At 33.9% G+C, this 123,338-nt stretch overlaps 4 protein-coding genes and 1 long non-coding RNA gene across 7 annotated transcripts; 2 read left to right on the top strand and 3 right to left on the bottom strand.

The window, feature by feature from the left end:
* Positions 1 to 2,811: 2,811 nt before the first annotated feature.
* anchor (integral membrane protein GPR155 homolog anchor) lies at positions 2,812 to 36,650 on the bottom strand. 2 transcript variants are annotated; one of them, XM_085959362.1, is made up of 16 exons: positions 36,548 to 36,650; positions 36,020 to 36,115; positions 34,031 to 34,320; positions 33,215 to 33,510; positions 25,667 to 25,788; positions 23,540 to 23,705; positions 22,623 to 22,850; positions 22,264 to 22,416; positions 21,018 to 21,192; positions 19,962 to 20,150; positions 18,539 to 18,689; positions 15,154 to 15,346; positions 7,882 to 8,057; positions 6,657 to 6,782; positions 5,827 to 6,024; positions 2,812 to 3,586 (listed from the first exon to the last, which is right to left on the bottom strand). In XM_085959362.1, the coding sequence occupies exons 2-15, from the start codon at positions 36,100 to 36,102 to the stop codon at positions 5,832 to 5,834; spliced, it is 2,541 nt and encodes an 846-aa protein (XP_085815488.1). In that variant the 5' UTR covers positions 36,103 to 36,115; positions 36,548 to 36,650; the 3' UTR covers positions 2,812 to 3,586; positions 5,827 to 5,831. The 2 variants fall into 2 exon arrangements, with proteins under 2 accessions (XP_085815488.1, XP_085815489.1); XM_085959363.1 differs by lacking the exon at positions 2,812 to 3,586 and having other exon boundaries at positions 4,796 to 6,024; positions 36,496 to 36,646.
* Positions 29,118 to 31,457, bottom strand: LOC147063486 (uncharacterized). Its single transcript, XR_015072050.1, has 2 exons — positions 31,279 to 31,457; positions 29,118 to 30,964 (listed from the first exon to the last, which is right to left on the bottom strand). It is a non-coding gene; the product is annotated as an uncharacterized LOC147063486 (long non-coding RNA).
* An 8,384-nt stretch (positions 36,651 to 45,034) lies between the features above and the next one.
* On the bottom strand, positions 45,035 to 80,662 carry LOC147063487 (choline transporter-like protein 1). The gene is made up of 13 exons (XM_085959918.1): positions 80,434 to 80,662; positions 77,810 to 77,932; positions 69,669 to 69,817; positions 66,607 to 66,696; positions 62,572 to 62,726; positions 55,579 to 55,687; positions 51,722 to 51,962; positions 50,908 to 51,033; positions 49,150 to 49,256; positions 48,346 to 48,602; positions 47,357 to 47,523; positions 46,496 to 46,588; positions 45,035 to 45,446 (listed from the first exon to the last, which is right to left on the bottom strand). Exons 1-13 carry the CDS (start codon positions 80,491 to 80,493, stop codon positions 45,231 to 45,233), a joined length of 1,893 nt encoding a protein of 630 aa, XP_085816044.1. The 5' UTR covers positions 80,494 to 80,662; the 3' UTR covers positions 45,035 to 45,230.
* A 6,858-nt stretch (positions 80,663 to 87,520) lies between these two features.
* On the top strand, positions 87,521 to 90,992 carry LOC147063488 (uncharacterized). The gene is made up of 3 exons (XM_085959944.1): positions 87,521 to 87,880; positions 88,786 to 88,880; positions 89,747 to 90,992. Exons 1-3 carry the CDS (start codon positions 87,874 to 87,876, stop codon positions 90,092 to 90,094), a joined length of 450 nt encoding a protein of 149 aa, XP_085816070.1. The 5' UTR covers positions 87,521 to 87,873; the 3' UTR covers positions 90,095 to 90,992.
* Positions 90,993 to 91,636: 644 nt separating this feature from the next.
* On the top strand, positions 91,637 to 121,694 carry Top2 (DNA topoisomerase 2). Of its 2 annotated transcripts, none has more exons than XM_085959960.1 (17): positions 91,637 to 91,808; positions 92,096 to 92,333; positions 93,978 to 95,877; positions 102,097 to 102,439; positions 103,744 to 103,892; positions 108,341 to 108,578; positions 109,591 to 109,748; positions 109,833 to 110,041; positions 111,732 to 111,884; positions 112,011 to 112,149; positions 112,825 to 112,948; positions 113,398 to 113,565; positions 117,915 to 118,064; positions 118,180 to 118,302; positions 118,408 to 118,594; positions 118,961 to 119,271; positions 119,849 to 121,694. In XM_085959960.1, the coding sequence occupies exons 1-17, from the start codon at positions 91,794 to 91,796 to the stop codon at positions 120,044 to 120,046; spliced, it is 4,803 nt and encodes a 1,600-aa protein (XP_085816086.1). In that variant the 5' UTR covers positions 91,637 to 91,793; the 3' UTR covers positions 120,047 to 121,694. The 2 variants fall into 2 exon arrangements, with proteins under 2 accessions (XP_085816086.1, XP_085816088.1); XM_085959962.1 differs by having other exon boundaries at positions 118,964 to 119,271.
* The last annotated feature ends 1,644 nt before the right edge of the window (positions 121,695 to 123,338 follow it).

Here is a 123,338-nt window from a genome sequence, read left to right on the forward strand (position 1 = left end):
AGATAGAATTTTCAATGTATCGTTTATTACATTGACTCTAGAATCCAATGTCGATCTTGGCCATCTAGTGGGTGGGTTTCCTAACAAATTTTTTCAACGAGAAATCGATGTTAGTTACTTGTTCAAAGTATTAGGTCTATGCCCTGTGTCTAAACATAAATCGAAAAACATCATGTGAATTTACTAGACTCCGGATTCAAACGCGGCTTCACAAGTGGACACGTCAACCGTCGGCCAACGCAAGCGCCTTTAATGTAAATACTCGACGTGAATTGATTTTAAAGAAAAAATCTGTCGTTTATGTAAAGAGAACAATATGATTATTATAAAACTCAAACCATTTTTTTTAAATTTATCCATGGTATTCTCCTAAACACATTAAAAAGAAATTACAGTTTTCAGATGTTTTATGATATCGAATGTCAACTCTAATTGAATCTATATTATTGCTTTTAAATTAAATAAAACACATTATTTTTCACAAAAATCAGGTCAGGGAATGGAATCCCTAATTTTAACTTAAACATATGGATGGCACATAATTTTGGCACACCCCTGTTTAAATAATTATAATTTTCATTAGATTACTATTTTTTATATAGATTTTAAATTGCATGGTCTTGGTCACTGGATATTTTTTGAATGATTGAATGAAACTAAATATATATATGTACTGAAAAAACAACATGAAAATGGGTAAAAGGATATAACACAACATTACTAAACGGCCTTTGTGGTGATCAAACAACAATCGCTAATAAATAACTAGGAAATGTCACCTATCTTCAATTTGTAAGAGCTCTCTTCGAAATAGTGAGAGACATGTGTACAAATCTAACTCGGTTCAAGATTTTGTTCAGAGGCTTATCTAAGTATTTTCATCGAAAATTGCTAGATTCTTTAACAATGTATGTATTCAATTTCAAATAGAAAAATAGTTAAAATTAACACAGCTATGTTAAACTCACACTTACACGATAAAGAATTTACTATAATGGTAAAATCTTACATTAAAAACTGCAGATTTTCACATTGTTGGCATTATCAAACACGGTGTCAAACAGAGGATTCATGTATGCGATACAAGTATGGCTGATACTGAGTTTACATTAAAATAAAGTTTACATTAAATAGTACCTTTCACCCGGAGATACTCATGCGATCTTTTTTGACAATTTTTGAGTTTCCAACCTTATCCACCCGAAAGTATCAGGTATTTTAAGTAAGAGAGTAAGTTTAGAGTGAACCTGAATATTTTGATCTTAATATTCAAATATTTATGAATTCATTTTTATTAATATTTAATATGTTAACTGAAGTCTTTTTCTTGGTGAAATGCTACGTCGCAGTTGGTGTCTTTCTTCATAATTGCATTGTGAACATTGTTTATTAGCTTCTCACATTATGTACACAGTATGCAGATACCTATGTATTTTATATATGTATCCCTCCCTATATACAATACACGAATCCTGCTTGTAAAACCGCTCTAACTTTGCACTGTCAAAGAAAAACATTGCAATATAAATTATTTTAATTTCACTAATTCATATTTAATGAAAACCACTTTGTGATTGAAATCATTACAGAACACATGTGAGTGCAGATTAGTGCAGATATTTTGCGTCCACAAATCTTATTAAAATGACAAATGAATAATTTTTTCAATATTATATACACTTAGGTAAATATTTGGCATTTTTTCATACATTTCAGATATATGCATCAAAGAAATATCGCAGTATAAAAAATATCTTACAATATGATAACATTCAATGGCCTTAATTTGGATACTGATTATAATTTGATTATTTGGTATAATAATATCTATGTAGCCATTTTATGTAGTTTTATTTCACAATAAGAATCCATAAAATATATGAGGATATTATCATGACGTTGATTATGTATGTTTTTCTACTAACTATAATAATATGTAGATAACTAGTAATATAATATATATTTTAATTTATTATTAATTACGCAGTTAAATGGTTTCCATATAACTATAGGCCACTTTTCCATCCAGCGATATATATTTACTGTTAAAGAAAATATTTTTCAAAGGCTTAACAACACACACATTCATGTAGCTGTCAGATAAACATTGCAAAAAATACATACAAACTGAATAGTGTAATATCATTAATCCGACACCTGTGCAGGCGCGGATTAGTGGCCTGAGAATGATCAATTATTAGTCAATTGAATGCGAATATAAATTATAAATTCATTATTAAAAAAAATGACATGAAAATTAATGAATTCTATTGTCTAATATTGAACAGCTCAGAGACTTATAAATGGTGTAATAAACACAACACGACAAGCCGTCATAAATTATTGTGTATGATCTTATTCAAAAGTGTCAAATTTCTGTGACATCAAATTAGAAATCTATAGGTACATTCTAGACGTTCTAGAAAAATTATTGTAATAGGATTTTTCTCATTGTCTGGCCAGACCAATCCGCCATGCAAAATATTATATAACAAATTTAAAATTCAATTGTACAGAAGGTGAACAGTTCTGTGTAACAATCAGAAAGGTGACATTGGCACTGGACCTACATCATACCTATGTCTAAAAGATTGAATGGATCTTGCGATAGACACAGTAAAGTGTACACGTTTCTTAGAGGCTGGTAAAATTCACATTGGTTTGTAGTACTGACGATCAATAATCTGCTCGTGCCACAATCTGTGTCTTTGTGGCACTATATGCATGTTTCGATGTCAGACAATTACTGTCCAACGTTCAAAAATATAGAAAAATTTTAGGGAACGTTGTTACTGACATGTATTTTTGATCATATCAAACGGAATTTATTATAGTACCTGTAACAGGTAAATCAAAAGTCACAAATCATTTATAATTCGTTAACCTACAACATTATATTGTCATTCAAAAGACATAATAATTTAAAGCGGTGATCGACATACTGAGATTAAAAGTTAGGTAAGCAATAATCAAAATAATGCATTTAAAGTGAATGACATTTTAAACACATATTATATATTATAATGTATATGTATACATAATAATATTAATACTAACCTCAGAATATTGAATTCTGACTATATGCACACGTTAAATAAATTGTTTAAAATCCTGTATAATGATATCACTTAATAATTAAGCCACTTATTCGTGTATATAAGTCAGATTTTCATTGGGTTCAGCTAACATTGGACTTGTACGTATATTAACTGTTAATATCAAGACGAATAGATGGGTACCCAGAATACCCAGATAAATAGTTGAGAATAAACGCCATTTCAAAACAAAATTATCCATTGAAATACGTGAGGAACATATGCGACTATATACTTAAATGAAAACATTCTTTGTTTTACAAATAACAAGTAAAAAATAACAATTTCCTAACAAACCTAACATAATAGTATAGTATAAAGTTCATGAATATCACATAATCATTGGTAAAATAGTGGTAAAAGTCACAAAGAGTGTACCAATACGTAAAAAACAGTATGTAACAGCAATTAAAAATTCTCACTTATAAGTAATGCTTTTATAAATACTTAGGATTTTTGTGCACCTTGTTTCTTACAGATGACCAGGGTAACTGAAAAAGAGGAAATCAATAAATAAATTTTTAAAATACTCGAGATATAAATATTTTTCATGTAAAATAATTTGAGTCACTTAATCGCCAAACACGCACCGAGTGATTTTGCAATAAACTTAGTTTTGAATGTGTGTATGTGCTATATTGATAGGTCTACCAGCCTATCGGGGTGCGAGTTTTATATTCCGCCCTGTTTCGTCGAAAAATCAAAATGAGTATTGGACTCGAGTCGCCAAAGCCGCTCTAGTATTAGCATATGTTTTAATCGCTATACAATTGTCACCACTTACTAGCATCAACATCATCGTAGATGCACAAAACAGTTTTTCGTGATTTACTCGAAACTCAAAAAAACTTCCAGAGCGGGTTAGCGACAAAGCAACTCATTTAAACTGTTAATTTCAACCAGATTTAGTCATAAACTAATACTAAGGCAAGTGAACGACACTCCTCTCCTCCCTAGTGGAAGAATAAAATTGATTGCTCTACCAACAAAAACAGTAGTTTCCACATTTATATCTTTATAACGCATAGAACAGTGGTTCTTAACCTTGTTGGAGGTACTGATCCCTTCTTAATTGGAAAAATAAAATATGATTTTTTTCAAATTCAAAACATAGGTATATATTTTACTGTTGCACAAAATGAACCGTGCATCAACATCACTGTGTTCAAAGAACAAAACCATTAAAACATGATTTTCACAGAAAAACAAAAACATAATAATGAATATTTACTGCAAATCAGTGTGACTTCTGCTGTTGCCTTTCAGAGACCAGTTCAGAAATGCGCGGCTTCACCTTGGCAAGTGCCACTCTCATGTCATTTTCGCAACAAAGTCTGTTCCTTTTCTTCGTTTTTATGTCCAGCATCCTTGAAAAGGATTGCTGGCAAAGATATGTTGTAACAAACGGTATGAAAATCTCCAGAGCTTTCTTAGCAATAACAGGGTACGTTACCATTTGTTGCCACCAAAACGGGTGTGTCATCACGAATCATATGAGTCAGGTGTGTGTCTTGACCTCCGCCAAACCCCTGAGACTGACTCACCAAACCCCTGGGGTTCGATCGAACCCAGGTTAAGAACCACTGGCATAGAACTTCTGTGTACTACTTACTGTGTATTTTCAAATGTTCTTATAAGTATAACATTTCTATTTCAAAATAATTTGCATTGATATATTATGGTAGTTTTTTTTTTTTTTTAATATTTCCATTTTTATAATGAAAAGAACCATTTTCCCAATAATTCGTAAGTGACACCACAATTGTAAATGGTGAAATACGCTGATTGGTCATTTTTATAACCGCTGTGTTTTTTCGGACTACTTTGGAAACATCCGCTTTCGTTACAAACTCGATATGTGTAGAGTTGCTAGATCTATCCAATTTCTCATCTAACTCATTATTCACCAAATTTGGAAACTTTTGTTTCTAGATCCCTCAATTGTAAGAATAAATTGAAAAGCACAGAACATAAGTAAAACGTACATCTTATAATTGATGAAATACGGTAAATCTTTGAGTAGTTAAACCTATCCTGACCCCAGAGTAATAATATAAAGAGAATGGTTATTGTTCGGCAAAATGAAGTTACGTTTCTTGCGTAGAACCTCAATTTTATTATTATTAACTTAACTATGAAACGTTATACCATCATTTTGCTTCTCCGTACGGCTATCAACACCACAACATAGTTAACCATATTTTCTACTAAATTAACTAAAAATTGTTACCACTAACTTTATATTTAACACAAAAACAATGAATTTCAGCAACAGATGCTCGCAGTTTTTAAATGAATGTAGACATTCAAATCAATATTTACCGGCGACGTTTACAAAAAATATTTAATTCAACTGTAGAAATTCTATCATCATACTCTAATGCATATTGCGGAGATATAAACGTGCTGAATGCTTTCTCACTCGCACTTATGGTTCGTTTTTGTCCAGGCCTTGATCCTGACAATGTCCTGGGAGTAGTGACCCAAGACTGAGGTCATTACGCATTTAAGTGTGCTGCGATTCAGTTTACCGAGTTTAATTCTTTAAAATGCTCATGTGAGAGGAACAGGGAGAGCGGTAGAAAAACCAGTACCTAAAAGGTAATGTATCACTAACAGGAATCACCATCAAGTATTATAATAGAAAAAGTTCATAAGACTTCCTCTAGTTATAGTCCAAACTTCTTGAATTAACATCAATGTTTTCTAATAAAATAAATGGCATGCCTACCTGGTTTAGATAAAGGTGTAAAGAAGAGGTGAATCGTGGAAATGATGAGCGTTGTTGATATGAGCAATGAGCCGTCCTTCCAAAAGGTGTCTGCCGTAGGCCTCAGCTTCCAAAGCATCTCTCGCCAAACCGACACCGCACAACCACCGAGTGAGGCACGAACCCCGGAACACTCCACGGTACGTTTTCATTCTCCATCTGTAGAACACAGAAAAATATGTCATTACATTGGCAACACTGATTGACATTATTGAACACAAACTAATGAAGATCATATTATTTTGTGAACCAGCTAATGGCTATTAAATTTCACTACTCATTAAATGCAGAGCCGACGCATGACGCTTTGGTGCCTTGGGCGATATGCAGGCTTCTAAAGTGAAGAATTTCCACCTGGTGATACACCCTTCGGTAGACCTCCCTGGCACTCCGCAGCAAATACATCATAAATCTCAAACCGCATCCCCTCTGGACATTAACATCACAAATACTCCCCAAATTCCATCAAGGAAATTTTATTCAAATAGATTTTATTTTTAATAGGGATTAATGTCCGGAAGGTTTTTGTCCTAAAACTATACCCAATGTGCATAAAACATGTATAAGTGAGAAATAAATCACTCTCCAAACCACTGAGCGTATTGTTATTGAATTCTGTATACCTTTCCTGGGGGACTATTTGCCATTCACAAAGCAGATGGAAATATATTGGCATGGATTGAGGCTGGATTCTTTTCTATGGATATTTCTATGTTATGTTATTGGCTACAAACACTCGGCTGCCATATTATATCAGTGAATGATTTCATTATAACAGAATCAATTAATACCTTGTGTCTTTTGCAATAGCCTCCTTGCACTTGTCTAAGTGATGCGTGATGAATTGTTCGCAGACATGTTTTGTTTCAAACGTCAGCTGATCTAGCGGAGTCAGCGTGAGGACATCAGCACCATACCTGAGGAAAATTGACGTATTTTAAAGGATATGAAATCACCACTATTTGAACTGTTCTTACTGGAGATAAGATTGGTATGCAATTAATAATTTTTCATTTGTTATTCTCATTATTCTTCAGATTCTATTCACAGCTATATCTCCATCTTTCAATAGGTCTGCCGGAAAGAACGATGGCTAGGTCTCCCATGCAGTACGATGTGTGGGAATCTAGTTTCGCCCATCACTTCAATTTTCTCTGTCTTCTTCCCTATCTGACCGCATCCTTAACTTTGTAAATTTCTTGGATCCAGTTAATTTTTAACGGGAACCCTGAAAGTTTTACCAGCAATGCATCCGAGTGTCCTCATTTCTAGACGACTTCGCAACATAGATTATGTTTTGACTGTCTGCTCTAGCCTTGATTCCATAATAAGTCATATTTAATTGACTTTAAGCACAGTTTTTATAAATTCGTCGTTTACTGTTGATTCTCATGTTTTTGGTTTTAAAAAAAATGTCTTGTATTCTGAGATCCTTGGACTTTCATTTTCCATTTAAATTCACTATTGAGATCTTGGTAACTGAGCAGATCTACCCTCAAGTATTTGAATTCCTTGACTTGCTCTACAGGTTTATGTTTAGTCACAAATTAATATCTTGCTTCCTCCCTTAAAAATATTAGGTGTCAATAGATAATGCCATATTGATTTTCTTTGTTGAGAGGTGGAACCTGTGCAGCACTCTTTGAGGACCGTTTTCTGATTCTGCTGTAATTATAGTGTCACTTGCATAGGTAGCATTTATCATAATTGTTAATAGATCCATTCCAATTCTATTGATCACTCCATCTATTGTGAAGAATACGGTAATTATATCTTCAGTATAACACAGTAAACACTATTACAAGAATAAGCCTTTTAAGATATTATGTCTATGGCCATTTTAAAGTTGGCAACACTGCTCCAAAGGATGTGATGCTCTTTTATTTCTTTATTCAAATCGTACACCTTCTTTTTGTTCATATTTCAATTGTTTTTTCTCCAGTCACAATTTGACAATTTTGATCAGTAATAAGCCTAAATAATGATGGTGTCAAGAATTTGAAATATACTACTTACCAGATACGTCTGGAGAACTTGGCAATGGGCAGTATCAGCTCCTGTGGGTCGATTCCAAATGTTGCCCAAAGTATTAAACTTTGACCGTAATTCAGAGTTATGTCCAAGAACTTCAGCTCCACATATATCCCAGTTGTCTCATCCAAAACTAGACTCCACGTTGTGTACGCCAGACCCTGGAGAAAATGTAATATTAAAGTAGTGTATCCAAAACTGACAACGTGCTAGCTCTTAGGATGGATGGATTGACAAGCGTATGATCCATTTGTTTCACCGTAAATAATGTAATAATACAGATTGTAGTGTCTCCTTTAGTTTTTAATAATTCCAATTTACAGCTAACAAAATGAGTTACAATAGTAATTTTTTTTTTTATTGTAGATGTATCGGTCTTTTTCCTGTAAACTCCCTTTTTATATCTTAGGCAGTGATTTCAAAAGTTTCCCTTTATAGCGCTACGCGGGGGCTTTCGAATACTTTCTCCTTCACTCGTTCGGACGTCACACACAGCGCGCAGTAAACATTATCACACACGCGGCAGAGAAGGGGTCGCCTATTTAACTATAAGACGATGTTTGACCTTCAGTATTCAATTAGAATTGAGTTGAGCTTGACTTCGTCAAGAGATCTAATTCACCTAGCTCACTACAGTAGTCTTGCTTGCACTCTGAAAACAGATAAATACGGTTAGCCGTAAGCCTTATCAGAGTCAAGTGAGCTATTCGATTGAACTAGGTAGGTACATGGTCTGACTACACCATAGTTTTAGCATTGTAAATTACCCCGAAACTATACCCGCGTATCATTTATTGTACTGTTAAGAGTTAAAAGATAAATACCATTGTATATTCTATTCTATACACAAGACTACTATCGGCCGCTATTGGCGGTTAACAAGGGTAGTTTATCATATGTTTGTATCGAAGTATTATAATTGTTACAATAAGTTAGCCGTCTAAACCTAAACAGTCAAAACTGTCTATCTCGCTCTAAAATTTAGCACAGCCAAGAGAGGTGCTGTTAAAACATAGTACTTATTGTAACAATTACAACTAAGTTATTGTAATTGTTACAATAATTCGATACAAAAATATGAAAAACTACCCTCGATAGCTGCCGATAGCAGTCTTGTATGAATTGAATTGTTATGAAGTGAATAGTTGGTCATATATACTTAGATCAACCCACGACTTATAAAATACGCAATATGTAAGGAATGAAGAGAAGAATTCCTCCTTATACCGCCAGATTTTAAGTCTTTTGATCTAATAATTGAAAACATTCATTTCATGTGAAATCGTTTTTTTTTCTCATGTCAATGATATGAGAGCTCTAGAAACAAAAATGGCAATTAATAAAAATGGCTCATTTCTCTCTTACGTGTATAGTTTCTAAAAAAAAGTATTATAGAATGATAAATATTATTAATATACAAACATTAAAAATATTTAGATTGCTTTTTTGACTTTCAGCAGGCTTATTCTAACATATCACTTAACCCTTCACTGCATGATTTTTTTTTTTGAAAATTTTTATTTTTTCTCGGTGTCAAAATGCCTTGTGAATGAAGGACAAATATTTTTTTTTTTTTTTTAAATTACATTAAATTCTGTAAGTTACAGCGTGGTGTCGCAAATTTACGACATTAGGAAATCTTACATTTCAGTATGACAAAATACTAAACCAAATAATAACAATCATAAAAAACTAATGTACACACCTTATTTGATGTGTAGATATTTTTATTCGACCAATTTCAATCTTCTGTACATTTTTTTTTTGTTTACAAATGCGGATTTTCGCATACATACGAATTCGTCAACTGTCAAAGCAGAAATGCAGAGACTATAATGCAGAAATGCTTTATTTCTTGAAATGTCCAAACAAAATCGGTAAAGTAGAATGTTTATGGTAAAACAGTTTTCTAGGCATCGAAAAAGGATATTATTTGATAATTTACACAGATGGCATTGGCTATATCGAAATTGTTTGAAATGTCGCAAATTTGCGACACTATGCAGTAAAGGGTTAACATCGAAAAAGAGCTAATTGTGATAAATATATCACATTCATCACTTCACGTATTCTAGTGGTTTTGAAATTATGTAAAAAAGTTAACCGACAGAACTGTCAGAAGGTGATATCTTTTAACTGCACCTCTGTTGGGCGTGCTAACGTGAGAACGAGACAGAGTACGTAAATTTTACATATTGAGAATTGAGATGCAAGATGTTTCGAAAAATAATTACACGACAAAATTTTAGGTTATGTTGACGCGCAAATTTGAATTTCGTACATTTCGACGTTCGGGAACCAAACGATATGACATGATTAATAAAATTGTAGGTTATGTTAATATGTCGGACGTGTCAATACAAAATTCTTGTGTTCGGCGCATTACCGATTAGATGGCGCTGGTTTGGCTTTATCCACTTCGACGGCCCCAGGAAAAACCATGATAAGTCTAAAATCATAAATGTTCAAGAGAGCGAAAAAACTAAAATATTTACGCTATTAAATTCATCATATAAAATGAGTAAGTTTTTTCTTATCTTATTTAAGTAAATCAGATAGACCATTTTATGGTCTATATTCCTATCAAAATTTAATGGTGATTAATTAATTAACAGCTGAGATAATGTCCAAAAATCGTTTTTATTTGGAATAATATTACGCACTTTATATTTCGACTCGATTCAACATGCTTTTGCGCGGACGAAATAGATTACTGACTCCGCATAACACATTCATATTCTGAGATAGAAACCTTATTTTACGTCGCATTTTTCTTACTCTATACGATTTTATTAATTACAACTATAGTTATAACGCTCTTTTACGGAAAAATTTACATTGCGCAATATTTAACTCGAAATAGTACAGCGTGTCTATAAAATCTTAACAAGGGATATAGGGACATATTGATATATATATATTGTTATACGGAGTTTTTATAATTTAAATGTATTTAAGTATGACTTTTTATGTTTTTTTGCAAATTATTATTGATATTTTTATAAATAATCAGAATATGTACATTACGAAATAATAAACATTCAGGAAAAATGTTTATAATGGAATAATAAAGAAGTTATGAAGAAATTAGTACATAACACTACTTACTACACCATCAATAAAATATCTATTTTTATACCTACTTCGTAACAAATTTTTCATTAAAAATATAGAATAGATAGAAAAAACAATATAATATTAATGGTCATGTATATCGCTAGAACAATTTGAATTTAATTAATATTCAGTACAATTATCGAAACCAGAGAGATAATATATTTCATTAAATAAATCATTGTAAGTTCGTTAATAGTTTACATAAAGGATATACTGAGTGAATTAAATTAGTAAATATCACTTTAGAACACACATAATTATTATTGTTCAATACAAAAATACAAAAATATTAAATAACTAGTGGAATATAATATTATACCTAACAATTTGGCACAAATGTACCTACCAAAGCATCGAAATGTTGGAAAAAATATATTTAAGTAGGTTTATTAGTTTCAAAAATTTTAATACTAATAAACCTTAGGAAAGTGTTATTTATAACCTAATAATTATTATTTAAAGACAGCTGAATTCACTTTCGTTATCAAATGAGATCGCATTATTAAAATGTTCAGCAGAAGTTAAATTCATATAAAATTTATACTAGGCTTGTATTACATACACATTCTATAATCACGATTAGGTAATTACCTATCTAAAATAACATTGATACAACATTATGTAGTTCTTATGTAACAAGAGTGATAAGTGATAACCTTTTCAGTACCTACCTTCTATTCTCTTTTTTCAATTCAATTTTTGCAACATAATATCTTTCTGTAGGTAATTGATCTTGTAAAATTGTAATTATAAGCTTATAAATATTTATCCAGTGATCATATTAACTATCGTTGTGTTTTTCTAATGTTTATTGTTGATATGAGTTTAATTACCGATTAGTAAACATAGATGGATTATATTTAATTGTCAACATAAATCATGAAACATCAGTATAAGTACGTCTTAATTGAACTCAGTTATGTTAATTAATACGAGGTGTCATGATTGCATTAATATAATTGGAAAGTTAAAATAAGTATGTACCTCCCCAACATTGTAATATTTAGTTTAAAATTTAAATAATCGTGGTACGAATCTGCATTTTTCTAAACGGTTGGCTTTCAAGTAGTATTTTCTTTAAATGATTTCTTTATCTAATCCAATCGATTACGTAGAGTTTTTTTATTTATCAACAAAACATCGTTTAATATCCGTTGTCATTCATATCACTTTATTGAACTTATTTTGATCGATCTAAAAATTGTATAACTCCGACCGATTTAACTTAGATAAAATAATAATTACTATTTTTGCTAGTTTTCATATTTTAAAACAATCATATTCAATAAATTAATACGAGGTATGTATATATGAGAGTTGGTACTAGATTTTTCAAAACCAATTGATATTTTGTTATATATTTTACCTACCGGGGATACCACATGTTAATCCCATCTCATACATATTATTTACCTAGATTCTAGACAACAATAAATGATTCATAAACTGACTATTATATTACACGTTTTTCGGTAAAATTCTATTGAAAATAATAGATAAAATAAGTTTTCAAAAAACCCGGTTAATCTTTTCTTTTAGGTGACCGACATGTAATAATAATTTATAATCCACAGAGCTCGTTTTCGAGAAATATTCAATGTACAAAGTAACAATAATATATACCCTTTTATATTATTGCAAACATAAAATTAACACGTCGGACGTATTTAAGTTTTACAATGAGCTTAAGTTGGTCCCAATGTGTACAAATCAATTAGTAAGCCTTTCGGAAATTCTCACCATTTGTAATAATAAAAATGATTTTTTTTCACTTTCTTAAGTCATAAATATTATTCCGTAATTAGTAAAAATTTTACTAAAAGAATAATAAAATAAACTCTCTTGTATTTGCTAGCTAGATAAGTCCTTTCTTTTAAATAATAAAATATTTTGTAATTTAAACATGAAAATACTGCATGGTTGTTATTATCTATCTACAAGACTAATTTAATAAAAATGTGTCATGCTGTACCGAAAATAAAATAATGTTTTGAAGTTAAAACATAAGATTTTAGGTATAAACATCGGCCTATAGCATCGTGGGTTCCGAGTTCGAATCATGGGTTTTAAAAATAGATACATATTGTTTTTCAATTTGTGCTTGGAGTATGTACCTCAGTGGCGAAGGGTGGAGGTAGGCTGTTATAATCTGACATAAATAGTGCACATTAAACTTTATTAGTCATGCGTATTTGTTTTTATTAAACTGAGACTACAATGTACAGATGGTATTAATTAGTTTTTAAAAATCAATTCAATCCTGTCTAAACCAAATCATAATAGTTTTTGTATATTTTGGGCGATCTGACAAAATTGTGCAAATTGTTTCATTCATACTTATTTGTTTTCGTTGAATTAGAAATACATATTACACATATTGTTATTGAATATTTTTAGATTCATTAAGCCCTGCCTAAATCAAACTATAATAGATAATAAATATTATTCTATCTATAAAATATCTAAAATTATGTATGATTTAATGACATAATTTTAGATATTTTATAGATATACAAATATTTTTTGACTATTATCTATTATGGTTTGGTTTCGCAGGGTTTAATTGAATTTTAAAAACTAACCAACACCATTTGTAAAGTGTAGTCTTAGTTAAATGGAAATAAATATATATGACTGACAAAGTTTAGTGTGCACTATTTATGGCCGATTTTAATAGTCTACCTCCACCCTTCGCCACTAATATACCTAATAGGTTTAGCAAGTGGCTGACATCCATTTCTCGAAAGAACAAAACCTGTTTATATAAACCTCCAATCTGCGGGGGATATTTTAAGTGGGTACGTTTTTAATTGCAAAAAAAAATGTTTTCTAGTGATAGGTAATAATATTTAATTAAAATATGTCGTTTTCTGCTGGGTATTTATTTAAATTAAGTTTATTTATAATTTACATACTTTTTTTACTCATCTAAATAATTTAAACAGTGCATTATTATAATGATATATCCATATCGTTTTCTATTGGCTATTTGTTTAATATCAAATAATATAACAATTTCAAACTTAAACATTACCTACAACATTGTTTTTTGGGTATCTAAGTAGAAGAGTAATTAACCGAAAATAGTCGAAGAAAGCTTGTGGAGGTCTTTATTTTGCGGTGGATTGAAATTGGCTGATGAATCAAAATTAATATTTAAACATTATTACTGTGTCCTAGTATAGTAAAAGTACCTACCTATATTAGTACAAAATAATTCTTTTCTATTTTGTTTGTTTTATATTCAATAATATAATATTTTGATAATAAAACACTAGTACTAGTGACTAGTGAGTAGCTTTTTAACTAAAACTGCATTTACCTACTGCAAATTCCAATATTTTCCGAAGATAAACCAATATATTTTTCAAAACTAATGTGATACGTCAATATAAACCATGCCGTATATTAGGATCTCCGTTAAAGACTGTTATAGCAAGTATAACAACCTTCTTACTCGTAAAATAAAACGCAGTACACTTTTTTTATTGATATATGACTATACTCCTCGGATATTTATGTGAACACAAATTTGGTCGATGCGATATGTAGATATAGAGCACCATTGTCGAAAACCTAACTTTGTCAATTTTTATGCTAGAGACCTGAAATTTTTACAGGACATGCACAAAAAATATGATATTATAAAAAGCTAATAAAACTTAAAACGCTATTTTCAGACTTATCATGGTTTTTCTAGGGCACGTCGACTTGTGTTCGACCTTATCCGCTTGGGTTCAGCCGCACGAATTTGACCGACATGTTTACCAAGAATTAAAGATAGCCACCGCTAACTGTTTAATCACGTTTAGTGTAAAGAATTCCTAACGTGCCAATTTTGACCAACGATAATAATGGAAACGTGCTAAAGTGATAGCTGTTAAGAATAGACCTACAGGTATATACATATTTCTGGCAGATTTTTTATCATAAATAGCAGCAAATAATAATAAAAAATTATTGATTTTAATAATGTCAAAATATGAATATCATAGAATGAATTAAATCCATCCTACAATGAAGGCATCTACTAACTGATTTTCAGAAGACTAGTGTTTCACACATCCTTGTGTAAATAATAATTTTACTTTTCAATCACGTTAGAGCACCAGTCATTTTGAAGTATAACTTTCAACATACCAGAAACATGGATGCCGCATACGCGATGATGAGTACGGTATGCCTCATTAGTTGACCACCTCGTCCGGCTGATTGTTCGGGTGGTGCCAAGCCTAAGGCAACGGCTGCCCGTTCAACACCTTCGATGTAAGGACACGTTTCTGTCGAATTGGGCGCACAAGGTGTACCAACACCTCCAGGACAAATACAATCACTGCAACAAAAAAAAATGACAACATTTTTTTAAAAATTATATACGTGTAAGTAATAATATAATTTTTGATATTTAATAGTTCAAAAATATGTAATTGTTATACAGTTACTAGAACCATAAGTGGGTCTATTCTATACTTATCGAACACTAAAGTAATAAATAGTATCAAACTTAGGGTAGGTTTGTATCAAAATATTAGCACTTATTGCAACTAGACCCAAATAGACCCAAAGGTGTGATATTTAAAAAGTAATGAATTGGAAATGAAAATACAGATATAAATAATAGCTTAATAATATTGTAATGTATTGACCAATGTTGATTTTGACACATCTGCTATATGTGTTACACCGAATGTGCGAAATTGACTATTACATGAAATGGGAAAAATTTTGGCTAATTCATGTAATAGTCAAGCCTGTTGCCTTATTCATGAATTAGGTAAATTTTCTGCTGAGTACATGAATTCGCCAGGGTATGGAATTCTTGAACTGTCAACATGACAGAAGAAAAAGTAAATTTAATACGGATGGTTTTATTAGTTATAATTGGACATAATATAATATTATTATTATTAGGTTAGGTTAGGTTAGGTTTTGTAATTCTGAATTAAATTATTCAACTGAATGTCCGTTTTGAGGTTAGCTATCAAGCAGTGGCGATTCTCCCTTGAGAGCGTTGGAGCGGTGCACACCCACCCACTCAATTTATGCGAAAAGACTTTTTTTAAATGAGTATTTAATTTATATTTGATTAATTAAAAGTGTTCTGATCTATTACCGTAGTCATTAATTCATATACAAAAACAAATTCTAATATGTGTTTTTAACCGGCTATTTTAAATAATAATATTATATGTTGATGTGAGCGATATTCGCCATCGCTCGACCAAAGCGCCCAGTAATCTAATTTCGATTTCTTTGCAATGAGAAAGAGCGTCGTCTGGCGCGTGGAACAGCAATACGTAAATATTTTTTCTACGTGCTCGGGAGCGACAGTTCAAGTCGCTCTCGGCCCGAACGCAGATTCATCGGTTTTAAAACAATACAGCCCGTATCACACGTACAATTATTGTATGACAATTTTTATTCAATATTATTATAAAAATAAATTCTTTTCACAGTACGCATTTAAATTTCTGCACATGTTGACAACATTTCTCAAATTTAGGCGAAGTACAATTTAAAAATAAACTTCAAGTTTTTTTTCAGTTTGATAACTAAATTCACAATGTTTATCAATTATGATATCTCTTCAAACTAGCTCTGTAATACGTCTGACTTTTGAGATAAAAATAAACTCAAAAATGAATTGTCACATTTACGGAAACGGTTTTACTATTAAATTTAATTTTTACTATTCCGATGACATCAGTGGAAAGCGAAAGATGTTTTTTCACACTCAAACGGATCAAGTGTTTTAGTAGAAACACCATCGCGCAATCAAGATTGAACGCATTATGTATGCTCAGTATCGAAAAAAGAATGATACAAGAGATTCCTGACTTCAACAAACGCGTAATTGAAAAATTTGTGTCGATGAAAAACAGAAGAATGGATTTCTCATACAAATGAACAATAAATCCCGGTCACTGCCAGATACGAGATATTTCGGTACTACTAATAATTCGATCAAAACAAAATAGTTTGTGTTAAAGTTTAAAATCCATTTTTTTTCAAGAAAAACTGTTTTTAGAGGTACAACAAATAATAAATAGTGAGTTATTTATTATTTCTTTTAAATGTACTAAATTAAAAAAACCAATAGTTTTTTTTTTGATTTTTTGGTGAAGTTTTGATGAAGGCAAATGCCTTTTTACGGCAGTCAAAAGGTGAAAAAAGTGAACTCCCAGTAAAATAACTCACCGGTCGACACTGCTATCAAGTGTCAACAAACTATCACAAACATTCAATCGACCATTGCGTTTGATACCCAAGAACGAATCAAATCGCGAAAATACTTTTCAATAAAATTCTTCCGTTATCATATAATAGTTCTAGATTTTTTTTGCGCATAGTAAATGGATATGAACGTCATTGTAGTTATTGATTGGTATATTTTTATATTATAATCAATGACATTTGACACATTTGTTTAGTTTGATTAGTTGCAAAAAACACCACCGGAGCGCGATCATCTATTTTGACCATAGATAATAATATACCTATGTACATTTTGACCAATGCATGAGCATTTGATACATTTAGTTTAGTTGCAAAAAATACCACCGTAGCGCTACTATCTAATTTGTCCAATACATGAACTAGGCAGAAAAATTACTGCCGAATTCACGCACTCTCCAGATATTTTGTCTAATTCATGAATAAGGCAACAGGCTTGCATTTTTCATGATTTAGGCAAAATTTTGCCCATTTCATGTAATATTCAATTTCGCACATTCGGCGTAACATATGCACTTTAGACAGTTCAGAGATAATGATCATGACATACTATTTAAATCAAGGTTGTCTGCAGTCAGCTAAATTGCGATTTTGATGGTGGTTTTTAATATGAAATAATTATCATTTTCTACAAACAGTTTATCATTTTGCATTATAAGCAATAACTAGCACACTATGATCAAAATTCACAAATTCGTGCCGCAGCATGAATATAATGGGCTTTGATTCCAACTGTCTGACATGAAGATCTAGGCAATAACCGGAAGTCGCTGGAGTCGAAGATTGATTAACTAAATAGGAGGGGCTTGTTAGTTCACAGTTTTAACACCTGGACAACTCGTCGATAACCGGAAGTCGTTGCAGTCGAAGTGCGGTTAAAACAGGAGGGGCTTATTAGTTCAAAGTTTTAACACGTTGACTTGTTCGATAGTACTAAAGTTTTTTTAAACTCTTGAATTAACTACCCTGCGTACCACTTTCAAGCCTCGTGCTTCACCTACACACAAGCGGTAGAACACTTGTAGCTAACCACCGGTAGTTATGCTCACCCACAAGCCATTGCAATGTGTCAGATCAACTAGCTGCCATAGTGGGTGAGGACACCTACTCGTGTAAACACATATTGAAAAAACAACATGTGTATTTGCCAGATGTGCGCACTTACATCATTGTGGGGGAAGACTATCTATCATTCACAGAACTATAAAGGAAATGCAGTATATTTTACTAAATTTAAATATTTATAGAATGATATTATGGTTTTAAGAATAGTTTTGATAAAATTGTATACCTTTTCTTATTAGTCGATATTAGGTCTTCAATGTCGATATTTCTCGAAGGTCCAGGACCTACAAGGCCGGCATTATCACAGGTCGTAGTGCTAGCTCCGCAGCACCCACTAGTCGGTGAAGAAGGTGCTTTTATTGTGCCGTAGCAACCTCCTGCAATAAATTTCAACACGGCTTATCTTCAAAAGATAGAATACAGGAAAAAGAAAGAAAGAATAGAAAACAATTACTGATGCATATAGAGGACGATTCATCGTTCACATGAGATCTTTAGAACTTCTACTATCTCCTTAATATTGGCGATTCTACAAAACCATGACATTGTTGATGTTTACTGGAATTACTGCAGGCTGATAGCCTTTCACTATGAGGATCATTTTCAACATCGTGCCATCTTGGTTACCTACCTTTTAATTATTACGGAGTAGGCTCCAACAATGTTTCAAACATCTCTATTTTGATTTGTTTTGGTGACACATAATTTAGACAGCAGCTGTCAAAAGTGAACAAAAACTTCGAGTGAAGTCAGATGTTGCCAGTAACAATGTAAATATTCAATTTTTCCGTAAAAATAATAAATTGCATTCCGCTAGTAGGTACTTTTGTTGACGAGTCTGCAGATTGCTCATACACTAAAAAGTAAATATTCTTGAATGGTTGGGCCAATTATGGTGGCCCTCATTCCTTTTTCCCACCTACCTCAAATCCCTAGATATTGTCACAAGGTGACCAGCAGTTACGGGTCATGAGTTGACTGTGATTGTAAAACAAGCAGTTACATTTAGTTACTTCAAGACAGCGGACGCGGCTAGTCTTGTTTTAGCTAAGACTGTATCGCGTCATTATCTGATACGATACGACCGAAGCCACATTAACCACCGTTCGTTGCGCTAAATCTGATATGGTTTGAGCGAACGTCGCGTCTATCATCCATCTTGAACTTGTCATCATCATTTATTCCAAAACACAAGTGAAACCGTGAGAGTGACATTTCGAACTGTCTGTTTTAAGTGCGTGAACAACGAACCAGCTCCAGCGCGCCAGTCCTCTCAACGTCAAATGTTAAGTGCCTGGATTGAAACACTGTTTGAAGCTCCTCACCTAGATCCGTAATCCACAAGGATTTTCAAATTACAGTCCACTGAAAAGTGCAAAATCGAAAAAAACAATGATGAAACAATGAATTATTTCTGTCGCTGTAGCCGATCTTTCCTCACTCTTCAGCGCTGCACATGTTTGCACAGGTTGCAGATGCTTGCACATGGCGGGAATATGAGATGTGGCCATGGACCAACGGTGATGGCATGACTTGTGCTTGCCCTATATCAACGCTGCCAACGCTGATGAATAACAGGGTGCAGAAGTAGTAGTACTAATACTATATATTATTATATTATGACTATAGGTGTATAAATCAAATTTTACCATTTATACTGCCCGTTAGAGCGGCAGTTTGTGACAATTCTTCTTGGTTTTCAATCAAGCTAGTCGTCTCATTCCCGCACGGAGTAGTGATAACATCTTCATTAGGCCCCGACACTTCGGCAGAAAGAGACAGATACCGTGCATTGCGCTTACGATAACGAACATACAACACAAGACTGGCAATCGATACTGAAAAATTAAAGAGACATCGCATACTAAGTTTTATAAATAAATTTATTAATTCTTGAAATAGTCAGATCGCGACATTGTGTATAGCAGGGATGGTGAACCTTTTTATGTACACGTGCCAAAAGTCCCCAAATATTATATTTTGACTGTCTGACGTGCCAAGCAGTTTTTCGGGTAGTTCGAGCGGGAAAAAAAAATAAAAAATAGTTAAAAGAATTCTATTAAAAAAGTTCAAAAATTATAAGCAATCGAGTTCTTGAGTAGGTATTATTACTATAATACCTACTTAGTTTGGTTCATTACGCACAAATTGACGCCAAAATTTCTCAGATCCTCTCTCTACAGTGGTCTCAAGCATTATAAAATGATTGTAAATCGATCAAAATCAGAGTTTCACGACACGGCTTACCCCGCCGCCTGATGAGGTCAGTGCTATAATATTATTATGTGTGACGCATAAAACCTAAGGATCCATCTATGCAATTTAAATTAAATATAATGCTTATTCTTCAAGATTATTAGCTGCCTGTTATTTTTTATACAATGCGATCTGTCATTTATGAATGAAGTTCGTCATTTCAGTTTGCGTATCGATCAATAAATATTAATGGTAAAAATATTATTAAAAACCGGAGAAAATACGCATTTTTAATATTATATAATATATTATATATAGGTATTTGTAAAACTTTTTGTAAAAAAATAACTTTTAAATTATACCTATATCTATTTTTTTCTCTCTTCAACACAAAATATTCGCGTGCCATGCAAAATCATCTGGCGTGCCATAGGTTTGCCATCCCTGGTGTATAGGGTACAAATTATTGTTTTATTGTGATGTAGGATACAATGGATAATTCAACTTACCAAGGAGACATGAGGAGAGGACAATAACGGCCAAAGTGTTAACAGATTTTCCAGTTTTTAAGCTGCCAGAAGGTCCTTTGATAATGACTAACAACACAGTGATTACGGCCGGTATTCCCCAACCAGCGGCACAAAGCCACGGGAAAAGAGTCAGAACAAAGCATGGACCGCGACTCTGAATTGGAAATAATAACAATCCCATTTATCACCAAAAATAATAGTATCATTGGTAACAATTTAAGATACAAAAAAACATAAAATAATTCAATTCGCATCAATTTATAAAATTAATACTATCAACTGAATGTACTCGATGGAAAATTTATTTTAAAGTTTATTGAAACATTGTCGGATCAGCTATAGGAATCTAGATTACATTTTAATTGCATTGCGTTTTTTTCTCTTGCAGTTGCAGTTCCGACATAGCATTGTTTATCAGTGGCGAAGGGTGGAGGTAGGCTGTTAAGATTCGCTATAAATAGTGCACACTAAACTTTTTTAGTCATATGTATTTGTTTTTATTGAACTAAGACTACAATTTACAGATGGTGTTACTTAGTTTTTAAAAATCAATTAAACCCTGCCTAAACGAAACCATAATAGTTTTGGTCTAATTTGGGCAATACGATAAAATTGTGCACACTTTTTCATTCATAGTTATTTGTTTTCGTTGGATTAAAAATACATATTACACATATTGTTGGTTAATTTTTTTAATTCATTAAGCCCTGCCTAAACCAAACTATAATAAATAAAAAATATTATTCTATTTATAAAATATTCAAAGTTATATATGATTTAATTGCATATTTTTAGATATTTTATAGATAGACATGTATTTTTTGACTATTATCTATTATGGCTTGGTTTCTCAGAGTTTAATTGAATTTTAAAAACTAACCAACACTATCTGTAAATTGTAGTCTTATATCAATGAAAACAAATATGTATGTCTGAAAAAGTTTAATGTGCACTGTTTATGGCGGATCTTAACAGCCTACCTCCACCCTTCGCCACTGTTGTTTATCATTGCTATTCTCTTATTGATGATGACATCCTCGTATCCATCTTTATAAGAGATGCTGACCTCAAAATAAATATGTTCGCTAACCACATCTATAATATTTTTAAGTTGTTGCCATGTAGTATTGTAATAGTACAAATATTTATAATATGATACATCATAATAAATTATAACAAAAAGTGGTATTTGCTCAAGCTTCCAGAATGATTGAACGTTATTTACCTGTAAAAATACAAGTACCATCGCTAGAATGGCTGTCCAGAATCGACATGACATTATTCCAAAGTATTTTAAGGCTTCGTGAGCGACTTTTAGCCATGGGTCGACTTTATCTGGTGTTAAACCACCCCATATCACACCCGCAGACATTACAAGCTGAAAACGTAAAACACATTCATTGATATATTATTACCATATTATATATATTATTTACATATCTATGTAAAATAATAAGGTTAAATACAATAAAATTGGTAAGAAGTATCATTTTCACTATGGGGTATAAATAAAAAGGATTTCGTTAAAGTTAAAAACAATTGTTTTAGATAAAATAAAATAAATGTAAAATGTATAGGACTCACTTGCGATATGACAAGACAGAACGTAATCCTGTGCGGCATACGGTTATATTTCTTTGTGACGCCAAACAATACCAGCATCCAGATGCAAGCGACAACAGCCACTATTGACAGATCGAATCCAAACACAGACAATTGCGGGGCGTAGTCTTTTGTTATTGTGGTCATTTGGGCGGAGATGAACATAAGAGGTGCGGAAATAAATGTGCATGCCACCATACAAGATGCAATCTGGAAATAAGAATAGAACATAATCAGGAAATGTATTTATAGTATCAGCGGTAACAAATTATATAAGTCGAATTTAATGAATCGATATAAAACTTGAAAAAAACGGGCATTAAGAAAACTAACACCGCCGCTACATGGGCAATATGATGAATGAGTTAAAAGATGGATTATAAACATTGATAGGTGCCATAATGGTTTATAGAGTTATCTTGATTATTAATAAACATGAAAGTCTGTCTATCGACATAAAATGACATTGTATCGACCAGTATCGTGCCATGCTTCAGTGACGCATGCAGACATCAAATGTCAGCAATTCCTAGAAGTATTGTTTTTTTTACAAAGATTGGTTGTTAGCCATTCGCTCAACACAATGCGCTCTTATACTGGTGCTTAACACGTATTGGCAGGGAAAACAAAATTGAAATTTGACCAATTGGTAGGATTGGAACCACAGTCCGTATCACAAAAGGTAATTAGTCTGTAAAATATTCTCCTTCATTTCTTCCCAAGACAATATTTCGTTTGCAGTAACTGTTTAGGTTAAAAAACCATTATTAGGAGCAAACTTTTAAAATGGCAATTTGCTGGCAGAATCGATTTTACCACCACTATATTATAAAAATCAAGCGAGCAATATTTTATTATATTCAAGTTTATAATCACATAAATAATAATATTCAACTTACCAAATCCACATCCACAGAATACTGCGTGGCAAAGACGAATACTGCAGGAGCGGCAGGAAACGTTCCATAAAGAAAGCCATACGTAGATAACTCTTGAGTATCGGTGGCATTACCGCCTGCGTGAATAAGGCTTACTGTCTCTCGCATTACTAGAGGTAATACCAACCTGGAATAGAATTGAAAATTTACTACGCAAACTTAGAGGCCATCCATGGACTGAAACCGTATTAGGTTTAGATCCGTGTGCCATACTAAACTTATGATTTTTGTTCATGAAAATATATTTTCACTAAATTTGTAAGTGGATGTGTATGGTATAAACCAGGGGGGGGCAAACTTTTTGGATGGAGGGCCAAATTCAAGAATTCAAAATGAGCGGGCGGGCCGCAAGTAAAATACCATTTTTAGATATACACTATTTAGTATCACGAAAAATAAACATTACAAAAAAAATAATGAGATGAATAAAACTGTTGTACATTTTTTAAAATTCAGGTGTTAATTTTGTAGCTGATATTCTCAAAACTGCTTGTAAACGGACATCGAAGATATTTGATCGTAAAGAATTTTTATTGAGGTTCATGATCGAAAATGTTTGTTCACATATATAGGTTGATCCAAAAATAACGAACATTTTTCTTGCATAATTTTTAAGTTGGTCGAATTTGTCTGAATTAAGGGCATTGTAAAATTTGGAGATTTCTTCACGACGATGCAATTCTCTTAAATCAGTGTCGCACTGCAGATCAATAATTTCATGTTGTAGCTCTGTCGGTACACTATCAATATCTATTGAAAATGGATCGCGTAGGTACTATTGCTAAACAAATTAAAAACAAATTGTGAAAATATATTTCCATGAACAGAAAAGATAAGCTAGTATAGCACACGGTTCGAAACCGCATACGGTTTCAGTCCATGGATGGCCTATTAGTAAACCGTCTATATCAGTGGTACACAAACTGTGGCCCTACATATCATTTATTGCAGCCAACTCCCAATAAAATTTATAAAAAAAATCTTATGAAATCCTAGTTAAATTGGTAACTCCAAGATAAATTTACAGCTTAAGGAGGCATGTCCAACCTTAAGTAGGCTGTGATCTAAAATCCAGTGTCAAAACTGACAGTGATCGAGTGTCACTCTTCAACTTGAACAAATGTATTATATTTGGCCGACGAGACTGAAGCGTTACAAATTAATCAACAATACTCATCCTACACCATCACAAAACAACACTCAATCTCCCATTCGTCATAAAAATTATGAGTTTTGATGTTCTTTTCACTACACAATTCAAACTTTTCTCCTACTGTGCAAAGAGCTTACTGCGCGACGGTAAGGGTAAACTATGCCTCAGTTTAAAGTGTGGGGATTTATATATTCTCTTTCTCTCACTTCTGTGGCAGGCCATTAGTGTTGCATACAAATCAAGTGGTAAGACGAGGTCATGCGGGTTTCCTCGTGGTCAATTATTTGAAAACAACTTTCACGTAGGCTGTTTAAAGAAATTAAAATAGGGATGATTAATGCTTCCCCTTCAAAATCACAATGAAATCATATTGTATTACAACTAAATATAGGTACAGTAAAAACGAAACAATAATGCGGTCAGTCGATAATGTGCGTGCGTATAGGGAGCCATGATAAATGCCTGGCAGCCGATGACCGCGTATTCGTACATATATAATCGACGAACCACATCATTGTTTCGTTTTTACTGTACACGCTTATTACATTTTCACGATTCAACTCCCATGAGCCTATGGTGGAATCAACCAAAATAAATCTTACGATCGACGCGTAGGACATGCCTGATATACAGTTTTACTAAATTTTGTGAGTATCTATTGATTTATGGTATGGGTTCTTAGTGAGGCTAAAATCTTTGGATTCAATTAACTCAAAACAATATAGTCTAGTTCCAGGACAGCGATTTGGGCAACCCTAACTATTGAAATAATGGTAGCATTAAATTTGATGTTTACACAATCCACTGTGTATGTATTGTGATATCACTGGAAATCATACCCGTAACTTCTGGTATGAAAAACCAGTATGGTCCAATTAGTTAAAAATATTATAAATGAATTATTATATAAACAGTTCTTAATAATGTATACTTACAATTTGACAATGATGAGTACAACGGGAAGAAGTAGAGCTGGCCCTCTCAGTTGATGAACCTTCCCCACCATACGAAGACCTAATAAAAACAATGCAGTTCCCGAGAACGCAGATCCCAAAACCTAAAACATAATAGCCCAAGATGATACAACATAATTCGATTAACATACTGTGGCAATTCAACATTCGAATTGTGTTATTATAAAAAAAAATACAAGAACGTCTTGTCTGTACAAAACATGAAACATCAATAATTATTGTAAAATTATTTTTATATTTGATATTATTAAGGCCATGCATTAGTTGAGGCACGGTCTAAAAAGATCGTTGCTAGGCGATGCGCGGACTGCGGGTCGCGGGTGCAAATGACACCTGTCAAACGAAATATTATTTTTCATATAAATCCAACATACGTTCATTTTATGTTCTGTTTATTGTTCTATTAGTAACAATAATAATATATTCATTGACATGTTTTCTTTTTAAAGTAAATGGGTAAAGTTTTTAGTCATCTTTACACGATTTTAGAATTAATTGACCCGTCGCCATCACGCAGCAAAGTGACGTGCTTCTGACTCGAGATTCTCTCAGTGAATGGCAGCGAGTCCAAAATTTCGTCGCGCCTACAGTTGGAAATTATTTGGCGTTTCACTGATGCGTCACCTTAATGTGGTTTTACAAAACTATGAATAAAGCACATTAAGGAGGAGCGTAGCGCTAATACAAACATTCAGTGACAGATTAAGATAGATGGAAAGATGTAATTTAATAATGGGGGATTATAATGCGGGAGTAGGAGCAGACCCGGTGCTTGGCCCCACAGTGATGGGACGACACGGCCTCGGTGCCCCAACGATAATGGGGAGCGGCTCGTAGAATTCGCCACTCTGAACGAGCTCGCCATCGGAGGCACTGTTTTTCCCCACAGACATTCATAAATATACGTGGACGTCTCCTGATGGACGCACTAGGACGCAGATTGACCACTTCTTGTACAGCTTGAAGCACCGAAAGGAACTTCTCGACGTGCGTACTTACAGAGGCGCCGATATCCATAGCGATCATGAGTTACTCATTGGAAACATCCGAGTAAAACTCAGTCGCCAGGCGAGGCCTCCAAAGCGCAAACAAATTGACGTTGAGAAGCTCCGACGCCGCAGAATTCGGATTGACTTCGAAACTGCTGTACGAGATAGTGTAGATCGTATCTACGAGCGGCACAAATCTGAATCCGACCTCATTGAAGCGGACTGGAGCCTCATAAAGAGTGCGATTATTTCGTCGGCCCGTACCGTCCTTGGTACCAGAAGGAGTGAGCAGCCAAAGTGGATGTCTGAAGAAACGTGGGTTGAAATTGGAAAACGAGCCAGGCTGAAAGCCCTGAGAGTCGACGAGACAGACCCCGACCGAACCGAAGACCGCCGGACTGACTACCAGACCCAAGACAGGGTAGTCAAACGATCCGTGCGGTTGGACAAGCGCAATTTTATGAACCGGCAAATTGAAGCGGCAGAGGAGGCAGCAAGCAAAAATGACACCAGGAAACTCTTCCGAATCACCCGTGAAGTCTGCGGTAGGCGACCACCGACTCCCGGTGCCATTCGTCGTCCCAGTGGAGTAATAGAGTCTGACGCAGAATGTGTCAAGAAGATTTAGAAGAATCATTTCTGCGGAGTGCTGAACCGCCCACCCCCTTTGGATCCCTTTGACATATCTGCGGAAGCTTTACTTTTGGACATTCCTCGAGCGACCGACATTTCCGATTGCCCGCCCACGCACACCGAGATAAAATCGGCTGTGAAAAGGCTCAAGAACGGAAAGACACCGGGGGGAGACTGGATTCATCCTGAATTACTCAAGTACAGCCTGAGCGCAATCCTGCACCCTATGTTTCATCTGATGACAAAGGTGTGGGAAGAAGAGCGCTGTCCAAGGGACTGGGTGAACGGTGAAATCATCACAATTCATAAAAAAGGTGACCCTCTAAGCTGCGACAATTACCGAGGCAATACGCTACTCAGTGTTCCGGGAAAGATTTTGGCAAACATCCTCTTGATGAGAATAAGGGACCCAATAATGCATGTCCTCAGGAAAAACCAAGCCAGGTTTCTACCTGATCGAGCGTGTGCAGACCAAATTCACAACCTTCGATGTCCTCTCCATCAGAGCCATGAGCTGAACAGTCCGATGGCTTGCTGCTTTGTGGATTATGAGAAGGCTTTCGACAGTCCGCACCGCCCCTCCCTCTGGATGATACTGGGAGCATACGGGATCCCTCCCAAGTAGGGTAGGGTTGCCGATTCATTTTATTTTTTCACATAGATTATTAAAAATGAGAAAGATTGGTAAAAAAACAATGCTTCGCACTTTTAACAAAGTAATTCCACCATGATATCATACGTTTTATGGCAGTTTCATATTTGGCTGACTAATTAGATTTATGAAGCGGAAAGGCCATAAGTACGCCATGATTATTTGCTTTACTATTTTAAATCTCGCTGATCTATTCATTATGTCTTTACTATCAGAAATAGCAATCTCATATTAAATTCACATTATTATTTATATTACAATATTATTTACTCCATTAAACTTGTGTATTTCCAAGATTTAACGTATACAATATTAACAATAAATGAGTACCTTGGTATCAAAGTGGGACATGAGCCATCTGCAATAATTTGCAGGAGAGGCGATTTTTCATTTCATATAAATATTGAAACATAATATATATAAAAAAAATACTTGAGTAATGCTTAGAGGTATAGAATCACATTTATTAAGTTAAATCTAAGATATTCATTTTGTAAATATCAAATATAATCGTTCAAAATTGCTTACGTCCGTTTTTGACACATACTTTTGCGTTTGTCCGTGTTTGATACGCAAACGGCCGTACGTGTCCGCTTTTGACAGAAAGTTTAATTTTTTTAAATAAAATTGCAAGGTAGTTCAGATTTCTTTTATTGACAGAATTTAACAATAAATGAAAAGCCTTAAAATTAATAATCATTTATTTTCTGGAGATAGGTAACAATTCGCAGAAAATTTAAATTTTTTTAAAATAAAATTTCAAGGTAGTTCAGATTTCTTTTATTGAAAAGATTTAACAATAAATGGAAAGCCTTAAAACTAATAATCATTCATTTTCTGGAGATAACAATTCGCAGAAAGCTTAATTTTTTTAAATAAAATTTCAAGGTAGTTCAGATTTCTTTTATTGAAAAGATTTAACAATAAATGGAAAGCCTTAAAACTAATAATCATTCATTTTCTGGAGATAACAATTCGCAGAAAGCTTAATTTTTTTAAATAAAATTTCAAGGTAGTTCAGATTTCTTTCATTGAGAAGATTTAACAATAAATGGAATGCCTTAAAATTAATAATTATTCATTTTCTGGAGATAACAATTCGCAGAAAGTTTAATTTTTTTTAAATAAAATTTCAAGATAGTTGAAATTTCTTTTATTGACAGGATTTAACAATAAATGAAAAGCCTTAAAATTAATAATCATTCATTTTCTGGAGATAATAATTCGACTCCCGCAAGTTCCACGTCATCTCCATCAAGTGTATCAATAGCTTCTAAATTATTCACTTCTTCAAAGCATTCACATGCATGAATATCTTCAGTATATTGTTGGCCATCGATTGGCAAATTATTATTTGTTTCAATTATGTTCTTATACCAATGCAGGGTTTCTATATTCTTCCATTCGAGTCCAAAATGTTTCGAAAGTAGAGAATTTACATCGTTTATCTTGTTTTCATTCAGTTTAACGCCTATAGGAATCGGTGCTGGATTTACTGCATCGTATGTTTTATTCTTTTTTAGAATTTGCTTCTCTCTCGCGATGTCACAATTGTAAGGTATTTCACCTCTTACCACAATATTATTCTTTTTCGTTTTGCGGAATAAAATTCTCTTGCATTGAGATATTTTGAAATGTAATTGTGCTGTAGATTTTATGTTTATTTTAGCTTCGTCTTTCCAATTATGAGGACTCCAATCTGTACCAATTATTTTCAATGTTCCGTGTGCTTTAAATACATCATGATATTCTTCAATATGTATTATTGTTTTCTTTTTCTTTAAGTCTCTTTCGATAAGACCAAATACCCGATCTGCTGGAAGGAAAGAATGTCCAGTGACTGGAAAAATTATCTCTAGCTTAGTGATTGATGGAGGAGCATTGTTATGAAGCCATTTGGCACACATCGTTACTATTGTTAAATTTTTATTTTGGCCAGCACACCCATCTGCTACCAACCGAACATTTGTGTATCCGTTCAATACTTTTGATTGTAGTTCATTGAAAATGATTGATGCTACTTCATTTGAAGATTTCCTCCCTTGGTTTTCATTCCATGTATAAATTGACACATTTTGTGGTGACAAATTATTTTTTGACGTTCCTGATACGACTGCTAAATTGAAGCAGTAAAATTGTCTCGAGTAATAGGCGGACTGGTCACTAACTTTTGGCAACACAAGGTTTTTCTGGCAATCGAAGGACATAAGAAAACAATCATCGTTTTTCTTCTTCAAATATTCGAAAAAACAGTTTGCTTTTTTTTTGTGTAGAGTAAGTTTAAATATCAAATCTTTTTTCTCATTTTCATCCTTTTCTAATTTCACTTTTTCTTTTAATTCCAAACATGTGCTACATTCATCAGTGCTTGGAGTTGCAAAACTCATATTAAACCGGGTATTAAACAACATCCGAAAGTATGACATTTTTACTTTGAAGTCATCAGTGACGCTATTATTATACATTGACCATATTTTGGTAATGCTTAGATCTGAATCTAAGTAAATTCTTGTACTTCGGTCTCGTTTATAATGTGACTCGATTCCCTTGAGACATTTGGTGAAATCGATGACAGAATTCATCTTGTTTTCAAAAAGTTTATCCTTTCTTGATCCACCCCTTGTTTCAATGGGTACTAACATGTTATTTTTTTTAAACCGTTGGAAGACTCCGATAACTCTATGTTTTGTTATATTTAATGTTGATAAAAACGTGGCCCTGCATACGGGAAGACAATTCCCAGCAGTGTTTATAATGCTGTAATGAAATGTAGCCATTTTTTGTTTTATAAAAACTTTTTGACGGCGTCTTTTTGGTACGAGAGTCCTACAGTATTTCAAAATAAAAGAATCCTGCTTGTCTTTAGCTGGTGCAGAATAAAACGATTCGTGAAACTTCCTTATGTCTTCCATTGTCAATAATCTGCATTGAAGACCACGACGATGGCCGCATTTAGGAAAGGAAGGCACGCCTTTTGCAGAATATCTGGAAAAAATAATATATTTTAGTGTTTTATTCAACTTAGAAACCACGGTTTGAAAAAACATTTTGTTCTTGAACCACCCTTTCCGTGACCATAGTAATGACATGGAGGTAATAGCGTATGTGTAAATGCGTTAACAATGAAAAATACTCGTAAATAACGAGTGAAAATGCGCAAAGGTTAATATTTAAATATTATTATTCTTATAAAAACATAAAATTATGCTTGAGCACATCATATTTTAACAATAAATCGCATTTAAAAAAGATGCATTGTGATCGAAAAAGTTTTGTAGTAGTATTCTGATAGTACTTACTTTAAAGTCTTTTCTTTGGCCCTTTTCCACTCATTGGGCTTAGCTACACGTTTTCTAGCATTCCTTGAGTCCATTTCAGTTCATTAAATATTATACTTTTTCTTGAAAACTATTATAAATGCACTTATTTTGAAAAAAACTGACAGAGAACCTCTATTTTAGAATAATGTTATCAGAGTGCCGAAATCCCGGCAGCCATGACAGTCTGAGAAGATTCCTGCTCAGTGATTGGCTGGCCCTTACCTGCGCGCGCATATAAGTCAAGTGTCCGTTTTTGATATTATACACGAACTTTAAACACAAAAATCTCCATGAAAACGACCGTTTTTGATACTGTCGAAGGCATTGTTGGAAAGAGCATCACTAACACTACCAGAATCAACAAAAACATGAATTTAGTGGAGTGTGGCTTATGTCCCACTTTGATACCAAGGTACTCAAATGTCTTAAATAGTATAAATTATACTAGATTTATTTTTGACCGATTTTATCAATGTTATTTGTAAATATAAAAATTTTATATTAACAATGGAAAAAAATCCCAATCCCGGGACCAGTCCCGGGATCCCGGGATTGTCAAATTGTAATCCCGAAATCCCGGGATCAGAATTTTGGCTCGGGATTGGATTCCCTACTCCCAAGATCATTGCCATAATCAAAAGCCTGTCAGAATTGGAGACACTGTCACGGAATGGTTCGGGGTCACGACCGGAGTCAGACAGGGTTGTGTCCTTGCACCGTTTCTCTTCATCATTCTCTTTTACTTTACTATGGAAGTCAATACCACCCGACCGAGGCATACCTGTTACCCCCACGGTGAAGCTATGCGACCTGGAATACGCCGATGACGCTGTCCTATTCGACAACTCAATCGAGGGCATTCAAGAGACAATCGACAGGTTGCATAACTCTTCTCGTGTTGGTTTGAAAATCAACGCAAAGAAAACCAACGTCTTGTGTAATAGCACCTGTCCTGATCCAGATTTCCCTCTGATTAGCGACGGATAAAACATTGAGAGCATCGACAGCTTCAAGTACCTGGGGGTACACATCACGGGAGATGGCATTTTGCAGAAAGAGCTCGCTATCCGAATGGGAATGGCTGGAGCAACATTCAACTAGATGCGGAATGTCTTGGACTCACGATTGTACTCGGTCAAAACCAAATGCCGCCTATTCAACGCTTGCATTCTGACGGTGCTGCTTTATGGTAGCGAATCATGGCACCTTACGAAGGCTCAGAGCAACCGTATACTGAGCTTCGAAAACAGATGTTTGCGACGAGTACTGGGTGTGCGGTGGTATGACTTTAGGAGCAACAAGGAGATAAGAGAACGCACCAAGCAGCCTCTCATCACGCTGAAAGTGAAAAGGCGACGTTGGACCTGACTCAGCCACGTGCTGCGGATGCCGGAAGAGAACTTCAACCTGGCTTGCCTGTTCTTCAAGCCGACCGGATTCCGGAGTCCTGGAATTCCGCTAAATACAATCTACAGAGTGTATACGGTGGAGTTACGGGATGCTGGTTTGACCTGGAATGAAGCAAGAAGACTGGCGAGCGACAGGGATTCTTGGAGGCGCCGCGTGGTGTCCATATCCTCCAGTTAAAGGGAGGATATGGCCAAAGAAAGAAAGAAAGAATTTAATAAAATGTATTGATACGATCAATATTTAAAATCAAAATAAATAGGTATATCTTTTAATTCTATGATAAACTGACATTTGAAATAAATGTGGATTCGTAGAAAGCATTCATCTTTTCTTTTTCATTGGTTCTACAATCAGGTATAAATCTTGGCCGCGCCGCCTCACGAAGAGGTTTATTAGTAAATTGTATTAAATTTCATGCTTCGAACACTGTCACTAGATGTCTCTAGAAGATCTACACTAATCATTACACTTTACCTTAAATAATTTAATAGCTACCTACGCTTACCTTTAAAATTCCTGCCAAGAAAACTGGCAGAGTATGTTTAAATATGGCATTCCCAATGATTCCAAGAGTTGTCATGAAGACAATTGGATTGGTAGCAATTCCTTTCCCCACTCTCAAAGCCATTTTCCAACTAGAATAAGGAGCTTTAGGAATGTCTGTTTGAGCATTACTCTCCCGTTCTTTTCCAATCTCCATTAAGATAAAAGCTAATGGATTCAAAATGGCCAACGATATCGGTGCCATCAGATATAAGTAAGCTGCATATTCAGGATGGCTCTGCTGATATACAGCCACAACTGTAAGAGAACAACAACAAAAAGAGAATGTAAAAATAGTTAATTCTGAATCATCTGACAATTTCGCCGCACAAAATTGTGGTATAGATATCTTCATGGTTTTTTTCAAGGATTGTTTGTTAACCATGTGGTAAAACCTACTCAAGGGATTTGGAAGAGAACAATGGCAGCAAGGAAAGGCAAGAGAAAATTTGATGAATTCACTTATCAATGATGAACATCACCGCATGGCGCATACATACTATGCATCAGTGGCGAAGGGTGGATGTAGGCTGTTAAGATCGGCCATAAATAGTGCACACTAAACTTTGTCAGTCATATGTATTTGTTTTCATTGAACTAAGACTACAATTTACAGATGGTGTTGGTTAGTTTTTAAAAATCAATTAAGGCCCTGCGGAAACCAAAAGAAGTTTGCCATCCATGCTCTGCAATCAACTAGTCAAGATTATTGACAAAGAAACCTTAGATACACCAAAAGCCAATTGAAAACTGTTTAAAATGAACGTCTTAAACTTACCAATAGGGTACCCGATAGCAAAATCATTACTCTGAGTACAAAATATAGCCAGCAGACCCGCTCTCCCAAAATTTAAAGGCCTAGCGACAAGCAATGTCACCACCATCACACTGAAAAAGACAATGGATTTGGCCACCAGCATCGCCAGCAGGAACCACCAGTTAACGATGCTGAAGTTCAGCTCCGCCAGTGAGAGGAAGATGAGCGACGGCAGAGCAAAGTTTCCCACAAATGTGCTCAAGCCTTTTGCTTCCGTTTGGGTGATCACATTGAATCTCCCGGCTAGGTATCTGCAATATAATAAAATATGATAAAACACCTGTATTCTTGTGTGTAATACACATTCAAGACACAAGAATACAACATTCTTTATTGAGCAAACATAATTTGGAACAACCTATACAAAATTCTAGAATAAATATTGAACCAAATGAGAGTTAAACCCTCTGGGTCTGATTTCATCAATCTTCTTACACGTGGAAGGGGTTGAATATACTACATAATAAATAAGGTTCAATAGTTTTGGCAGAAAACGAGAAATAATGGGAGCGGCACCAAGCGAAACAAGACATTACAACAGGTGCGATGTAAACACTGTCAGCAATAATGAACATAGACATTGAACACATCAACCATGCCTATGTCTTGCGAGAAGAAATCAGATTGATAGAACTACAAATTTATAATAGAAATTTCATAACTAGCATTTAGGTGTTATTTTAATTTCAGTTACTAAAAATTGGCGATCATTTTTTGTAATTTTAAATTATGAAATCACGATGGGTATGGATCAGAAACATGTAGCCGGCTCGCACATCCAAACTCGTCTCATCTGCAACGTGTCGAATATGTCGATGTGATGTCATTGTTATTCACAAAACACACGTTGCTAAATGGAGCATCGCACATTGGTGGAATGCATCATTTTAGTTTGAAAAAAAGCAGCCGGAGTCATATGCAACTATTTTCACCTGACATTACAGTGCAGGTATAATGTCGCACTTTGTCATTCATTTTGGCTTGCCGAGTGACGTCACTGTCCTCACATGACCTTGCTATACGCACATAAGAAAATTGCATGTTGCGCTCAGTTTTGATTTATGACTATTATCCTAGTCGATACAATTTTCAATGTGTGACTGGGCGTAAATGTGAATTCGGGACATGTACTACCTATCTAAGTTTCACTGTATTTATATTGTAGAAAAATATAAATAGGCACATACAAAAAATTGACCAAGTGAGCTAAACAGACCTTATTATACGAATATATAAAACAGTATCCATTGCCTTCCCAATTTCATTACCAATGGCAGGTTAGCTTTACCTTTCATGCCGGCGCTCCATTAGCAAGCAAGTCAGACGATTTACAGTCTTCGGACTTTTTTTTCGCGTGGAGCACCCCAGATCTGGCGGAATTTTTAATCCGCAGACCAGGCTCGTTGGATTTCAAACATGTTTGATATTTTAGTCTCTGAGTTGACAGACTTCGTCAGTCGATCACTATGCAAATCCGATTTGACATTAATACGCGATCATTCGGACCGAAAAAAATCTCTAGTTATTTCAAACATTTTCATTGATTAATTTGTTAATTTACACCTTAGAAAATGAGAGATTTATCAATTATTTTTTTATTTATATTCATGAAATTCATAAAAGAAAACATCAAACTTGTGTTGTTTTCACTGCTATATTATTTTATACAAGTCTACTTATAAATAACACAAAATTATAGGATTATCGGAAGACATTACAATAATTGCAGCTTTTGACTTTTGACAGGTCGACTTTTTTATTCGTTCGTTGATCAGTAGCAGAGCATAGACAAATCGGACGATTTATTGTCCTCCGACTTTTGGCTCGCAAATGGAGCACTGGCATTAGGAGCAAATACACTTGATTCTCACTAAATCTCATGAAGTTATAGATATATTAGATAAATAGCTGGAATGGCCGACTAATTGATATTATAAGCACTGTCCTTACCCGCATATTATAACAGTGAAGCATTGCACTAATGCTGGGTAAAGATTGTCGGTGTTGTCTTCTGGGGTATCCTGGGGATCCATTGTGGATGATTGGCTAAAAAAATCGAAAATTATGTGGAATGACTATGTGAACACATAAATCTATGCTACTTTTAAAGAATCTCCACAAAATTGTCGACATACACAATGCGTGTAATACACATTATTGATATTCAATAAACTGCGATGCAAAATAATGCAAAAACATGGATAATGAACAATATTTGATTTGGCGGAACATGCAAATTCAATAGTAAAATACACCAGTACTTTCTTAGTCTACCGATAAATCAATAAATAAATGCCGTTGACATTATTGACATAAGCTGTCAGTTACGAATAGAATTTTATTATTATTCCATATGCTTACTTAGGACGCAATATGAAAACAGCATTAATGTACCAATTACAGAGTAGTTTATTTTGTTAAGTTACCTATAGTAAGTAATGCAATTCACGTTGTTTTAATATAATCATATTCTAATACCTATATTAATAAACTTCAACAGATTATGTTTTATTTTGGCCTACTCTAGGTCATGATTAGACAATGAGAGTGACATTTAATTAACGTAAAAGTGACAGTAATACAGTGTTGCCAAGTCAAAATTTTTAATTTCAGTAGAATGTGTAAAAAAATTCAGTAGATTCGACAAAATATCAGTAGATTTCTGTTTTAGGAAAAAAATTTCGCCGCCGCGGGCCGCAGGTTCCCAATTTTTCATGGTCGGCTTGTTTTTTCCCGGATGATAGGAATTTTGTAGAATGAAGAAATATCAGTAGATTTCATAAAATATCAGTAGATTCAGTATATTGCTAAAAATATCAAAAAATATCAGTAGATCTACTGAAATTTCAGTAGACATGGCAACACTGCTGAGTAATATTACGTATATTATCTATGACAGTAATCGAATAATCGGAATAATCCATAGACTAATATAGTTTTCTCACGTCGAAAATCAGGGTATCCAACCGCACTATTTGTTGTATTTATTGGGTTTTCGTGTTTATTTCGTTTATTTTTACTATATTCATACGCAAATATGCCAAAAATAATTTAATTCTAAACAAATCGCTATGAAAAAATTGCTGTGGCTACAATTTTTTTTAGAAATAGGGCATTTACATGAAAAAATATAATTTTGTCAACATAAGATAGATGGCAACACAACGGCGATACCTTCCAGGTTGTGGGAACCTTTTTACGTACGCGTGCTAAAATTTCCCAAATATTATTTTTCGAACAGTTTTTAATTTAGAAAAAAATATTTTTTAGGAATTATATTAAAAATTATGATATTATAGATACTACTCACAAAACATAGCACACAGATTATAAATTAAATCATTTTTTTCAATTACGCCATACATTTCGGACCATCAATTTTGAAACTGTCTGCCAGAATTATTACAACAAGCTCCACCAAGTATTTGTTTCTTATTTGGTACCTACACCCTTATTGTGGGTAGAAATGATTTTTTTGTTACTGTATTACTTAGTTTGGTTCTTTACGCCCAAATTGACATCAGAGTTACTCTGATCAAATGAGGCATTCTACAAGCTCGCTACAGTGGTCTCAAGCATGGTAAATCGATCAAAATCAGAGGTTCGCGCCGTGGCTTTCTCCGCCGCCTGATGAGGTTAGTGCGATAATATTATATCTGACGCATAAAACCTAAGGACCGACATATGCAATTAATTATATATTTAGATTAAATGTAATGCTTATTCTTGAAGAGCTTTTGCCTGCTATTTTTTATACCAGCGATTTCTAAACTGGGAGGCGCGGGCTAGTGCGAAGGGAGGCGCAAAAAGTGGGACAGAAATGTAACCATAAGTTTGCAGTTTGCAAGTGCATAATAAAACGGCCGCTTGTTAGGTATAAAAAAATCTTTTAAATTTAGCTTTTTTGCAAAGCTATGCGAAGATATAGAAGCTAATTATAGGTTAGTACCTCACTTGTATACTATTGTGGAGTGCGCTGGCTGTCTCATGTAAAAGTGATTCAAAAGGTATTTGAACTCTAAAAGATTGCAATTTGTCTTGATGACGATAATATAATAATGATGACTTAATGAAGAGACTAATCTGTTTAGGAACGATAACTTTAATGTTAAACTTGCCTATGTGGTTGATTTTTTTTTAGAAAATTGTGTATTTTGAATAAATCACTGCAGGGGCCACAAATGCCATTCACTGATTCAAAAATACAAAGTGAAAGCATTCATAAAAAAATTGGAGCTATGGAAATTAAAAAAACAAAAAAATGTCATGTTTCCACTTTTAAATGATTTTTGCGCCAGAGTTAATATTGAAGCAAACAAAAATCTCTTTATTAAACACTTGGATGGTTTGCAAATGCATTTTTCACATAATTTGTAAAATCTCGATTTTACAAGGTTCGCGTGGATACAGAATCCATTTTTGTCAATTAATAACAAAAAGATGAATTTGGATTGGCTACTATTTAAAAAGAAAAATTGATAGAATTATCTTGCAATAGGTACTTCATTGAAACAAAAAATTCAGAGTGAAACCATAGTCAAATTTCGGTTGAATCGAAGTGAAGAATATAATAGTTTGTCAAGCAAAGCAATGCAAGTACTGCTGCCATTCATAGCATCATAATATACATGCAAAACGGGATTTTCTGCATTAGCTGCAATGAAATCCAAATATCGAATCCGTTTAGTAGTAGAAAAGAGCTACGAGTGGCACTCTCCTCAATGACACCTAGATTTGATAAACTTTGTGCTAATAAACAAGCACGTCCATCGCATTAAAAATATAGTAAAACCTTGTTATTATTTTGTCAATTAGGTAAGTTTTTTTCATTTTTTGTATTACTTGTTAAAGTGTGTGTATTAAATAAAGGGGGGGAGGCGCCAAGATGAGATTTTTTTTAAAGGGAGGTGTAGTAACATAAAGTTTGGAAACCACTGTTTTATACAATGCGATTTGTTATTCATTATTACTATGTTTTTTCAGTATATTTCAGTATATTCATATACATTCGCGTGCCATAGGTTCGCTACCGCTGTTCTATAGGAATAGAAATATAATATATTAAAATATCGATATCCGGTATCAGTATCGTATTATAAGAAATTATTATTGAAAGAAAAGATAGAAGAAAAATAATATGTTTTAAAAAAATTTAGGTTTCTAGGTACCTAACTTACCTAAGTTAAGGAAAATAAAAGAAAATCGACGTTTTCCGGTGGGATATTTTTTTAAGAACGGCTAAAAAAAGCTTTCGATGTGGATTCAGGGAAGTATTTTTCGTATATCGAAAAACTGAATATATTTCATTAGAGGCCCATGATAATTTCCGCTTCGCCCAGTATAGCCCAATGGACAATGACGGGAAAATATTTGACACCTAAGATATTATAATATTATAGTTAAAAAAATACTAGGTACTTGCATGTATGCATTATGTCTATTTTTCATACACACTTATCTCCATTTTCCTTTCACACACAGATATTATAATAATATAGCTAGTGGTTGAGTCAGGGTATGTACCTAATAGGTTGAGCAAGTGGCTGACATCCATTTCTCGTAAAAAACAAAATCTGTTAGTACAAACCTCTACTCTGTGGATGCCCATATGATCCTATTAGGATCGGACATGGTCGAAAAAAAAATGGATAGTTTCTAGTTTTGTTGGTAGGTACTAAAATATTAAAAAATCTTTTCAATGATAAAACCGAATCGCATTTGAACAATATTTTTATTGATATAAAAAAATACATCGATTAGAATAAAATATAGTACATATGAATATAATATAGATAAAATTTTATATGAGATCAAATCCACAAAAATGGCACAAACTTTACCATTTTTACATCATACAACAACATTTAGACAATATAACATTACGATACAATTAAGTAAGTATATAGAGTTTTTAAAAATATATTATAATATATAGGCAAAAAATATATATGTATAAAGACGTATACGCAAATATGCTGAAGAAATGTTTTTCTTAGTATAGTGCTTTACATTTTAATGCCATTGATTCGGATTGGAATTTTTCGATTGGATTCGGAGTCTTTTTTTGCTTTTCGATTAGGCCCATTTCCAGTGACGCTCTCGTGGGGGTAGATATATCAAGCACTGCTATGGAGTGGCACATTAAGTATAGACAAAAAAGAAAGTACATTACATCTCTGAGGGTTGGTTGCAGTCTCTTATTCTTCACATGCTGCGTTTATTGGTAAGTCTGATGTAATAAATTTACTTCAATGTAAATAATTAATGAGGTCGATAATTGAGGGCTGATGATGAAAGGGTACAAATAATATATTGGTAAGTAAATGAGCTAACTCATTTAGTGCTAACACCGCGACTGGCGCGTTTGGAGTCGTTGGCCATTAGATATAATTAACGTGTTATTTAAATGTGGTAATTAAAAGGTCAGCAGTGATTGTGTTTTAAGAGCAATTTTCGAAATATCACCACATCGACCAGTCAATGTAGTGACGTCCCTAGGCAAAGTTCCGCCCCCAAGCAAACTTAGAATGCTGTCCCCTTTGATTTTAGTCTCAAATTGCATTATCTTACGACTTAAATGTAACGAAAATCTTTAAAAAATACATAGGCAGGTACACACTATCTAATGCGGATTAGAGAAGTTTCTCCAAACCTACTCTCAAACAGCCGTGGTTTCAGATATTATGTGAAGGCCTGAAACGTTCTCAAGTTTGGAGCCCTGGAGACTTTTTTAGGTATGCTTACATACTGTAGTCTAAAAAGTAGAAGACACCTACGTTTGTGTTCATTGTTGATGACAATAATAAAATTGGGAGGACAATATAACAAGAAATTGCTTCGGGTTAATATAGGTTTTCTACTTGCTTGAGATGAGTTTAGATGGATGGTGTTAATATTTTTTTAAGATGTGATGATCGGTGTACTTACTTCATAATATTTAATTTTGTATATTTGTGTCGCTAGATTTCAAAATCAGCCATGTCCATAATATATGAATAGGGGAAAAACAGCTTTTTGTTTTCTCAAACACACAGTCACAAGGGTGAAAGTTTATATTATTTCGAGTATAGAAGATTTAAAATTAATAAATTCCACATTTTGATGATGGAGAAATGTTAGAAAGCAGTAGTTCTTCAGCTATTCACAAAAAGTCAAAAAATACCTAAAGGTGGACTTGGCTGATTTTGAAATGTAGCGACACATTTTTATACGTATATATGTACATTATAATAATGTTATTTATTTCGTTATATTATGTGTTGTCATGCTGTCTACGTCTTAAAGTTATATTTTACAATTTTCACTCATAAGTAAATTTTAATACAGAAAAGCGCCATCTTCCTAGAAGAAAGGTTTACTTCCACATCTTTGGTTATACATAATAATTATGTACCTACCTGTATAATTAATAAAAATACAACAATATGTATAATTTTGTGCGTTATATGAAAATATGCATACATAAAGTTTACTAGGTACCTATTATCACTTCCCTCCATTTTGGTAAGAGAATTTCTCAACTGTCACTTTGTGTTTTGTTTTCTTTTTTATCGTCTGTATTTGGGATGAAGGTGGATAATTAAGTCATCGGAATTGTGATGGAAAACGGCGAGTTTATTTAACGTTAATATTATACTATATGGTTACATTTTGAATAATTTATTTTATCCGTACGAAATCGGCGTGCTCGCGATTTTTCTGTTTGTCGCGATCTGCGCGCCATCTTGTGATTTTTTCCAACGAAACCGTCGTCGAAAAGAAAGCGACGTTGCAAATCTCCAACGGTTAACAAAATTTACGGCATTGCCGGCTGGGCTCTTTTATTATTATTTATTTTCGTAATCAGCGCTTTATTATTTGTTGGCTTTGATACCGATTCGAGCGTCTCCAGATACACAAAGACATCCCCAAATGGGGACCATACGGGGGTGTCACACTATCTACCCACAAGTTTTATTCGATAAGGCAATATATTAACATTATTAATCCCAACCATTAGTTACGTTTTAGGCAATCATTTTCAAAAACAAAGCATGTTACTTTCCGTCAACAATTTAACATTCGTCCACAAGCTTATAAGAAATCATTATTTTAAATATCATTTTGATAACATGAATAAATCTAGGTAGGTACTATAGGTACTACTAGGTAGTATAATATACAAAGATAAGCTAAAATCGGAAACATTTTTTTGTCCCATTCAAAAAGCCTTTTCGATTACTTGCCATATACACAGATACTTGTAACTCAGTAAACAGGTGTTAATGGGATGACTCATTGGCTACTGAAGAAGAAAGCCGATACATTACACGACTGGTCCTACTTTTCGCCCATGCCGTTGTCTATGGATGACCTGTCATTGCCTGTCATCATCTATAGAGTGCTCATACTGACGCGTCTGTCATGTTCACTTGTTGGAGTATTCTTCCTTCTTTTTTAGGGCTTATTTACACAAGAAGCGCGATAAGTATAATAAGAGAATGTGAAGATCAATTATTCAAAGTATGACTTACCTACTTGATTTCAGTTTCATTCATTACAGGCCATTCTATTTTCAGAAAACATATTCCTACACTATTCATTATAATATATGGATACACTGCTAATAAAAATATGAGTATTAAAATGCTATTACAAATCGATATTTCCAGCTGCCTTGACACAGGGAATGATTTGATTTGGATAGATGAGTTAAATGATAAATAGTACACTAGCATTAATACGCTTTCTACAATTATTAATGTAATGCATAGATCAATGCGACATATTTTTTGGAAATCGATATTATCACCGGTTTTTGTGTAAAGGACTAGTCTGACTTTGACAGCTGATGAATAACAAGAATGTATATTATTTATAAATAACACTGATAGTTAATATATTTGATTTGAGAATTTTTCATAATTCAATATTTGAAACGAGAAAGGGCAAATTAATATGTCAAGCAATCTGGGATCTGATTTTGACAGCTGAAAAGTGGACCACTCGTTGCTTGTGCATGAAAGTTATGCTCAGGCTTTATTAATCTAAAGATGGCGGTGGGTGACTGCTTTATATTAAAATTTGAGAGCGCTTTTACAAGAGCTAATGCGATGACCAAGCATTGTGTCAATTTCGATAATTTCAAAATATAAATGCCACAACTTTATATTTGGTATTTGCACTTCATCCTAATGTAGACACTGATGCAACGAACAAAAAACATAAAAATCTACAACAATGACGTATTCAGGCTGGGTTTATCATTGTTTTTCGCGGTCCAAGTAGCTTGGGACCGCGTCCTACTCATCCAAGTTACCTTGGATAGGAATAATTAGTATGAAGCTGTCACTTGGATGGCACTCGATCAAAGTGTACTTGCATCGTACTTAGACCGTGTCAACGCGGCTTTAGAAACGTTTATCATTTTGATATTACCACACATTATAAGGTTAGTCTTAAAAAAAAATTATTATATAAGTATATATAAAATATTTCGATCATTTTCATATCCATTTCGTTGTACATATTTAGATAAATAAATTTGTTTTATTATCATTAAAATTCCCAAGCATTGTTTTGTTTACAAGCATAGCATTTAAAAATATATATTTGTTGGGTAAAATATAAACAACACAGTGCACCAACCTTCGAAAACATATCGTAACTACATAGGTATCTACCTATTCAATTAATATTCTTGTAAATATGTATAGGTACTCACATAAAACTTGTGTTACGTCCACAAGTAGGTATACCCTCATTTGTAAAAATAAAAATATATCTTTCTAGCATTGTATTTTTAATTAAAATAGTAAATGTATTATAAAATACTTACAATATAATGAGAGAAAAGAACGTGATATTGTGTTTGCTTAGGATTCTTAGTATACTTAACTCGCACGTTTGATATTTTGAATATTATGCGTATATATGCCTCTAAAATATAAATATAATATGTAGTAATAAAATAGTTTATTATCGATTATTATCGAACTAATAACACATATTCTCGTAAAATATAATAATAACAGAACAGACGCAGATTTAGTGGAGGTTTTAGGTCATATAATCTCTGGAAAATTTAGGTGCAATAAACCGCAATTGGCATATTGCAACAGCCATATTCCTGGGTCGTTTTATTCTTTGATTAATTTTATACACTCATATTGTGAAAAATACGTATCATTTTGAGATTTTGATACTGTCGTCTCTTTTGCTTCATGGAATATCGCCACCGACGCCAAAGTAGATTCATACGAAAATTGTGACAATCAAAGGGGAGGGGGGCGGTTAAAGCGTAAATAGGTAGTTAGGCAGAAGGCCCAAAGCAGGAGGACGGCGAGGGTGTGAAATTTGGAATGACCCACACAAAGAATACGCCTACCGCGCTGCCAGTGCTCGAAATGAAATATTTTACGAACCGGAGCGCTCGACATTTTTACAAAAATATTAACATACTTAGTTATCTAATTGCATGTGTATTTTATAAAAATAAGTGTGTTAGATTTTTACATTAAATGGAAAATCTAGCGCAGACGTAAAAATAAATATATCGAGAAACAGAGCGATAATTTTGGGGATTTTACGAACCAGAACGGCGCTCCGGTGCGCTCCGGTCCATTTCGAGTCCTGCGCGCTGCCCAGTGTAGTAGTAAAGTCGTGAACATTTGCCTTTGATTTTCTTGGAAAGTAGAACGAAGGTTTTTTTACATTTCCAACTGGAAACCGACCACGACTATTCAATTGCAGTAGATTTCACATCAATTGTTTTGGTGTGATTTACAGTATTAGTATACATTCTATTTTATTTCAGCGGTCGCACCGCTCGCAAAATTGACGCCTTATGTGGGCTTTAACCGGCTCTCACATCAAAACTCGTATCGGCTGCAACGTGTCGAATACGCCAAATAGAGCTTAGTTTAAAAAAAACATCCACTGTCGCAATCGACAAGTTTCACGCTTCTCGGGCTGCAAGTCGAAGACGCCAGGATGCATATGAACACCTACGAATTTGTCATTCCTAAACCGGCTCGCTGAAGATTTACGCGGTCTTCATATGCAACAGCGGATCGCCGTTCTTGGTAGGTTTGATTAATGGCTGTGCAGCAGACGAGGCGAATTTAGATGTGAGAGCCAGCTTACGCCTTAGTTTTGATATCAAAAGCACAATTTCAAAAGTCTATTGATCCACTGTTTCTGAAATAGACTTGGGTGCATTCCAGGCCTGTTCTTTCGGACTGGGTGGTTTTCCGTCGGTATCGTCCAGGACCGCTAGCGCTTTTTTGCTGTTTTGAACAAACTCCATTAGTCCTCGGCTCATGAAGTAGGGTCGAGTGATGCCGTCGTTGCGCTCGCAGTCCTCGCAGAAGCAGAGGAAGATGCTGTCGATCGCCATCTGGGTAAAAATAACACTGAATTATTAAAAATATGTGGAATAAAACAAAATAAAATATTTTGGAATACACCTAGGCGAAGACATAATACGCATGTTTTATGTGATTACTTTTGATGGAGATTTTAGAACTATTTTAGTGCCTATGGTTGAATTGGTTAGATAGAAAAGTTAATATTGAGCATGTTGGCAGTTCCGAATACATCCAATGGCCACTTCCAGTGTATTGACGAATTTGCATTCTTTACTTACAACAAAATAACAATATTCTAACACTGTTCTAAGCTGTATATCTATTATCTACAATAGCAATGGATTGTCCTTTAGCATGCAGTTATAGAAAATTAATACTAATGACTAAATTAGGTACTTGATGGAATCTTTTAGAGTAATTAATGTAAATTCAGTCATAGCACATGAGTGCATGCCAACCACAGCCTTATATAACCTGAGACAATTCCAGTCGAAAAAAACATGGTTCACACCATACATAGAGTCCCGTGATACGCTCGATTAGACCGGGTGTGGTGCGGGGCGAATTTAGTTTGGTGGGACCATTAATCAAATCAACCAATCCCAAATGGAATAGTACAAATCGTAAACTAATTAGAATGTAGTTATAGCTACATTTGTTATTATTGTCAAATTATCAATCATCATGATATCACATCAAATTGCATTGCAAAACTACATATTTTAAAATGTTAATATTCTTGAAGTAACTTTTTACTATTAGAGGAAATTCGTGATGTGTGTTTATCTCACTAGTCGAGCCACAACGCTGGGTCCTCAGGCTAGAGCCCTCTCAGACTTCCAGTGTGTTATATTAATTTCAGGGATATTGTTATGCTTTGGTTACTATGTTCTACCCGATGTGTGAGAAATATCTACACATATTTTTAAGATTTTCATATAATTGGATAATTCTATGACTGGCCAGAATTGTTTTGATGCCCATTTCTAAATCTTCTGACGAATCAGATGCGTCAATTGCGTAAAAGAAGATCGCCGCTGGAGCCATGAGATTTATAAAGAAAAAAAGTATAACTAACCTCATAAACCGTCATAAAACAGTGTGAAGTTAAGTATGCCAGTATTCCGGAGATGCCTAATGGTACCCAAACATGCTGCACACCTTCTTTTTTCTGTAAAAAGTGTAACAAATTAGTATTATAAATTCCGTACAACCTAGTATCAACAACTAGATCAATAATTATTTCATATTTACAGTTAAGAAGTCGTTATACACACTTTAGGTCACGAAGGTGCATCGCAGTCACTCCAGACTAATTATTTGATAAACTGTCATGAGTAAGATATAGTATAGGTACATATCGCATGTAGCTATTTAGAGTAATTGAGTAACGATACACCTTCGTGATATAAAAATACTATATATGTAGCTTGGTATCTACATACCTATACAACACTCTTCTAAAATATAAAGGTGACCAGTGCATATAATATATTATGTGCATGGTGATTCAGTCTATAGATCTACCATCATAAATTGGCATTTCAGCGAGGGCGCTAGTATGACATTGAGAATATTACCATAACTAACAAAAAAATGGTAATTTATAATTTTTTATTGGTAGTAGATTTCTGTACAAATATTATGCAATCCATAATTCGAGAAACATGTTGTAAAATTAAATGGCATTTGTAACAAATTTATCTTCGATAGACAATTTTAGTTTCAAATTCGACCGGCTGCCAACTTACGATGGTAGATCTTTAGTGTCGAACAGTTTCTCTGGGAAACGAAATGTGACAATTTAATTTGTATACATACTTGACGCCGGATAATGAGGCCCGATAACATAGCTGAGCGACCTAAGCGGGTAGTGGATGACAATATAGATGTTAATGGCGAATATTTACATAGCAATCAATTTGATAGTTACTTGTACCTGTATCAGTTCTATCCCAACAAGAACTGTCGCCATGACTACAAAAGCCTTCCCCAGGAAGAGGATAAAGTCTCCTACAGAGTTGATGGCCATCACTCGGAGAGCGTTCGAAGACAGCAGGTGGAATGCTTGTTTACCGGCTTTGCAGAATCCGTATCCATAAATTGCTAAAATGACAACAAAAACAACAGTAATTTCCATTATCCTGTTATATGTGGCCAGTTTTTGGACGTACCTAGTGGTTATATTTTGCCCTGAAGCATACGATGTGCTGATTTCGAGGGAGAGTTCTAAAATTGACAAATACGTATTTCTAGCAATCTGGGGTTTTAGTCTCCTTTGAGCAGAAATGAGTTCGAATTGATATTTAAACTAAAATCAAGCCACACGATGAATAAAAGATGTGACGTCCTCATGAAGAGAAATGATTTGCAACGCTGTAATGAAAGTTATGTCCAGGAAGACATTGCACACGTAGCGGTACAATGTCCGATTGTTGAGTGACACAGAGTAGAGTTTCGACTTGCAGGTGTCTTTGAGAACATCCAGGAACTGATATGTAACATCGCACGAGGGAAAACGTAAGAGCTCGGTAAAATCGTAAAGTTAACCAACAGTTTGGAAACTTATAGAAGAAGAAGCGATATGACTGACTACTCATCAGCAATATCTTTTTGGTTACGTGTTAAAACTGTGAACTAACATGCTTCACCCATTTTTAACCGAACTTCCATTATAAACTAACAAGCTCCTCCCATTAAGTAGACAACAGAGCCTAGAAGGGTAGCCAAGAAGATGTTGCAGAAGAGTAGTGTAGTGAACTGACTATTCAAATAGTCAAAATTTAAAAAAAAACTATTTGAAGGTTCCCTTTTAATTTTTCTGGCAAATTAATTGCGTCAAAGAAAATCGCCGCTGATCGTTTTGACTTTTTAACCAATTTAAAACCATTACACCGCTGCGTATATTATATTTATGGTGGATCTCACCTGTCTCGATGTAAGCGTTCCGAGAGAGATATTGCAGAAACTTCTCGAAGCAGAGCAGGCAACACTGGCAGCATGTCAGTAAATATTCGGCAATTTTGTTCGTTGACCCTTTCAATTGCCTTTGAAGGATCTGTAGAAAGGCTCTCAACATTTGAACACAGGCGATAAGCAACGACCCCAGTGCTACGGTTCCTAGGTGAAAACTTATCAAGTTTCTGAAGCTCGTCGAAATGGGCGATGACAAGTTGTTTTTGTTTCTGGAAAAGAATTATTTTGTGAAAAATAATGCTTATTTAGTTTATTAGTATATAATAATTACAAGATAAAAAGAACTTTTTATATACAACGTTTTTAAATTTTATGCTCAATATGCTCAAACGTGTACTTGATATGAAGTAAATAAAAAAAAACAAATAATATAGAATACTGAAATGTCATTTTGACATTTTATTTTGATTTCCATAGTAACGCACGTATATATTAATAATTTAGTTGCTAGGACCATCCCCTTAGCAACCAATAACAGTCGTTTACTTTTTACGGATTTTTCTGAAATAACTTTCCATACAAAACAGATTTAACTGAAAATTAATTCAATTCTGCTTAAAGATGGCTAAAAGTATTAAAAGAATGCATTGACATCGTGTTCTGTTATATTCTAAAAGTTTCAAATGTCTAGCTAGTCGGGAAGTTAGTTAAAAATCGATTGCAAGATTTGTACTGGACAAACAACCACCGGACAAACAAGAATACGAGCTAATAAAAACGTTGTAAAATATGTTGAGTGAATTAATATTTTGTTACCTGGTAAAGAACCATGTAGCTACTGCGCCCGCAATCACCATGTGTTGACATCCTATTATAAACTGTGTGAACCAAAATAATGCGAACAAGTTATACCATTTGCATACCTAAAATCAAAAATTAAAATTCATTATTTATTTTGCATCCATGCTTCTTTATTTATGACAATATAACGTGTATGCTACATTATCAATCGGTGCATAATTATGTTATGTAGGTATTATCATGCAAATTCAGGGGTCGAAATGGACCGGAATGCAATTCCGGAGTGAAATCCTCGATATTACAGCTTTGTTATGTGGAAAATTTATAAATTGCGTTCTGATTCGTGAATTATTAAGAACATCACTTACATCAGGTACATATTTTTTCTTAACGTTTAATACGAAATGCATGGTAGGCATATAATAGAAAAATCGAACATATATTTTAATATTTTCGGAAAATTATCGGCGCTCCAGAACATAAAATTCTCTATTTCGATCGCTGCAGCATATTAAAGTGTCTTGCATGGAGATGGAGCCTAAATATATGAAAGTTATGACAAAAAGAACTATGACCACTAATTTTTATACAAAATCCGAACATGTGCATTTTGTGCACTCATTTTGTTTTTTGAGTACAAATAATTACAAGATAAAAAAAACTTTTTATATACGTTTTTAAATTTTCTGTTGAATTATTATGCTCAATATGCTCAAACTTGCACTTGATATGAAGTAAATAAAAAACAAACAAACAAATATAGAAATGCTGAAATGTCATTTTGATTTCTATAGTAACGCACGTAGGTATATATTATTAATTTAGTTGCTAGGACCACCCACTTATACACCAATAATAGTGGATTGCATTGCATAGCAACCAATAATAGTGGATTGGATTACGGATTTCTTCCGAAATAACTTTTCATACATAACAGAATTAACTGAAAATGAATTCAATTCTACTTAAAGATGGCTAAAAGTATTTAAAAAATGCATTGGCATCGTGTTCTGATACATTCTAAAAGTTTCAAATGTCTAGCTAGTCGGGAAGTTAGTTAAAAATCGATTGCAAGATTTGTACCGGACAAAGAACCACCGGACAAATAAGAAAACGAGCTAAGAAAAATGTTGTAAAATGGCGCTAACAATTAATCAGCAGACATGATACAAAGCACGCAACTTCTTAATTTCTCCGACGATAAACCGCGCTATCATTACTTTAAATGTCGGAATTGCACTGAGCTAACACTATGTATGTATCACACTAAGATAAGTCCCAGCATGCAACATGGGGTTGTATCAACGCCCTCATTATTTTATTTATTACTGAGGTTGATAAATTAATGACGCGTACACTTTAAAACCATGTATATTATACTACAAAATTATGACTGTCCATTTGTTTGATTATAACTGAAGAATTACTTGACCAATATTGATGAAACTTGAACAGTATATAGTCTATATTGTTGATATTAACTTATTATCTAGCCCTAGCGCAGGCAGATGAGCGCGTGCCTAAAAATCGAAAATATAATTATACGAATCGGAGTATTTCTTCAATGTGTATATTATATATATCATATTTATTCGCACTATCAATTCGCAGGTGATTACTAGTTCATAATAAACTCCAAATTTTAGTGACGCGTTTAAGCTTTTAATTTTGTTCTTCTCGATCAAATACTCTATAACAAAAATATACTTTTAAAGTTATAATATTTTTTAAAAAATGCAGATTTTTAAACTATATTATTATGAACTGACTTACTTTCATAGCGGTGTCTTTTCGATAATGAAAGCTTTGATTAGTCCCAAGTGTTAAAAATCCTGCGCTTTCCACCCATAAACTAAAATATATCCACAATCCAACTGTTAACGCCAGCGCGAGGGATGTCTGAAACGAAAATATTCACATATTTTAATCATTAGTTGAAGGTACAATGAACAAAAACCTTCTATTGTATAAAAAGGCCAAAACATCAGAAGATGTTGAACAAAGAGCAACGTTGCTCATTGAATCAAAATGCTCACATGATAATAATAATATGTTGAATAAAGATGTAGGTATATTTTAAATATGAACCTATCATAAATATGACATAGTCATAGATAGGGATATTATTTCCGTATTGTCAAATACATAATAATTCCCGACATACTATTACATTTTTATATATTGGAAGTATGATATCATTGTATTAATATCAAAATCACATTATACATAATCGAAATAATATTTATATCTGTACCTTAGAGACTATCAGTGTAAGTCTAATTTTACATATTTTATACGTGTCAGGCCCAATTCACACATAGAATCTATTCATGACATAAACCTGCAATTTTTAAGCGAATTAAGTTATTTTAAGTATCTACTTACATAGAAAAAATCTTAAATTGCGTTTTAACGAAAGTGTTCTTTCTAGACTTAGCTCTCAGATATATTATGTAATACTCCTTCCGCAAAAAAATATTTAAAAATTATTATATTGTGAAACGGACCCCCCTTACCCTTTTTTCTAAGCGCGCGCATGTCTTAAACTAAATAAAACAGTAAACTATAAATAATTTTAAAATCTTACAATCACTGGTTCGATGAGTAGTAAAGGCATACTCCCAATAGCTTTTCCAGCCTCTTTGAAGAGCTGCACAACCAGGGCGATTCTCTTCCTCATCACCAAGAGAACAAGTAAAATGACAACAGTGGCTATGGTTGCCACCACAGCATACGCCAAATAACTGTACACTTTTCTTTTGCTGACGTCATCCTGCTGTTGTTCTTGCATACCTTCCAGTCTGTCTTTTTCTCTTACCCACATTACCCTGGAAGAGTAAAATGGAGCAAATGAACATTTTTCTTTTTTAAGAGCATACTTCAGTAAAACGGCAAATAATTTTCAACTATAGGTGCGACGAAATTTTGGACTCGCTGACAATCGGAGAGCGAAAGTCGAGCTGTGAACACGTCAATTTGTTTCGTGATGGCGATGGGGGTATTAATTCTTAAATCATGTAGAGATGACTAAAAAACGGTACCCATTTACTTGAAAAAGAAAACATGATTATGAATATATTTGTTGATTCTTGTAATACAACAGATGAAATTTGACACGTAAACATTCCTTCGGACTACGGGAAATGTAAATGCGTCGGTTCGCACAATCGAGTTTACTGATCGTAAAAATTATATTGCTGTAAATTTTGGTTTGAAATACACTTTAAGATTAGTTATATGATGTACATATTTCTAGGTTTTTTAACTATGACTTAAATGCTATTGACACGTTGCACGTTGTCTGCGGAATCTTCTTCCACCCTCATATTATTATTGTTACTAATAGAACAATAAACAGAACATTAAATGGACGTATGTTGAAATTTTTATGACAAATTATGTTTTGTTCTGCAGGCGTCGTTTGCACAATCTTCGCGTCGCGTAGTCACGATCGTTTTAGACCGTGCCCCAGCTGAAGTATAGCCTTAATGCTATCACATATGGAGCTCCACAGAATGAACATTCATGTTTTCTTTTTATACGAGGAACGGTTATTAGAAATTCACCCAATCCATTAGGTTCTTGTTCTGAATCAAATGACATGATTTTCCTGCAAGCGGTCGAACCTGCGACTCACGCACTATTTCAAACTCTAGGTACCTATTAGTTAACGTGTCCGGAAAATTATCCGTATGCAGTTCGCCGTATCACACTTCACCGTGAAATGTTGTATCGGAAATATAAGGCGGTATATTAAAAACCGTCCAACCTATTTGGGTCGTATAGTACTGACATAAAGTGCATGTCTAAATAAAACACGGTTCTTGTCGGTTTACACTTTACAGGAAGCCAGTAGCAAACAAATTTTGAAAATAGCCGATATACCTACTGGATTATTTGTTAGGTTAGGTTTTCATTCTTCAGTTCATGAATTTTGCCAAAATCAGCTATATATAATTGAATTAATGTTCATACAGTATCTAATAGATTGAAAATTGAATCGTATAGTATACGGTTATCTCTTTCCGATAAGAAAGCTCACGGCGAACTGTGACACGGTGAAATGTTTTACGTACAATTTACATGTGAGGCAAGGGATGGTGTGATGAGGGGTAGGTAATGAATAGAATCAGAAGGTTTTGATGCGTATAAAAGTAATTCCCCAAATTTATTATCCCTTAACACAAATTACAAATTCAATTTACAGCTTGTACAATACAAAGTTTATAAATTAGATTTACGACGATAGTGTTTGTAATAAAAATTATTTTAACGTTGAAGCGAGAAGCGTGTGATTAAGACGAACGAATTTAAAGTACTGATCTATTGTTGGATTGCAACATCTGTTTTTATATTGAAAGTAGACAAAGAAAATGCTATCCACGGCGTGGGTAAATTATTGTTTTTGTTCCCACACTGCGGATCGCTTCCTGGAATTTTGTCTGCGAAATTTGATTAAGATACAAACGTTATCAATCCAACAATGGATTTCTCACGACACAATGACAGGAATGCACTATTTACTCGTTCATTCCTGTGATGCGACGAATGACACCCGACACGTAAGCATTTCTTCGGCCGGCGGGAACCGATCATATGTCCGTTCGCACGGCAGCGTTTTGCTGATTATTAAAATATTGAATAAAATATATTAAAATATTGTGATTATTAAAATGTTGTAATTTTTAGGTTTTCTTAACTGTCTTAACTGCTATCTACACATTACACTGTCTGCGGACTCCTTCCACCCTCACATGTAACCATTAGTTAACCGTGGGTTAGAGAAGACCAATAAAATTATACATAAGGGAGCTGATTAAAAATTGCAATAGTGTATTATATAAATTTTATAAAATAAACACTGTACCATTTTGATAGAAAAGTTATTCAAATTGCCCCTCCTGTACTGACCCATTTATAAAGCAGAATTTTCGGGTCCGTAATATTGACGTAAATATACTACTTATTTAATTATAGATACTTAACATTAAATAAACTAATTTAATGAAAAATAAATATCTCCAAATATCAATAATTTATAAATGTTTTTAATATCCACAAATCCTATACGTCGCACATATTATACAAAATTTACTCAAATATAAATATTTGACAATCCTTAAAAACAACCTAGAATTATATTAATGTAAAACTCATTAATTCTGAATATTTTTATTATAACGTGCAACACAAATTATGACAAAAAGACAACAAAATACGATGGCATCAAAATGCCCCACCTTGTCACAAATTTACGACATGCTAATATTATTTCATTTAAACTATCTGTAGCAAAAATATTAAAACATTCTGGTAATAATCCGAGCAACGTATTTATAAATAGAGTAAAATGTGTGATTAATAAAACTGCGATTTTCTATTATTTATTTTAGCTTTTAGATATTATAGAATCTGACGTGCAGAAAGCTTTAAGCTCAAATCCATGATGTGGATCCAACACACCGGTTGAAATGAGTCGCTGAATCCTTCAGGAGAATAAAGAATACTATTCGTATAGAATAGTACATGAATTTATATTCAACGTCCATCAATGACACTTAGTCAATAGTATGAATTCAATAATTTTACGGAATTAGACAACGGCGAAAAAAATACTGGCTTCGTCCACACAGTGGATGAGAATGTCCTTCTAAGCAGACGATACCGGTCGTGATCGTTATTAAAGTACTATTATTATATTTTAATATAGTATCTTTCGCAAGAAGAATTAACCCTTTCAATGCATTACGAATCCCGGCTTAAAAGTCAAAACAATTAGTACAAGAACACATTGGCGTTTTTAGAAGCGCTACGAACGCCTAAAAACGCCGGCATACGTGTGAGCTCCAAAAAGTGGCGCCACTTTTTTGTCAAGTATATATGCTTTCCTATATCTGAATGTACATATGTAAATATGAACCCGGCATTTGTAGCTTATAAAAAACCTCTGACCTGGCCTCTTAAAGTGAATCCATAATTTATTCATAATCAGGTAGGTATGTACTGTAATAGGCAATAGCAAAATGGTTATAAATGCAGTTTTTTTTATTTATTTATTCCACGGTGTGTTCCTAATGGCATATTCTTCAACGTGGCATAAACATACAGTTGTATGAATATATTATTAGGTTTCTTTATGCCTTTTTAAAAAATAATATGATAACAAAATAGTTTAAGCAACAAATGAAATGTAACTATTATTATTTTGATATAAAGTGAACTAAATTTTGATTTTAAATTTCATACTTAACTGATTTCAAAACATTATTTTTGCTCTCCTGTAAAATAGTGTCCCAGTCAAATATAACCATTTACTATCGTATTATTACATAGTACATCTATAAATTTATTAATGAAATATAATATATTACTACATAAAACACGTTTTTTGAGATAACAATAATTTGGGTCAGAATATAATTATACAATGTTTGGTTAACTCACCACAGGAAAATGGTCCCGATAACACTGGTCAATGATACTCCTATCAAAACGAACCATATGACGAAGCCCACCACATATCGAAATAATATTAACATTATCACCGAAAACACTGAAAAAATAGGTCAAAGTTAAGTTAAAAATATTAAAAAAAATAACAAACGCATGTTATGTCATGTTGAATCGTAGAGTTTAGCGGAGGTCGGCCACCATCGGGGCGATCTTAGCTTTATCATCTACTGCCCGGAATAGTTCAGTAGAGCTGCACTCGTACCAATCACGGAGGTTCTTAAGCCGCGAAAATAAATGCGTCGTCCTCTGCTACGCTTACATATAATCTTTTCTTGTATGACAAGTTGGGGAATGCTGTACTTTTGTCCTCTCATAATGTGGCCGAGGTACCTCTCGGTTCTTTCCTATTCGATTGATAAGTTCAATATTTGTCACCCGGAATTTTCAGGGTGCGTCTATTATACAGCCACATGTCGAAAGCTTCAACTCTGTGACATCATATTGTGACTATTTGACCATTAAATAATTTAGTTTAATATGTACATGACAAAATTACTTATTTTTTTCTTTTTCAAAATCAAAATATAAGTATATGTACCTACATTTTTGGCGTAGTGCATAATAAATTTAGCGTATATGTCGGTAAGATAGTTGGATAACCAAGAAATGTTTAAATTAAAATAAAATACAGTAAATGCAATAGGTAGTAATTCCATAATATTTAATACATACTGTCAAGACCATTGATATACTACTAGATGAGGAGTTCCCATACAAGTGTCATTTTAAAAATGTACCACAAAAGAAGATATTACGAATATATTTCCTTGTAGGTATAATGCGTTAAGACCGTTAACATGGATTCCCGAATTTCACCCGTATTGCCCTGGCTGTAAAACTAAATTTGCGTTCTTGGAATAGTGACCCTAAGGGTGTCTGCAACCCAAAGCTTGCAAGCTACCAAAAATTCATGTCTGAGCGGACAGAGCAAGTCGTCATGCGCTGTCTATTTGTTAGAGTAAGATGCAAGCTAGATCGGACTCATAATTATTGCCAGGTCGTATTCGAGACAAATATTAAGTGAGCTTATATCGAGTTAAGTCCGCTGATATTAAAACAGTAAGTTTTAACACTGGCCGAGTCGCTGAAAATCGGACGTCATTTTAAGAAGCATATGATTCATCCAGTAGTATATCAATGGTCAGGACCTTTAATAATTGGACATTGTAAACTGTTTAATTGAAGCGAACCCGGTAATGATGTTTATGTAATAAATAAGTACTATCTATAGTGTTTTATTTTAAATAATACAATGTTTCACAACCAAGAATTGACAGTTAGCAAACACCATTAAATAAAAAGAAGGAAATAATGATCGTTTATCGAAATCGATGATTCACAAAATATGCTACAATTGAAATATCAGAACGAATACATACTTTATCTCGTGATGCCACCGGACGTGTGAGTGTTACACATAATAATTATATTCACATATAATTTATAATTATTGTCGTGATTGTAATGGTTTAATATAATATCCGGAAACGTCATCTAACATAGTTTTAAGTAAGATTGATGTATTTTACAACGTTTTTATTAGGTCGTATTCTTGTTTGTCCGGTGGTTGTTTATCCAGTAGAAATCTTGCAATCGATTTTTAACTAACTTCCCGACTAGCAAGACATTTGAAACTTTTAGAATATATCAGAACACGATGCCAATGCATTATTTTAATACTTTTAGCCATCTTTAAGTAGAATTGAATTAATTTTAAGTTAATTCTGTTTTGTATGAAAAGTTATTTTGGAAGAAATCCGTAAAAAATAAAACACTTTTATTGGTTGCATGGGTGTCTGGGCTCCTAGCAACTAAATTATTAATATATACGTGCGTTACTATGGAAATCAATATGAAATGTCAAAATGACATTTCAGTATTCTATATTATTTATTCAGTATTTCTATCAAGTACATTTTTTTTGATCGTTTAAGCTAGTCAAGTCAAGTTTACACGATTCAACAGAAAATTTAAAAACGTTGTATATAAAAAGTTCTTTTTATCTTGTAATTATTTTTAGATATTATGTAGTCTTCTCCAATCATTTTCTCAAAATTATATCTTACAAAAAACCAGAAACCCTCGCGGACCATTTTAGAAACGCTGCTCTACGATGTTTGCTTGCGCACGCATAGATTACCTCAGAATATCAAGAAACACCAAAGTTCACGTAAGGTGCATTGGGGTAATTCCGACAGGAATTTCTATGAGATGACTAGAGGTTATATATTTCGGTTAATTATTCTAAGTGTTTTATATTTACTGCCATTATTGTTTTACCTCTGTGTACTTAAAGAAAAGATGTATGATACATATATATTAGATTCTTGAATATATAGTCGGGTTCTTTAAATTGAGACTTTGAAATATTGGGTCATTTTTTTTTGGCATTGGGGAAATTACGAACTATCTTGGGGTAATTCCGAATTTATTCAAAAGTTGATTTTATTGCACTTTGACCGAAGGTTTACCTTTCTTTTTTGACCGTAATTACTCCTAACACAAAATATTATCAATTTTGTTATCAGTATCCATAATCCCTAACTTTTGATACTATTAGTTCGGAATTACCCCAAAAAAAGATAGTGGTTCTCAACATTTCAGTTAAGAACTTAGGATTAAAGGGATTGTGGAACGGGTAAAGCAGAGCAGGCTTATTCCCCGTTGTTACTACCAGTTTTGTTCCCACCGGTGACAAATAATGAGAAAAAATATTCCAATATGACACAAGTACCTACCACCTTAAATCAATAAAATAAAGACGAGGAAAATCAAAGAAGGTGATAATTTTAAAAATCAATTTTTATTTGAGTCTACATTCTTATTTGACTACCTTGATAGAACAATATTTTTTATAAAGATATCTTTTGCTTACTTACTGCTTTTTGCATAGCAAAATAAACTTTCTTCATACCCATAAAATTAAATTAGTCAACATTAAAAATGTTAAATCAAAGTCGGAACTTGTATTTTTAATCATTTTCATCTACTTTTATGGCATAAACTTATTTATTTATTCCTGCTAGCAAACCTAAAACTAAAATGCGGGCTACACTGTTAAAAAAATATAACAGAATTGCTTAAGACATGGTCTGAAAGCCTCACATATACATAATAATGATCTATTGGTTTGGTACGCAATCAGTCAAATTAAACTCTATCTTTATCATTACATAAGTAATATTATATTTCATCAGCACTGTTTTTTGTATATCTATCTACCTCACTATTAATGACTCTGGAACGTTGTCACTATCTTTTCTTTTGGTCGTAATAAAGGTTAGCTGCTGCTGTGGTCTCATAGTTTTTAAGAAGTTGATAGAGAAGTATGTTTCCTCATGTTTTATTATTTCTTCTATGAACCCAATACAGTACCTCCATTTTTTCTGATTGAATATCTGACAAGCACTGAATCATTTAATTTGTAATTTTCCTTCATGGCAGGGTCCTTTTCTTGAGTTTTGTATACTATATCTTTATTTTTCAGTTTTAGTAGCAGTTGTTCATCTTTGTCTTTTTCTTTTGAGTCTTCTCTAGTTGTCATATTTTTTCCTTTTATAAAAACATCAACGTTGTCTTTGTCATCTCTTTCAATGTGTTTTTTCTCTTCGTTTTTTTGTCTGTTTTATCCGCTTGATTTTCTTTACCTTTACTTTTTTTGCCAACACCTTTACTCTTAGTACAGAGAGAATTTGAATCGTTGTTGGTGAGTATCTTTTTGTCAGTTAAACTTTCACCATATTTCACATCTTTTGTTTTTTTTTGTGACCTTGGTTCTTCCTTGTATATTTTTCAATCATCTTCAGAGTATTCATCCATCAATTCTTCAAAATCAAGATAATCTATAACATCAGCATTGCTATATTCGCTCATGATGTCGGATACACTAGTTATGCTGTTAAGTGAAGGCTGGCGTTACCGCACTTACCCAAGATTATAATAGGGCGTGCGATAGCTTCTTATTAGGACGACGCTAAATTTACTTACTTTAATATTAATTTAATTAAGTATATTATGTACATCTAAATTAGATAAAATTTTAGTTTCTTTACAGATTGAGAATCACTGCCAATTACTATGAAAAAGTTAAGTGGGCTATTGCGGAATGAATTTATATCGGAATAACCCCAAAGGGGTATTTCCGAAAAAAAATTAAAAACACAACTAGGACGTTGTGCTCCTCTCACAAATTCGTAAAAAACGATAATCTATCGTAAAAGCAATCACTTATTCAAATAACTTACCAGAATTCCGAGATATGTAAGTTGGGGTAATTACGAATCAGCAAAAATGGCGCGAAAAACACTTCTCCGAAAAAACTTGATGGTATGCACGCATTGTTGACACTAGCGACTAGCGACGACTTACGAGGCGATCACAATGAACATGGCTTCTAGACTAAATGTTGCCAATAGGAAAATATCGCTTCGATTGGTAGAATTTTTGAACTTTCGGAATATACCCATATTCGGAATTACCCCAATGCACCTTATATAGAACTTTGTTAAGAGTAGGTATGCTTTGAGTTACCCCATTTTCACCCGTCGTATATAATATGCAGCTGCGATTTGTGCACGGCCGCCTTTCATTACGAGTCAGAATGAAAAGATTTCAGTGCCACACTTCCTTGTCCCAAAACGAAGCTCCACGGGACTGATGTCTTCACCTTGGTGCTTAAAGAAAGACTTTATAAAATAAAGTATCTTGACTTGTTCTGCCGTCACATAAGTTGTACTCGTGTACTGAAACCTTGCCGAAACATAGGAGTCAGGAGTTGAAAGTGTTGAATCTAAAGAGGGATCATAATTGTTCCGTCCTCAATACGACGCAGCAAACTTTTCAAATGCCTCAAAGTTAGCCTTGGTTGATGTCACATCGGCGTGGTCAATATATTGGGCTCGTGTGTGGACGGACACTGAGAAAAAGCTTTTAGCCTAGCTCTGCAACCACAATTTTTACTATCAAAAATTGCTACGTAAAAAACATTGTTTCCTAAAAAATATTTCAGTACTATGAAAAATCCTATTAATAATAAATAACTTTTGTGTACGCCTCCAAATTCTACGCTGACCCTCTACGCCTCTACGCTTCTACGATGTACGGACGCTACGACATTTGCTACGATTTCGAGTTCACTTCATTTTGTTGCTATATTTGTATTGTGTACCTATAAAATTCACTCGATTGTCACTTAAAATGGGGAAAATAATAATATTCACGTTATGTTTAATTTATTATTGTGACACAACATGTACAAGTGGCGAATATACTTTACTAATTAATTATTTAGCGCTTACTTTAAAAAACCAGAGAGGAAGGCTAAATAATAAATGATTATTTAACATTTAACGTTTACGTTGACTTGTGAAGAAAGTGTTTAGTGCTAGAAATATTGCAATTCGACATTTATGTGTCAGCATATTATTTAAATTATGCTTAGACACAATATCTGTCTAATTTTAATGGGTTGAATGTATAGACGACGGATGTGACACCATAAAAAATATTTATCTGCGCGGTATGGAAAAACTAGGGGCTTAGCAAACATCTTGCGCATAACCAGAAAAACAAAACTGTATGTTTGTTTACAAAGAGAGCATTGTATGAAAATAACAGTATGCTGATGGCGTTAAATAATTACTTATCAATATGTTATTCTCCAATTTTATTGAACTTGAGACCGAGATGAGTTGAAGGAGCTAGGGAAGGCCGTCATTCACCAGTTGATAGACTTCAGCCGATGATAAGCGTACATTTTAGATGTAGAATACGTTTATTGATAGAACCTGCTCCAAAAAAAATGAGACGTGGAAACTCACAGAAATAACGCTCAGAAAACTTGAAGCTTTCATAATGTTAGTGTAGCATAGCAAGTTACAAAATGCCGAGGTGATATCGAGGATGAAAAAGACCAAAGAAATAAAAACGGAAAAAATCCGGAGAGATATCAACTTCCCCATCTTATCGTTCAAGAGATTATCTTCGGTTAACAAGACCCTGGTTGAAGAAGAACATCCTTATTCAAGAACCTCAGAGACTGGTTTGAGCTCTGCACTCTATCCCTTTTTAGAGCAGCGACGTACAGTGAGAAAATCAACATCTGATAACGGATATGACACAACAAGAAGGAGGATGAAGTGTATACTTTACAATCGATTTTGTTGTGCAGTTGTGGGGTTTCAAAATCGTGTTTCACAGCAATCACATGAGTACTTACCGTGCTGAAACCGCGCACTCTGCTCTTAGACGACTGATGTTGTCGGGTACCACGAAAATATAAGTATTTATATTAACGTGGACGTAAACCAAAACATGTTTAATAATAAAACTAAATAGGTATATATTCTATCAATAATGTTTACGTGAAAACTGCCAAAAGTTGGTAAGTCGATAATTTTAGGTATTTAGAGTTAACGATTTATTAAGTGTATGTATATAATTTTGTATGCTAGAAAAAACAAGGCCATCCAATATACAGAACATGTACATAAAGCAGAAAGAAATTAGCATTATGCCTGATTTTAGAGGGCATATCAAACTTCAAATTGCAATTTCTCCATAACATGATTTCGAGACTTACCAACTTTTGGCAGTAACCTCACGATCGTTGGGTTGCTACTATAGGTTGTTAGGTCCATAATTTAGGTATTTAGAGTTAACAACAGATTATGTGTATATAAATATGTATGCTAGAAAAAAAAATCATTCATGCACACAAAGCACAAATAAATTAGCATTATGCCTGATGTTAGAGGGCATGTTAAACTTCAAATTGCAATTACTCCATTACACGATTTCGACACTTACTAACTTTTGGTAGTAATACCACGTTTTTATTGTCCATCGCTTACCTTCTCTTTGCTACCGATATTGTTCAATGATATATTTATTTGTATACAATATTAATAAAAATAAAATACTTACCAAAAGCAATTAAACATAAATACACAATCTCTCTCCAACATAGATGTAGATCCTCAGAGGCCTCTTGGAAGAAATTTGAAATTCCAGTTTTTGAAAAGAATGTGTTAACTACCTTTTCGCTTTTATTTGGTATGCATCTATTGAAAAACTCCCGGCTAAAAATATACAGGTAAATTAAAATGTTGAAGTCCTTGAATGAATAAAAACAAGTAATACACACCCATAAATATGTAATAATATTGTTTAATACAGTGTCGGCTTTAGGAAAGTCCCGTCCGAAAACAGACTCAAAATGCCGTCTCAGCCATAGTCTCAGTAATCAAAAAAATAACCTATTAAAAAATATCAATTTCCACGAATTCCCATGGCGTGACCTTGTGTTTATCCTGGACGGATACTGAAGTTTAACAGTGTGCAATAAAATGAATGAATGAATGTATTGAATTCATGCATATATTTTATTTCTTTTGCAACTTAATTTGTATAAAACTCGAGTACCTATTATTTAGGTACGTTATACCTAAGTATAAGAATTCTTAAAAACGTCAATATTATTTGACTTCCTCATCGTTTTGTCCACATAATGAAACCGGATCTGGTTCACAAAAAAGTACGCGCGGATTTTTTTCTTATCTTTCAAAAATCGAATAAAATATTCCATACTTTTTCATCTGTATATGTTTATCAATACAATCCCTGTTTACTTGAAGAGCAATTCCTCATACTTGTATTCAGAAAGTATTATATTATTTGTCATGTTCCCACCAACGTAACTCGAAATTATGTGGTATGAAAGAAACCCCACCCCATTATAGACGCCGTTTTTCATGATGCTGCCTATTAACTATCTGTCAATCACCATTATGGTTGATGTATTTTTATTTGATATTTTTGGATGTACTAAACCTTACTAAACTGATTAACAAGGTATTATTGTTCAATAGTTTCTCTAATTACTATCATTTGTATTACATATAACCGTTTTTTTTTATTAATTACACTGTGTTATGTGTACATGTGGCATTGGCCAAAACCTGTTATACAAAAATAATACTGAATAAATAAACAAAACATCAATATCATAATATGTTGATTTTGTAATCAAGAGGAAAATTGTTTAATAATCTATATCGGTCATTAGTATGTACTATAATCAATAATAGTGCTACTGCGACAGTAGTAAGCCTGTATTATAAAGATTACAGAGCAAAGTGTGATTGTTTTTGATTGACAATTACATATTATACCTACATGTTATATGTGTATTGGACAAATTGGATTCTATCTCGTTTAACTTACCTATATTAGATCCAATTATATTTTTGGACTGTCACCTTTTTAGTAATACAAATCTAATAAACTACGATGATGTGTGAAGGTAAAAAAATAAAGAATTTGAGTTATCTTTGCAAGCTTAGCCTAAATAATCTGCAGGCTTTTTGGCGGTAAATGTGATAAAAGGTCGTCTTGCTTGAAGTTGTTTAGAGGAGAGTTTATTGATCGATATAAGAATACAATGATAAGGATGACAGCGTGAGATTATAATCGTGGGCTGTGAAGTAGTGATGAGATCGATGTGATCAAAATATTGATTATATTAATGAACTGAGAGACTTGATTCGAGAGGAATGACTGTTGATTACATGACTCGTGATAATAGTACGTCGCGTGACGGACTCAATGAGTGAGTGAGGATTCATGGATCCTCCTTCCAATTTATACAAATGCAGCACAAATATTACATGAGATATAGTCGAAATTAATACATCGTAATAGGCACTACTGATTTAGTTATGATTGAGGAAATACTAACATTCATTATCGCTATGTTGTTTTGTTTTGACAACAGAACATACATAATAAAGTGTGTCACTCATTTAATGCTGGGTGATATGATTACTACAGCTTTGTAATAATGACGTATATGCTATTTTGATATCTAATATTTTATCATCTTATAAATTAACATTTCACGACCACATACAATGTATTAATACCATAACAGACTATTATTGTAAACATCGTCGTGTTACAATTGAGAATGAAGCCAGAGAATGTTGCAATTTCTCCGAAATTTTGAGTCAGTTACAAGCTTCATTGAAAAAATTGCCGATTGTAGCTTGCTACCTAATGTTAAATTAAATGAAAAATAAAGATATAGGTTATATGCACCTACACGTGTTGGTAAAATAATATTTTGAAAAAATGTTATAACTACGAATATGTGATGTACAAAATATGGCTTTATTCTCAATTGTGGGTGCCGGACGAAATCCCGAAAAATAAAAAAATACAAAAAACAGTAATAATTGCGCAATCTTGAATTGCGCAATTTTTATAAGAGAGACAAAAACTCCTACTCTTAGTGCAATTCAAGATAAGTGTTAAGATTGCGCAATTATTTATGTTTGTATTATTTTTTTCGGGATTCCGGCCATTCGGGATTTCAGCGTTCGGGATTTTGGTATTCGGGATTTCGGCTTTCGGGATTTCGACCCAAACCCCTCAATTGTATCTCGACTACGTTGAAAATAAGACTCTTTTTTATATAGGTATCTACCTAATTTATGTCATTATAAAATGATAAATTCTGAAATGAGAAAATATAACGTAGCATAATGACATAATATACATCTTTCATACAAACTATACAGATGATTATTTAGTTAGGCTATTCTTCATTTTCGAACTTCACACAGTACCGGGGCCCTTAAGCGTATAGAACTTTCGATTCACGTCGTTACGATTTCGTCATCGGCTAATATCAGTTAATATGTTTGTAAAATATCAATACTAGGAAATGAACAATATGACTTATCAATGGATACATCTACGCCACGATAGTTCTCAAACATTTTAACTCGATGCCCTATTTAGATAGTATATAAGTGTCGCCATTATCCAACAAAACTAAAACCACAACTGTCGTTATATCTACAAAGAGTTTTATGAGTACGCTTATTTGAAATTAATTCTCTACGTAATAATTAATATTCATCCCCGTTCCATAGGAGTTTTCCCGCGTCCCCCAGTTTTGAAACGCCTGGCATAAAATTACCTGCCCACAATGTATTAATGATGGATACTTGTAACATTTTTAATATTGAAATTAAATCGATATCATTTCCCATTAGCACAGTGCGATAACTTAATGGTCAGGTACATTTTTTTCTCCATTAGATTGACATTAATACTTCGTAGGCATATGACGTCATAGGTTAAATGTAATAGTGTGATAAAAAATTTTAATGGCATTCAGGCATCGATTAATCAGGTAAAATCAAATTGAATGATACAAAATAAATATTAACAAGTATTCAGAAAATATACTTTAGGTATAGCGGTATAGGGATTAAGAAATCAGATGGCTTCTATGTAAAGACAAAGGCCCGTTTCAGACGGGACACCGGTGTCGCACTCGATATAATATACCTAGGAGGCCTTTGTATTCGAATAAAGGGCCTCTGTATTATGTTTATAAATGCCCCAGAGGTAATGAGTCAACGCGTGTCTGATACACTTTTCCGCCGGCCACTACATTCTCAAGCCGCTGATGCTTTTTTTTTATTACCGCAGCCAGTTTTATGTTCTAATTTATAACGCAAAATTATGCGATGACTCATTAGCCATGGGGCGATCATAAAAACAATACAAAGGCCTCCTATATTATATCGAGCGCGACACCGGTGTCCCGTCTGAAACGGGCCTAACTCATTGAATCGATAGGTAATCTCAGAATAAGTTAATTCAAGATTAAGATACATTTAAAATGTAAAACAACGATAAATTTTCGTAAATACGCCACCGACATAGATGAGGACGTTTCTTTGCCTTATTGCATCAGCGTCGACGAAATATGATATAAAAATGTGCATTTTCAGAATAAAATAAATCTCGCCTTATATGAAGTTTCCTCCGTTATAACTGCGTTTATCCATAAAAATCGAATTTAAAGTCAATATAAATTGTCGAAAATCTGCAGCTCAGTGGATTTACAAAATAATAATTTTATTTAATATTCGCAGTGAAACTTACAATTCTGTTTTGTCGCAGTTTTCCACACATTGTCTGTGGATTTTGTTGGGCTCTACCATCGTCTGTCCGACTGCATTCAGAACCAACAACCTGTGAAAGATAGAATTGTTATTAATTAAAATATAAGAAATGCTTAAATTATAAAATACGATTTACATGAAAACTGTATTTCTCATAAACCTGTAAAATGTATGCGGAGAATATTTTTTTTACTGCTGAATGCAATAATTATTAGATTTAGGTACTGTGACATCCTTGAAATTTCTTAGAAACAGGAAGAAATCACTCGGACTATAGGGAATATGGTGGATGTGAAATCAATTCGATACGTAGGTAATTCATGCAATTTTGGCATTGAAAGGCATAAAGCCCATTGACGCAGCGAGTGCGGCGCTCGCGCAAAATTTATACAAGTGGCGCGTAAATCATCGAAAATACAACGTAATCAAATACGCCAGCGCCCACTGGATTTGGCGACGCATTATACGCGCCCGCCGCATGAATCATCGTTTTTTCGCGAATCACCGCTTCTCGGCGTTACGAATGAAAGAAAATACAATGGAGTCCATTCATTGAACACAGCGAGCAAAATCACGCTCTGGACGGCGTCGTCGATCGACGGGCGAAAAGTCATTATTAAATAACAGAGAACGCATTGTTTAATTTTATTGAATGTCCTTTATTTCACTGGTTGAATAATGTCGTCGTAAATATTTATTACAAGCCCCGAAATAATATAATATTTTTATTGCTTTGTTATGAGAGACGCTGTAAAAATAATTGTTTTGTGCTGCTTGGGCCGCTTATTACATAGGTGAAGGGTAATGGGCGGCGAGAGACGTGTGATTATGGTTATGAATAAACACTTAATACGCCGACTTCGCCCGCTCGATGCGTTCTGTGGGCACCATCGCTAATAGTCTATTTGTGAGACTGTGCGCTGTACTGCTGGAAAAGAACTTTTTTTGCACCAAAATTGATCGTTTTTCCTTCAATTTGTTTTAAAATGATCCAATTGTCTTGCCATTATTAATCATAATGATTTTGTGGGAATCCCAAAAAAACAGTAGCCATTATCTTCCCAGTCGAAAAAAGTCTTCGCCTTCTTCAGCGAATTTACATAAATTCTGTTCCATTGTGTCGACTGATATTGGATTTTGTTATGTAATGATGGATCCAAGTTCCGTTATCAGAACTTAAATGCTCCCAAATATTCTTTCGGATTCAGCCAACATCGCCAAGCATTCTGCTGAATATTTGAGTACGTTTTTGGTCTTTAATCAATAATATAATCACGTAATCTATCGTAAATACGGGTCTAGGACGATTTGGCACCGCGAACTAACCTCCGGCGATTGGCCTCCGGTAATTGGCCGCCGGTACAATCGGACGCCGGCCCAATTGGACGCCGACCCAATTCGACGCCGACCCAATTGACCTCCGGGAGAATTGGACGCCTCACAGTTGAATTAAATGCGCAAAGGAATAGACGTACGTAACGATTTGTTGGAGTAAATAAGCAAGTCAGTTAATATGCTTCTATCTTCTCAGTAGTTGTACCTTATACATTTCGCGCTTGACACATTTTTAATATAGATTGAGAATAATTATTATGCCTTATGATGTTTATTAAAAGAAAACAATTCTTCCCTCGCTAAAACTTAAAGATGTGCAAAATCAATTAATTTATTGTCTATACATGGGTACTTATTTATATTTACAACAAATATTTTAAAAAAAGTATAAATGTTTCAGTAGTTTGATTGATAAACTACTTAGGTACTGGGTGCCGGACGAAATCCCGAAGGTCGAAATCCCGAATGCTGAAATCCCGAATGGCCGAAATCCCGAAAAAAAAATACAAACATCAATAATTGCGCAATTTTTGCAAGATACACAAAAACCCATATTTTGTGGAAATATAAAAAAATGTAAAATACAAACATCAATAATTGCGCAATCGTGAAATGCGCAATTTTTGCAAGAGACACAAAATCCATTCGTTCTACAAAATGGTCACTCCTGAAAAAAAAATTGTGCAATCGGAAAATCCATTTTCCGCAAAAAATGGGATTTTTCTCTCTTACAAAAATTGCGCAATTATTGATGTTTGTATTTTTTTAATTTTTCGGGATTTCGGCCTTCGGGATTTCGTCCGGCACCCAGTACCTAAGTAGTTTATCAATCAAACTACTGAAAAATGTATACTTAGCAGATAACTTACTTAATATTTTGCTTGTAATTTCATACTATCTTAAAATACGGATTTATGCATAATAATATACATGTTTACGCTTTATTATAATATTAAGTCGATAAAACGCTGAAATATAATGTTATTTTCATTCTAACATCTAACATTATTTTTAATTTTTGTTGTAAATATAAATAAGTACCCATGTACAGACAATAAATTAATTGATTATGCACATCTTTAAGTTTTAGCGAGGGAAGAATTATTTTCTTTTAATAAACATCATAAGGCATAATAATTATTCTCAATCTATATTAAAAATGTGTCAAGCGCGAAATGTATAAGGTACAACTACTGAGAAGATAGAAGCATATTAAACTGACTTGCTTATTTACTCCAACAAATCGTAACGTACGTCTATTTCTTTGCGCATTTAATTCAACTGTGCGGCGTCCAATCCTCCCGGAGGCCAATTGGGTCGGCGTCGAATTGGGTCGGCGTCCAATTGGGCCGGCGTCCGATTGTACCGGCGGCCAATTACCGGAGGCCAATCGCCGGAGGCCAGTTCGCGGTGCCAAATCGTCCCATTCCCGTAAATACATATTTTTCATTTGAATTGTTTCGTGATTTTTATTGTGCACGAGTAAAAGAAAAATAGGTGTCTATACTTTTTGACGGCCTTAACTATAACCTAGGGTCTACGCCTAGATGATTGATTGAAATAAATCTTTATTGTGATGGATGAAGCGATATTTTATTAATATAGTGAATAGGTATATGACATACAAAACAACTGAAATTCGAATATTTGGAATCGACAAATGTGTGTCATTATTATGTCGGAAGGCTAATGGACCTTTGGACTTACTTTTTCGTCGTCATATCCTCACGTTGGCAACTGCTCCGAGGATCAATAGGTGCGGTGTTCGGGCGTCCGCACACATTGGCGCAATCGTCATACCCATTAATTAATCGGTATATGTCTCCATGATACATGCAGTAACCAATCATGCTGACCTGGAAGCAAAAACACGAACAACGATCAGTCAACACGCAACCTGTCGAAGGCATTGTAAATTCCGTTGCATCTAACCATTGTGATGTCATCGGTACTCGGACTGAAGCTTCTCGAGCACGACAAGATTTGAATGATGAATTAGAATTAGAGAGTTCCGACCAAATCTCTACAACTATAATCTCGACATGTCGAAATCCCGAAATATCAGCAAAGCGATCAAGGTTAATAATTAGATTGGTGGAAAATTAATTACACACTCAGAAACTTCGGTCGGTACCTATCTTGTTTTAACGAGAAAATTTAAAGTTGGTTTCATCTTATGGCAATATTACATCCTCCATAATATCGATGCAAAACCGATCTTAAGTACATATTATATTATTATGTTGAAAGTAAAACGTCAATTGTCATATTTGAGAAATTGTTCAAAAAAGAGCCAATTGTAAAATAATGCAAAAATATTGACTCATTCTCATGTTTTTTTTTTATTATTTTATGATGGTTTAATTTATTATTATCTCAGTCTATTATTTCTAATTTTAAAAAAATACCAAAATAAATAAAGAATAACCATTTTTAACATAAAATACGTATATCATGGCAAATGGATAACAAAAAATAAAAGAGTTAAATGTAAACTCCAATAGAAATGTTATCGAATAATATTTATTTTAATATTATATGTTATTTATCTTCAAAATTAAATATAAGTAATAATATATGAAACCCAGAATTTGGATTTATTCTAGGCTAGATTAGGCCGAGATAGGGCCTGTGATGGCAACAAAAAACCCTTTCTTCACGACAATCACGATGATCTGGTTAAAGCTTTCTTGACAAAATCGTGGCTCATGTCAGACCAAAAGTTTTACACCTCATTGCAACTCAACATGGTATCGTTGCAGAAAGCAGAAAACAGAACCAAATCTACATGTTTCTAGATTCTTGTATCAGTAACTTCTTTATGGAATCGCATTATATAATGATAATCAGTGACGTCCCTAGACAAAATGCCGCCCTCAGGCGGTGCCAAAATGTCGCCACATTTTTTAAATAGGTACAGTACTTTTTATCATCCTTTTATGACTCCAATATCTAAGAAAGGTGTGGTTTGGATATATTACTAACAAGAAATATACCACTAATCTAATTTAAATGGCATCTCTGCTTCAATAGACAATATTGAGAGTCTACGATTTCAGATAGGATATAAAAATATACTTACCTGACAACTTCCAAAACTCGCGAATGACATATTTGGATACATTTTAAATTATGTATGCACGTGTCATTGCTGTTCACAAAAAACGTGAAGTCCAAGGACAACGGAAGTAAACGAGACATCATGAACCCGACAAAAAAAGTTCTCTTAAAACGTTTCCAACCAGTTAGTTGAATTTTTAATGGAAAGATATTTCTGTTATTACCAAGTTTAGGTAGCTATTTCTGTATATACCTAATGATTCTCCTTGATTTGACGTCTTTTGGGTAACTGCCGCCCCCAAGCGACGCTCAATCTGCCCACCCCCACGGGACGTCACTGATGATAATCAATTTTTGGTAATATGATAACTTGTCTTGACATTTCAATATAATGGAAGTCAAAGGCAACTTGATAGAAACATAATGGGTTATATTTTCAACTACCTACTTAAAATATGCCAGGAAAACCAAGCCTTGTTAATTAAAGGAGCGGCATGGTACATAGTCGGTAAAATGCCTACGAATGTTATTTATTAGTCGGCCCTTTCATTTCGCTAAAACCCTACCTACTTTTGTAAACATAAAAAGTGTGCCACTAGAGACACGAATTTTGATTAGTAGAAAAATTGTAACCTCATTTCCAATAGGTATATAATTAAATACCAATCACCCAAGGGTTTTTGTTTACCTGTATAAATAAACTACTATCACAAGGTTAGATTTTTTTAAAATTTCGTTTGTTTGTTTAATTTAATTAGTAAGTTATTAGGTCTCTGTATTAATAACTTTGGACTCTAGATATTTACAAGAAGTCTTGTACGCATTTTGTATTACGAATTTTGAAGGCTGTTCGATTTTCGAATCGAGCCATTGTAGGTACGTGTGAGTATTGGTAAAGAGTTCATCATTTTATTCATCAATTGGCAATCCCAAAAACAAAATGGCGGCTCATATAATGTGTATTTACATAGCCTACATACGCATTTCTGACATTTCTCGGTGTTTTATGAGATTATACATATTAATAAATGAGGCGGCCCTTATAGTACAGTGCGCAGGGAACTCAGAAATAATGGGAACTGAAATACATAACGGGTAAGGCGATAGCAGGTAACGGACTCGAGTAAGGAAGAATCCGGGTTAAACTTACACACGTGTCAAGAATACGTTTTACGTCGAATACTGAAAACTGCTCTCGGTTTATGCATTTACGCTCATTTAATGTTGGTGTATTACACACACTATTGCACGTGCATAATGCGTGCTTCATTTTCGTAGGACACTCAGACATTCAAAACCCTGCCTTGATGCGGCGTATTGAATATAGCCTATCGGTATTCTATTTATTGTCTGTTCTGTGACATCACTTTTTATATACCTAGATATTTCTTAGTGTGTTATGTTTTCAAATTGAACATCTCCTTTGATCATAAAATATATCCATTCAGTGGCGAAGACTCCATACTAGGCGATTATTTAAAGCCTACTAAAATATTTTTTATTTTCATATTGACGTATTTATATAATCACAAATAATAATATATTCAATTTGCCCAAAGACATCTATCGTATAATTATCATAATTGTACGATCTTTTGCCATATTTCAATAAGCTCCATCTATGCTATGGCATCTCTCGAAAGTTTAAAGAAATAAAACACACCGCGATTCGCTTCACATATTGTATAGGATTATTTTAGCGTGAATCGTCGGGTTTTTCAATATGAAGTTTTTTTCTCATAATTTCATAATGTCTGGCGTCCCGCATACAAATCTACAAGCTGTTTTGTTAGCGCTTACATCGCTAGAGCACATTTATTCAAAATAATTAATAAGACGATAATTTAAAAAAATAATTTCTATGGGGCTCAATCACATAAATATGTATTAATTGTTGTTAAACATATAAAATAATTTATCACGTGATTTTTATTTATCTATTAGTTCACTCATTAGACAATTTATATATCTGATATTTTATCTACCTAAGTCTGTGTTATAAATATAGAAGTATTTTAAAATGCCTAGTTTTACGGGTTAAATTATAAATTGTTATGGAACATAACACATACACAACAACGGATATTTTCAAAGATGATAGGTAATATATTTTGAGCGTATGTTACGTTTATAAATGTTTAGGAAAATACATAAGTAATTCAAACCAATTGATTATTTTTATAAACTAATTATAACAAACCAATTAAGCTTTTGAAAATTCATCGATTTAGCGTAGCTATTCATCAGTAATTTAATATTGGGGTATCTTCTTATTTCCCGTAAATCTATCTGACAAGCATGGTTACTCTCACAGCCTACCTCTTTCAAAAAGTCACCCTTCGCCACTCAACTGGTATCCAATAGTGGCAACGGGATACCCGTGAATTACTTAGATACATTCATTGATATTATCTGATTTGCTTATTTAATCTAAAATTTAGATATTGGTTTAGATAATTTTAACTCACCAATGTTTCATAAAATACTAAAGCTTTCTGGTTTTTGAAATTACCAGTTTGAAACTCTTTTTATAGATAGTATGAAAAACAACCGGAGCTTGTTTTTAATTATATGCGAAAAATATGCCCCGCAACTTACGTCCCTACTAGAGACCACTAATGTATTAAAATTTCAGGTGGACGCAAAAAAGTATTTAATTTTAAAAAGAAACATCCATTTACTTTAACCCAGTTGCATTCAAACGGTACACCGTCAGCAATCTTTCAAAGACAGTTCTCTGAAAGAAAATCCTGACTATCATAATAATTCAATGCGATGTACCTATTAACAATCGGAATGATAGATTTGTGTAGTTTGGTGACTTTGGTTACCAGGCGATAACAGAGTGAAAATTGCTACCCCCCATATATCCTAAAGTTTTAGTTTTTTTTTTAATCCTTTATTTCGAAATCAGTACTTTAATTAATTTAAATTTAAATTAAAATGGAAAAATCATTATAGGTATTTACTACTACTCTTATAGAATTCTGTAACTTATTGAATTTTCTGTAGAAGTAATATAGTGTATAAATGTTATAACAATGTTTTAGCTCTCTATATATTCTGAAAATATTTACTTAATTTTAATAATATAGTATATTTAAAATAAATAAAGATACGTCAAAAATATACTATACGATTATATAATACCTACATATTATTATTAGTACAAAGTACCTAGTGACGTCCGTAGACTAAATGCCGCCCCTAGGCAGTGCCAAAATGCCCCCCCTCCCCATTTTTATCATCCTTTCATGACCAAAATAACTAAGAAATGTGTTGTATGGATACATTACTAAAACAATATATACCACAACATCTAATTTAAATGCCATCGCTACTTAAATAGACAATATAGCTAGTTTCCACGGTTTCAGGTAACTATGTACCTATCTATAATTTGCAAATCTGCACGTGTCATTGCTTGTCATCAAGAACGTGGCGTCCAAGGACAACGAAAGTAAGCTAGACATCGCGAACAGCCCTGTTAAACTTTTTATGTTGATTAATAAATTTTGTTCCAACCGTGTACCGATTTCTATATATGCCTAATGATTCTCCTCGATCTGCCGCCCTTCGAGTAACTGCCGCCCCCAAGCGACGCTCAATCTGCCTACCCCCACGGGACGTCACTGATAGTACCTACTTTATCGAGTATTTCTGGGGATGCTCCTCATATACAGCATCTACGGAACACACGCCACTGATTTACAATAAGGGCGCTGTGAAACGAAAAGTTTTGAACATCACTGCGTTGAACACAAAGTTAAAACCCCGTTAAAAACACTCCACAAAGAAAGTGAACATTGACACCATTGCTTATTGGGTCGTGCCCCTATCATAATCGAACATGCCAGTATACAACTATATAAGATCACAAATTATAATAACATTAATGATATACAGTTAATCTAGTCATAGGTGCCGACCAGTAACGTCCCTAGACAAAATGCCGCCCCTATGGAGCGCCAAAATGTTGCTTCATTTGTATACAGTATTTTTTTAATCCTTTCATAACTCCAATATCTAATATGTTCTATGGATACATAAGATACATACTAACAAAATATATAGATACTTACCACTAAAATATACAAAATTAAATTTGTAAATATTTTTTCCCAAAAGTGGGATTATTTTACGTTGGTAAAACAGTGGCTTATTACACATTGCGAACCCGACAAAAAAATTCAGTCCTGTTAAACCTTTTATGATAATTAATACATTTTGTTTCCAACCAGTGAACTGATTTTTTTCAATGGAAAGATAATTTCGTTATTACTAAGTTTTAGTAGCTATTTGTATATATTATACGAAATAATTCTTCTCTATTTGCTGCCCCCAAGCGACGCTCAATCTGCCTACACCCACGGGACGTCACTGGTGCCGACTGTTAAAAGGGTATTTTTCTTCCACAATAATTCCCGTTCACACATAGCGCTATGTTGCCAACTGTCATTTACAAAAACTATGCCAGAAAATAGTAAGGAAATATGCTAGATGGTAGAACAAAATGTCAGATTAGAAAGTTATAATTATTGATATGGTTTTTACGAAAGACTAAACAAAGACTAAAGAAGAATAAATTGTTCACAGCCAAGCACCATTGAATGTACAAAATTTGTTCATTACTAAAATATTGTATGTAACATTAATTTTATTGGTAACATATTAAGTTAATTAAGGCAATCATGTTAATTTTCAAACACATCTGGTGTAATATTCTAGTTTTTTATGAGAAGTTTTAAGCTATTTACAATGTCGATATTATGCCAGATGCAAATTCTGCAAGCTAGATATATGACAGATCTGGAAAAAGGGGCTAAGTCGGAAATGCTGTACATTGTACAAATTAATGTATTAATGATTTTGGACAAATTGCGCAGTCGTGACAACAATATTTTAGGCGCGAATGTTTTATGCTCTGCGATAGGAGCTTACCTTATTTCGTACAAATCAGCAGACTTGCTGAGGTTACGAGACGTAAAGTCCATACGAAAAAAATTCAGAATTATTTCACACATAATCGGAAATTTATTTACGTCGAGACGTCGCGGCGTTTATTATTTAATTTACGGCGCGCTGTGGTATATTTTTAATACCTTTGCAGATTGTTTTGTAAACAGTGTAATACTGTAATACATTCCTACATATACGACATCTCTCGTTGGCAAAATAAATTATTTTTATATAACATAAAATAATGAAGTGATTAAGTATATAAATATGTATGTCAATATGCAATTAAAAATATTTTTCTTAAGAAGGTAGGCCTTTAATAATCGCCTAGTATGGAGTCTTCGCCACTGGTGGGTACCTACCTATATGTTCATATTATCGTAAAAATTAGTATGAACGGTAAATGTAGTGAACAATATATATATTATTGTTATTTTCATTGTCTTAATACATATATTAACACTGATATTAAATAAGTGCGAGACGTTAATGTATATCTTTTGCTTGATGAAAAAATATGTAGTTAGTCGTTTATCTAACTAAATAATGCTAGTCAATTTGTGGCATACCTACTCACGAAAATTTGTTTGCCCTTATTCAAGTTGTTCAAATTTACAAATCACCATTAATCAATATGTCAAAACGCTTTCATTTGAAAGGTGTCTATTTAGAACTTATATAATTTATCATTGGCAGTCCAAACCCAAAATAAAACTAAACGCCCAATTTGTACGTAAGTATATTTATTTTGTTTTTTCTTTTGTTATAAATAATACACTTTATGAATGACAGAGGAAATACTGACTTGTGTCGGTGTCACGAGCGCCATTTCACGAGTTTCATGGGGAAAACATAATTTTCCTAAATTCTATAAGTCGAACATATTAACATTACAAATATCATAACAATGACACTATGGATGGTATGTGGGTAGCAGTGGCGTACGATCCATAGATGCTATAGATGTGGAGAATTCCCGCAAATAATTGATTAAGTAGACGTAGGCAATATGACGTAATAACATTATGTATTTATTGTGCATTTGTATGGTAAATTTTCCTTGACTTTCTTCTAAAGATTCCATTAAAGATTCTATATTAGAAATGTTACGTTTATCTATATCATTTATGTTCAGAATATCACAGGATACATACCTATCACTCTGTAATATCACACACTTTAATACTCCATCCATGGCCCCCATATCCTGAAGCGGGCCCCCAGGCCAGGATCTTTGTCGGGCCCCCCTACCTATCGCTGGGGTTAAAAGCAGTGTGACGCTCTACAGAAACTTTTTCCAAATGGTGTTCCAGGTAAAATTAAGGGTACATATTCAGTGTATTTTTAGCGATTTTTTTGTATTTTTCAATCCACTTGAGTTTTGAAATTTTCGAATATCGACATACAATAATCAAAAATCGCTTCACACAATCACATATTATTTAAAAATGTTAATCTTAAAAGTAAAACAGCGCCGCAGGCGACTTTTTGACCATTAGAGCAAATTTGTGATGTGTTTTTATCTCATTTATAAGGTAGTCGCGCCACGCGGGGCCCCCTCAGAGCCCTGTCAGCCCCCCCCCCCCTTGTGGGGGCCATGACTCCATCGGCCATCCGATAAGAATCGATTAATTGTAAAGCCCTATAAATAATAATAATAAAATCTATGGGAAATAAATTAATTAAGTTTTAATTTAAATGAAAGGAGCTGTTTATAAATTCTGATTACTTTGCGTAGAGACGTCACTAGCCATCATAGTACCGTTATTTTCTCTAAAACTAAGTATAATTTAATAATTTATAAAGAAATATAAAATTGAAGATCTTACCAATCCTATGATAAATAACGTCATCACTACGAGGGAGATAATATCAGTGCACGATCTGCTTTTGGCTGATATAACCTCCATATTCTCCGGGGGCCCTTCATCGCCGCTGCTTCTTTTGAAAAACTGTAAATGAAATACATTATATTATAATATATATGAGTACCTACGCATGCTAGGTCTGATTGTAGCGAGACTTAAAAAGCTTTTGGGGGATTTTTTTAGAGACACTGAGAGAGGCTTTAATGATTTTTGCATAGGGGTCCAAAATTTAATCAAATCAACAGAATGAGTCAACATATAGTGTATTTATCTCACGTAGTAGAAACCCTCACAGTCCAACGCGTAAGGCACCAGATTCTTACACGGAATTTCAATATTCGATTCCTGGTGAAGTCACAATACATTATGTGATTTTCTGTAGCATGGGTAGGTATTTTTGTAATTATATCACTACTATTACTATTCTAACGTTTCACTACCTGTACTATACTCGAACAACATCTTCTTGGCTACCTGTTAAAACTGTGAACGAACAAGCTCCTCCCATTTAGTCGACAACAGTGCCTTCAGGTTTTTGCCTAAATCTTCATGTCGGAGAACACTGCAATAGGGTTTCGTGGCCTGTTGTGTTTTAAAAAAATCAAACGGAAAACTGGTCTGCATACATGGTCGGTGGCATAGGGACACATTCAAAATCATAAATTACCAATAGTAATAATTATAAGCCAGTGAGAGTCATAGCATAGCAATACATGGATACTTCTTTCTACACCCAAATGTAAACGGTAAACTTGTTCAGTCAATATAAATAAACGCAATTATTATTTTATTGTTTTTATTCACCTGTATTTTAATGATACAAATTGGTACGTGGGTACCAAAATTCTAACATAATACTTTTGTAGGTATGTGTTTGAATTTAAATCGCATTCGATTTAGATCACATAATTTCAATTTATTAACATCATATGGTTATTAATACTTTTAAAAGTACATTTTCCAAAGACATGCGTCATTAAAAATTGATTGAACTAATGGTTATGTGAGTTGTTCTACACCAGACATATTGGTTTCATCATCACTCGATACTTCACGTTTTTTGGGTAGACGAAAAATTTACGTTTTTTTAATAATCCCTTACGTCTAGTAAAGATTTAATTACGACCATTGTCATAATATATATTTAATATATTGGTAAATCTTTCGTTTAAGTATAATTATTTATAGTTATGTTACGCCGAATGTGCGAAATTGACTATTACATGAAATGGGCAAAATTTTGTTTAATTCATGTAATAGTCAAGCCCGTTGCCTTATTCATGAATTAGATAAATTATCTGCCGAGAGTGTGAATTCGCCAGGGTATGGAATTCTTAAACTGTCAACATGACAGTAGAAAAAGTAAATTTAATACGGATGGTTTTATTACCTAGTTATAATTGGAGATAATATAATATTATTATTATTAGGTTAGGTTAGGTTTGGTTTTGTAATTCTGAATTCAACTGAATGTCCATTTTGAGGTTAGCTAACAAGTTAGTGTCAACAAACTAGGTATCAAATAATTCTTCCGTTATCATTTATTATAGTTCTAGATTTTTTTTTGGGCATAGTAAATGGATATGAACGTCATTGTAGTTATTGATTGGTTTATTTATATATAATCAAATCAATGACATTTGACACATTTGGTTAGTTTGATTAGTTGCAAAAGACACCACCGGAGCGCGACCATCTATTTTGACCAATGCATGAGCATTTGACACATTTGGTTTAGTTGCAAGAAACATCACCGTAGCGCTACTATCTAATTTGCCCAATGCATGAACTAGGCAGAAAAATTACTGCCGAATTCACGCACTTGGCGGATATGTTGCCTAATTCATGAATAAGGCAACGGGCTTGCATTTTTCATGATTTAGGCAAAATTTTGCCCATTTCATGTAATAGTCAATTTCGCACATTCGGCGTAACAGTAATATAGTTGGCACTTTTTCAATCATTATTAAGGGGGATTACATCAATAATTGTGATTTTATAGAGACATCTATAACCCAAATTACGAAGCATAATATACATAACGTATTATTAGAATATAATTCCAATTATAACCCAATATGAATTAACCTTCGAGGCATGATAACTAGATGTCACTGTAATTAGTAATCAATTTGATTGGTGATACATAAATAAATATAAGTAATATCATGTAAACTTACTAAAACACGAATAAATATTACGTGCCAATGAATAATTATCAACAGTGTTGTAAGAAAAGTTATATTATTGTAGTAATAATACCTATATACTATATTTTTTATTTCAAAATATTCATACGAAGAAAAAAATAAATAAAATAACAGGTACCTACATTGTATTTCTAAATTAAGTAGGTAGGCACTACTTTCATAAAAACACCACAAAATTTTTCAAAACTAATTACAGTCAATAATTAATTTTGATAAAATAATTTATTATAAATCGGATAATAATTAGCTAGTACCTATTTAGTGTAGGTACCTACAGCTATTTGGAGGAGAAAGATTGTTTGTAATCAACTAAAATAAAGTCATAATAATTCACAAACATTTTAAACAATTTTTATTGTACAAATATATAAGTACCTCATCTTTATTCTCGGGCACAGGTTCCACACTATTGCTCGCACTGAGGCAGGTGCCCATTTTCAAAGTTTCCAACTTTTCATTCTACATTAATAAGATAAAAAAAACACTTATTTACACATATTATTATTAAAATAACGGTATACACATATGATTAAAATATGTAATTTAAAAATACATATTTATTTTTTTGGTTAAAACTTTCCAAGAGTATATTCGAAATTCGATTGTTGGGTTTATGAAGATTTAAAAAAAGAATTTTGTTATGTACCTAGGTATATTATTATTTATGTGTACCTAACAATGAATTGATACTAGTTAAAAATATGAAGTATGTTATGAAATGTGTTTATCATGACAAGACAATGAATATTGATTGCGTCTAGCGGAAATTACAGACAACCCTTATTGGCCAACGCTCTCGGTGGACTGTAAACAATATTATTTTTATGTCGGTTTGTCAAAGTTGTACGCGTTACCATGGTGACACTACTCGATGATAGTATAAAGATAAAGGTGCGGTTACGTAGATATAACTCATGTGCACCAAAATGTCGTCCTACATCACGAAATAGATTTATGTGTTTATAATAAACTACATTATATAAATTTCAGATAAGAAGTATCTGTAGGTATTATAGTAGTTTCCTTATTGTATTGGAACTTACAGCGCTCGAAATGGAAAATTTTACGAACCGGAGCGCTTGATAATTTTCAGAAAATATTAACATATTTATCTAATTATATGTAAGTACATTTTATAAAAAGTGTTTTCGATTTTTTGTCATAATATGGCCTATCTAGCTCAAACGGTTATTTTATTTCTTATTTTATTACTTATTCTCTGTATTTTTATTTAAAAAAATTATTAACACTTATTTTATGTCATGTCATGAACGCTTCGAATTTATAATTTGTTATGTTCATTATATGTAAAATAAATAAATTTGATTGATTGATTGATTGATAATTTTTTCACGAGATGGAGCAACAATTTTGGGGATTTCAAGAACCGGAACGGCGCTCCGGTCTATTTCGGGCCCTGAACACAATAGAGGCGTATAATTAAGTGTGTAATTTGAATAATGTAGGTATTTTAAAATGTGAAATATCTGGAACTTCCGGTTATACTCGGTCAGAACCAAATGTTGCATGTTCAATGCCTGCATTGTGGCGGTGCTACTATACGCAGTGACGTCCTGTCGGGGTAGGCAAATTGAGCGTCGCTTGGGGGCGGCAGTTACTCGAAGGGCGGAAAATCGAGGAGAATGATTTTTGGTATATAGAAATAGCTACCTAAACTTAATAACGAAAATATCTTTCCATCAAAAAAATTAGCTCACTGATTGGAAATAAAATGTATTAATTAACATAAAAGGTTTAACAGGACTGTAATTTTTTGTCGGGTTCGCGATGTATAGTTTACTTCCGCTGCCCTTTGACGTCATTGGTGACCAGCAATGACTCGTGCAGATTTATGAATTATATTTGAATTATAGGTAGGTACATACTTACCTGATTAATTTATATAAATACTTTTGCCAGTCATCGCGAGTTTTTCAAGTTGTCAGGTGTATTTTTAAATGTATCTGAAACCGTGGACTCGCAATACTGTATATTGAAGTAGAGATGGCATTTAAATTAGTGGTATATAATATTTTGTTAGTAATGTATCCATACAACACATTTCTTAGATCGTTGCGTCATGAAAAGATGATAGAAAATACTGTATAAAAAATGGGGCGGTATTCTGGCACTCCCTAGGGGCGGCATGTTGTCTAGGGACGTCACTGACTATACGGTAGTGTTTCATGGCACCTTACGAGCAACCGTATGTTGAGCTTCGACAACAGGTGGTTGCGGCGGATACTGGGTATGTGGTAGTATGTCCTTAAGGGGGGACATGCTCGTCGAAGGTCAAAATTGAGTTTTTATTGTATATTCAAACCATGATCCTGGACACTCCTTAAACGTTGTAGATGATCTATTTATATAATTTTGAAGCCTTATTATCCTTTATAGTTATTTTAAACATTTGATGACTGCATGAAGTATTTTTGTTACATAAAATAGTATTCTTTTAAACCTCTCGCTCTAATGTTTTAGAATATAGTCATATTTCGGTACATAACTGTGCAGTGGTGTTAAGATTTTTTACATGTATTAATTTTTAAACGTATTTATAAAACCATTAGCATAATTTATTACGAGATAATTTTTGTAAAATATTCACGATAAAAAATTATATTGATAATCTCTGTGATCCCAAATTTGACAAGAATTAGGCATTTTATTATTCAAAAAATCGGCAAGAATAACACATTTCAAGATGATTCTAAAGATATTTATTATAAGCTATGTCTTTGACCATTCAAGTGTGATAAACATCTTATGAATAATGATTGCTTTATAATAATTATTGACCTAAGAATAAGGTAGTGTTTTTTTGAAATACGCCATTTCTTTTGTCATTCCCCAGTGGTTAAGCTACAACATACGGCCGTAGCCATAAATTAACAAACTATAATTGAAGTAGGGAGTAAAATGATATTAACGCGCGTGTTTGAACATGTACCGTTTAAAAAAAAATTAAAAAAAATTCGGTTAGGTACATGTTCAAACACGCGCGTTAACATAATTTTACTCCCTACTTTAATTATAGTTTGTCATTTTATGGCTACGGCCGTATGTTGTAGCTTAACCACTAGGGAATGACAAAAGAAATGGCGTATTTCAAAAAAACACTACCTTATTCTTAGGTCAATAATTATTATAAAGCAATCATTATTCATAAAATGTTTATCACACTTGAATGGTCAAAGACATAGCTTATAATAAGTATCTTTAGAATCATCTTCAAATGTGTTAATCTTGCCGATTTTTTGAATAATAAAATGCCTAATTCTTGTCAAATTTGGGATCACAGAGATTATCAAAATAATTTTTTATCGTGAATATTTTACAAAAATTATCTCGTAATAAATTATACTAATGGTTTTATAAATGCGTTTAAAAATTAATAAATGTAAAAAAATTTAACACCACTGCACAGTTCTGTACCGAAATATGACTATATTCTAAAACATTAGAGCGAGAGGTTTAAAAGAATACTATTTTATGTAACAAAAATACTTCATGCAGTCATCAAATGTTTAAAATAACTATAAAGGATAATAAGGCTTCAAAATTATATAAATAGATTATCTACAACGTTTAAGGAGTGTCCAGGATCATGGTTTGAAAATACAATAAAAACTCAATTTTGACCTTCGACGAGCATGTCCCCCCTTAAGACGAGTAATGAAGAGATAAGAAAGCGAACGTGCAACCTGTAGTCACATCTACAACGAAGACGCGACGTTGGAGCTGGCTCAGCCATGTCTACGGATGCCTAAATACCCAATATTTTCTTCAAACCAAACGGATTCTAGCGTCCGGTAAGATCGCTAAATACACCCGCAGAGTGTATATAACGCAACTACGGGATGCTGGCATTACACGATGTAAGAAGGCTGACAAGAGTGACAAGCGATAAAGATTCTTGGGGGCACTGCGTATTATCCATATTCACCTCCCAAGGTGCTGTACCTAAGCAAATAATTAAGTATAGGTATCCCTAATAGCTTTGAGCCCTTTAGTGTAATGCACCTGACTAGTAATAAGAAAGCTTCAGCTGGATCAAAAAATATAGGTAAGTATGTATTACAGTTTTATATTTTATGAGTTTGTAAGCTGTTATCTACGCTGAACCATTGTGACAATGACTGTAGTTTTTAATATTAATATGTACCTACCCATATTCATATTATTATTACAAAATAATCTCATTCGCAAAGCCGTCCACCTGTACTTTAACGTCCAACCTCTTTGGTCATACGCTTTCAGTATTATACTCGTATTTACATTCAGATGCAACACGTAATTTTCTATTGATTGTTTTTTTTATTACCGTTTCATCCATAACGAACGATTCATTTACTGTTATTTCCATTGTGACACTGTATGGTGAAAAGTAAGTGAAATTGAATAAAAGTTTCATGAAATAAACTGATTTGAATTGTGAGATGAAAATGAAAACATCTGCGTATGTTATGAAAACGAACAAGGAGGCTGGGCATGTGCGCGCGCCGAATTTCAAAGTTTTTAAAGCAATATTATTATAAACGCATTCTAGCCACACACAATCATAAAAGGCGAGATATATTTGTAATTTATTAATTTTGCAAAGCTATAAAAACCAATTTATAAATATTATTATTCCTATAAAAATATTATAAAATCAATCGCTGTCCCATAATCTTGCCATCGATATGATTTTAATCAAAATTTGATTTTATAAAAAACCATAAATTATGTAGGTGCCCACATACATTCTTTAAAATAATAGTGGACTCCTCTCCTCAATCTCTTTGAGAACACAATTTATTTCCCTGCAGTGGTACCAAATATTTAAAAGTTATTCGAATTTCAATTTTGGTGACCCAGCTAAATGCTGGATACTTGAACCACTAAACTTGGACTTTATATTTTTTTAAATTTCAGATACCTACCTACTTATGGATCGGCAGTTTTTTTGTTGTCTTTTCACGTACATTATTATCAATGACATTGATTGTCAAGTTTTTATGCACAACCTGACTGCGTCTGCTTAAAGAAAATAGTAAAATATTTTGTCACATAGTTGCACTATTTTGAATAGTTTTTTTTTAATTTTTTGCTGATATAGTACGTGAGATATTTGATTTTGAATTCTTTGATAACCGTTAAGTTAAACCATCTAAAAAAATATAACTTTTTTATATATTTGTCCATTATTGGCTTACCTACGTTTGTGCACGTGCTTTTTTGTTTTCGAGTTTATATCATGGGAGACATACCTACCTATATGTTTTTTTAATTTAGTGACAGAAAAAACTTCGAATTATCAACTGTTACTTCTTTTGAGTGCGTTCGATTGTGCATAGTTAGTGCACGTTTGTACACGCGTTTTTTCGTTTGTCCACTCACATTGCGGGTTATTTGAATTTCATTTTGGGTGACTCAGCTAAATGCTGGATACTTGTGTCACTAAATTTGGTTTTTTAAATTTTTAACATTTGTGCGTCAGTAGTGACGTAAATGCACGATTTTATTTTTCTTTTTTACATATACCTACCTATTCAGTGCGCTATTTGATTTTTAAGTTTGTTTGCAAAACCTGACTACGTGGGTTATAAAATTTTGTTTTAGTAAAATCTCTTGTCGCATAGGTAAGTACCTAGTGCGCGTTTCTGCATACTTTTTTTTTTTTGCTCATAGTGCTTGAGATATTTGAAATGAAATATTTTATGAACGTTAAATAGTACCACCCAACAAGCTTTTTTAAGCCAGCGCTCCATTGGCACGCAAGTCAGACGATTTACAGTCTTCGGTCATTTTTTTCGCGTCTAGCACCCCAGATCTGCGGACTTTTTAATCCGCAGACCTCGCTGGATTTCAAACATGTTTGATATTTTACTCTCCGAGTTGCCAGACTTCGTCCGTCGAGCACTATGCAAATTCGATTTGAAATAATTACGCGATCGGACCGAAAAAAAATCTGTAATTGTTTTAAACATTTTCATTGATTAATTTGTTAATTTACACATTAGAAAATGAGAGATTTATCAATTATTTTTTTTATTTGTATTTATGAAAATCATAAAATGAAACGTAAAACTTGTGTTGTTTTCACTGCTATATTATTTTATGCAAGTCTAGATATAAATAACACAAAATTATAGGATTATCGGAAGACATTACGGGTTTCGCAACGTTTGACTTTTGACAGCTCGACTTTTTTATTCGTTCGTTGATCAGTAGCAGAGCATAACAAATCGGACGATTTTAGGCCTACCGCGCATGGACGATTACATAACCGGCCGGTAGCATTCGGACAATCGTTGGTTTGCTCGCGCATGATCCAAATTATTACCGGCCGGTATGTTTGAGCGCGCATGGCGTGATATAGATCGGATGCAATGCGCACGCATTGAAGATATGCGTCCGCACCGAAAAATGGCGGACGCATAAGAAACGTCAAAATGGATTTTGTAGAGCTTATATTATATAATATATAGAGGTTTTGTATAGATTATCAAACTGTTTTAAAATGTGGGTGTATATATTATTAATTTATGAAGAAAGAAACTGAAAAAAATGGGACTGGTACGCGCATGCAAAGCCAATAAGTACGCATCGATGAACTGTCAAGTCAAATGTGGATCTCATAACGGTTCGATGTATGCGTGTGCTCCATACGACCGCGTCACTTGTGCGTGCATGTATGAGTGCACTCTCGGCCGGCCATGGCTTGTCATGCGCGGGCTCACATTTAATAGCATTGCCAATGGGACCCCGGCCGGTTCGAATCGGTGTAAAATTTTGTGTCTGAACACAGATTTTCAATTCGGCCGTTCGCTCGATCGTCCATGTGCGGGGTTGCATTGCAATACGATAGTTACAACTCCTCGATTGTTGACCGTACGATAGTAAATCGTTCATGCGCGGTAGGCCTAAGGCCTAGCGCGCATGGCGCATACCGGCATAACCGGCCATTCGGACAATCGTTGGTTTGCTCGCGCATGATCCAAATTATTACCGGCCGATATGTTTGAGCGCGCATGGCGTGATATAGATCGGAGGCAATGCGCACGCACTGAAGATATGCGTCCGCACCGAAAAATGGCGGACGCAATATAAGAAACGTCAAAATGGATTTTGTAGAGCTTATATTATATATATATAGCGTATATATAGGTCCATTTACCCCAATGTTAAAACTCCAACTTTTTTTGGTGCGTTCGTTTGTGCATCGTTATGCCGGCGCTCCATTGGCACGCAAGTCAGACGATTTACAGTCTTCGGACTTTTTTTTCGCGTGGAGCACCCCAGGTCTGCGGACTTTTTAATCCGCAGACCAGGCTCGTTGGATTTCAAACATGTTTGATATTTTACTCGCCGAGCCGCTGAAATTCGTACGTTCACCACGCTTTACCGTCACATTATTTATATCTATGCCGACGGACGACAGCGCCATATATTAGTCTATGAGCGCCATCATTATTTTACTGTCATTCAAAGTGTTCGGACATCGAAAACAACAATGGTAGATCTACGAGTGCATTCGAAAAGTTTCTTGGAAGATTTTATTAGTTGTTTTAAAGACAACCCGTCGTTGTGGAAGACGACAAGAATCGTGATGCCAAGTCCTTGGCGTATGCGGAACTTTTGGAAATATTAATCAAGGTGGAGCCGCAGGCAACGGTCAACGATGTCAAAAAGAAAATACAGACATTGAGGTCGGGTTACAGAAAGGAGAGAAATAAAGTAAGGACATCATATCGAAGCGGAGCCGGCACAGACGCAGTATATCTACCCAAACTGTGGTACTATAAAAATTTGGAGTTCTTGAACGACCAAATGGAAGGTACGTGGGAATGCTTTAAAGCTATTTATTATTCACGTGCAGATTATGAAATTGTCGTAGCTCTGAAAGTGACATCGCATTAGATTAGCTACTATTAAGCAATTAAAACATACAGCTATGAATCATTTCTAGTCACAATAAAATTACTTATTCTTTGCTGAGGTAGGTAATAAATAATAATAATATATAGGTACGAGGGAATGCTTTAAAGCTATTTATTATACACGTGCAGACTATGACATTGTCGTAGCTCTGAAAGTGACATCGCATTAGATTAGCAACTATTAAGCAATTAAAACATACAGCTATGAATCATTTCTAGTCACAATAAAATTACTTATTCTTTGCTGAGGTAGGTAAGAAATAATAATATATAGGTACGATCATGGCGGTGGAAGCGCGGCTTAAGCGTTGGCTTATTGAGTCGTGGTCGGGTCCCAGGTTCAAATCCTGGGTCTGACAAGTACACATTGAATTTCAATTTGTGTATGAGTCAGAGTATGGACCTAATATGTTGAGCAAGTGGCTGACATCCATTTCTCGTAAAAACAAAATCTGTCAATACAAACCTCCACTCCGTGGAGGTCCATATTATGATCGGACATGGTCGAAAGAAGAAGAAAATAAATGATCATGAAATCAAAAATCGCTCGAGTTAGGTTCTTTCAGAGACAATCAATAAATCGTCAATCATCAATCAAAATTAATGGTACAGTTTGGTTATGAGGAATACAGCGGAAAACACATTTTGAAAATACCTGATATACTGGATTACACCAATTATACCAATATAAATAATCATATCAATATTAACCGTATGAAGGAATGGGTACTTAGGGGAGAGATAATAAAAAACAAGTTTGAGTATTATGTTGTATTTTAACAATTTACATTTTGTTTTACAGAATCGAGCTCAATATCCAGCATGGCGGACGATTTGGAAAACATGTCTCCTGATGAGAGTTACTCCAACTCGTTAAACAACGAAGATTGTATTGAGGTAAAACATTTTAACTAAACTGTTACATTGGTTTAATTTATCTATTGCTTATCATACTTTCTTGCCATGTGACAGAGTATTAAAATATTTTTCAAAATCTCCTCGCGCTTTCTTAGCATTGGCAGTCGAGTTCCGATTAGTCGTTGCTTCCAAAGGCGCTAAGGTGTCCTGTAACCTCAGTCCGAGCTCTATTAAACCTGTCTCAGGATTTTCCCTATCAAGGTCATGAGAAGGAGTATAAGAATGTGTTGATTTGCGACGAAGAAAGGTGTGCAGCACACAGCAAGCTAATACAACTGTATTGATATTTTCAATTTTCATGGTTATTGGAGCTTGAAAAATGCGGAATCTAGCAGCTAAAATGCCAAAAACATTTTCTATAATTCGCCTGGCTCTGCATGTCCGATAATTATATATTATTTTACTGTGATTTAATTGCCTTTGTGAATACGGCTTTAAGAAATCGTTACGTAATGCAAAGGCTTCATCGCCAATGGCAGTGCATCAGAATTAGCAGTAGGTTTTTTTTGTGCAGGTATTTTTAATCTGCCTTCGTCTAAACGTTTGAAAAAAATAGATTTTCTCAGTACGCCTCCATCAGAAATACGTCCATTTGTTCCAACATCAACATAAATAAATTCATAATTAGCATTTGCAATCGCCATCAAAACAATGCTGTGGAAATGTTTGTAATTATAAAAGTGGGAGCCGGCGCCTGCAAGTGGCACATTGCAATGTGTTTCCCATCAACTGCGCCCAGGCTATTTGGAAATTGCCATTTACTATTAAATTCTTCTGCAATCGTCTCCATTTCTTCGTGCGTATCAGGGAACTGCAACAAAAAATAATCAATATTTTATTTACAGATAGAATATTCGCCTTCAACATCAACGTTGTCGACTACTCCAAGGTCGAATCTTAATAGAGCACCAGAATCCCCATCGTTCAAACGAAAAAAATCGAATGATAGCGCCAACAAAGTGTTAGAATTAATCACCGACAAACTAAGCAAGACTGAAGATGAATTTGATGTTTTTGGCAAAATGATGGCCATGAAACTACGATCGATGTCACAGGGACAAAGATTGCTGGCCGAGAAGCTGATGCATGAAGTTGCCTTTATGGGACAAAGTGACAAAATAATGCCAGCAACTACTGTTCATACTCAACCAGTTTATCGTATATTAAGCAAAAATGTACAAAAGCCGGTATAATAAATTAATGTTTTTTGTGTGAATAAATATCTTGTAAAATATTTGTTTTTTTGTTTGTTTTTTATGCCTATAAACCTTAAGGCTTAAGCGATACAACAAATGGTAAATATTTGAGTTATGTTAGCATACCTATATTATTATGTGGCCTCATTTAGAAATCAAATTCCATGCTTGCTTTTCGAAGAATATGACTAGTATTACAATACATTCAACAGGAATAATTAAGTAGCTTGCTTACAGCCTATATGGAGAGTCCTGGCTAGGTACAGAATTCTAACGGTCTATTGAATATTTAGCATGTCAACGATGGCCTTATTTGAGACTATATATATACCTATCTCAAATGCATCTTGTCTGTCATTCTTATGCTGTTGCCGTCTATGAGTTATATAGGTAAAACAATCCACTAAACGTTCACTTTATAAGACCAACCGACGTCTACTTGTTAATTATATATTTGTAAATTTGCCCAACTTTATTAGATGACGTATAATATAATACACACCTTGAAATATTCTCCTTTCAAAACGTCAATGATGACTTGGCAAGTTTCGGGAATTATCTTGCCCAGAGTTTGTCTTCCAATCGCAGTTCTATAATGCAAGTCAGTGAACGTTCCGCCGGCAGTCAAAAATCGCAGGGTTGCACATAATCTATCATGAGGAGAAATAGCTTCCCTCATAATAGTATTTTTTTTTAATAAATGGGGAGACCAAATTATACAGTTCTGTGTACCTATACATCCTCCGACATTCGCAAATAATTGCGGAAATCGCTCGGTTGCAAACGCAATTCTCATATTAAATTTGTGTGGGATAATGTCGTTCGTTTCCTTAACCATTGTTTCACCCAGTATTTGTGTACCCTTTGCTTCGTTATTAGATTATCTGCCACCCAATAACCCAAAAAACACAAAACGTCGGTATCATTTAACGCCATCACGATTTAACTGTCAAATTTACGTATATTATCTATGCTGTCAAAGTCGACGGTTTTACTCGTCAAATTAATAATATACCTCGTTTCGTTGAACGTCTGTTAGCCAGTAGCAGAATGTAGAAAAATCTGAAGACTTATTGTCCTCGGACTTTTGGCTCGCCAATGGAGCGCTGGCATTAGTGCACGGTTAATAACCGAAAAATTCCAATTTCAAATTGAGTGTTCCAGCTAAACGTTGGGTCACCCAATGTTGAAATTTGAACTTTTTTTAGTGCGTACTTTTGTGCATCGCTACTGCACGTTTGTGCATGCAAATTAAGGGGGGTTATTCGAATAATCAAACTTATTTTATGTGATTTCATTTATTTATTTGTGACATCATTTAATATAAAATAATATGAGAGAACTACTAATATCCAAATAATTTAATTTTTTTGTGAATTCTGATTTATTGCAATGTGCGATTAATTAATTCCTACCCATAAAGTACTAAAAATGAAAATGGACCAATCTCACCCCTGTTTTCATATTTTTATCATAGATATTTAAAAAATATATGTTTCAAATTTGGCCAGTGACCACACTCATCGGCGGTCCTTGAGCAGTGCAAAATTAGCGAAAAGTAACGGCGGCGTCTGTTTTACACTATATTATTAAAAATGTATCGCGTTTGTGAATCTCGGAATATTTAGCTTTTAAAATTACTGCGTTATTATATTGGTTCTCTCAAAGGCCTGCGCGACTTATCGTGCTTCATAAAATGGCAGACATAAAGGTGAGAATGCAAACAACGTGTGGCGGCGTATTTATTTAGAAGCCTACAATAAGATACAAATGGATTTTTTAGTTTTTTCAAAGCATTTTTCATCTGGATAATCCGTAGTGTTGGAATTAACTTGAAGCCTTTTTCTACTGACTCTGTAATCTTCATTTTGTTTTCATATTTACTTTTATTTAAAGCGGGAAAAGATCTTTAGACATAACAACAGCATCGTAAATACGACATCCTTTTGTTTAAAGAACGACGTTTCGTTATTCTGATGTTTTTATGTTTTCTTTCAGAGTATGTTTAGTAAAATGGCATCAGGCGATGTCCCCGAGAACGGGGCTCCGGCCCCCAAAAAGGGTGGCGGCCAAAATGCTGCTATTGAAAAAATCTATCAAAAGAAATCGCAATTGGAGCACATCTTACTCAGACCCGATACTTATATTGGATCTGTGGAAAAGGCCACGGAGACGATGTGGGTCTACGATAGGCAAGCAGAAACTATTCTACATAAGGAAATAACTTACGTTCCAGGTAAATACCTATATCATTATTTACTTTTACTCAGTTTGAAATGAAATGAAAATTCATCAATAGTTGATAAAATGGGTATAGGTATCTATTTACATACATTGTTGGTGCAATCATTTGGCCATGGGTTTGTGCAAAGTACGTACATTTGAACAGTGCATGTCTCATAATCTGTCTACATTTGATCACTTCATTTTCCACTTCACTTCAACATTTTAATTGTGGTTTTTACACCCAGTACTTGGTTTTGCGCGTTCCGTATAGCCTGTTTACATGTGCATGGATTTACTGCTGTACAGTACATCTTATCGCGACCGTAACAATATAATACAAGTGTAAACACGTATTATCATGCAAGTTGTAAGACTGCATGCAAGGATTTTAAAAGTTCAGCGGCTTCTGAATTTTCACGCGATAGTTGCAACTTGTGCGATATCTGCGCATGCACAGTAGAACGCTAGTGCCGAACCTGCCACAAAAAATACGAACTACACCGCCCAGCACAGAAAACCTTCACGCAACAACCAATGTGTCTCGCTGACACTTGGAAAATGAGATTGTCGTGACAATTAGCACTTTGTGTGTAAACAGCTGTTTTTATCGTGATGGTTTTATTTTCACGCTATTGCCGGTAGTAAATTCATGCATGTGTATTTATAGGCGCTATTAGGTTGAATGTGTGGAATACACTGTCAATTGTCTACATTTGTATGTCAAAAAATTTTCAACTTTTCTGTTAGTTTGTGGTGATTTTTCCATGGTAGATATGTTCACATTAACTAATAAATACAATATTTCAAAATTTGTTTAATGATTCTAACACTTTACCAACCGCTCACGCCATTATGGGGTCCTTTCACAGTCCAACATAATGCACCGGCGATGGCAATGTGGCGTGTTTAGATGTGTGCAACTTTGTCATACAAAATACAGTCGATCTCGGTTATTACGATCACGGATATAGCGATATCTCGGATGTAACCAGGAAACATTCGTTGACATTTTAGTTAATGATTTTCTCCATGCATTTATTCACTTTTATAAAGAGCTACTTCTCGGGTATACCGAGCGAAACTGCTAATGTGTCGATCGTTTAAAAACAACATTTTCGACCCTAAGCAATAAAATCCGACCGAGCAGTTAACTAGACCGATACCGCTGGGATCGGATTACGTTTATGACACTAGTTAAGTGTCTGTGTACTTACCTAAGCACGTGCTGTACTATTACGCCACATACTCTTTGCGTGTCGACTCTATCTGTGGCACTATTGAGAGGAATTAAAAGCTTTATTTTTTGTTTCTTGTCACAATACTTACACATTCAAAATAATGCTCTTTGTTTGCTTACGAAAACGTTCAAGTCATTTTAATATAAATAAAACTCCACGCGATATCGAACATACACTGAATTATTGGCGCGTGGAACGTAGAGGCAGGAAAGTAAATGCGGGGGTAGAATTTTAATTCCAGCAACGACCATGATGGCGTAGAATACTCGATATGAAAGTCACACTGTAGATTATAGACAATAGATGTTTAAAAATTGATTGAAGTATATAATTTTAAATTTTTTCAATTAAAATTTGTAAACCTTTATCTTTCTATTTAATCTACTTAAATAAATTTAATAACTGTCATGTTCCAGGTCTCTACAAGATCTTCGATGAAATTTTGGTAAACGCCGCTGATAATAAGCAACGCGACCCCAAAATGGACGTTATCAAAATAGAAATCAACTCTGACACAAACACGATTTCGATTTACAATAATGGCGGAGGCATTCCTGTCGTGATGCACAAAGATGAGAAAATGTATGTCCCCACAATGATCTTCGGCCACCTCCTCACCTCCTCCAATTACAATGACGAGGAGGAGAAGGTTACCGGGGGTCGTAATGGCTACGGTGCCAAGCTTTGCAATATATTTTCTACCAAATTCACCGTCGAAACAGCTTCCAAACAGTACAAAAAACATTTTAAACAAACCTGGGGCGCCAACATGAGCAAAGCTTCCGAACCAAAAATCAAATCCTTGGACAAAGACGACGACTACACAAAGATTACTTTCAGCCCTGATTTGTCAAAATTCGGCATGGAGAAATTGGACGAAGACATCGTGAGCCTGATGTCACGCAGAGCGTACGACGTTGCCGCTTCTACCGCTGTCAAAGTCTATCTCAACGGGAAGAAACTGCCCATCAACAAAATGAAAGATTATGTGAATCTATTCATCAAAGGGAAAGAGGATGAGAGCGGGAGTCCGCTGAAGGTTTGCTTCCAGGATGTCAGTCCCAGATGGCAGGTGGCATGCACCATCTCCGACCGGGGCTTCCAGCAGGTCTCCTTCGTCAACTCCATCGCCACCACCAAAGGAGGGAAGCACGTTGATCACGTCTCTGATATGATTGTCAAGAAGGTTTTGGAAGTGTTAAAAAAGAAAAACAAAGGCGGCATCATCATCAAACCGTTCCAGGTCAAAAATCATATGTGGGTGTTCATCAACTGTCTCATCGTCAATCCGACTTTCGATTCACAGACCAAAGAGAACATGACCCTTCAGACGAAGAGTTTCGGATCCAAGTGCAACCTGTCCGATGAGTTCATCACTTCCGTTGCCAACAAGTGCGGAATCGTTGAAGCTATATTGAATTGGGCTAAGTTTAAAGCTCAAACAGAGCTGGCAAAGACTTCCGGTAAAAAACAGAGCAAAATTAAGGGCATTCCCAAACTCCTGGACGCCAATGAAGCTGGAAGAAAAAATGCACATCTCTGTACGTTGATCGTCACTGAGGGAGACTCAGCCAAGACCTTGGCCGTGTCAGGTCTCAGCATTGTCGGCAGAGATCATTACGGGGTGTTTCCTCTCAAGGGTAAAGTGCTAAACGTACGAGAGGCATCTCACAAGCAAGTGTTAGAGAATGTCGAGATAAACAATATGATCAAAATTATTGGGCTACAGTATAAGAAGAAATATATCACGATGGATGATCTGAAGACTCTCAGATACGGTAAGCTCATGATAATGGCTGATCAGGATCAGGACGGCTCACATATTAAAGGTCTCATAATCAATTTTATCCACCATAACTGGCCTGATTTACTGAAGTTGCCTTTCTTGGAAGAATTTATCACGCCCATTGTCAAGGCGTCAAAGAAGAATAACGAGGTGTCGTTTTATTCACTTCCCGAATTTGAAGAATGGAAAAGAGACACGCCAAACAATCATACGTACAATATAAAGTACTACAAAGGTTTGGGTACTTCCACATCTAAAGAAGCCAAGGAGTACTTTTCTAATATGGAACGGCATCGAATCAAGTTTAAATACGGCGGCCTGTCCGACGACCACAACATCGAATTGGCCTTTTCCAAGAAGGCTGCGGATCAGCGTAAGGAGTGGTTAACAGAACACATGGAAGAGGTGAAGCGTCGTAGAGAAATCGGTCTTTCGGAGCGCTATTTGTACACCAAGGATACGCGCACTGTGACCTATTCTGACTTCATCAACCTGGAGTTGGTACTGTTTTCCAATGGAGATAACGTCAGGTGAAATATTCATACGTATTCAGGTTTCATTCCTAGAAGAAGAATGTCGATTTTAATGATTCTTTCAAAAAATAAGTGATTATCATTGTTTGAAAAACATTGTGGTTCAGAAAATTCGGGGTGTGATTTTTACGTATCGTAAATCTTACCAAAACTCTTAAAAGTGGTTAAAAATCCTAGAAGTACTCCACCTGATAAATATACATTCCTAATAATTTTATGACATATAAAAATAAACAAATATGACTTAAATGAGGCGACAGAGCATGAACAAACATGTCCCATAGTAATAAATCATGCGTAGGTACATACCGGGCGGCCATTGTCGTACTTCAAGTGGTATGGACACTTGCGCCGATGACAAGTTTATTAGGGCACTATACATGGGAACCCCACTTCAAACACAACACATTATTTACAAAGCACATAAAAATATTACCAAATCACTTTATTTATTATTGAGGGATTACCTATTTCAAAACTAAAATTTTATCAGTTAAACAAGAATTTAAAATTTAATAGTTTCATGGTAATCGTAAAAACAGGGCTGAGGCACAATGCAACATCACATTCTCGACACATAGTATTTGTCATCTTTCTTTTTTTTTCTTTAATGGTAGGTACCTAAATGGTTTCAGTTTTTTCTCAGTTGGGTGAACTTTACGAGGCAAATGTTTTAAAAGTTCTGTTTTCAACATTATTTTTGGATTATCAGTTGAGGGTGCATTTAATGATGTTGAAGGTTTTGAGGCACTACCATATTTTTCTAATTACTTTAATTTGAAAATCGGCCAAAGAAGTTTTTTGACGGTTATGACTGTAAAGAATACTAGCATTTAATAAAAACAAATCAATGATGTGGAAACCAACTTTTTTGTACCACTTCCATGTTTTTCGCATGCACGACAGACTACTCAACATCATGTCAACTTTATCGACAGAGCCCATGTTTTTGTTATAATCGACAACGCACTTCGGTTTTATAATGGGTAGTCCCGTGGCTCTATTGGTTTTATTTGTTGGCACTATTGAGTCGTCGTGCATGGTACTTATCATGTGTACCTTCCTTTTGTCATGCCATTTCAACAACAGCAAAGGGTGTCGGTTTAAAGATTTCATCTCACCCTTTTTTAATATTTCAATTTTCGGCATTTGTCTCCGATTGCTGCGAACTGTCCCACCCGCATTTGTTTTTTGTCTGAACAAATGTACAAATAATTCTGGGCTGCTGTACCAATTGTCGCAAAATAGTTAATGGCCTTTACCAAAATAGTCCTTTTTAGTATGTATATAGTAATAGCCCCAGACACATCCAACTTTTCACTATCAGTAATTTCCGTTCTGTCACCACAATAAATTATAAAATCTAAAATATATCCAGTTTCAACATCACAAATAACTTAATCCTAAACCTATGACTTTTTGAAGGTATAAACTGCTTAAATATAAGTCCTTTAAATACTATAATGCTTTCATCTATAGAGAGGTTTTCGTTAGGCAACATTGAGTCTTCGAACAAATTTCTGCAGTGGTCGAGAAGTGTTTAATTTTGTAAAGTCTATCACCGACAGGGGGTTCACTGTCAGAGTAGTGAAGCATTTGCAAAATTTGCTCATAACGATCTCTGACCATCGTTTGTCTAAAAATTTTTGAATCTAACAAAGGGTCGGTGCTTCAGTGTTCCTCCATTGTTAGACGGCGTTTTCTAGTCATCAATAGGATAACAGCGTAAAATATGTACAATTCACTTACGGAAGTATCATACCAGTTATGAATTCGCGCGTTATTGGTGTGAACTTGTGTGTTGGTCAGATGGTCGTGATGGCCATTGGTATAGTTCACTATTATACCTGTTATGTTTTCATTTAAAAAGTGTGTAAAAAAACTCCATTTCAGTTGAATTCTCATTCAAACTTATACTAGGATTAACACCAGAGTTAAAAGTTTCAAAGTCATACAAAATTGGCACAAATGGTCCCGCGGTCCACGGTTGACATGGAGCCTCTGGTGTTTCATGTCTAGAGGTGGAAACCGGGATCATGGTCAACATCAGAAGGGTCATCAATATCGTGTGGTTCTGCCAGCCCTGTTTCCTTCATCATGTTTCCATTTCATAATCGGAATCTAAGAATTCAATGGATTCTTGGGCTTGGGACATTTTCATTGCTACGTACAAAAATTAACTTTAAAATTTCACTACACAATGAATTACCTACACGAACTTATTGTCACTATTATGTACAATTATTAATGTATATAAAAATATATATGAAGAGTCTGTGAACTCGAAATTATGTTATTGATATTTAAAATACTACTTAATCACATTTTACACTAATTTTAATGGGTACAATGCATAAAATCTCAAATATTACTAAAATCATATATTACATTAAATATATTACACTTAATCACAGAATCGCGTATTCAAAGTAATTTTATAAAAGCTGAAACTGAATGGTATCGAAAACCGTACGAAAGCAGACACTGTTGAAATAATATCACCGCACTATTCCAAACTAAGCCGAAGTCATAAATGACATCATGCGCTTGCGCATATTGCGCAAACAACTGGCGGGAAATTTGAATCGACAAAAATGATTATTTTGATTTTGAACGAAGTCGATATGGGTTGAGTCTTTGCTATATTACGGACTATTTCATAAATGTTGGATGACAGAAATCGACAGATGTCAGTAGAATAATAATGAAGCAATTTCGTAAAACAAATTTCGTCTCTTGCTTACCAAACTATAAAAATACAACAGTAGAAATTTACTGTCACCTCTAGATGCTGCTCGCGGGCTACGTATGCGGCGATCACTGTCATCTCTAGATGACGCTCGCGCGGAATAGGTTAAAAAAGATCTTATCTTTTTTTTTCAATCAATTTGTTGAGTAGACTAAAAATGACATTGTCGCCGTAGAACCATCGAAGATGCAGTGGTCAATGGATTTAACCCTTAACCAGGCCCCAGGAACTTACAAGAGCAATAATTATAATTCCTATGAAATATAACCTTTATTTATTTGTGAATTATATGTACTTATGAAAATTTCAGTAGGTCTAAGAAAACTACTAAAAAACTAGGTGGGAACGATTTTCCCATTGCCTGGTAAGGTAAGAGAAAGGTTTAACAAGTAGATTGTGGGATGTATATTACCACAGCCTGACATTTTTCAAAATAAAACAAGCAATTTTTTTCTGTACATTTATTACAATCAATCAAAACCGAGAAAATGGAAAAAATATTAATTATCATTAATTATTGTCTGTATGGAAATCTTCCATTCACGGAATTACACACAAGGGCACTTTGCAGATTTTGCATTGATATTTGGACCTGTCTTGTACTACAAAACCTGTATTGTCTGAACGTTCCTTCTTTTGCTTTAGGTTAGGTTAGGTTATGTTCCTTGCTTATATAATGTTTTCAATTTCCATTTGGCTTATATAGGGATTTTTTAGTTTCATGGTAATAAAAATATTAAACGACAACGGGCAAAGGTGGTATAATCCCCACATAATCCATGCATTATATTTCACAAAATATAAATTATTTTACATAATTGTAATACAAATATAGGAGAATAACTCATAATCTACCAAATATAAAAAAATATTGCGACTGATATTGTGTTTTTTCGACATTATGATATTATTTAACTGCTTTGCTCTAAAAACGCACGTACAAGTCGAGACATGTAAAACAACTAACCGTCAACTCGCAGACGCATTCCGGTCAAGAGATATAACACACATCGTCAGTCTATCTTGTAAACCTCGTAAATCCAAATCAACTAATTTTTCAGGAGACAATAAAAACTGTCTAATTTTGGTTTTAAATGGAATTTTGAAATTTCAAAAATCCATTTGGTTACTTTTTAAATCAGCAACTGCATTCAGTAATTATTTTTAATAAATTTTCATTATACTTATTAAAAATAGCCTTTTTTGGATTTATGAGGTTTTCATACTACGCTTTTATACTAAGTGTATTCGGCCTTTACGGATTTAGAAGGTTTTCAGTCATAAAAACGAGTACTGGGGATAATTAAGACACATTGTATAGTTTACAAAAATATCAAATGTACTGTTTGAACTTATTAACAATTTTACTTATATAGGTATATTTAAAAAAAATAATAAATGGACATGTTATTTTTTTTTAATGTGGTAGATTATCGTAGTAATCGTGAAAATTCTTCGACAAAACAGTCTTCAGCTCTTGCAGATCATGATATTTCCTTGGTTTGATTTTAAGACGACTGCCATGTAGAGGTGAAAGATCAGCAAACTTTTTAGGTGTGACGTCCTTGTCCTTTCTGTTAGGCAATCAATGAGGCAATACACTCCAAACATCTGAAAATCTTAATTTATACTGTACAGTGCCATTTGGTTCATATAATAATGCCCTTATATCAGTGACAACCGGATTACCAACTTTTTTTTCAGGACGAACACTTTTGATAAATTTAAAGTCAAATTTTTTGAAATCGTTGTGATACAGATATTCACAATAATATGGCTTTAGTTTCTTTCGAGCATTACGGCATATATTCATATATCCTGCAGGAACATTTATATCCCGTTTTTTCAGGTACCTTTCAATGGTAGAATGCATCGAACAACTGGCATTTGGGTGTGTCCTTTTTCTAAAAAAATGTTTAATCCTAATATCATTCATCATTGCAATGTTCAATAGTGAATTTGCCATCGTCGAATTTCTATTTTGATATGTACAACCATCGCTATATAGGAGTAGTTCTCTTCTGTTTGTTTCCGATAGAGATGGCAAAAACTTTTTTGATGCTTAACAGAACATGCTCCCATGCATGTTCTGTTTTTTTCCTTCCGAAATATTGCTCACCTCTTTCTCTATTTGCCTTACTTTTTCACTTTTCTACTCGGACTTATCTGCCTTGCATTCATTTTTTTTCCTCCTTTTCCTTTGAGTGTCAGTACTGATTTCCTGTAACGAATCATCAGTATCGGAATAAGGAACTAAATAATGGCTTTTTCACGAGATTTTCATAGTTTGAAGGTCAATAGTGTCGATTATATTGTTTCCTGATAATTCTGCCAGTTGGGGTCTCACACTTATATTGTACGAACCTTCGTGTTGTGAATCATTCATTAAAACATTGTCATCGCTAGAAATGACCTCATAATATGGCGATGATAATGGAATAATATGTATGGTCTCATAATATTCCATTGGGATTATTTCTATATTATTTCCTTCCTTAGCAGCAGTTGTTTCAATTGTGTTATTTTTTATTTGTAGCATGTCCATAATTTTTTGAGCCCGTGACATCTGAAAACAGATTAAACTTTGTAAATTTTGCATTCACGTAGTAAGTGGGTACTTGAATGTAATTTGATTTGTTTTCTTTTCTAATTGTATGTGCTAATAAACTAAAAACCATTGAAAACAACCAAACATCATTAAATATACATGTCATGAAATTCTAACCTCAAAAAAACGTTCTATTATAAATGTAATATTATGTGCATATTATGGGAAATCATTATAAATAAAGCGCTTACCTTAATATTTAATCTATATTGTATCAATATAAATCAATTCCTCTCGTAATATAATACCCAAAGTATAGTTTTATAACGAAACAAGACAAAGGTAATGTAATACTCAACACACTGAGACAGTTCTCCATACGAAATGGCAGAATTACGGTATTTACGAGGTTTGCACATTTTATTGTTGTATGGATGCGATTTACGAGGTTGTTGTGGATTGATTTTTGAAATTATTAAACGTGATGTGGATATAAGAGTTTAACACATACGTAGATATTCAACTATTCTAACGTATTCGCTCAAAATCTCATTTTTGACCAAAACGGGATTTACGAGGTTTACAAGATAGACCGACGACATGACTTCTAAGATACTATTTTTTTTAGTATTTTGTACAAAATAATAAAAAGATAACACCACAAAGTATATTCTATGTTCAAAGTTTCACTGTTATATCTTTAAAAACAAAAAAGTTCAATAAAAAAAAATGTTACTTTTTTTTGTCACACAAAATCTGGCTCCCTTGACATCTACGGCGACGATATGAAAAATGATTTCACAAATCAACATAATATTATGACGTTGAGAATAGACATAAAACGATGTTCATATCTGGTAAGTCCTATTATTTAAAATTTGCATAAGCCGTGTGAACTTATTTTACTTTCGGTTTGCAGGTCGATCCCGTCTGTGATTGACGGATTTAAGCCAGGTCAGAGAAAAGTTTTGTTCACGTGCATCAAACGTAATGACAAGCGAGAGGTGAAGGTGGCGCAGCTGGCGGGGTCCGTCGCCGAACACTCGGCCTACCACCACGGGGAGCAGTCCCTCTGTTCCACCATTGTCAACATGGCCCAGAATTATGTCGGCTCTAACAACATCAACCTGCTGGAGCCCAGAGGTCAATTCGGCACCCGACTGAGTGGAGGAAAAGACAGTGCCAGTCCCCGTTATATTTTCACTCTCATGTCGCCTCTCACCAGATTGATATATCACCCGCACGACGATCCCCTATTGACTGTAAGATTCTCATCTTATTATCTTTTAAACCTTTTCAGTATAGTATTCATAACTCAACTGCTATCGCTAGCACAGTGCTTCTTTTAGTACAATCTTACAGGCTACAGGCTCAATGGAAACATGCTTAGTCCTCATAATCCTTAAAACCGAAGCTCTACAGTGTCTGATGACGACTGTTTCTGTTTACTGACAGCCCAGCATGGATAAGAATAATGAAACCAATAGAGTAATCCATGCGATGTTTGCCCCCTGCACACTCCTGAAAGTAAATAATGATTTTTTTAAACCGTATTTTTAATTCAATGAGTCGCATTGTGGTTTGAATGAAGGTACAAATAATAAATTCATTTTTTCCAATAGGGATGTTTCTGTGGTATTTCCAAATTATGTATGTTCATGAATTAACCTTTTCTATGCCTCACGATATTACTATGGCAGTATCTGGCAGGCCGCAGATTTTTTAGCAAAAATAAAACCTAGCATAATTATATTTTTTGGAAATATTTTGAATGTATATATCATAAAGAATAAATACACGATATGTCGTTAGTGCCTCTAGTTGCGCAGAAAAACACGTTTAAAAATGTCAGGGTTACACAACTTCACGTGAACTTTTTTGTGTAATTAATTACTTATTTTATTCAAAGGATAATTCGCAAGATTTAAGAATGTACAAACATTCTAATTATTGAACATACATAATTTTTGAAAACACTTCTCATCTTCTTGAAAAAAGTAAGACACCCCACCCCGCAGGAATCGAACCTGCATCTCTCGGATAAAATATCTTGGAGTAATCCGTGACTTCGGTTAGTAATTAAAGTAATACCTACTTTGATTTAAAATACAAAAGCCGATGACCAATATTAGCTCAATTTAGAAAGCGCCTAGAAAGAGCCATTAGTTAAAATTTGTCGTAATTAAGTATGGTACCTTTAGCATAGTGGTCTTATGTGTGTGGGCGCGATTCCCGAGAGATGCAGGTTCGATTCCTGTGGGGTGTCTTAATCTTTTCAAAAAGATTTTTTCTATTAGTTATAATATAGTTTCTCAGACAAGCACATTGGCCGTATTCCGATGGATGCGAATTCTGGTAATTTTTTTTTACTAATATGTATGTTTCTGAGGTATTCCAATATATGTATGTTTAATATTCATTTTTTTAACAAATGCTCGAATAATCACATGAATTTAACATAAACATTGTCATTGAACACGGGTTTACTACATAACATGTTTATATATTTTATTACTTTCACAATTTCGAACTTGGTTGTAATCCAGTGTTTTATGAAATATTTCAGCATGAATATGATGACAATCAGAGAATAGAACCAACTCATTATTTGCCTATCATCCCCATGGTGCTTGTGAACGGGGCCGAAGGCATCGGCACTGGGTGGTCCACTAAAATACCAACATTCAACCCCAGGGATATTGTTGCTAATTTAAGGTAAACTTATCCTACATCACCATCATTAAAACAGTCCACTTATTTAATACTAAATACACAGATATATTGGCGGTCCTTGTAGTTTGTCACTGTTGTCATACCGGGGGTTCCAGGCTGAATTCCTGGTGAAGTCTCAATACTGCCCTTCCCATTCCATGTCAGTATCTCAGTGGCGAAGGGTTGAGGTAGACTGTTAAGATCTGACATAAATAGTGCACACTAAATTTTGTCAGTCATACGCATTTGTTTTTATTGATCTAACGCGGTGTGCATGTAATTTCAAACACCGTTGAAGCTAATCGATGGATGATGGGCTTATTAGCTTAATCAAATGATTATGACATAGGCAATGTGACATCACTCACGTCACCTTATAATTAAACATGGCCGCTTGTCACTTATCTGTAATATAACATTTGCTTGAGACCATCGTTCATTTTTTAGATTCTGTAGAGGATTTGCGAACTTTAAAAACAGTAATCTTGCCGTTTACGAAACATGTACAGATCTTGATCGTACAAGCTCCCGTATTTCGATTATTCACTAAAGATGTCATAACAAAACTCAGTATTTCCCATGGATTTATGTTTCAAATGCCATTATTTTTATGATTCGTTTTTGCAATAAATTTAAGAAATCCCACGTTTACCTATTTGTATATAAAAAGTAGACTTTTATTTGTCAGATTTGGTTTTCTGAATTTAATGCTATAAAATATTCTAATATATCTAAGTAGATTATAAATAATATTGCTTAAAAATATTATCATTTTATTTTTACATTTAATAAATAGGTTGGTTGGTAAGGGTGAGTTTCCCACATTCATGGGAGTCACAGGTAATGGGGTGATTAGTTAGTTAAAGGCCGGTACTTAATTCCGCTGGGTTTTTTCATTTATGCTATTGATATTATTAAATGTGTTATTGTTATTCTAAATAAATATTAATGCTTTGTACCAACAGAAAGCATTTTATTTTCAAGACAAGTACATACCACTATTTTAAAAAAATATTACATACCAATATAATAAATATGTAGGTGCAATGCGAAAATTATACAGCTGCCAGTAGGTAAGAATGGCCACGAAATATTTTCTAGACAAAGTGAATTCGAAAATATATTACAGAATTAAAATAAATACGAGCTGCTACTGAACTATTATCTCCTGTCGACAATGTACCACTGTGCACCAAACACCGCTCTTTTTGAAAATTATTATTAACAATCAATATTGCTGTCAACTTGACTCTACAGAAGCAGCAGAATATTCGCGCCATAAACGTGTATTGTTTTACTTTTAAAGCTTACAAAAAAACGTAAACAATCACATAAAATAAAAAAAAACCCATAGCATTTTAACAATATAACATAAGTTAAAAAAATCACACAAAATAATTGTCGCATGTTCTAAAATTAGGACCTCATCGTTTCTTAAATATTTTATAAATTAAACAAACTTTACGTAAGAAACAAAACCATTTAACATAGTTACGGGAGAGTATTTTTTCTACACAGTGTTATTTTAATACGTACGTTTTAGTCAAACGGGACCTACATTTATTTTGAATCGGCGATAAATTATTCTTATAGGAATTTGTTATACCTATTCAAATTTGAAATACTTTTTATGGCAAACGTGTGTCATGAGCATTAGCATCTTAGAATATTTATACATAAGAATACTTTTACATAAGACAGTGTTTGTATGTTATTTTATTATGTATGTATTATGTATGTATTATCCTTTCTAATTTACAATCTATTTTTTTTTTTAATTAAAAGCTACTTAATTAAAAAAAAAAGTACCTACATAATAATTGACCGAAAAATAGGCATTGTCCACAATTAAATTATTATGTAGGTTATTATTTGAAGATGAATAGTGTGTAAATGACATTTTTCACTGGCTTGTGGATTTGCTACAAGTAATATTTATATAAAAAAATTATATTTAAAATTGACCTAATAATTATAAGTAGGTACCTAGGTACACACTCAAGAAACTCAAGATAGTGATGTGTAAAAATCTTTTGGGGAAACGCGTTTATGTTAATATTGTTTTCCGCCAATGAGATGAATGATGATTGATGGAACTTAAAATTATTAATTTGTTTGTTTATGTCACTTCATCCGACACATTTATGTTGCATTTGCATTGAATTATTCTCGGGGGCCAAATGACCGATACAATGTTAACCCATCAATAAAAGTTTTTTATTCACTAGTCTTTCGATCATTAAGTACTTATAATTCATTTTACAAAGAGATGTTGCATTCTTGAAAACTGCCATGTATGTATTGGCACACTGTATATAGATCTGTATTTGAATAATCATGATAGTATAAATAATTAATAATTTAACACAAAACAATATTTCAACACAATTTGTTAAACACCCAGTCGTTCTCAAAATTAGAGGGAAATATTAAGAACTTCATTTACCTTTTATTGCGTTGTATTTCTTTTTTCCATAAAAATAGTTACTGGATATGCTTCCGTTCTTTATTTAGAGAACTTTTTTGTACATTTTTCAATAATTCCGACATTATAACTTGTTAAAAACATGGACGAAATGGATACGATATTCACTGTTTGAGAGCTAGACCGCCATCTTGCATTACCGCGCAATGCAGAGCGCTCATTGGCTGATGAAGGATTTGGCGGATATGGGAACGATTTGCCGTCTGGAGATGGCGGATATAGGAAATAACTTGAAACTTTAGAGTCGTTTTTCCTAGGGATATAACGTATTTAGGAACAAAATAAATACACAGGCCGCACTGATTCTTATTCATAGACACGAAACAACCAAAACATGATTTTTTCGTGATTATGGATTTAGCGGGTATTGGAAATAGACGCCTCATATGTTTGTGTTATATTCTTCTATCTATAAAATAACCCAAAATTATGTATGATTTATTGTCATAATTTTAGATATTTTATAGATAGATGAATATTTTTTGAGTATTATCTATTATGGCTTGGTTTACGCAGGGTTTAATTGAATTTTAAAAACTCACCAACACAATCTACAAAATGTAGTCTTAGTTCAATGAAAATAAATATGAATGAGTGACAAAGTTTAGTGTGCACTATTTATGGCGGTTCTTAACAACCTACCTCCACCCTTAGCCACGGCAGTATCTCATAGCTTACAGAAGACATTCCAAATGGTATTTGGCTGTCTTTCGGTGTGTACAAAGTGTTTGCATGTGTCCAAATTAAGCCCGACCAATCACTTTTTTCGTACATAATTTGTATTACTTAAGCAGTGATTTCCTTTTTTTTTTACGTTTGAGGAACCATTGAAGTATTTTGTAAAATTTCAGGGAACATTTACCTGATTGACATGCTAGGTTTGAAAGGGGTAGAAAAAATTAAAAACTCGTAGGTACTTCATGTCTGATTTACTGGTTCGAAACAAATCATGTGCATATATGTAGGTATTTTGTAAAAATGAATGTATTTTAGCTTGATCATAGTTAAAGTATGGTGAAGAATTATTATTTCTTCTCACCCAGAAGTAGGCATGGCTAATTTATATATTTTCTACTGTCAATGTTGCTGACATGTTTGGTCTCTTCTCATGCCCTTTTTTCATGATCAATATCAAGTCTAATTAAAAAAAAAAACTTTTTTACGAGGATTAGTTAGCCGTTCGTCCAACTCGTTTGGTCCTTGCATTGAATGTAATATATATCTAAAAACATTGTATTTTTTGACCAGCTGTGGGTTTGAACCAGCAATCCACGGTTTCCCGAATGTATAATGAAGTTAAACTTTCAGTGTGCTGAATTGTTGCATTAACCTTTTAACAGCTCAGCTGAAAGTACTAGGTATACTCCCCAGGGCCCAGGAATTAATTATATTACAAAAAAATTAAAAGAATAGTGAAAAGTTTAATATAATGCACTTACATATTATATGAGACCTCAATTGAAGTTCGGCGAAAAAGTTTTTCATACACAATTTCGTGAAAATGTCTGAAAATTTTCAGGTATGGTAGGGTTGTCACAACACTGCACTTACAAGAATTAGAATTACGAATGTTTTTTGCTTGCAAGGTTTGGTCATAGATGTAATTACACGTTTTAAAATTGAAAAAAATAAATATTTGAGTCATACAAGCGCACGGAACGCCACGTGTATATCGTACGTTACGGGCGTCTGAAAGGAGGCCGGCCATGACGTATTCGTTACATTACGGGCAGCTATCAGGTTAATAAGACGCGATAAAGAGGTTGGCGTGTCGTACTTTTCATACTTTTTTATGAAACCTCTGGCATGAGCTCGTAGAACTCTGATTTAGAGTCTCTAATTAAACATACATAGCTTATTTTATTTTGAATGTATCTTGAAAAATCAAACCAATTACCTGCAAGCATCTGACGAGTGGCACATATGGAAATTACAATGAGTAATATTTTTCAATTTATTTTATCAGACGGATGATAGATGAAGAAGAGCCTCGTCCAATGCATCCGTGGTACAAAAATTTCAAAGGAACGGTTGAAGGATTCCAGGAGAAGTATGTCATATCTGGCGAGGCTTCCATTTTATCCAGCGACCAAATCGAGATCACAGAATTGCCCGTTGGAACATGGACACAGAATTATAAAGAGAATGTTTTAGAGCCTATGCTGGGCAGTGAAAAAGTTAAACCGCTTATAGCTGATTATAAGGTGAGACATTATGTTGCATATGGCTTGGATGTATTAATATTTATTATCATTCAATCCATTGGTGTTATGACAGATTATAAATTAGACGATGCTCAGTATCTCAATTAAAAATTATAAAATGGATAAATTGCCCCTTTTTTCAAATATGTTATGCACCCACTGGTTTATATGGATGTTTCATAATTTCTTAACTCACTTGTTCTTGTTATATTTCTCACTGCAGTATTATATAATTTTCTTTTTTCGAAAAATAACAGCTTAACATATTGTGAATGCAATGAACTGATAATTTGTGATCTATCTAAATGTATGTGTTAACTAGGAGAAATGAAGTTTTGTCATGCTTATGGACATATGTACGCAAAAATCATATATGTAGTGCCAATTGTCTATTTTGACTACCTTGAAGTTGGGCTGGGTGAGATGAAGTTGACTGCATAGTTGCGATGTATAAAATTGATTTCGGTGACTGGTGAATGGCTCCGATTGCCTTTCGCCAAACATCAGAAACATTCTTAAATGTCATAAAATATTAACCTATAAAACTTACATGAATTAAAATCATCTATATATTGTAACAACTCGATGGTTAAGGCTATACTTCAGTTGAGGAAAGATCGTGGCTAGGCGATGCGCGGATTATGCAAATGACGTGTGCGTGTCGAACGAAATATAATTTGTCATAAAAATTCAACATACGTCCATTTAATGTTTATTTTTATATTACTAATAATAATAGTATATTCATTGACATGTTTTCTTTTTTAAGTACATTCGTAAAGTTTTTTAGTCATCTTTACATGATTTAAAAATATATTCATCCGACGCCATGGCAAAACAAATAACGTGCGCGCACCTCGACTGTCGATCTCCGATTGGTGAGTCCAGGCGACGAGTGCGAAATTTCATCTCACCTACTGTTGAAAATTATTTGCCATTCTGAAGTACGCTCTTAATTGAATTGATTATAAATAAGTACTACCTTGCCAGATAAATTGTTTTTTTGTTCCAGGAATACAACACTGACACCACTATTAAGTTTATAATATCTTTACTACCAGGAAAATTACCAGAAGTTGAAGCCGAGGGTATACATAAGGTGTTCAAATTACAAACGACAGTCTCACTTACAACAATGAACGGGTTCGATGACAACAATTGTTTACGCAAGTGAGTGCACTCATCTTCCCATGATATTGAGACGCTCGATTATATAAAGCATTGTAAGCTTATCGCTATGTTTTTTTTTTATAGGTTTGAAAAGGTGGAGGAGATTTTTAAAGAGTTCTTCACGCTGCGCATGAAGTTCTACGGCAAACGGAAAGATTACTTGATGGGACACCTCCAAGCGGAGGCCGACAAACTATCGAATCAAGCTCGTTTCATCATTGAGAAGTGCGACAAGGATTTGGTTGTGGAAAACAAAAAACGAAAGCTGATGGTCGAAGAACTCATAAAGCGAGGTGCAAAATTTTGTTTTAATCATTTCATCCAAATTATATTCATTCAATATCCCTTAGCTTATCCAATAGCTAATGTTTTTGAAGTTATACTTCTTTTGGGGCGAGAGTGAAATTGAGAGTTGCGCGAAAATATCTGCGAATCAGTCAGCTGTATACAAACTAGAGGTGGGAAAACTGGTTGATTTTGAAGACTAAGTATACTTACTACCAGTATAAAAAAATACTTGGTATCTAAACTTGTTCCAAAATACTTACTAGTATTTGAAATATCAGCTTTAATAGAATCGTTAAAAATACGTCGGCTTTTTGAAATGTCCCATTTTCGAGACAGGTACAGCTGGAACTGTGGCGCTAGTCACTCATGTTTCAGTAGTTATCCATTTATACAATCACGCATATAATTTGAATTCAGTTTATGTTTACAAATTACAATTATAACACTAAAAAATCGAGAAACTTGACGTGACGAAACCAAATAAACGCGTAGTCAGTTAGCGTTATCAGAACTCCGTTATTCCGGCTTGCGACTGACGTCAATTCGATGTAAATGTCTTACTCAACTAAAACTAAAATTAAAACCCGTCGCATACTAAACATACGCGAGTCGCGACGCCGAGGCGATGATTTCATACGTGGCAAGACTACGAACTAGCTAGCGGTCGGCGAGATCTCATACCATGCGTCGAACTCCTGGACTCGATAAAGTTTCATACTCAACTGAAACCAAAAACTCTTAAACCTAAAACCCTAAGGCGAACTCAAAAGTATCCTATAAAACGAACACGTGACCATTTCTGTCCTTCACTATACCAACTTTACAACAGAGGAGAAAGGGAGAACAATGACAGTTGAGTATAATATCACGGCTAGACATACGTGTATCATGATATCTCGCTCGCGCGCATTTAATATCTATAGCGCTGAATAGCGAGTCACGGCGCAGATATTATCGAATGCGTTCGAATTCGAACATCTAATACGTTTCAAGTTTCTTGAAACAAGTTTATTGGGCAACAAATACTTAGTATGGGTAGTTTCATCCGAAACTTAAGTTCACAAACTTGTGACAGTATTTCCAACTCACCTCTAATACAAACGCAAGTTTGATAGTAGAATTGTTCCGTTCCATAACTAATTTATTATTGTCTGCCATTTGCAATTCCTTACGTAAACAAACGTCAGAGTGACAGTTGTTACTTTAAAAATAAAAACAAGAAATAACAAGATAATTAAGAGCTAGTCAAAGTCTAGGTTCACAAGTTTTGTTTTTGTTTTGTTACGCCAAAGAAGTATAACTTCTAACGTGCGTACATAAGTACACGCACCAATTTTTTTCCTATTGAATGTATGAGAATGTAAAATTATTTTTATTAAAAAATCATAAATTTGAAAAACTTATCACAAAAGACACCTAATAGATGTGAGTTTTATTCCCATTTAGACCTATTATTTTCTATAATACAATATAATAAATAACTGATGGGTTTCTGAGATTTTTCAACAAGGTAATTCAATATCCATTAAAAAAATGGTTTACTAAGATAATTTACCCTGAATCTGCAATGCCAAAGCTAATTTAAATGTTAATTAAATGTCCTGAATCACTTTGTCAACAGCGGTGTCAAATTGGCGCCAATTGTCTTCCGATGGGCTTTTTTCAGTCGTTTGCTTAATTAATAATTTTCATTAGGTTATGATGCTGACCCGATTGCGACGTGGAAGAAGCGTGTTGCGAAAGAAACAGGAGTTCAAAATGATGATGATGAGGGAAATGCGTCAGATAATGAAGAGAGGGAAGAGGAAGATGTTAAACCAGGAAAAGGAGGAAAACCTGTCGATCCAGGTACGGATTAATAATATTTTTTTTCCATTTCAATTTCATCTGTATGTCGAGCAATTTTCTGATGCTACATAATATGTATAATATTATTATACTATAATCAAATAAAATGTATTCTTTCTATTACAGAAAAAGCATTCCAGCAAATGTCAGACGTAAAGAAGTTCAACTATCTTTTGGGGATGTCGATGTGGATGTTAACAAAAGAAAAGAAAGACGAGCTCTTGAAGCAAAGAGATCAAAAACTAACGGAGCTCAATTTACTGAAGTAAGTTTTTTATAGAATAAAGTTCAAGCTTCTTACTCTATGACATGTTCACTATATTTGCTTTTCATTGTCGTCAGTCCATGTTTTTCTAGTAATGCTTAGAAGGTATCTCTTCCCATTCTTTTCTCAGCGTAATTGAGTTACTTCACTGCTGTCTTTCCTCATGGAGTCAACATGTTTGGTCTTGCTAATTTATTCTAATATAATACCTAACTCCGAAATAATTCAAAATATATAATGGTAAAAATGCTATGATGCGGTTAATTAGTTAGAGGCCAACAACTAAAACTTGAGGTGTGGTGGTTTGGAGCTCTAATATATCACGATCACGCTTCTAGTTACATTTATTGCTTTATAACCTCGCGACCTGTCAAATAAGTTAGTTTGTATTATATTGTGGCATCACGGCAATTTCTCTGTCCACCCACATTTACTCTATTTTATATGTAAAGTTTCCTTCAATTTCAAACAGACAGCATGCAAACTTGCATGAAACAGGCGTGACTTTACTAGGTGGAACATGAACAGTTATTTTAGATAACTGTTTTGCAAACAGAATAAATCCATAACTCTTATCTCGAATCCAGAAAAATAACAAACCGGTGTTATGTAATTGGAATAGCGTTGTTGATCCATGTATAATGCACAATATGTAATGACTTATTATTCCAACAGGGCGAAAACACCCTCAATGCTATGGAGGGATGATTTAGATGCATTTATGGATAAACTAGATGAGGTGGAAGAGAAGGAACGACAGGATGAACTTGGCATCAATAAGAAACAGTCTAAAGCAATGGTTTGTTTCCCTAATTTTATTATTTATCCAAGCAAATTAATGTATACCCAATAGCGCGCGTTAACACGTAGCTGAACTTCGGACCGGGTAATGTGGCAAATAGAATACAACTGTAAAATCCAAACACAACTCACAAAATAGAACACATTCAAAAGCCCATCTTTTCGCCACATTGCTCGTTCAAGGTTTGCTTCTGGTTTAAATGCACAAAACTTATATGCGCTGATTTTTTAATTATAAAACACTCATTATTCTTCTTTTTCTCTGCTATCTATCTCATAGGCGGACAGGATAAAGGTATAACCTTTTCATTTCATATATTATAATTATTATGTTTTACAGTTTATTAGTAAAAAGTACAGAAATAGTGTGATACATAATAACTTTTTGCTTGTTTGAATTCGAATTTTTTGCCAAGTTTGAACTCCACAAAATTGTATGTATTTCAGAATGCTGTAAAAAGTAAGGGTATGAAAAACAGAAAATCCCTCCTCGACACCCTCCCATCCGACAATGCGAGGAGAATCGAGCCCAAGATTAATGACGATCTAATGAAACGAATCGTTGCAGCAGAAAAATTGAAACAGAGGAAGGAAATAAAAAAAGAGTATGACCCTGTAAGTAATACATAACAAGTATCCCATACACAATAATTTAACTATTTTTGCAATATTTCTATGTCTTCATTTTAGGGTTGGTTTGTTTGTTTGTTTACTACCTAATACAGTATAACCTTGATAATTCGAAATCCAAGGGACCCTGAAAATTTGATTTCGAATTAGCGAAAATCGCTATAAATCGAATTTTCCGAAAAAAAAAAAATTTCGTAAATTTGTATGGAAACGATGCAGTATTGAAAAATAGTGTTACGTGGTATTTACCCGTGAAAAAAGTAATTCAATGGTGAACTAGTTCGAAATATGTGTTTTTTACACTTTGTAATTAAGCACTAATTACTGAGTAATCAGACATCCAGTTAGATAGGTACCTACCAAGAATACAAATTCTTAAGGGGGGACATGCTCGTCGAAGGTCAAAATTGAGTTTTTATTGTATTTTCAAACCATGATCCTGGACACTCCTTAAACGTTGTAGATAATCTATTTATATAATTTTGAAGCTTTATTATCCTTTATAGTTATTTTAAACATTTGATGACTGCATAAAGTATTTTTGTTACATAAAATAGTATTCTTTTAAACCTCTCGCTCTAATGTTTTAGAATATGGTCATATTTCGGTACATAACTGTGCAGTGGTGTTAAGATTTTTTACATTTATTAATTTTTAAACGCATTTATAAAACCATTCGTATAATTTATTACGAGATAATTTTTGTAAAATATTTACGATAAAAAATTATATTGATAATCTCTGTGATCCCAAATTTGACAAGAATTAGGCATTTTATTATTCAAAAAATCGGCAAGATTAACACATTTGAAGATGATTCTAAAGATACTTATTATAAGCTATGTCTTTGACCATTCAAGTGTAATAAACATCTTATGAATAATGATTGCTTTATAATAATTATTGACCTAAGAATAAGGTAGTGTTTTTTTGAAATACGCCATTTCTTTTGTCATTCCTTAGTGGTTAAGCTACAACATACGGCCGTAGCCATAAATTGACAAACTATAATTGAAGTAAGGAGTAGAATTATGTTAAAGCGCGTGTTTGAACATGTACCTAACCGAATTTTTTTTTATTTTTTTTTAACGGTACATGTTCAAACACGGGCGTCAATATCATTTTACTTCCTACTTCAATTATAGATTGTCAATTTATGGCTACGGCCGTATGTTGTAGCTTAACCACTGGGGAATGACAAAAAAAATGGCGTATTTCAAAAAAACACTACCTTATTCTTAGGTCAATAATTATCATAAAGCAATCATTATTCATAAGATGTTTATCACACTTGAATGGTCAAAGACATAGCTTATAATAAGTATCTTTAGAATCATCTTCAAATGTGTTAATCTTGCCGATTTTTTGAATAATAAAATGCCTAATTCTTGTCAAATTTGGGATCACAGAGATTATCAATATAATTTTTTATCGTGAATATTTTACAAAAATTATCTCATAATAAATTATATTAATGGTTTTATAAATGCGTTTAAAAATTAATAAATGTAAAAAATCTTAACACCACTGCACAGTTATGTACCGAAATATGACTATATTCTAAAACATTAGAGCGAGAGGTTTAAAAGAACACTATTTTATGTAACAAAAATACTTTATGCAGTCATCAAATGTTTAAAATAACTATAAAGGATAATAAGGCTTCAAAATTATATAAATAGATTATCTACAACGTTTAAGGAGTGTCCAGGATCATGGTTTGAAAATACAATAAAAACTCAATTTTGACCTACGACGAGCACGTGGGCCGTTAAATAAGAATGTTGTTCCTTTCGAAAATCTAATCTAGATTCATACAAATTCACAGTAAAAACGGGTACCTATGTAGGTGTGTATTATATTTAAAATAAAATTCTTTAATATCCTATAAACAGTAATAAAAATGTCAAGTGAATTCATTAAGTCAATTAGTGAACTAGTCCTGTCAAACAAAGGGTCACTGTGTATTCATTATTGCCAGTTTAATCTAAACATTCAGTTGTTATCAACTCAAATTTTAAAAGATAAGAAACTCATTGTTTATTAAAATACATATTAAAAACGTAATTCTGTCAGTTATAAAAAAATGACACAAGTTAGTTACTTAATAATTACGAAATTTCGTAAATAAATGTTTTTTTTCACTGAAAACCATTTAGTGGCCATGTGCTAAGATTACCTTGTAAAACAACATTTTTTTCACATTAATAAAATAATGGATTCTGAATTTACTTGAATGACAAGTAAATGTACCTTGATTGTCATCCCCTGCAATAATAATAATAATATTGATGCTTGGATATGTCATAGTACGAGGGTGGGTCAATAATTCCTTAGAAAAAAGCATTAAAACAGTTTTTATTTTTGTATTTTTTTTTTATTTCTCAACATAATCTCCTTGGAGCTCAATACACTTGGTTAGACGTTTCTCAATTTTTTTTAAACCGTCAGAAAAATAAGTTTTCGGAAGGTCCTCAAAATAAGCATTTGTCCGATCGATGACTTTTTCATTTGAAAAAAAACGTTGTCCACTTAGCCATTTTTTTAAGTTTGGGAAAAGGAAAAAGTCACTGGGGGCTAAATCTGGCGAATACGGTGGGTGGTCGACCAATTCGAACTTCAATTCTTCAATTTTAGCCATTGATCGTAAACATGTGTGAACACGGGCATTGTCCTGATGAAAGAGGATTTTTTTCCTGTTTAAATGAGGCCGTTTTTCTTCAATTTCGTTTTTTAGCTGGTCCAATAAAGATGCATAATAATCCCCTGTTATTGTTTTTCCTTTTTTCAAATAGTCAACGAAAATAATTCCACGTGCATCCCAAAATACAGTAGCCATAACCTTACCAGCTGATTTTACGGTTTTCGCCTTCTTTGGACATGGTTCGCCTTTCGCAATCCGCTGCTTTGACTGTTCTTTCGTCTCGGGAGTATAGTGGTGTATCCATGTTTCATCTACAGTCACAAAGCGACGAAAAAATTCATCCGGATTGCGTTGCATGAGCGACAACAGGGCTTTAGAGGCCACCACCCTATTGCGTTTATTGTCGACTGTGAGCAAACGCGGCACCCATCTTGCAGAAACTTTTTTCATGCCCAATTTGTCATGTAAAATAGAAATGACGCTACCTTTTGAGATCCCTGTAACCTCAATTATCTCACTCAACTTTAATCTTCGGTCACTTAACACCATATCGTGGATTTTATTGATCATTTCTGGTGTAGTCACCTCTACAGGACGTCCTGAGCGTGGTTCATCCTTTGTTGATGTACGACCACGTTTAAATTCATTTAACCAGTTATAAATAGTTGCAAGTGAAGGAGAAGATATGCCGTGAACTAAATCCAACTCATTTTTTATTTCCTTTGCTGTTAACTCTTTTATATTAAAATGTTTAATAACAGCTCTAAACTCAATTTTCTCCATTTTTGTAAACAAGCAAATTTTTTTTTTAAATGTACGAAATTAAAAAACAACAACCCGACCAATCTGATTGAAACTTCGCAGCATACTGAATCGGTAGTGCCGCTGCATGAAAACAAACCGCTTACAGTACTAGTCGCGCCACCTGTCGGCTTTTCTAAGGACTTATTGACCCACCCTCGTACATTAGGAGTTTTTGGGTTTTTCCACAACTTCAACTTTGGGTTTTGCCTCCCATCAGTAAATTTGCAGGTGTTTGCCTACTTAATTGCAGTCATTAAATTTATTACTTTCCAAGAAAATAAGTATTTTACTATTATTTATTTCGATTTATATGGATAAAAATGGCCTTTGGGACCAAATTCCATTTCGAATTACGAAATAACGAAAATTTCGATTTATAACAAACTTTTTGTATGAAAAATGATTCTTGGGGGTTAAAATTTACGAAAAATTCGAAAAACGGCGAAATTCGAATTATCGTTTTTCGAATTATCGAGGTTCTACTGTACAATGCTTTTTTTTTTTTTTTTTGTTTCACAGTTTGTGTTAAGTGTATGAAGATTTTTATAGCTCCTTCAAAAATGTGTTTTCTGAGCAGCTAATAAAAAATAATTTCCCTAGAGGACGTTCGACAGATTTTTCTAATAGTTTTTCTGAAAGGTTTAAATCTGTGATCGGTCATGTGTTATATCTGACATAAGGGAAGAGCAGTTTAAATTATGTTATCGTCTGAAGAAAACAGCCACCAAAGCATACGAATCTACCATCATGATCATTAAGATTGTTATATTTTTTTTTTGTGCAGCCCCTGAAAAATCGCTCCGCAGTGCACACTTTGAATATAATTGACGTAATGTGTTTTTCAGTTGGTACATATTGTAATATTTAAATGTTTTTTTCTGATTAGGATGATCCGAGCGGCATAAGCCCAATCGCTGGCGAAAAGAAAGCTAAAGCTCTCAAACCTAAGAAGGAAAAGGCAGAGAAGTCACCCAAAGAGGATGGCCTGAAACAAACGAAACTCACATTCAAAAAGGAACCGTCCGCAAAGAATGCTGTAAGTCTTTTGGATCGTAGCTCAAGCAATGTAGAAGATTGCTCTTTGGTCTATTCGCTTAATTTGAAGAATCATTTGTAAATTCAAAAATTTTTATTAACGTTTATGATTTCAGAAAAAGAAAAAGGCTATTTCTGACAGTGAAGATGATCTTGATAAGTCTGACAGTGATGCTAGCTTCAGTGGACAGCAAGCTGTGCCTAAAGAGAGAACAAACGCCCGACGTGCCGCTACTAAGGTATTTACCATGCAATACCATGCATGTTTAAGTTTTTGATAAACAAGAAACCAGGCAATTAATGTATTTTATATATATATTTTGTATTTTTTATATATTTTGTAGGTCACGCAATATTCCCAAATGTTGAAATCCGATAACAGTGGATCGGAATCCGAGCAAGAGCTATTCGACAACAAAGCCAACGGGCAGGATTCCTTCAGGCCTGAGGCCATCGATGACAGTGACAGCGATGACATGCAGATACATTCTAAGAAGAATGGAGCCACCAAACCGAGTCCTATGGATACAGGTGAGAATGATACATATCGCACCGTGAGTGTAAAACCAACGCATCTGCAGAAGACATATTTTGGATATATTAGGGTTTGAAGTCTTCGTTTTGTTAGGAGAAATAGATTTTCTAAAAAAAAAACATAATATTTGAACTATATCTACATTATATTGCATGTTCTTTCAGCTACTTCACTTTTACATGATCAGGTTCACGACTTCTGCAGTTGTTTTGCATTTAATCTCGAAATTGAAAAATTTGCAGATACGTTGGTTTTACACTCACAGTGCGATATATCCGCAAATCCACTCAAATTGGTCATCTCGGTTAAAATTACAATTGGTGACTTTGACATGTTAATATTATTATGTGTTTTGCTTTGAGCAGATAACCTCTTCGACTCTTTGATAGAAGAATCGAAAACTACCGACAATGACTCCCCTCCAAAACCGAAGGCATATGCGCCCGTCAAGCCTGCCACCGATACCTATGAAATCCTGGACAGCGATGAAGACATCCCCGACTCTCCTCCTGCTCTTCCTGTGGCCAAAAAGGCTCCCGCAGTCGGCACCAAACGGAAGCTCTTGTCGGGCACGGGCAATGCTGCAAAGAAACCTGCCAAACCCAAAGCCTTCAAGACTAAGCCCAAATCAGCTAGCCAAGATAGTGATAGTGAAGACATTTTTACCAAAAAGGTACAATTTTTTTTTCCCAAATTATACCGATTATATTTAAATCGAGGAACAGATCAGAAACCGAGGTGGTCTCCAAAATTACTTTCATATGGAGTGCACTGAAAACATACTTATTTTAGTTTGTTTTCAATGGTCAACAATCAACACAGATAGTGAATTTAGTATTCTGAACATTTCTATAGACAAATTAACATAGGTATATTTACGAGGATTCAAGTACTTACCTAATAATTATGTACTGATACAAATGTTCATGTTTTTTTTTCTTGTTTCATATTGTTTTATAAAACTGGTGTATTCCATAAAACAGTTAAAAACTGTTTTATAAAACTGGTGTATTCCATAAAACAGTTAAAAACCGTCTTTCAATTTTTATAAATGTCACTGGGGAAATAATACATGTATGATCTTTAACAAATAAACTATCATCAAAAGATATAAGAAATAAAAGTAGTATTTACCACATATCGACATTATTATGAACTAAAAAATTAACTTTTTCTATGCCATATATCCGAGGAAATTCCACTTGTTTTGTCCTAACCTACTATAAATTTGTACATAATTTATATTCCAGTCGGCGCCCAAAGCTTCAAAAAAACTTGCAAAGAAAAAGAATAATTTCGGATCTGAATCAGAATCTGACAATTTTGTACCGAGCGATGGATCAGAGAAGATGATGCCCGCACAGAAAGCAGCTGCCGAGAGAACCGGCCGGGCCAAGAAGGCGACAAAGTACACATTCGATGACTTATCAGACGGATCGTCATCTTAAGTGAAAAACATTTATGAGCGTGTTTGTTGTGGTAACTTACTTACATACGTGTTTATAGCGGGAGATAACACTTTCAGGTTGTGGCTATAGTTCACCTGGTTATTTTTACCCCCCCCTTTCTGAAACAGAGTTGATTGTGTCTACGAATCTCCGCTATCCCACGTGACCGATATCAAAAAGTACTGAACTCAAATCATTGATTCAGTATTCAAAGGTTATTTGTGCATTTATATGAAGATTAAATATGAATAACTTCAGCAAAGCATAATATAAAAAAAACATGACATCTGCATTTATTTCAGACATTGTAACCTATTTTAGTATAGCTATAAATATCTAAGTACACAACTTGTCTTACTGTATGTAATAAATGTCTTCAAAAGATTTTCATCTTGGCATGATTTCAATCATCTATTAATGCACAAATGGCATTTCTTTATCTGGTTCTGATGTAACAATATAGTATTTCATTTGTGTCTGATACTAGTGGAAATAATTAATACGTTGGTCTAAAACTATATTTGTATTGTGAAGACGGCGGCGAGTTTAGTTGATTTTTTTTTTTTTTTTTTTATCGAGGACTTGTAATTCTCAATACGAACTGAATTTTTTTTTTATATAATTTCATAAGCAATATGTAGGCTAGAGCTGGAATTTTTCTGACCTTGCGGAAGGTTCTCACTCATAGAAATCATTCCCATTAACCAACCCTCACTATTTTAAATTTCATTGTTAATGACAACGCGCGATGACGAGATTAGAATTACTACCCACCATTAAAAATAATTATAAATTTTATTATTATATCGAAATTAATATTGTGTGTACTTCTTTGTTTTCGTGAATTTTATTTTATCTGACGAAACTTTAAATGTCGTCAGACAAATATTTTTGACATAATATTATTTTTTTCATTGTTGAAACCACTGACATTTTAAATAAGCATGTTTGTCTTTGTGTTTTAATTAAATATATAATTTCATATTGCAAGTGATAGTGAATAAATATTTATTTTTTTACTCTGTAGGATATTCTGTAAATGTAAATTCATTATTTGTATTTTTTATCCCTACTATTTGAAAATATTTTTATGATATTACCGACTGTCGATTCATAGATAAATTCAGTATTCCTTCCATCGAACCAAGTAAAGTAAAGTGACGATTATAACAATATTATTGTACAAATTTTAACATTTTGAAATTCTAAGTAAAATAAAAACAAATATTTACTGGACATTGTTTTAATTTTATAACTGGAGTTTCTAACATGGACATAGTTTGACGACGTACAATAATTTAATTGTGTTATTGATAAGTGGATCAAGCAACATATTATGCTGAAAAATAAATGGTAAATTTTTTAACATAATACATACAATAAATATGTATACAAAGGATCCGTATACATATTTAAGGAATCTTTTTATAGTTAGAAGTTTTCGAAATTGTTTTAATTTTGTGATTTGATCTAAAAATCAATAACACAGGCACGAATTTATTGTAATACCGTGTTTTCTACTTACCTAATTTATTATGGAGATTTTCTACGAGATGAGTTTAGTTCTGGTATTATTTTTATAATTTAAACTATTTGGATAAGATGTAGGTGTAAAAATTTTATAAATAAATAAAATTGTCTACATATCAATCTTGTATTTTTCTTAAATATTAAGCCTGATGAGTCCTGCAATACATAAACACATAAATAACTATCAACTTATCCTCGTGAATAAGTACCATGTTTATCACGACCTGTGATACATGAAGGCAAAAGTAGGCATATGTGATGAGTATAATCATGATGATAACCAATGATAGCAAAATATCTGGATCACGCTCCTCTGTCACAGAATCTCGACGATAGTAAATATCCAGATACCTACTAAAGTGCATTCATAATGTCATCACTGTACAGGCCAATTGGTGTAACCCTCAAATATCAAATTGTTCAGGAAGTGAAAAAAACTGGGCATTGGATTTACTTATTATTTTAATAATATTTATGTATTATTTTATATGTATTTTATTACAAATTAAGAATTTTCTTCTATTGACAAAATGTTTTAACGTCGGTATTTGGTGACTTATACCCTGTTTACATGTGCATGCATTTACTGCTGACTACAATGACATTAATATGGACGAAGCATCTGGAAAATAAAATGACACTCACTTTGTGTCGGGTCTGCCGGATGGCGAAATTCATATTTTAATATCGGTATCCTACGCTCAAATGAACATTCTGCTTGCAAGCGGTCTGGCGACACCGCTGGGTCTGCCCATACAAAATTGTCAGGTTTCGACTCCGCCATTATTGTTGTGTTACAAAATGCCAATGTGCCTAGTTAAAAATTGTAAAAAAAAATCTACTAAGCACTCCAAGAAAGATGGGATATTTATTTTCATGTGTTAGTATTATTTATTATTGATTAAATGCCATTTTAAGATATTGATGAATGTATATTCAATGCAATTGAATGACAGAAACCATTGGACAGACGACTGTGATGCGCTGGGCTCACATGCGTCTAATCTCCGAGAAGTCGTAAGTAACCTAGAATCTGTTTCTAACGTGATGAGTAATGACACTAATATGCCATTACAATAAAGGTTATATTACTATAAATTCTCGAAGCTTTTATCGCATAATGGAAATGGATACGTCATATGGTCACGTGACGTCTACCTATACATCTGTGAATGACTTTCATGCACAATTTCTCGTGCGCGCCGATATGAAGTGAGTTGTCCATTTAATATGTCATTGGCTGACTACGTATTATCGCGGCCATAATAAGAAAATGCATGTGTAAACACTTATTATCGTGCAGGTTACATGATTGCATGCATGGTTAAAAAAAGTTGGGAAGCTTCTGAATTTACACACAATAATTGGTGGCGAACCTCCCTGAAGAAATACGAACTAAATCGCACAGGATATATTGATGTTTACCGATTATCTACGAACTTGTCCGAAACCTGTCTGAATCTGTCAAACAGCACAATACGATGACAACATCACTTACGCTTGAAGAATGTGAGATTAGAGAGACAGCCAGCACTTTTACGTGTAAACAGTTATTACAATGATAGCTTAAAATACACGGAAGTGCAAGTAAATCCATGCACTGGTACATGCGCTATTACTGTAATATTTTACATTATAAGCTGATTTTTAAAGAAGGAATTAAGCGCTGAAACAAAATTCAAACTTAATAACAAAAGTTTAAAAACAACATGAGCAGAAAAGCAAAATTAGGATTATTATCGTGCCCATATTTTGGAATAAT

The sequence above is a fragment of the Rhyacophila brunnea genome, unplaced genomic scaffold, assembly GCF_057557595.1.
Source record: "Rhyacophila brunnea isolate RB1 unplaced genomic scaffold, BYU_Rbru_1.0 scaffold_9, whole genome shotgun sequence".
Classification (NCBI taxonomy): Eukaryota; Metazoa; Arthropoda; class Insecta; order Trichoptera; family Rhyacophilidae; genus Rhyacophila; species Rhyacophila brunnea.

Excerpts from the sequence above, each read along its gene's own strand:
- LOC147063488 (XM_085959944.1), top strand. Across the intron at positions 88,881-89,746 it reads ACAACGAAGATTGTATTGAG|ATAGAATATTCGCCTTCAAC; the intron begins GTAAAACATTTT and ends TTTTATTTACAG.
- anchor (XM_085959362.1), bottom strand. The coding sequence starts at position 36,102 with ATGGATCCCCAGGATACCCCAGAAGACAACACCGACAATCTTTACCCA. Across the intron at positions 22,417-22,622 it reads TCTGTCTTGTCATATCGCAA|CTTGTAATGTCTGCGGGTGT; the intron begins GTGAGTCCTATA and ends TTACGTTTTCAG. Across the intron at positions 21,193-22,263 it reads TGGTACTTGTATTTTTACAG|AGTCGCGGTCCATGCTTTGT; the intron begins GTAAATAACGTT and ends TTTCCAATTCAG.
- Top2 (XM_085959960.1), top strand. Across the intron at positions 112,150-112,824 it reads ACGGAGCTCAATTTACTGAA|GGCGAAAACACCCTCAATGC; the intron begins GTAAGTTTTTTA and ends TTATTCCAACAG. Across the intron at positions 119,272-119,848 it reads AAGACATTTTTACCAAAAAG|TCGGCGCCCAAAGCTTCAAA; the intron begins GTACAATTTTTT and ends TTTATATTCCAG.
- LOC147063487 (XM_085959918.1), bottom strand. The coding sequence starts at position 80,493 with ATGGGCACCTGCCTCAGTGCGAGCAATAGTGTGGAACCTGTGCCCGAG. Across the intron at positions 77,933-80,433 it reads TGCCCGAGAATAAAGATGAG|TTTTTCAAAAGAAGCAGCGG; the intron begins GTACTTATATAT and ends TTTCATTTACAG. Across the intron at positions 62,727-66,606 it reads AACTGCGACAAAACAGAATT|CCGGGAGTTTTTCAATAGAT; the intron begins GTAAGTTTCACT and ends GTATATTTTTAG.